This window comes from Pongo pygmaeus, chromosome 8, assembly GCF_028885625.2.
Source record: "Pongo pygmaeus isolate AG05252 chromosome 8, NHGRI_mPonPyg2-v2.0_pri, whole genome shotgun sequence".
Lineage (NCBI taxonomy): Eukaryota > Metazoa > Chordata > Mammalia > Primates > Hominidae > Pongo > Pongo pygmaeus.
The window spans coordinates 115,205,372-115,349,550 of record NC_072381.2 but is presented as its reverse complement, the minus strand read 5'-3'; the positions used below and the strand labels follow the sequence as shown (position 1 = coordinate 115,349,550).

The 144,179-nt window shown below is 43.5% G+C and overlaps 1 protein-coding gene and 1 pseudogene across 7 annotated transcripts; one reads left to right on the top strand and one right to left on the bottom strand.

The window, feature by feature from the left end:
• Positions 1 to 50,650: 50,650 nt before the first annotated feature.
• Positions 50,651 to 109,625, top strand: XPNPEP1 (X-prolyl aminopeptidase 1). 7 transcript variants are annotated; one of them, XM_063670239.1, is made up of 23 exons: positions 59,042 to 59,130; positions 60,061 to 60,180; positions 60,643 to 60,889; positions 65,051 to 65,234; positions 66,348 to 66,472; positions 81,307 to 81,370; positions 82,563 to 82,667; positions 85,771 to 85,863; positions 86,174 to 86,317; positions 88,039 to 88,134; positions 90,215 to 90,296; positions 91,720 to 91,930; positions 93,411 to 93,500; positions 94,101 to 94,151; positions 96,318 to 96,376; positions 96,509 to 96,586; positions 98,789 to 98,860; positions 100,968 to 101,028; positions 102,536 to 102,605; positions 103,490 to 103,663; positions 104,366 to 104,442; positions 105,686 to 105,784; positions 109,084 to 109,625. In XM_063670239.1, exons 5-23 carry the CDS (start codon positions 66,356 to 66,358, stop codon positions 109,210 to 109,212), a joined length of 1,872 nt encoding a protein of 623 aa, XP_063526309.1. In that variant the 5' UTR covers positions 59,042 to 59,130; positions 60,061 to 60,180; positions 60,643 to 60,889; positions 65,051 to 65,234; positions 66,348 to 66,355; the 3' UTR covers positions 109,213 to 109,625. The 7 variants fall into 7 exon arrangements, with proteins under 7 accessions (XP_054293013.1, XP_054293009.1, XP_054293012.1 ...); XM_054437038.2 differs by lacking the exons at positions 60,061 to 60,180; positions 60,643 to 60,889; positions 65,051 to 65,234 and adding exons at positions 50,651 to 50,812; positions 106,812 to 106,869; XM_063670238.1 differs by lacking the exon at positions 65,051 to 65,234.
• LOC129007056 (U4 spliceosomal RNA) lies at positions 104,469 to 104,537 on the bottom strand (annotated as a pseudogene).
• Positions 109,626 to 144,179: the final 34,554 nt, after the last annotated feature.

The window sequence follows — 144,179 nt, the reverse complement described above, 5'->3', positions numbered from 1 at the left end:
CTCTTAATCTTCTGAGGACATTCAAACAGGGATTGCATAGAGTCTAGGGGCTGGAAGTAACCAGGGGTCGGGGTTTCTCAAACTTATGTGTTTCAATGCCTCCTTATCCTTGTGCCAACTCTGTGATTATTTGCTCCTTGTTTTTCTCCTTTAATTGACATGTTTTAATAAATTTAGAGAGGGAACTTTATATCATTAGTCTGGTACTCTGCTTTTTAGACCCTCTGCCCCTAGGGGCATAGTTCTCTCTGAGTTTTCAATAATTAACACGTATAGGGTTGTCAGTGTGCTAGCTGATGACCACTAAAAATACTTTTTGTGTACTAACTCGTTTAGTCTTCACAATCATCAATCACAGCAACCCTTTGAAGCAGGTAATTATTTTTACCATCACAGCTTCACAGAGGAGGAAACAAAGATACTGAGAAGTTAGGGAGCACATCCACAGCTAGTATAAGTAAGGACTGAGTTTCAAACCCTGCAGCCTAGTTCCAGAGTCTCAACTCGGAATACTGCTTTACTGGATTCTGGCTGATATGTGAGCCTGTCTGCAAAGTTTTATACAGGAAGCACTGATTACCTGAAATCGCAAATTTCTTGAAGGCAGAGACCATCTTTAATACTTCCATCTCTCTCTTAGCGCCTACTTGAGGACCTTTGACATAATACTTGCTTAGAAATATGCTCAGCTTGTGAAAGAGTGATCTGGGAGAATCCTAGAATATCAAATTCAAGGCCACTTTGAAAAATCTAGTTTTTGTATAAGTTGGAACAAAAGGGGCTATCTTCACCTCTAAACTATACATATATAAGTTCTTCTGTAGAACAAATTCATTGACGTTAAAGGCCATGTTTGGTGGTGTGATGGATATTTTCTGTTGGCACCCCTACCCCGGCCCGACCCAGAGACACTTTCCACCCTTCCCCACTGTGCCCTCTGCCCTGGGCACCTGACCTTTACCAACTGCATCAACTGGACTTCCTTGCTTTCCAGTTTTGCATTGGGTTGGGTGGCACTGGCTGGAGAATGAGAGAAAGGTTGGACTATTTATTCCTGTAGCTCACTCTTTGCCAAGGCACAGTTTGGTAATGCTTTCTTTTACCCAAGACCATTGGTTCTACTGCATAGCCCTCTCCTACAGCTACAGCTCTTGCTGGTATGGAAACAACTTCCTGCTGGTACTAGTTCCAGGGCACTTCACCATTCCTTATTGGTGTCCTCCTGTAAGTCTAACTTAACTTTTATTAATAGTCTCTTCAATAAATGTATCATCCGTCTCCTGACAGGATCCTGGCTCTTAACACTTGTCATCTGGCCAAGGGCTTCTCAAATATTAATGGACATGAGAATCACTTACAGATCTTGTTAATATCCAGATTTTTATTCAGAGGACTGGGGTGGGACCTGAAATTCTGCATTTCTAACAAGCTCCCAGGTCAACGGATGCTCCATAGGTCACACTTTTGGTAACAGTAGTCTAGTAGATGGTCTATAGTTGTCACTTGACAGGTATTTTAAGTTGAATTAAAGAATGGCTAAATGAATGCCTTGGATGCAATGCTGCATTCAATACTGGTGAAGGAAGCTATACCTTCAAGCCACACCTATCTTGTAATAACTTACCCCTGAGGTCCCAGCAGGGCTGCAGCAGACCCACCTGGTCACACCATAAAGTTCACAGCTGCTTGGACACCCGTATCTCTGTTTTTCTCATTGGCACAGCCACCCTGGTAATTCTCATCATTTTCAGTTAATACCGTTTATTAAAAACAGCAACTACCACATCTAACTTCCTAGAAATTGAATTTGCACACACAGGTATTTTTTTCTTCAGAGATGAAAGCAAAACTGATTATTTTCAACGTCGGAATCGATTGCCCCTGAGGGACAATTCTTGCTGAGTGAAAGGTGGGAGAGAAATTCATGGTTTGCCAAATAGTAAGTTTTATTTGCTCAGATTCTGTATAATCTTGTACAAACAGGCTTTATGTGCAAAGGCAAAGTTAAGCTCCAAGGGATCATTCAAAACAAGACCCAGCTGATGGCAAACTACACCTAGCTGTGCTTGTAAACAGATCAAGCTGTCGGGAGATCTGAATTCCCTTTTACATTTAGCTGACCAACTACGATTTTTGAACACAAACTAAGTGCCAGGTACTACATCTCTTTGTAGGACATGATTATGTACAAAGTAAAATGTTATTAATTTCAAATCCAAATATACTGAATATTGTGATAATTCAGGCGGATGCTAACCTGTATTCGATTATTTCACTCACCATGCAAAAAAGACTTACCATGCCAATCAATACAACAAATTGCAAAAAACTACTTAAGAGAATAAAGGATTTTCAAGACCTCTCAAGTGGTCTTGAAAGGTACATTTAGGGTTTTTTGTTTTTATGTTTTTTAATCCCAGCCCTTTGGGAGGCTGAGGCAGGAGGTTTCCTTGAGGCTAGGAGTTCAAGACCAACCTGGGCAACAACGCAAGAACTCATGCTGGGATTACAGGAATGAGCCACCGTATTTGGCCCCACATTTAGGTTTTGAGAACAGAGACACTAGTTGATTGATTAATAATGTTGATTGTTGTGCTAATTAAAAAACATTCTTCTAAATGTAATCTGATATTCCAGATTGCATCCTGGAACAGGAAACTGAAATATGGATAAAAATAAAATGTCGAGTTTAGTCAGTAGTTATGTACCAAAGTTGTCTTCTGAGTTTTGGCAAATGTACCATGGTAATATTAAGATGCTAACATTAAAAAAAAAATCTGGGTGAAAGGTATATACTAACTCTCTGGGCTAGCTATGCAAATTTTCTGTAGCTGTAAATTATTCCAAAATTTAAAAGTTTATTAAAAATTCTTACACATTCATAAAGTGTGATTCTCCAAGAACCCCTACCAACAACAATATAAACTATTTAGTGAAAGATACCCTATTGGCACAATGCCAAGTGCCATATATATTTGTTCACAACAACGTTATGAAGTAAGTATGTATGGTTTTTTTTGAGATGGTGTCTCACTGTTTTCCCAGGCTGGAGTGCAGTGGCGCAATCTCGGCTCACCGCAACCTCCGCCTTCCAGTTTCAAGCGATTCTCCTGCCTCAGCCTCCTGAATAGCTGGGATTACAGGCATGCGCCACCACACCCGGCTAATTTTTGTATTTTTAGTAGAGATGGGGTTTCACCATGTTGGCCAGGCTGGTCTCAAACTCCTGACCTCAAGTGATTTTCCCGCCTCAGCCTCCCAAAGTGCTGGGATTACAGACGTGAGCCACTGCGCCTGGCCGGTACGGTTATTATCTTCAATTTGCAGATAAGGAAACTATAGCTCACAGTGATAAGGTGCCCAAAGACACACAGATACTAATTCATCGATGGAGTTAGGATGTGACAAGGTCTGTCTAACCCCAAAGCCTGGGCTCTCAGCAGTTCCACAGCTACACTGTCTTGCCTCTCCCGGCTTGAGTTTCGCTGTAAGAAAGAGTCATCACTTATGCAGATTGACTCTCACCTTTTATCTGAATTGGTGAAACATGTGAACCCAATTATTTGCACTGTACCTTTAAGTAAACCGGAGCATTATTTTGAAATAACAAAGTTTAATAGAAGGTAAAATCCCTCACATTTCTGCTTTGTTAAACTGGGCCTCAGTTCTCCAGAAGGAGGGGGCAGGGAGAGACCTCTCTTCCAAGGAACTTGGAACACTCTTCAGAGCTAAGCAACTGGCCCTTTCCCCTTGGCTTCAGTCTTATTTTGCCCATCATGTGGGATGCTGGGCCTGATGCCCAGGATTCTCCCAGAACTTTCCAGTTGGGCTTTGACCGTAGATGGCTTACTCAGAAATGGAAAAAGGTAGCATGCTACAGCACAGTGCGTGGTTCAGGGTCAAGACAGCCAGTTCTTTATGCAGAAAGAGAACTAGATCCCTTAACCGAAGAGGTCCTGGAATGCTCTCTATCCCGAAGTATCACTCCTGCTGGTCCAGCAAGGCAACTGTGATCACCTAATTTCTGTTAAATGCAGCACACTGTTTGTCACAGGCACACAGTCTGTTCACAGCTCCTCAAAGTTTTGCTCAGATACACCCTTGGCACATTCCATGTGTCTCTGCAGCCCAACTGGGGTTTGGCTCAGTTTAACCCATCATTCATTCACTTGTAAACGGACAAAAATTATTACCCAGCAGGGTTCCCACCCTTTCCACCCTGCTGTTGACAGCCAAAGAGGATTGTGTATTTGTGAATTGTTTCTGCCCTCTGAGAAGGATTCTGTCTTCTAGACCAATGGTTCTTTGGGCTTTCTTGGGATAGAATCAGAGAGGAAGTGGGGAGAGGAGGAAGACGTGAACGAACTAGCGAGAAAGAGTCTTTGGAGAAGATTGGTGGGCGGCTGTTTTCGTGAGAGAAGCACAAGAACAGCCGCAGGATATGAGTGGCGTCCTTGAGAAAGAAGTGGGGCTTAAAGAAATATCACCCTTCCCGGTATAATCCCTTCACGGTGTTCAGAAAATGCAGATAAAGGAACAGAAAGATCTTTTTGCTTGCCAGACAGTATTTCTTTGACTAAGAACGCCTGTCTGCTCTGAGACTGGAGCACACAGTGCAGAGCTTCAACAAGGATGCACGTGTTCAGCACCAACTGCCTCCTCTCCTCGCCAGCCGCTGCGCCACCCCTGCTGCCCGCTCTGATCTCTGCCCATAACACTCCCCTGAGCTCTGTGGCTGAATCTTCATTGATTTTCCAACTGCCAAAGTCAATGAGCACTTCCAGTCCTTATCTAATGTCACCTCTCTGCAGCTCTTTTCTGTTGCCAGCTATCTTAGCCGCGCCCCACGTACTGATAATCCTTCAAGTTCAAGGTTCCAGGTGCTTTCTATTCATTATTTATTCACTCCTCACAACTTCAGGAAGGAGATTTTATTTCTCACCCCACCTTCTGTTTTGCTAAATGAGGAAAATGGCTCAGAGAAATCAGCAACTTATCTAAATTCTTGGAACTAGAAAATAACAGAACTAGAACTTTAAGCTCAAACCCATTTGAGTCCGAAACCCTTTTACTATTATTATTAAATAAATAATTATTATGTATTATGTATGATGTTATATTACAATAATATAATTTTAAAATTATTATTCTTCATTAGTATTATGTCCCTGGCTTTAGCTTTCAGATTTCATGGACTAGAAAAAAAATGTAAAAACATTTTTGGGGCTCTGGTATGGGGCCGCCAAATATGTGTGTATGTGTGTGATTTTGTGGGGTGTTTATGTGTGTGTGTGCGCAGTCTTTAAGGCGTTTTAAGAATACCCAACTATAATATATCATCACTGTCATTTAATTTTATAAAATTCCCCAAATGTACTGATATAGAAGTATCTCCACAATATATTGTTAAGGAAGATGCTACCTGCTTAATTAGAAATGAGTTCTACAGATTTACCTCCTTGAATAAGCATTTTTTGAAGAAAAAGAAATCAGTAGCTGTTTTGGGATGGGAAGGAGGCTTCCCACATAGTCAAGGTAGGAGGTTTTTGAACATTCTAAATTTTGTGCAAGGGGTATCAGGTATTAACCATTCAAAAAATAAACACATAAATTGGAAATAAATCTCTAAAAGAAAAGCTATTTTAGGACCTCAAGAAAGATATGGCTAAAATAATCACAAAATAATTTGAGTGAATTAACTTTATCTTTGTTTTTCCCATTTTGACATGCCTTGGGGGGAAGCTGGTCAGGGTCTGACTGTAGCCTGCAGGCTGACGCCGCGTTAGGCCAGGTTCTCACTATCTGCCACCTAGGCATGTATGAAGGTGGTGTCTGTTTATGTGCCCATAAACAGCGGCATCTCTTTTTGTGGTCCCTTCTAGGTGCCCAGAACTCTAAACAAGTTTCCCAGTATTAGAGTATAAATAGAAGAGTTGGGCCTGGCTGGAGTCAGTGGCCTGGATTTGAGCAGTTCTCATTCCGATGCAAGTTCTTGAGTTTGGCTGTACTTCAGAACCACCTGGGTAGTTTGTTTAAATAGCATCTTCCTAGAGACTGTGTCAAACTCTGCATTTTGAACAAGTGTCCCACAGACTACTCTGAGAAACCTGAATAGCTCAGACTGTATATCCTGTTAGACTGAGGATGATGACTAAGTTTTAATACTAATCCTAGAATTTCCTGGAGAAAAAGAGGCCCTCGGATCAGTGACAGTCAAAAGTCAAACAGACCATTTCCCCTCCCCCGCCACACCAGAGGTCAAACAGGATGTGTCTCAGATGGAGTCCGCTGATGCAAACAGGATCTGGAGAGAAATAGCAATTTTTCCTTTTCACTCTGAACCTCACTCTGACCAGTTCCGGAAACAGTCCTGATTAGAGGATAATTGATTTGGACTCCGCTAGCAGAGCAGCCAGGCACCTTCCCGCACTGAGCAGGCTGTGCGGTATCATCTGACTCTTTACTGCATTAAAAACAATGTGATATGACATGTGCTGGTCTCCTAACAACATTTGCAAACGCAATAAGATTATAGAGTCAATGCCTGTGCCAACCATACTTTAGAGAAACAGTAGGACATTTCTACCCAGCCCCCAACAACAGCAAACAAACTGGAGGCATTTTAGTTGCATAAATACGAACTGGTCACACAGGATTTGGGGTCTTTTGCTGGCCAGGAAATGATCATGTGTTACTTTCAAAGCTGAATCAGTGATTCCAGTTTAAACAAGGATTCTAAACAGTTTGCTTTTTTGCTTTTCTCCATAGCACACATCATAGAGTGACTGTAATTCAAATTTATCAGGGATTGAAAAGACAAACCAAATAAACAAAAAACCCATCATACCAGAAGGCTGGGAGGAAATGAATTGAGTCAGAGAAGAATTCCAGCAGGGACTTTTTGGTCAGTGTGCTAGACTCCTTTCTTTCACGGAGTTGTTTCCTCTTTTTGCCCCAGTCTAAGTCAAGACCCCACTGAACTGCAAATGGGCCCCCAACCAGCAAAGTAATAACTGCTACTCTGAAGCATCTCTTAGACGTACATCATAAACTCTACTCTCTGAATTTACTGTTTCCCAAAATGAGGTGAACACAATCCAGTTATCTGGAGAAGTGAGAATACCAAATGTGCTATACACATATTATCCGTGACTTTATAGGAAAGCACAGATATTCTGTCATAAAATATTCAGATGTGTAAAACACTTATTTATGCTTTATCTCCAAATGGCTTAATTCTGCTTCTTTTCCATTTCATTGTGATTTATGCAGACCTAAAACAGGATCTTTTATACTTTAAAAAAAACCCTAAATATTCTGTTAGATCCTACTTTGGTTCTTTCTATGAGATAAAAATAAATGCACCTTTGACAACTTTTATTTAAACCTTTGTACTATGAAAAATTTTAAGCATCATATATGAAAGTACAGGAAATAGTGTAATGCTCTCCAAGCTCAAAATTGTTCATTTTTGGCCAATCCCCAGCCTCCATTCCCAGATTATTTTTAAGAAAATGCACAACATCATATCACTTCATCTGTAAATGTTCAATAGATAAAGATTCTTTTAAAGGTTGGGCGCGGTGGCTCAAACCTGTAATCCCAGCACTTTGGGAGGCTGAGGCGGGTGGAGCACTTGAGGCCAGGAGTTTCAGATCAGCCTGGCTAACATGGTGAAACCCCTTCTCTACTAGAAATACAAAAAATTAGCTGGGCATGGTGGTGCACGCCTGTAATCCTAACCACTTGGGAGGCTGATGTTAGGAGAATCACTTGAACCTGGGAGGGGGAGGTTGCAGTGGGCCGAGATCGTGCCACTGCACTCCAGCCTGGGCAACAGAGCAAGACTCCATCTCAAAAAAAAATTATTTAAAAAATATATACACAATACTATTCTTATACTAAAAAAACTAACATTACTTCTTTAATATCAACAAGTGTCCAGTCATCTACTGATTTTTAAGCAGAAACTTTATAGAAAAGCATGTTGATGAAAATCTAACGACTCCTGAATTGCTACAGGAACCGTGTGATCTCTTCCCTACAACCCCCTCCAAGGCAGGGATGCTTAAGAATCAGATGCACAAAAGTTCTTTCAAGGACTTGAGACTGAACTCACGTGTCGAAACCTCCCCGGCTGCGGAGACCGGGTTGGACTCTCCAGCACTGTTGACTTTGGTCTGGATGTTTATCCATTCATTTTTCAGACCTCCAGTCGCTTGTTTATTTTGGCCATCCCTTTCCAGCCTGAGACTTCCCACACCCTGCCATCTGGCACCCTCTCTGGTTTCATTCCCACAGCCTCAGCTCCGAGCAGAAGCCTCAGCGGAAACAGATCCAGCAAAAGGTCCCGAGCGCTGGGTCTATACTTCTGTGCTCAAGTCCTCCTTCAGAAGAGAAGGGGCAAAAGGAACTTTTGGAGGGGATCCTCAAGGTTCATTACCAAGAGAGTACAACTCTCTTTAGTGCCAATCGATAGATAATCAATAAATATCTTAGTGCCTTGGTGAATGTTATCTTGTTGTGATAAGCTTAGAAATGAGGTGCAATGACAGATATCAATTCTCAGAACTATCCCTGCTGTTTCCCTTAAAAAAGAATCATGTAGGGCAGGGCGCGGTGGCTCATGCCTGTAATCCCAGCACTTTGGGAGGCCGAGGCAGGTAGATCACAAGGTCAAGAGATCGAGACTATCCTGGACAACATGGTGAAACTCCGTCTCTACTGAAAATACAAAAATTAGCCGGGCATGGTGGCGGGTGCCTGTAGTCCCAGCTGTTTCGGAGGCTGAGGCAGAAGAATCACTTGAACCCGGGAGGTGAAGGTTGCAGTGAGCCGAGATCGCGCCACTGCACTCCAGCCTGGCGACAGAATGAGACCCTGTCTCAAAAAAAAAAAAAAAAAAAAATCATGTCACCAAATATTCAACGTGTGTCCCAAGACCTGTCAATTGCTCTAGCCACAAGAGCAAATATTTAAGCTATGAGGACTATTAGTTAATTTAGATTAACAGAGCATTTTGATTGTAAACAAGGTTTTGCATTAATCCCATGCAAACTGAAGCAGCTAGGTAAGTCTACCCACCACATCCTAAAAAGGCCTTCCACTTTCTTGCTGTCCTGGGAATCTTCCCTGATTCGTCACACTTATCAGTCCTGAAGGCCTACCGAACACTCAGGCCAAAGAGCTCCACCTCTAAGTTCCATCAGAACGATACCATCTCCACTACCACCACACCAATGTGTGTACTTACCATTTCCTGAGTACTTACCATGTGCTGGGCACCTTGCCACTCTCTTAACGTATTACCTACTTTATTTTGTTTAATTTTTGGAGACCGGGTCTCACTCTGTTGCCCAGGCTGGAGTGCAGTGGTGTGATTTCGGCTCACTGCAGCCTCAACCTCCTGGGCTCAAGCGATCCTCTCACATCCATCTCCCAAGTAGCTGGGACTACACGCACATCCCACCATGCCTGGCTAATTTTTGTATTTTTTTTTTGTTGTTGAGATGGGGTTTTGCCATGTTGCCCAGGCTGGTTCTGAACTCCTGAGCTCAAGGGATCCACCCGCCTCAGCTTCCCAAAGTGCTGGAATTATAGGCATGAACCACCACGCCCAGCCGTGTATTACCTACTTTAATCTTTACCACAGTTCCGGGAGGAAAGCCTTACTAGCATCATTATTTTATAAATGAGGAGAATAAGGAGAGATTAGGTAAACACCCACGGTGGTAAGGACAGTAAATGATAGTGCTGGGCTATGTGGCTTAGAGTGTCTCCCCTCAATCTTGAAGCTACATTGCCTTAAAAAAAACATATTCAACCGTGCTTTGTCATTGACATATTTATGTACATGTTTTTGGACCCTCTCCTTGACATGGTAGACATAAGGTATTTAGCCTAGTGTCTGGCAGTAAGTGCTTGGTGCTTGATAAATGTTAGCCATTATTGTTGTTGTTGTTGATATCAGTAACTATCTGTGATGTGGCCCAGGACAGTCTCACCTCCGCAATGCTGTTGCAGATGCAGAAGCATAAGAATGTGGCCTTACTGCTGCCAGATTTGGCAAATAAAAATATGGGATGCAATACTTGAGATGTACTTCTACTAACATGTTTTTTGTTGTTTATCTGAAATTCAAAGTTAACTGGGCATCCTGTATTTTATCTGGCAACCATCGTCGAGAATCTTAATAGCAATCAAGAGAGATGAGCACAGCACTATGGAGCAAGAACAACGTTCCCTGCTAAGCCATATGGTGCTGATTAGCAGTGTTGCAGGATTTCTGAGAAGGGAGGGCACAATGTGAACTGGGCAACCAGAGAAGGCTTCATAGAGGAGGTGGGACTTCCCAATCTAGCAGAGTGAGGGTTTTAAAGGTTTCTGAGCTATAGAAACTGTTAGTGGAAATAGCAATAGACTAAGTGATTTCTAAAATGTGCTTATTATGGAAATAAATTCACAGAAACAGAGCTGAAAGAAAGGGATGATACCCCTATAAATTTGTTTTTGTTTTTTTACATCTGGGTCTTGCTTTGATGTGAGTTGGTTTTGAAAGTACATAAGGCCAGGCGCGGTGGCTCACGCCTGTAATGCCAGCACTTTCGGAGTTCAAGGAGGGCGGATCACCTGAGGTCAGAAGTTCGAGAGCAGCCTGACCAACATGGTAAAACCTCATCTCTACGGAAAAAAAAAAAAAAAGAAAATTCGCTGGTCATGGTGGCGCATGCCTGTAATCTTAGCTACTTGGGAGGCTGCGGCAGAAGAATTGATTGAACCTGTGAGGCAGAGGTTGCAGTGATCCAAGATCATGCCATTGCACTCCAGCCTGGGCAACAAGAGTGAAAATCCATCTCAAAAAAAAAAAAAAGAAAGTGCATAAGACAATGAGTTGTCCATGACATTAACCTAAATTAGCCGAAGCAACACAGTTGCTGCAAGGCTAGAGGTTTCGTCATTCCTGGTCTCTTGTTAGGAGAAGTGAAATAAGCACAGATTTAACCCCTGAAGCCCACCAGGCCCCAGGGAGAAGCAGTTGAGGTGTGCTGAGGAATAGGATAAGTCTGAGCTTTGTTGGAGAAAAGAAAATGGGGCATACCTGCTGTCAAGTTGTTGCCCTAATCCTCTCATGTGGAGATGTGAAGTCAGAGAGATCTGCACGATGCATTGCATGGATAGAGCAGCCATTCCATGCCTTTATGTGTTAGGCAGTGTAAATACTTGATATAATTTAATCCTCATAGTACTCATACTATATATTGTTATCCTTATTTTGTACAAGTGGAAACAGAGGCTCAGAGAGCGGTTCATTCACTGCTGGTCATGCAGCTAGCAAGTGGCAGAGCCAGGATTCAAATTTAGGTCTGCCAGATTTCAGATCCTGTTCCTTCTCTCCTCCACCACCCTGACATGAGTCAGTTTTCTGCCAGTCATCTTTAAAGAAACATTCTTCTTGTCCTCCACTTAAGGGACAAGGACTATGTTCTCATCCCCAGTGATAGATTTCTTGTGGTTCAGATTGGTAACCAGATTACTCCTGGTACTCAGGGTTTCCTATCAATAGTGGGGCATGTCAGCAAGCCTTCTTTTTCACCCTTTGGCCTTAGGAGGACAAATTCTTCCCTAAGGCATGCCTCCCAGATCCCTAGGCATCTTTTACTGGAGTGCTAGGTGAGTCCTCAGTACCACCAAAGCCCCCTAAGACACTTCAGTCTCTTAGTGACTCGAGAGACCCCATTTCCCCCCAGGCTTTCTGTGTTTGGTGTCTCCACCAAAGAAAGGAAGGGAATAAAAAACGCTTCCAATTAAAAGAACTTTCCAGGTGCAGGGAACAAAATCTAGGCAGATTACCGCTCAGGGCAGGCTAGCCGCTAGCTTTTGTAAAAGTCTAAAAGGAGCCCACTTATGGCACAGAGTAGAGGGAAAGACACTTCAAACTGTAAAAAGCAAAATGTTGTTAAAGGGCTATGAAAACAATCTATCTAATTTATTGGAACATGTTTTTCTAGCAGCTTTGAGTTGGAGCTGTGATTGCCTCCTGCAGGGATTTGTGACCTCATCCTTCCTCCCCCACCCTCCCCAAATGTAACTATAGGGTTTTCCCGTCATAACCTGACATATGGTTTGCAGCAGGAAGTGCGAAATCCCAGGAATGAGTAGAGACTCAGGTTTCAGACTCTAGAGAGACTCAGGTGAGCTACAAGGAATGGCCTTTGTTTCATATAAAAACTGAGTTGAAAAGAGAGTGGTTGGTGACCTCCTGGTTTGGAATGAGGTAATTAATTCTCCAGAAACTCCCACCAGTTTCCTGGGCAACAAAATCAATGTGTTGTTGCTTGAAAAACTGGGAATAATAAATTGGTTAAAATTACAGATTTCCTTTAAAGAAAAAAATACAGACTTCTTCCTTACTAACCCAAATATAAAACAAAACAAAACAATTCCAAAACACACACAGACACACACACACACACACACACACACTCCCTCTTTACCCTTTCACTCACCCTCACTCTTTAAAAAAAATTAAGTTTATTGCTATCTAAATATTATCATGCTTGAGAAGATAAGAAAAGAGAAAGGTGGATCAAATCCCATGTAGAATTGTACACAGAACAAGACAGTTTTTGAATATTTTTTAGGCCAAATATTCTCACAGAGTGGGGTGATGGTAGGGTCAGCATATAGTATCAGAATTTCTGGGGGTGTCATAGGGAGGGGACCAGTATGAGGTCTTTGTTTATCAAAAAGCATTGAAGATTTCTGTTTTAACAGACTGGAAAACTGCTTAGGCTGCCTTAGCTTTTTATCCATTTCAAAACCAAGTAAAGTTTTTGTTTTGTTTTGTTTTTGATGACCAATTTAAGAACTAGGTGAATGGTGAGGTCTCAGAAATCCTACTTATAGCATTTTCTGAACTCCTAGTTGAAATCAAAATCTAATTTTTTTTCCCCTCCCCTTCTCCCTGGGCAGCTGGGAATCTCTCATTGCATGGCCTGAGAACACAGACTCCACAGTCAAACTGCCTGGGTTTTACCCTGACTCTCTCTCCCTGCCATTTCTCATCAAATTTAAGATACTGTTGCTGTAAGATGAAATATTATTTTAAGCATCACCAAAAAAGAAAAAAAGTAGTTAATTAAATTATGACACAGTGCTAACATGCCATCAATTGTAGGACACATTCTAATTTCAGTGATGTTAAAATGTGACAAAAATTATTTTAGAATTGATAAACTATGGTGTTTGTTTAGGAAATTTAATCTTTCCCTAACTTGACATCTCTCTACTTCATCTTTTCATTTAAAAAATGGCAATAATAAGGGCTGGGCTCAGTGGCTGACACCTATAATTCCAGCACTTTGGGAGGCCGAGGCGGGCAGATCACAAGGTCAGGAGATTGAGACCATCCTGGCTAACACGGTGAAACCCCATCTCTACTAAAAATACAAAAAATTAGCCGGGCGCGGTGGCGGGCGCCTGTAGTCCCAGCTACTTGGGAGGCTGAGGCAGGAGAGTGGTGTGAACCCGGGAGGTGGAGCTTGCAGTGAGCCCAGATTGCGCCACTGCATTCCAGCCTGTGCGAAAGAACAAGACTCGGTCTCAGAAAAAAAAAAAAAAAAAAAAAGGGAATAATAATGTACCTACCTCAGCGTTGTTGTGAGGATTTAAGAGTCGGTTCATGTAAAATGCTCAAAACATTCCTTGGAACATAGTAAATGCTCAATTAGCTATTGTTATTATTCACTATATCCCACTCAAGTTGACAAATACTTGCTCAGTTGAAGTGTGGAGGTTTTCCTGGTTGTCATTCTACTAGGGGAAAAAAACAGCACAGTAACACCCACATGTTGCAAACGATGATTTTAGAGAAATAAAAGCAGGCCAAATTGGGAGGATGGTAACAGATCGTTCCTCTCTGCCTTGGTCTCTGGGTGAGTTTTTCAAGTACACCCTGGTTCCCACAGAAAAGCGCCTGGCTCCTCTGGTGATTGTTCTGTTATGGGAAGAGTTTTTGCATTCATGATGCTCTTGTGGATTATTTTTGCCAAGTTTTTTGTTGCTCTAAGCACTTCCTGGAGCCACCCCAGCCATAGGAGGATTCTGACCTCAGAGGGATGCCAGGCGGGGTTTGATGCAAACAATCCATGCTGTGCATGGGCCAGATGGTTCCACACAGCAAACACTGTTATTTCATTCACAAAAAGTCAAAAACAAGCTGATTTCGCCATTTTAGGCCTAACGAACGGAAAAGTGAACAGCCCTTTCTTGATAGGCAGGCCCATCTTGATGTAACTCAGTTTTGCAAATAGATGAACATAGGTGCAAATGAGAATTCCCAAAGTAATTGCTGGCTAGATGTAGATGGCTCCGAAATAAAACCCAGAAGGGCAAGGCTCCAACTCCACATATGTTTTCCAGTCTCTTGGAAACTTTTGCATTTTGTTGTTGTCCTTAGCCTTCTGCTATCCCTAACTTCCTCCCAAGGTTATTGAAGAAATAGATATTTGGATGATTAGAATGTGATCTAGCTGGCACAAATTTAAAGACACATGGCTGTTTTTGCACCCAACCAAATTTGATCAAAAAAGAAACTGTGTGGGAGTTGGCACACTGGGGCTTAGGATATCTAGATCTAGAGTTTGAAAAAGCACAGGACTGGGTTTAGGAGGCCTACGTCCTTGCCATCTTTTGGGTGATCCAGGTATCACTTTTCACCATACTCTCTTCATCTATACTCTATAGATAAGGAATCTAAGGACCAGTTCTTAGATTCCTTACCTATAGACTATCTCCTAGCCCTACGTCTCTATGAGTAAGGAATTTTGTAAACACTTCGGTCTGTTGGTCATCTTTAAACACCCCATGATGGTTAATTTTATGTGTCAACTGTCTAGGCTATGGTCTCAGTTGTTTGGTCAGACACTAGTCTAGATGTTGCTGTCCTCTTGTAACATGTCCTCTTGTAACCACATGTCTCCTGTGACATGAATAAGAAATTCAACACCCAGGAGGTGGAAATGAGTCCTGCTGTTTTTTAACCCTTTGTAAAAGTATGGGAACACTGTATAAAGGAGGTGGTTTCTGAGCAGAGGTATGTAGGACAAGAATGCTTAAGCCATGGAAGCACCGAAAAGCAGAAGCCCTGGAGGCTGTGAGCATGTAAACAGTCACGCCTGTACCAAGCTGAGCTCAGTCATACCTGTCCAGGTCCCTCTGGGTCAATCTATGAAGTCTCGGAGTTGGAGGAAGATCAGAGGAAGTTTTATTCAGGGAAATAAATGATAGCCAAGGCCAAAAAGAAAGTTTAAATAATGGTCATCTAGGTGAAAAGCACAAGGTTGAAGCTAGAAATATAGAGCTGAGGGGTGAGGCAAACACAGAAAAATAAGCCAGAACTGAGGTCAGGTAGGGAGGTCAAGTGCAAGGTGAGTCAGGGCAAATGGCTGTAGTGAGAGAAAAAGAGAGACTTATTTTTTTTACTTGGCTCATGCAATTGTGGAGGCTGGCAAGTCTGAAATCCATAGAGCATGTTAGCAGACTGGAAATTCAAATGAGAGTCGTGTTGCAGGCTTCTGCCTAAGATTTTAGAGCAGGCCAACAGAATTTCAACACAGGCAAGATTTCTATGTTGCAGCCTAGAGGCAGAATTTCTTCTTCCCCAGGAACCCTCAGTGGTTACTCTGAAAGCCTTCAACTGGATTGGATGAGGCTCGCCTGCATTACGGAGGGTCATCCACTTTACTTTACTTACAGTCAACTGATTATGAATGTTAACCACATCTACAAAATACCTACAAAATGGTAGCCTTGGCTACCATTTATTTCCCTGAATAAAACTTCGTCTGATCTTCCTCCAACTCCGAGACTTCATAGATTGACCCAGAGGGACCTGGACAGGTATGACTGAGCTCAGCTTGGTACAGGCATGACTGTTTACATGCTCACAGCCTCCAGGGCTTCTGCTTTTTGGTGCTTCCATGGCTTAAGCATTCTTGTCCTACATACCTCTGCTCAGAAACCACCTCCTTTATACAGTGTTCCCATACTTTTACAAAGGGTTAAAAAACAGCAGGACTCATTTCCACCTCCTGGGTGTTGAATTTCTTATTCATGTCACAGGAGACATGTGGTTACAAGAGGACATGTTTGTTAATTAAGTGGGAGTGTGTATAATCACCCTTATTCACAAGGGTGATTTTTAAAAATATGGGTGTGTGTGTGTGTGTGTGTGTGTGTGTGTGTGAGGTTTCTTCACAGCAAATGTTTGCAAAGCTCTTGGAGATCCATGGAAAGAGGTTGCTTGGCCAACCCCAAGAATTATTAGAAATACAAGCTTTGCTGTTGTTGGCTCTACTCTAGAAGACTCTTATTATATAACAAGTGCTTGCATTTATAAGGGGCACTGTACAGGAAGTCTAGGGTGTATTATGACTTCAATGCATTGCCCGTCTGTCAATGTCTAAAGAGTCTTATATATGGTCTCAGTCTGCAGTGTGTTTAAGACATTTAGACATTTTCCTCTCCCTTTTACTCTAGTAGAATCAGGCTGAGCTTGTGTTATATAACACCACTGTCCCACTCTGTAATGAGCAACTTCTAAGGAGGAGGCAGCAGGGGGAAGAAAGCCACCTGGCCTTTGCCAACCTCTCCAGGCTCTGCCAGTGCACCTGCAGAGAGCTCTGAGAGCTCGGCCTGGAAGAGAGACTGGTTATTATGTTTCATTGCGTGAGATGACACAGTGCCTTTCCAGGACAGGTTGGACTGAAAAAATCTCTGCCTTTATTTCTTGGCCAAATTTTATCCAGGGTCTCCCAAGACTTAGGGGATCTTTAAGCAGCTGCCTCATTGAACCCCTGCCTTTCACTCTCACCTCAACTGCTTTGAGAAATTTGATCGACTCAGACAGAAACACGAAATATTCATAAGAAGCTTTCAGTGAGCAGTGTCTCAAGCGCTTGCAGGGCTAAACTGGGGAAGTGTCACATGTTGGTTTTACACCTCAGTAGCACTTGTGCATGGTCCGTGACCGACCCATTGGTGTACTAAATCAGACTGAAGTTTCATCAGTATGCTTTGAGTATAAGACAAATATCACTCCCTCTCACATTGCCTGCTATTGCTAGAGTAGGAGAGGTTATCAATTAGGGCCCTTTCTGTTGAGACAGGAAACCCAATTCAAATTGGTTTAAGTGAAGAATGAACTGTATTGAATCAACAAAAAAGCCCAAGGCTAGCTGGCTTCAGGAGTGGGGCTTCAAGGCTCAAATGAGGTCATCAGGGCTTGGTCTCTCTCCATCTCTAGGCTCTGCCTTCTGTTTGATTGGCTTCATTTTAAGCCTCCATGTTGTGGGCCCCAGTAGTTCCAAACTCCCCCTTGTGGTGGCAAGATGGCAACAACAGTTCCAGCCTCCATAGTATAAAGCAAGGGTCAACACATTTTTTCCATCAAGGTGCCAGAGAAAAAAGATTTTAGGCTTTGTGGACTGTGTGGTTTCTGTTGCAGCTACTCAGCTCTGCTATTATAGTGTGAAAACAGCCATACATAATACATAAATGAATGAGCATGGCTGTGTTTCAATAAAACTTTATTTACAAAAACAGACAGTGGGCTGGATTCAGCCAGCCAGCTATAGCTTGCCTACCCCTGTTAACTACATAGAGTTGTTGTTGGAAAATGGCTGCTCAGCGAGGGATGTACCTTCTGGCTTCTCTTGTAATTGAATATGGCCATATGACTGAGTTCTTGCTAAAAGAACCTAGGTGGAAGTTATGTGGACCCTTTCTAGGTCAAAACTTGTAATAAACAGGTATGCCCCTCCACATTCTTTACCTTCTGCAGCTGAATGCAGATGATGAAGAAGTTTTAGGAGTGGCAGAGCCACAGGGTAAGGCAGTCTGATTCCTGAATCACTGTGTGGAGTGGACCCACTTAATGACCAGGAACAACTGCCTCAGACTGTTACATGGGAAGGAAATAAATTTCTATTGTGTTTCAGTCATTATACATTTTGTATTTATTTTCAACAGCAGTTTACTTACCTTAAGTAGTAAAGAAGTCAGTGTCAGAAAGAGTGCTAATGTATGAAATAATCATAATATGTAGCACTCAGTAGTCGTGCCATGGGAAGCAAGAAAACAGAATAGGCTGCAGAAATGGTGACCTGTGTTATGCCGTGGCAAAATAGTTCTTAAAACTATTTGGAAGGCCAAGCAAATATCTGCTGTCCCTGTAACTCTAGAGAAAGCCATTATAAAGAGGTAGAACATTGTTGTGTGTTACAGTTGAGTTATTTGCTGCTTATCGCACTTTGTTACTAGAAAAATACATTCCCTGGCAATAACTGGCCAGTTTATAAGCAGAAACAAAAGAGAATAAACAGTCCCCAAATTTGGAAAAACCTATTGATTCTGGACACCCAACTGGAAATAAACTGAATCAGAAAACAAAAAAACAAAGACCAAGAAAAAAACACCAAAACCAAAAAACACAAACCCAATTGCCCTCCTATAAAAAAAAAAAAAAAAAAAAAAAAAAAAAACTTTGAAGGGAGAAAAGCCCATTAAGAAATCTCAGTTAAATATAGCAACTCAACTCTGCAGCAAAGGGCTCCTTTCCACCCAGACCTATTGTTCAGATGATCTCAAGGTGGCTGCCATTAAATTGAGAGAAATCTATGGAGACAAGGAAGAAAATAATCTGGGCTTCAGAACTAGGTCTAGGAAAGAACTTTGGGTGTGGTTATTGGCACTTGGAATTTACTGGAAACAAATAAACGAGAAACTTTCTATTTTTGAGGGAATTGTATTACAAAAAAAAAAAAATCACAAGCTTGGATGAAATAATCTTTGATTGGTTAAGCCTTACCCTTCCGTCCTAAATTTGTATGAGCAGAAAGTGAGCTGTGTTAAATAAAATTTACAGGAGGCTGTTGGCTTGGACTGAGCTCCTGCACTGAGCTCAGCAGACTAAATCAAAATGGAGTCACTCATACTAAAGTTCCACGTCACCAAACTGAAATTAAGTTGTTTATGTGACCTTCCAAAAAACCAGGAGAGAGAAAGGGATAACAGTTAAATCCCCAAGCAGGCCAGTTTTAGCCGACGTAAGAAAGTCCCCTCTGCACCAGCCTGGGCAACAAAGTGAGACCCTGTCTCTACAAAAAATAAAAAATTAGCCAGGCACGGTGGTGTACATTTGTAGTCCCAGCTACTTGGGAGGCTGAGGCGGGTGGATCGCTTGTGCCCAGGAGTTTGAGGTTGCAGTGAGCTGTGATTGCGCCAAAGCACTCCAGCTTGGGCAATGGAGCAAAACCCTGTCTCAAAAAAAAAAAAAGAAAGAAAAGAAAAAGAAAAACAAAGCCCCCTTTGCTTTAATCTTTACCCTTTACCAGAAATGTAACTTTGAGACAACCAATCCACATTTTGTTTCCTGTGTCTGCTTTCCTCAGCCCTTTTCTGTCTATAAAACCAACCTCCTCTGCTTGGCTCATCAGAACACTCACTCTATTTTATGGGATGAAGTGATGCCCGATTCTAGAATTGCAAATAAAGCCAATTAAGACTTTTACATTAAATTTATTGTAATTCTGTATTTTGACAGCTCTATAAAGGGGGTACAGTCTTCAAGGAGGACACTCCAGAAGTGGCTAAAAATAATAATGGACATAGAACGATACCCAACAGGGTAGACTAAGGGGCCCTAAACAAAAATAGACAGAAAATTCTTCCCAGATAGCAGATTAAGGACTAAGCAAGGAATTTATCTCCCCTGCCAGGCAGAGGGTCTTTACACTGTTGGCCCAGCAGAATTCCATCATGTTATTAAGTAAGTACTGTGTTCTTCTCATTTTTCTTTTTTTTCTGAATGGGAGTCTTTTTGCAGTTATCAGGTCTTGGGTCCACCACAATACAGTGGACATGTGTTAGAGGGACAGGTAACTGGTCTTTGAGTTCATTAATTGCTGGACCAGGAGGAACCGCATATAGACCTGATTAAGAAGACATTGTGTCCTCAAGCATCCTGGACTTTGAGGTGGATGTAGTGGCTGAATGGGACTTTGGGTTTTCTTTCTTGAAGAGGGCATGGGTGTAGTCTCCATGAGGGAAGAAGGATGCAAATGGACAGTTGGCATACAGGAGGGTGGACTGTGATAGACTGATAGCTGTTTACTAAAAATCCATTTCCTTTTCATCCTGAACACAGTTAGACCACACGTTCCTGGCTGTACAAGCATTTAGGTGTGGCTTCATGATTGAGTTCTAGCCAACAGAATGTGAGTGGAAGTGATGTGGGTCGTTTCCAGGCCAAGAAGCCGGTGTGTCCTCTCCTGGCTCTCATTCCCTTCCTGCTGGTTGAATACAGATAATCATGAGGCCCAAGACCCTAAGGAACAGTGCAGCCAGGAGTCGGAAGGAGCCTGGGTTTCTGAATCATCACTTGGAGGGGAGCTATCTTCAGCTGGGAGAGCTGTCTTCAGTTGGATTCTGGGTGAGTGAAAAATAAACTCCTATTGTTTTTGAGCAAGTATAAAGTTTTGTATGCTCATTACCATAGCTTAGTTTATTTAATTAATATAAGAAGCAACATGATCTCTTTTTTTTCTGTGTGTGCTAAACATGTTCTCTCTCTATAGGCTGGCTTTTGTTGCAATTCTGCATGTAACTCAGTTGTTAGCTGGAGCTTCCCTTTCCCATAAGGTCTAGGTGAAATTGGAATGATGGCCTTATCATATGGGTATCTAAAGCTTTCCCAAGATATTTCTGAATTCCCAATGGAGCTTCTGTTTTCTGTTTTTAAAGATTCCTTTCCCTTTTGAAGTCTTCAGCTCAAATGGTCTCTCTCTGTCTCTCTCTTTTTTTTTTTTCCTTCTTCTTTTTTTACAGACAGAGTCTTTCTTTATTGCCTGGGCTGGAGCGCAGTGGCACAATCACAGCTCACTGCAGCCTGGAACTCCTGGGCTCAAGCAATCCTCCTGTCTTGGCCTCTGAAAATGCTGGGATTACAGGTGTGAGCCACCGTACCCGGCTGGTCTCTGTTCTGTTCCACCCTTTTTCCTTTTCTTTTTTTCCTTTGAGTTACACACTCATACATATATACTTTTCACTCACCCAAATTATTTATGAGAGTAAGAGATTGTAGTGAGAAATTGGTGAGGAATAAGTAGAGGAAGGGCTTACACCCACAGGGGTGCAAACCTCAAATGAAACAGACGTGTCACAACCCTGAAGTCACCTACCACTAGTGAGTATCCCTGGCCCTTCACTTCACCTAGCCCCAACTTTTCTGCTTAGTTTTCATTCTTCTCTCTCCCTTTATTTGTCATTTTTCCCTTTACTTGTACCAAGAGCCAGACAAAAGCCCTTGGATATTCTGGAAAGACTAACAAGTTGGTACATTGGGAAATCTAACAATTGGATGCTTTTTCAAATTGCTACTTGGAGGGGAGGCAGAATCCTGCCTGGGGTACAAAGCAAAGTAGGAGGACCACACTCAGCCTCTACTCTGTCATCCTGAGCAATTCAGCTCTGGCCCCAATATGCACAACTTACTAAAATAGAAGAAATGTATAGAATAAAATAGAATAAATGGATTTTGCTCAACCCACCCTGTTTAGAGGTTTTTTTTGTTTGTTTGTTTTGTTTTTTTTAAAAAAAAACAACTATCTGTTTTTATGCAATCATGTCCCTGGGGACTCACCCCAACCCCATATGGCTTATCAAAGTGTTTATTAAAAATGTACCCTTCTCTTTCTGAGTTTTGTTAGCCTAAATTTTCCAATTTTCTTTGCATTTTTAGTGACATTTAAATTATCCTAATGAGGTTTCACTACTGCTTATAGATTGGCATTCCAGGTAGGTCTACCAGCTTCCTCCTAATATAGGATTGCTCAACTCTTTCTCTACATTTTAGGAGAAAAACCGAGAAGATTTCTTTTTTATCTCCAGTGGAGCGTCTTTTGTCCTTCTCTCATGTCTTGGCATCAACTTATGTTTGTTATTGACGGATTTCCTGAGCAGCTTATCATGGTACTTTCCCATACAAAGATAATTCTTTCCCTAAAATAAATTTAGGTTCTAACTGGTAATATCATAAAAGCTTTTTTTTTTTTTTTAAACTTGTTTCATAAGTACTTGATAGAATGCAGTCATTTTAGCCCTGGAACTAAATTAACTTTCAACTCCAACGAAGTTGTCATGTACAGTTGCATAGGTTGTACACTAAGCCACCCTAGGGAGCATCTTTTACCTATAGTCTATGTCACTGGTAATTTCTTTTTTTTTTTTTTTTGAGACGGAGTCTCACTCTGTCACCCAGGCTGGAGTGCAGTGGCGCAATTTCGGCTCACTGCAACCTCTGCCTCCCAGATTCAAGCAATTCTCTCTGCCTCAGCCTCCCAAGTAGCTGGGATTACAGTTATGTGCCACCACACCCGGCTAATTTTTTTTTGTATTTTTTTTTTTTTAGTAGAGATGGGGTTTCACCATATTGGCCAGGCTGGTCTCGAACTCCTGACCTTGTGATCCACCTGCCTCGACCTCCCAAAGTGCTGGGATTACAGGTGTGAGCCACTGTGCCCGGCTGTCACTGGTAATTTCTAGAGTTGTGTAGTCCACAACCATATGTTGTATAGTCCTGTCTCAAAGACCACCCACCATCCAACTAACTATTAATCTCAATGGCCAAATTCCAAATTTCTGGAAGAAAACATTTGGTGGTCCATTTTGGGCCAGTTGTCCACTCTTCTCCAATCAGATATGCTCAGATTGGGAACATCATGTTGTAGGCACATAGGTCCAGAGCCTCACTGCCTTTGGAGAGCCCATCTAGGGGAAGTGGGAAACTGTTCTCAGAGAAGGGGTTGTATGAGAAAGGCAGACATCTCAAAACAGGGCATTACCAAGGGCCAGTGATAAAAAAAAGAATAGTCCAAAGGTATATCGAATATAATCTAAGCTGATGTTTTTCAAACTATGAGGTATGACCCATTAATGGGCTGTGAAATCAATGTAGTGAGTCATATTTCTAAACAACATAGAAATGAAATAAAAGAGATCAGAGATTAGGAAATAGCAGCGTGCAACCCACCTAGTAAAGGTAAACTAGTATATAAAGTGTGGATTGTCGTGCAACATGATCAAAAACCAAACCAAAGCCCAAACCGTTTCACTCCTATCTGCCTGCCCACAGGTTTGATGCAGGTGCCCAAGGGACATTTATCTGAGAGGATCTTTCTAGGCCTTGTCTCCCTCACTACTCCTGTGATCTTGCCTTATTTTCTTTGCTGAAACTTTGTTTTGAATCTGATTCCTGCTCCCCATTCATTCAGGTCTCAGACTTTCTTTCTCTCAGCTCCATGTCCAGGCCCAACTCTGGGAAGTTCAGCCTGGTTTGACTCCCCAGTGCCCCAGGAAGTGAAAGTTGAAAAAATTATAACACTGTGAGTTGCCAAGCCCAGGCTTCCTTTGCCTCACTTACTAGGAAATCGACCCCTTCTTTGGTTCCTGAGCCCACCCTTATCTTGGCAAATGGTTGGTTGGAGTCTCCAGCCTGCAGAAGTAGGACCTCAATTTAGTTGTGCTCATCTGAGCCCAGTATCCCAATGGTATGGGGTATGTCCCAGAGGCTTGCTTGCTTCCTGAACTACAGCCTATGGCTACCTTTGCCTAATTGAAACAATTGAGCTTTTGCTTAAATTTTCTGCTCTGTAGTCTCTGTGCTACAGTTTTGTAAGCCAGTGGTCCTGGAGACTGGACAATGTCATTAACATCTCCCTCTTCCCATTGATAGACATAGGTTATGTCCCTTGTCTGGATGAACCCATGAGCAGAATCCTGCTGCCTGCCTGTCTTCCAGAACCCCCTCCCACATGTTGCCCATGGAGATCACCTTACAAGCTAGCTGGGGACAACAGTTTTCTGTATCAGGCATGTACATGCGACCACCCTCCTCCTACTTCTCCCACTCATGGATTCCTTCTCTGGATCTATGGGTTTATCATCTCTGGCTTCCTATACCTGCTTCCTGTCCCTTGATTTTGATGTAGTTTGGATGTCCTTCTCTGCATCCATGGCCTTAGTTCTCTTACCTCCTTTCTCTTTTGAACTGGCCAAGCCTTCGAGGGATATCTACAAGTTCTTCTAATAATTTCTCTTATATAGGGTTGCTGGATTTAACAAATAAGAATACAGGACACCTTGTTAAATTTACATTTCAGCTTAGCAACAAATTTACATTTCAGCTTAGCAATAAATAATATTTGCATGTCCCGTGCCATCTATGGGACATACTTCTATTAGGAAATTATTCACTGTTTATCTGAAATTCAGATTTAACTGTGTATCCTGTTTTTTTATCTGGCAACCCTACACCTACAGTTCCTTGCTGAGGAAATGGCCTTAAGCTCTTTATGCACAGGTAGGTGGTCATGCTGTGTCCCATACGACCCCACCCCTACCCCGTTCCCAGCATCATAGCTAACCGGATCAGGAGTGAGCACTTGACCCAAGGTCAGCTAGTGCATAGGTTGGCCCACAGTCTAAAAAGTAGCCTGGTGCAAGACATTTGCACCAGAGGGAAATAGTGTTTAAGTGAACCAATCAGAGGTTCTCCCTCAGGAGTCAGAGAGTAAGAGAGAGTGAGAGAATCAGTTGGTAGGAAGAACAAAAGCCAAAGATACATAGAGAGAAAAAAACAGTAAATAGAATTCATGAAGTCGTAGAAGTCCTGAACAAGCAGCTCTATGGGGAGGGAAGAAGGGTGGAAAGGACTTGGTCAGTTGCAACAGGAGCAGCTGAAGTAGAAGGAGAGAGAAAGGAAACAGCGGAGGCATGGTAATGGTAGGACGCCAGGGACCAGTGAGCACCAGATCTGAAAGTCCACAAGATAACCTGCTGATTCGACTACCAGCTTCCAGACCCCAAACCAAGAACAAAACTCCCTAAGACTCCCAAACTCCCTATGCTGGGCCACGGATTTTTTTCTTTCTGTGCAGTCTGGTGGTTTAGCTTGGTTCACACGAGGGCCTACCAACTTGGCTGAGCTTTCTTATTTCTATTTCTATCATTACAATGAATCTCCATAATTTCTGGTGTGAAGTTAACCTAACCTAGAAGGGAAGCACTCTTAGCTTTGTTTGTGTTGTTCAACACACCATCCAGGCGAAGGGGACCCACCCCACCCCGTCCATCTCTCACGGCCATGCATATCTCCAGATACTGATACCTGCTGGAACTGACCTGGAACTTCTGACCCTAGGCCTTATAGCACTGCCTGCCCGTATGACATCTTGGTTCTGGAATCTTCCTGCCCTCACTGACCTAGTGCCTAGCACAGTGTCTGACACATGCTTGGAGAACAATGACTATATGCACAAATGCAGTCAAATTCATCTCTTTTGGCTTGAGTGGTTGTGGTGGAGAGGAGATAGAAGCCCTGAATGTGAGTTCTGGCTCTGCAACTTCCTCACTACATAACCATGGGCAAGCTACTCAAATCCTTTAAGCCTCCATTTTCTCCTCTGTGAAATGAAGATGGCGTTATCTACCTGTTAAAGCTATTGTTAGGTTTAAAATAGCAGACATGTGAAAGCCTATATATAATAGGCCCTCTGAAAAACTTTACTGCATCTAAGTATAAGGAAGCTGCATTTTGTTAGGGTTGTACTTTATGAGACCTCAGATGAGTAGAAAACAAATAAATAAATCTCATGATATAAGGTTCCTCTTGGCAAAGGATGGCAGCCATTTATGTTGGCCAGCTGGCAAGAGAAGAAGCAGAGTTTATAGTTCGCTGGGATTGCAGGTCAAAAATCTTGCAATTTTGGACAAATTTTTATTTTTAGATTATTTGGATTCTTTTTTTTTTTTTTTTTTTTTTTTTTTTTTTTTTTTTTTGAGATGGAGTCTCGCTCTGTCATCCAGGCTGGAGTGTAGTGGCGCAATCTTGGCTCACTGCAAGCTCCGCCTCCCAGGTTCACACCATTATCCTGCTTCAGCCTCCTGAGTAGCTGGGACTACAGATGCCCACCACCACACCCAGCTAATATATATATTTTTTTTGTATTTTTAGTAGAGGTGGGGTTTCACGGTGTTAGCCAGGATGGTCTTGATCTCCTGACCTCGTGATCCACCCGCCTCGGCCTCCCAAAATACTGGGATTACAGGTGTGAGCCACCACACCCAGCTTGGATTATTTTCAAAATTTCAAAAAGATGAATCTTTATTACTACTTTTGTATTAGTCTCTTTTAAATGTACTTAAATCAAATTTGCTTAAAATACCCCTGCCCCCAATTCCATGATTTGAGGGAGAAGAAGATGAAAAATGTACTTTGTAATACAAAATGGATGATTCTTTATGGTCCTGCACAGCTGCATGTTCCAGCATCACATTAACCTCTGGATCTTCTCAGCATTCACTCTGGAATTTTTAAAATGTCATAACAGTGTACTTTCAAAATAATATCCTTGTGCACCCCCTCCTCCCCAATTGTGTAATATTGTCAGGATGTTTTATCTGGTGCCATATATCCTGCACATGACAAATCCATTTCCCCAAACAAACCATCGCATATGTCCACACTGTCTATAAATTTTGAATCCTGACATCAACACTATTACCCTCTGACGTTTGGATTGGCCTGAGTTGTGCAAAATTGAGGGGGTGATGTTTTTAAGGAATGGGGGGATGTCACTCTTTTCTTTCTGATGGGTCCCCTCTGGAGAAAGTGATGTCAGGAACATGCAAAACTTAACCCTGCTGGAGAAAGCCCCAGATACTCTCCCCAGGGTATCTGGAGATTAAGCCGGCCAGATCTGTAAGCATCTCCACCTCTGGGGGTGATAACAAGGTCACCCTATACTTAGGTTTGGCTTTATAATAATACATCTGGCATCAATAGAGATTCTTTCTTTTCAAAGTGCTTTCCTATTTATGATCTCATTTTGCCCTTGCAGGAGGAAGAAAGGGAGCTGGTTAGGAAGCAAACTTGAGTTTCCCATGCTCTGTGGCTGAGCAAGTCACTTCACCATTCTCAGGTTCAGTTTCTCCATCTGTGAAGTGGTATTATAAGGGCTGTTGACTGCTTAGGGTTGTCTAAGTGCAAATGTTGCTGTGGGTTGTGCAGGGAATGCTTAAGGAAGTACAAAAAGCCATAGACAGAACTGCACTGTGATGATAAAAGTCATTTAGATGCTCTGGAAGTTGTAGAGCTGGAAGGAACTTCAGAAATAATAGTAAAGAGGTTTCAGTCTTTTATCTTGTGAAGATGCACAGATGAATCGTGGGCAGGAGCAGGACACATTACTTTGGTGGCTCAGATTTTTGGTCTCTCACTTTAAGAGGCACCTAAACTGTAAGCAAAATGCCATCGCTGGCATTGGCTCCTTCTCCACCCCACTCTCACTCACTCAAGAAAGCATACCAGAATGTTAGTGAGAGAGGTTATTATAAGGGTGACCTTGATCACTCTAATTTATTTTTCAAAAATGCAAACTCAGGATTCTCACATGGAACAAAACCCTGACCCAAACCGACTTAAGCAAGAGTTGATATTTATTGACTTGTGAAATTAAAGACTATCCAGCAGTAGATGCTTTAGTCCTGGCTAGATCCAGTGGATCAAATGGTTTTGTCAGAACTTAGACTATTTATTCATCTCTAGGTTCTGCTTTTCTTTGTATCAACACTGTCAGACAGAGTCTTTTCATGAGTGATAAATGGCTGTTGGCAGGCTTCAGTTTGTATCCCCAAAGCTTAGCACCCTCTGTGAAAAGAGAGCTTTCTTCTCCCAATAGTTTCAGTGTTAAGTTCTAAGATTAAGACTCATTGGACTGACTTGGAATCACTGTCCCCTATCCTTGAATCAGCCACTGTTTTCAGGGCAGTGGGATATGCTGATTGCCTAGGAATACATCCTCTCTCTCTTTCTTTCTTTCCAGGATGGAAGTGGGGATGGAGGTGGCATCAGCCTCATTTGAACCACATGGACTAAGAGGGGCTATGGGGGTATTCCCCAAAGGAAGACTGAGGGGCGTTACTAGAAAATGGGAGAATGGAAGCAGAGTGGGCAAAACCAACAGGTGTTCCCTATAGTAAATAAAAAACGTGGACAATTATTAGAGAGCAAGTACTTATAACATATATGGCACATGGGGTTGTGACTCACCAGTCTGTTAGCACAATATGGTCAAAAACCTCTGATCCAATTCAACCTACTCATCTTAACGATTTTATCAGCATTTAATAAGTTTGTTTTGGCCATAATGTGTTATAGTTTTGTTTGTGGTTTTGACACCTCATTAGAGGTTTCATCAGTGTAAGGAGCCAACCTAAGAGCTCTTCTCACAAGTTTCCCAAGAGAGAAATTGCCCCTCCAAATGTGAGGAGTCCCACTTTATATAGATAGCATCCACACTTCTTGTAGTGGAAAACAAACCTTATAAAATGTAATACGTTTGGTTTCCTAACTTTTTCATGACCCTGGGGTGGTAGAAGGAAGTGCAAGTTTTATCACTTGGATTTAGAGACAAGGAAATTGAAATGGAGAGAGAATTGGGCTCACATGCAGGCAGCATGTCTAGCTGCCTCCATAGTGTGATCTGAGGCACCCCACGAGGCCTATGATTACTGTAAACCTCTAAAATAAATAAAAAATAAATAAAACAATCTCTGCCACTGAAGTGCTTCTTAATGAGATGTGTGTAGTTTAATGGGATCAAGGCATTGGATCACTTGAAGGACAATGTATAATTAATGCGTTTTTACAAGTTGGTTCAATTCAACAAATAGTTATTGAGGATCTACTACTAGTTCTATCACTGAGGATGTTTTGGTTACAAGTACAGGCATACCTTGAATATATTGCAGGTTCAGCTCCAGATCACCACAATAAAGTGAATATTGCAATAAAGCTAGTCACATGAATTTTTTGGTTTCCCGATGCATATAAAGGTATGTTTACACTTTACTATAGTCTGTTAAATCTACAATAGTATGATGTATAAAAATGTACATGCCTTAATTAAAAAATACTTTATTGCTAAAAAATACTGACACAGAGACACGAAGTGACTACATGCTGTTGGAAAAATGGTGCCGATAGACTTGCTTGACGCAGAGTTGTCACAAACCTTCAATTTGTGAAAAATTCAATGTCTGCAAAGTGCAATAAAATGAGGTATGCCTGCAATAGCAAACCCCATTTCAACAGTCTTAACATATAAAAGGAATTTATTGACAACCCCAGTGATAAGGTGACCTTCAGGTGAGGCTTGATCCAGAAGTTCAACAATGTCATAATACCAAAGATCTAGTTCTTTCTCCTTTTCTTCTCAGGCTCCCAGGTATTTGCCTCATCCTAAGACTGGCTGCCTGATGCTCACAGGGTGGCTGCCAGAATGTTCTGAGAATTACATGCTTCCTTATTTATACTCGGGATGAGAAAGCAGCTGTCCAAGGAGTTTTAAGTGTGAGACAGTTCCTTCCCAGGCATCATCTCCTCACATCTCCCTAGTTCAAGCTGGGCCACGTGCTGCCTATTCCTAAACCAAACTTGGTGGCTAGGAGGAGGGGATGTGCTGAAAAGCAAGGATCATGCCTGACACCACCTTCTCTAGTGGCATATGGGCTGTGGGGAGAGGGGTCTTGCCTGAATGAGAACCTAGGTACTGTTAACAGGAGGAAGGGAAATAAATGCAAAACTGCCCCTCATTAGGAGCTGAATCTTTGTCAAAGAGTAGAATAGTAATGAATACTTGTAAATAGAACAAAGGAAATCAAGTTTCAAGGGCAGAAAGAGAGAATAATTTTAATTTTGGACATGTCGAGTTTGAAGTATCTGCAGAATATGTGGACAATGCTGTTGAGGAGTAAGTTGGAAATAAGGACCCAGGACTCAGCTTTGGGATGGTGCTGTTGATACGGTGGTTAAAACCACGACAGGAGAGGCCGGCAGGTTCAGGGCAAGCCCCCCTGGCTGGTGCAGGGAGGGTGAGTGGAGCCCTGACACTGCATGATCTGGGTTTATGAGGGAAAAGGAAGGGGGTCCCACGGGATTGGAAAAGTGAGGAGAATACCGTATTAAGAAGGCATAGGGAGAGGCCGGGTGCAGTGGCTCACGCCTGTAATCCCAGCACTTTGGGAAGCTCAGGCGGGCAGATCACAAGGTCAGGAGATCGAGACCATCCTGGCTAACACGGCGAAACCCTGTCTCTACTAAAAATACAAAAAATTAGCTGGGCGTGGTGGCATGTGCCTGTAGTCCCAGCTGCTTGGGAGGCTGAGGCAGGAGAATTGCTTGAACCCGGGAGGTGGAGGTTGCAGCGAGCCGAGATTGCGCCACTGCACTCCAGCCTGGGCGATAGAGCGAGACTCTGTCACACACACACACACACACACACACACACACACACACAAAAGAAGGCGTATGGAGAAAAGCAGTTCATGAAGTGGCGAGGCATTGTCTCAGAGGTAAGATGAGGCCTTAGCTTTTTCTGTTCAGTTTGGCCACAGGTAGGTCCCTGGTGGTCTCTGTGGAGGGATGTGGAGTGGTGGAGGAGGAGTCAGTGAGGGGAGGGTGGGAAGTGATGAGGCTGAGGATCTCACCCAGCAGAGCCTATCTCTGAAGGCCCAGGGGAAAGAAAGAGAGGGCAAAACTCAGAGAAGAGGGAAGACACTATTTTTTTTTCCCGAAACGGCTTTGAAGATGTTAAGTACTTTTTGTGCCAGGCCACCTAAACTGATGATGCCCCTCTCCCTGGACAAGGGAGCAGATGTGGACAGAGAAGGTGGGGCCTGGGATCTGCTACAGATGATGTACTACCATATATAGACCCCAAATACTTCCTTCCTGTTATAGTTAGGATATTTTCCCCTTCCCAAATCTCATGTTGAAATGTAATCCCCAATGTTGGAGGTGGGGCCTGGTGGGAGGTGTTTGGATCATGGAGACGGATCCCTCATGAGTGACTTGGACCATCCCCTTGGTGGGATAAGTGAGCTCTGGGTCTGACTTCACATGAGATCTGGTCATTTAAAAGCGTGCGGCATCCCCGCACCCCACTCCCAGCGTGCTCTCTCTCTCTCTCTTTTGCTTTTGCCATGTGAAGTGCTTGTTCTTGCTTCACCTTCCTCCATGATTGGAAGTTTCCCCAGGCCTCCCCAGGAGCAGATGCCAGCACTATTTCGTGTACAGCATGCAGAACCATGAGCCAATTAAACCTCTTTTCTGAGGTTTACCCAGTCTGAAGTATTTCTTTATAGCAATTCAAGAATGGCCTAATACACCCCTCCTAGACTGGATAAGGACGATGTCACCTTGGGGTGCCCATCTGTAATGCACTCAGGTATCCAGGTACCTTCCCACTCTTCTCAATGACCCTGAGCCAGCCCAAGGACATCTTCCAGTGGCAGTTTGGGCATCCTGGGTGGTAGCAGGTATCTCCATTGCACTCTATTTGCCACCTCACCCTGAAGGAAGGTACAAGTGCCCCTTCAAACGCCATACAAAGACCTTCCAGAGTGCCCAGTGTGCAGATTGCCTGTTACAATGTCCAGCCTCCCCAGACCTTCTATCTTCACTTCTATCTTTCTCTTGCAACTTGACCTTCATCTGTTTTGAAATCCCTAATTGACCTGGGTGGGCATGGGCCTTGGGAGGATCTGATGAACATTCTTTTTATTTTCTCACTCACCCCTGCCACGAACATTCTTTAATAGGCCTTAGCCCCTTTATCTCTTCTTTTGTCTTCTTGTCTCAAGGGCCCCATTGCTTCTTTCTTTCTTCCTTCCTTTCCTTCCTTCCTTCTCTTTCTTTCCTTCCTTCCTTCTTTCTTTCTTTCTTTCTTTCTTTCTTTCTTTCTTTCTTTCTTTCTGTCTGTCTGTCTGTCTGTCTTTCTGTCTGTCTGTCTGTCTCTCTCTCTCTCTTTCTTTCGACAGAATCTTGCTCTGTTGCCCAGGCTGGAGTGCGGTGGTGCGATCTCAGCTCACTGCAGTCTCCGCCTCCCTGATTCAAGCAATTCTCCTGCCTCAGCCTCCCGAGTAGCTGGGACTACAGGCGCACGCCGCCATTCCTGGCTAATTTTTGTATCTTTAGTAGAGACAGGGTTTCACCATGTTGGCCAGGCTGGTCTTGATCTCCTGACCTCAGATGATCTGTCTGCCTCCACCTCCCAAAGTGCTGGGATTACAGGCATAATTAAAGGCCTGCCCCTTTCATTTCAATCTGTTCCTGAGTGTCCCTGCTGACCCTGTCCTTCACTGCCTGTCCCAATGGGAAACACCCAAGACTGGAGGGCAGGGCCTAAGGACAAGCTGCAGGGTCGGGGCATGTCAAAGGTTTTTCTGCTCAGCTGCTTCTCTTTCCCACTGTGCTGTTCCTTACTACTTCAGAGAGAAAATCCCAAAGAGGGTGTTTCTGCGGCGGCTTGGCGAAGGGAGGAGAGAGTTCATGGGTTCTCAGGAATGCTACAGTTAATGCCTCTAATTAACACCCCAGGCGCTTCTGCTAGGCTGCACTGCTGCTTTGTAATCATCTCTCTGCACTGTGCCTCAGACATGCGCTCTGGAACTGTGAGCGATTTGGGAGGTGCAAGAGGATTCCAGGAAATGGCAGCAAGGCCTCAGAGGAGTTTAAGTATGTACTTGGCCAGGACAAAAGTCTGTCTTCATCTAGGCTCTAGGTGCTGACTTCTGTAACAGGGGAGCTGTTAACTTCTTCCTGGGAATCCACCTTCTACCCCACATGCAAAAGCAGAGCACCATCCACTCAGGCCTCCAAGTGCTCCAGGCCTTGTATTCCACCTCTGCCTACTTTGAGCCAGCAACTGATTTCAGCAGGAATTCATTGAGACTGACATCCTCTATGCTCAGCACTGTGTGCCAATAGTATGGCCACACAAGTAGATTTTTTCCTGTTTCTCTTTTCTTATGCTAATGGTTCAGCTCTAAAGATAAGACTTATGTAAGTAAAATAAGCAGAAGATCTATTAACTTCGTATTCAGTTCCTGAAGGAATACAATCAAGGCAACACAGGGAGTCGGTATAAGGTAAAGTTGTGTTCAATATGGTAGCCACTAGCCACAAGCACCTATTTAAATGTAAATTAAAGAAAATTAAATGAAATAAAAAATGTAGTTTCTCAGTCATACTAGGCATAGTAGGTGCTCAACAGCCACATGTACCTAGTGGCCACTACATGGGTAAATGCAAAATTAACCTCACTAGAGAAAGTTCTATTGGACAGTGTTGGCTTGCAGTAATAGAGGCCAACTTCAGAGTATAGGTGTGGCTCCACCTGGGACTGGAAGTATAGCAGAATTAGATAGAAGAGGAGGGAAAGGGAAAGGGTCTTCCAGGTGCGACAAACGGTGTTCAGAGATTGGAATGAACCTGGCATACCGGGCCAACACTCAGCGGGAGAGGACTAGCTGGAGTAGAACATTCCTTTTGAGGAACTGAGAAAGGCATCATCACTGATGATAACAGGCACAGAGAATGCAACAGAAAAGCCCAACCTCCTCCTCTCAGTTCTCAATTGAAATTGAGATTGATGGGATTCCCATAATCCCACCCTTCACATTTACTCCACCCCATCAAGAGGACAGGGTTCTGATTCAACCTTGGGCTTCTGATCTTGGGGGGTGGGAGCTTGGAGTCATAACTAATTATCTGCTCTATTTGAAAACACTGCTGGGACTGGACTGTGTTGGGGACCTGAACCTGTAACCTGTGACCTTCCTCCCCACTCGAGCTGGCCTTTGAACCTGCTTTGTCACTGAGAAATGATGAAAAACTCAGAAGTCAGACCCACATGAATTCAATTACTGGCACTTCTACTCATCAACCAAGTGCTCATAGGCAAGTAATTTAACTCTTCCAAACCTCAGTTTACCCATCTACAAAATGGGGATGATAATAGCACTGGCCTCACAGAGTAGTTATGATGGTTCAATAGGATAACAGTTGCAAGGGGCTTGGCATAGTTCACAGCAAAATGAAATGAATAATCTATTCATTATGTTACTCCCCTATCACACTGAAGCTGTTTGCAGGTTCACTGCCATTATTGTATCTGCTTCCTTCTGAATTAAAAATTTTTTAAATATAATTGAATCCATCGGTTTTTTTCTCTAATGATTTGTGTTCTTTTTGTCTTATATAAAAAAATTTTCCCTACCTCAAGATCTTAAAGATTGTCACCTATATTTTCTTCTAGAAGTGTTTTTAAGTATATTTTTAATTGTAGAATAATAAACTTACAAGGTGCACAGATGATAAAAGTATAGCTCCAGGAATTTTCATAAAGTCTGCACATCTATGTAAGCAGACCCAGATTAAGAAAGAGAATAATCAGAAGCCAGGGAGCATCACTCAGGCCTCCTTTAGTCACAAGCCCCCCTAGCCAGGGTAAGTATTAATCTGACTTCTAATGTAACAATTTAGTGTTTCTTGTTTTTGAACTTTATAAAAGCCTACAGACGCAGCATATACTCTTAGGTGTCTGGGTCCTATTTGTGTGATTCATTCACACTGTGCATACAGCCATAGCTTTTTCATTCTTATGGTTTTATACTTTTCAACTGTATGGATAGACCACAATTTATTTATCCATTTCACTGTTTTTAGACATTTGAGTAGTTTCCAATTTTTGACTACAATGAACAGTGCTGCAATTGTATGTGCCTTTTGGTGGACATATGTACATATTTCTGTTGGGTGTGCAGGCTCAGGAGAGGATCATTCCTCAATTGTTACCATAGTCTCCAATGTCATAGCAGGAAGAAGGCTTGGGGTACATCCAGTCTGCCCTGTTTCAGAGAAGGGGGATACGGCCCAGTGTGGACAGTGATCTGCTGAGGTCCTGCAGCTCACATGTGGCAGAACTGGGTATCCTAAGAGCCAGAACCCTTAATTTGTCCTGCTTTTCTTCCAGTTCTGTACCAGTACACCCCTGCTCACCTCCTCCAACTCCTCAACCTAGGAGCTCCAATTAAGAAAACTGTAGCCCCTTAGGGCATTTACAATATTGCTTTCCTTTTTCTTTTCCTTTTTTACAGACATGGCCTCACTCTGCTGCCCGGGCTGGAGTGCAATGGCACAATCACAGCTCACTGCAGCCTCAAACTCCTGGGCTCAAGTGATCCTCCTACTTCAGCCTCCTGAGTAGTTCGGACTACAGGCATGTGCCACCATGCCTGGCGAATTAAAAAAAAAAAAATAGATATATGGTCTTGCTATTTTGCCCAGGCTGGTCTTGAACTCTTGGCCTCAAGCAGTTCTTTCACGTGGGCTTCCCAAAGCACTGGGATTACAGGTGTGAGCCATCACACCCAGCTTAATACTGCTTTCTCAACTCAGCTTCAATTTTCCCTCCTTTTTGGTCAAACGTTCCCTAAAAGCCCAGAATACCTCCATGCCTTTTTGTTTCAAGTCTGCTATAACTATTGTCCTCTATGGTCTTCCCTGAACACCTCCTACTGCCCTACAACATCTCCTTTTCATTTTCAGCATAGCTGGTAGCTTCCTTCTCTAGGGCTCTCTAGCCTGTCTGGTATGTGGTATGGACCTGTCTGATAATTCCATTACACTTATGATAAAAGCCCCTGCCCTCACCTGGCTCCTTGACAGCTGGTGATAATGCATGCATGACCCACCAACCATGGCTCCTTCCATTGGCTATCGTGGACTTCCTTGGATTTATAATGTCCAACTGTATTGCTATAATCCTAGGGTGTGGGAGGCAGCATGGAAAGGGGAGAGATGCTGCAAACCTAGCTGTAGAAGTGACCTGCCTAGGCTGGGCTGGGTCCCCTGGGCCAGGCACTGCTCCCGGGCACTGGCACATCCCACCCAGGGCAGCTCTTTCTTCCGTTCAGTGACTTTGTCAACTTTGGTGCTGTTGAACAATCAAGACATTACTGTGAGGGCCCACTCCTTTACCTCCTTTAAATGTTAGGCTTCCAAAGAAGCCTTTCCTGACACTCCTACATAGATGACACTCCACTCCACTTCCAGCAACCCAATTTCCCTTCCCTTCATTTTTATTTCTCTTTAACACTTATCACTGCCTTACATGCTATATTTTTATTTTATTGCTTGTTTTTTCCCACTAGAATGTAAGCTCCACATAGGCCAAGATTTTGGTTGATTTTGTTTTTTGCTCTATTGCTGCCACTTAGACAGGTGCCTGGCATATTGGAGGACTAAAAAAAAATTTGCTAAATATGTGAATACATTCAGAAGTTATCTAGAATTGGTGTCTCGGTCCTGCTCACCATCCTTTTTAGGTCTTCAAACTCTAAAGCGTTGATCTTACCCTCTTTCTAAGGCCACATGACATTACCTAGATATTTGCCACATAAAAGATCTGCTTGCAAGTGATTTTTATTTGATGAGGGGGGAAATTTCTCCTTTTTTACTGCAACACAAGGTCTGGCATGTGAGTTGCATGGAAGAGGACAATTCAGCTGAATGGTAGGTCAACTTTGGCTGAAGCCGGAACAAAACAGCCCCCAAGTTTGACATCCACTGAGTGTTCTGCTGCCAGGTAGGGGCAGGGCTCAGTCATTGTTGACTCCCTTGTGATGCCACTGAGCATAGTGCCTGGAACATAACAGGTGCTTAATAAATATTGCCCAATCCAGTCTTTCTCATGTACTTCATTCACTGCTCTTCTCAGTCAGTTGAGTTTTGCAAAGAAATGGTTCTTTCTCCAAGTCGGTATATCTAGACTTGAGGAATCTCAGCTCCTTGGAGAAGGAAAAAGTCAAGTATTGTGGGCTGCATGTGCTATCTACACATTCACTGTCGTATTAAATGAAAGTGAGAATCTCACATGTGCTGGGAATTGTGCTAAGCCCTAAGAATGTAGTGTGGGAACAGGACTGGGATAGGCCCTGCCATCACGGAGCTTGCTGTTGTGGGAGGCTGGCACGGATGACATTCATAAGGCCAGGAGGGCAGGGAGGGCTTCCTTATGGAAGACATTTCACCTGATCCCTGAAGAAGAGTAGAAGATATACAGGTGAATGGTAGGTCGACTTTGGCTGAAGCTGGAACAAAACAGCCCCCAGGTTTGACATCCATGGAGTGTTCTGCTGCCAGGTAGAGGCAAGGCTCAGTCATCTTTGTCTCTCTTGTGGTGCCACTGAGGATAGTGCCTGGAACATAATACATGCTTAATAAATATTGCCCAATCCAGTCTTTCTCATGTACTTCATTCACTGCTTTTCTCAGTCATTTGAGTTTTGGGAAATTGCATAAAGGAATATTTTTCAGCCTTTAAAAAAAGGAGGTCCTGCTATTTGTATCAACATGGATGAAACTGCAGGACATTATAATAAGTAAAATAAGCCAGATACAGAAAAAAAAAATACTGCATTATCTCTCATTTTATTTGTGGAACCTAGAAAAAAAGAAAAAGTCAAATACATAGAAACAGAATTAAATGGTGGTTATGGCAGGGGGCAGGAAGATTAAGATTTTTTAGAAAATAGTTGCCAACTTGCTGGCCGGGCACGGTGGCTCATGCCTGTAATCCCAGCACTTTGGGAGGCCGAGGTGGGTGGATCACGAGATCAGGAGATCGAGACCATCCTGGCTAACACGGTGAAACCCCGTCTCTACTAAAAATACAAAAAATTAACCGGGCATGGTGGCAGGCACCTGTAGTCCCAGCTACTCCGGAGGCTGAGGCAGGAGAATGGCATGAACCTGGGAGATGGAGCTTGCAAGTGAGCCGAGATCGTGCCATTGCCCTGCAGCCTGGGCGACAGAGCGAGACTCCGTCTCAAAAAAAAAGAAAGAAAAGAAAATAGTTGCCAACTCATAAAAATAAAGAGATTTCACACCACCCCCTCCCCCAAATCTGTTAGTGTCGGACCTGTGGTTCCTGCTTAAATTTTTTGCATTATTGGGGCGGAGGTATTGGGGCAGAGGTAGTGTGTAGAGGGGCTCATTCTGAGGATGTGCAATATCTTCAGACTGTGGAACAGGATGTGCAACAGTCCTGAGGCACAAAGGAAGGTGAGACAGGGTCCCAGAGAAGGTGCATGGATGAAGCGGAGGGTTGGGCAGAGCCTGGCCCAGCACAACAGCTTAAGGTTTTTAGCCTTGGAAGCCTGTTTGCAGTTTTCTTTTATTGTTTATTTAAGGTGTACAACATGATGTTTTGATATACATAGTGAAAATCTCACATAGTTACCCTTTTTGTGTGCGTGTGTGGCAAGAGCACCTAAAATATATTATTTTAGCAAATTTCCAGTGTACAATATTATAATTGTATTCCTCATGTTGTATATTTATCTCTAAATGTATTTATCTTGCATATCTGAAACTGTGTACCCTTTGCCCTAAATATCCTCATTTCCTGCCCCCTGCCGTAACCACCATTTAATGCTGTTTCTATGTATTTAACTTTTTCTTTTTTTCCAGGTTCCACCAATAAAATGAGAGATAATGCAGTATTTTTTCTTTCTGTATCTGGCTTATTTTACTTAGCATAATGTCCTGCAGGTTCATCCATGTTGAAACAAATAGCAGGATCTCCTTCTTTTTTTTAAGGCTGAGTAATATTCCCTTATGCAATTTCTTTATCCTGTCAACAGACAGGAGTTGTTTCCATATCTTGAGGCTATTTGCAGTTAAAGGGCACTGGAAACTGGTGATTGTGGTGTATAACATGAGATTTTTAATCTATTACTTTTTTCTTCTTTACTTTACACCCACATGATTCCAATCCCCTCTAACTTCAAAGGAAGGAAGGAAGACCTGGTTGGTGACAAGGTCATACAATAACAGCTTTTTGTTTTGCTCTCTTTCCATTTAAGAGTAGCTCCTCCTTTGTTTGAAGCTGCTGGAAGGTCTCTTTGTGCCAAAGAGCTGGGGGAAGCCATGGGAACAGGTTGTTTTCACAGCTGTGCTGAACTCCAACTCAGAGCTGTCCATCCCACTGCTCACACACTCGGGCAACTCTGGCGAAGAGGGAAAGGATGTAAGTCGTGCCCTCCCACATGTGTTCTGAGCTCATTTGTCTCTGAGCCTCACCCAGGGGCCTCTTAAGCTCTGACTATTAAGGAGTGAGCCAAGGCTGCAGGAAAGGTGACTCTTTAGCATAACAGTAAGGCCTACCCCATGGGCAAATCTACTCTGGTGTCTGCAGGTGCGCCTTGCTTTACACAATAAGGGCATTGACAAAACCCTAGACTGATGGGACCACATGCTGGCCAGGGCCACCACCTCCTCTTGTGGAGGAGGAAACTGCTTTCCTCATAAGTTTAGTGAACTAGATGGTCTCCAAAGACTCTTCCAGTTTTGACCGTCCACGGTTTTATGAGGATGTATAGATATCAGATTTGTAAAATGCACTGTGGGAGCTCTCCAGGAATAATAGAGTCAACGTTTATTGTGTTCTTTCTGTGCTCTAGACAGTGCAAAGTACTTTTCTTGTGTTCTTTCTTTTAGTCTTCAGAATAGCCTTCAGAGTCAGGTATCCTTTTTCCCACTTTACAGACGAGGCTTAGAGAGAAAAAAGTAAGTTGCTCAAGATCTTACAGCTACTAAGGTGCAGAACAGGCATTCAAGCCTTGATCTATTTGACACCAAGGCTTGTGGTGTTAAATACCTGTGGTAAGGTGAAACTCCTTTCGGTGTCTGTGACCCAACTGCAGATTAAGCTTTGGTCACCTCTAAGGACTAAGAGCTTGCAAAGGGCCAAAAAATGTGCAGTATGCTTTTCACAATCAACACATGAATGAGTCCAGGTATACCAGCTGACAGAGAACTTCAGTATGCAGAGTGCTTTGCTCCACAGGATCTGTTGGCCTGGGATCCACCGAGGCCTGTAGGTTACCACGGTGCACACTACCAGTTAGCAATTGACTAGGAGAGCTGATGTGCTGCACAGCAGCGTGAACTAAATGGCAATTTACGCAAACAAGTAAGGCCCAGCTCTTCACACTTGGCAAAGTGAAGGGCTTCAGCTCACAAGTCTGCATGCCATTCCCACACCTACCCTTTGGGGAGACATGTGCTCTGATGCAACATGCTTTTTTTGTTTTTTGTTTTTTTTTAAATCTGCAGAGGCCTTGCTGCATCTGCTGCTTATTTTGTGAACTTAGGCCAAAGGCAGGCCCCACAGAGTCCCCACAGCCTCCTGCTCACCCTGCTGCTTCACTCACAAGCCCTGCAAGCCTGCAAAGATCTCAGTTGCCAACCAGTATCTGTCTGTCTGGTGTCTATCTCTCTCCCTCTCTCTTTAACCTGGGCCAGGTGGGGTGGGGGTACTTCTACAGAGAGCAAATGCATAAACACCTCATATATGTCTCAATTACCTGGAATAAGGGTCCCGAATTAAAATACTTTCAGGAACTAGGCAGGTGACATGATAAGAGAGGCCCACTGGATGGGTACTGGGAGGTACTGTTCAACTCTAGCCTGTTGCTTGCAAAATTTAAGCAGGAACCACAGGTCCAATGCTAACAGATTTTTGGGGGGGCGGGATGAAATCTCTTCATTTTTTTTTTTATTTTTTGAAACGGAGTCTCGCTGTGTCGCCCAGGCTGGAGTGCAGTGGCATGATCTCCACTCACTGCAATCTCCGCTTCCCGGGTTCACGCCATTCTCCTGCCTCAGCTTCCCTAGTAGCTGGGACTACAGGTGCCTGCCACCACGCCTGGCTAATTTTTTGTATTTTTAGTAGAGATGGGGTTTCACCATGTTAGCCAGGATGGTCTCGATCTCCTGACCTCGTGACCCACCCCCCCTTGGCCTCCCAAAGTGCTGGGGTTACAGGCGTGAGCCACCGTGCCTGGCTGAAATCTCTTCATTTTTATGAGTTGGCAACTATTTTCTCAAAAATCTTAAAATACTTGCTAAATACATCTATGGGCTAGAATCAGCCCATGGTACCCGGAATCACCTAATTCTCTACTCTGTTGTATATATGAATGCAGCCCTTGCTCTTGGAATTATAATTGCCCCAGTGTTTGCTAAGCACAGCTGGCTGAGAGACTATAGGGTGAACCGATCAGAGGAATAGAGGGGAATCAGAAAACCTGGGTTTCAGTCTCTATCTGGGTTATCAGTTCTCTAATAAGCAGCTGTGTGGCCTTGCTCACATGAATCTCGGTTTGGTTAGAACATCTTTATCTACAAAATGAAGGCATTGATGAAGGAATCCTTAGGGCCCCTTCTAGTTCCAAAATTCCATGTCTATGCCTTTAAATGATTGAATTACTTTATTTTGTTTGTATCTAAAATACCTAGGCTAGATACTTAGAGACTTTGGCTTAAGTAGCACCGTGGTAACAAATCTGATTTACAAGAGTGAAGGGACCCTTGAAGTGTGATTTTTCCAATGGAGTCCTTAACAGGAGAAGCTAAAGAAGGGTTCACTCTAAAATTAAATGCCACTCCACTTCCCCAATGGCAAAAGCAATTAGGAATTTCATTTGAAATCTGGGGACAGTTGATGGAAAAAAGAAAACAAATATATCAATAAAGAGTAGTAAGAATGGGCATTGCTGGTGGGAATGGTGCAGCCACTTAAAAAAAAAACAGTTCCTCAGTTATGCAAAGTGTTAGGCATAGAGTTACCCTATGACTCAGAAATTCCATCCTAGGTATTTATCCAAGAAAAATGAAATCTACCTACAAAAAAACTTATGCACAAATGTTCTCGCAGCATTATTCATAACAGCCAAGAAGTAGAAACAACCTAAAAGTCCATTTGAATGGATAAGTAAAATGTGGTACATTCATACAGTGGAATATTATTCTGCAAAAAAAGGAATGAAGTATTGATGAATGCTACATTACAGATGAATCTTGAGAACACTATGATAAGTGAAAGAGGCCAGTCACAGAGGATGATATGTTGTAGGATTTCATTTATCTGATATGCTTGGAAGAGGCAACTCTATAGAGATAGAAAGCCCATTAGTGGTTGCCTGTGGCTGGGGAGGATGGGAAGAAAGAAGAGTAATGCTAAAGGATATGAGATTTCTTTTTGGGGTGATAAAAATGTCCTAAAATTGGCTGGGCACAGTGGCTCATGACTGTAATCCCAGCACTTTCGGAGGCCAAGGCAGGAGGATCACCTGAGGTCAGGAGTTTTGAGACCAGCCTGGCCAACACGGTGAAACCCCGTTTCTACTAAAAACACAAAAATTAGCTGGGCTTAGTGGCAGACGCTTGTAGTCCCAGCTACTTGGGAGGCTGAGGCAGGAGAATCGCTTGAACACGGGAAGCAGATGTTGCAGTGAGCCGAGATTGCACCACTGCACTCCAGTCTGGGCAATAGAGTGAGACTCTGTCGCAAAACAAACAAACAAACAAAAACAAAAAACAAAACCCTAAAAGTGCCTGTGGGGATAGTTGTAAAACTCTGAATATAATAAAAGACATGAATTGGACACTTTAAAGAGGCAAATTGAATGGTAATGTGAACTATATCTCAATAAAGCTGTTTAAAAAAGAAAAAGTAAGGGTAAAAAGTTATTAAATTGAAGGAGTAGCTGAAAAACGAAAGGTTAATGAGAAACTAAGGAAAAGAATATATGTGACTAAGTTATGTTACTAACACATCTTTTAGAACTACTCATTGTATTTTGAGAAGGGGCTGCTTTTAGCAGGCAAATTGTGATCAGAGAAAGGGATGATTAACAATAATAAATAGTGATTTTCATTCTTGGATATGGTCCTAGGCACTAATTGTTTTTCTGAGTATTTTTATGCACTGTTTTGAAGCTCAGGCAGCCTGTTACTCTGTTTTTCAGCTCCAATTGTTTGAGTTTGGCAGATTTGAGTTACTAATGAGGATGCATTATGGCAAGGGACACTCATGACATCAGTACACACAGGGCTGCCAGAATTCTGGGGGCTCTGCCAAGCCCCAGTGAGTTGCCCCATGCCTTGCAAAATCCAAATTGCAAAACAAGAAGAGTGAGGACTTGCTAGTTGGTGTTAAATTTGGGGAATTCTATGTTTAAGTGCCAAAGGTGAAACCATTCTGACAAGAAGTAGTTACCTTAGCTTAGTTGCAAGGGCAATTTCAGTGAAGTTGAAATCCAGGCCATGCTTTGTCAGATTCTCCAGGAGGAGGAGTCACAAATTTAGATATCAATAGTGGTCTGGCAGGTAAAGTAGAACAGTGTAAGTGGTTAAATGGAGGGCTCTCTGTCCCATTTCATGGGGCCAGTCCCTGCACTGTTCATGTTCCTTGTTAGGATAGAAGGAAAGACCAGTATTGCCAAACCAACCTTCCGATTTTTCAAGAGACCGAAGACACAGATTTTTATTTTTATTTTTATTTTTATTTTATTTTATTTTTTTTTGAGATGGAGTTTCACTCTTGTGGCCCAGGCTGGAGTGCAATGGCGTGATTTGCACTCACTGCAACTTCCACCTCCCGGGTTCAAGCGATTCTCCTGCCTTAGCCTTCCTGAGTAGCTGGGATTACAGGCATGCACCACCACGCCCGGCTAATTTTGTATTTTTAGTAGAGACGGGGTTTCTTCATGTTGGTCAGGCTGGTCTCGAACTCCTGACCTCAGATGATCCGTCCACCTCATCCTCCCAAAGTGCTGGGATTACAGGCGTGAGACACTGCGCCCGGCACGGATTTTTAAATAGTGAAATCTTCCTCTTTGAATGTTTCCATCTAATTAGAATTTTAAAAGAAATGTAATAGCCTATAGATTAGGAGAAAGTATTTGCATATTATATAATTGATAAGGGACTTGCATCTAGAATATATAATGAATGCTTACAACTCAATAATCAAAAAAACCTAATAACCCAATTTAAAATGGGAAAGGGATCTGACTAAACATTTCTCCAACAAAGACATATAGATGGTGAATAAACACATGAAAAGAGGCTCAACATCGTTAGCATAAGCGAAACGGAAATTTAAACCACAATACTACTTGAAATACTACTTCATATCCACTAGGATGTCTGGAATTGAAAAAAAGATAACAAGTATGGATGAGGATGTGAAGTTGGAACCCCCAAACATTGCTGCTGGGAATGGCGTAGCCACTTTGGAAAACAGTACAAAAGTTTTCCACAAGGGGTTAAACATAAAGTGACCATATGACTCTGTATTTTCTCTCCTAGGTATATACTCAAGATAAATGAAAACATATGTCCACACAAAAGCTTGCTCAAGAATTGTCATAGAAACATTCTTCACAATATCCAAAAGTGGAGGCAACCCAAATGTCCATCAACTGATGAATGGATAAACAAAGTAATATTCTGTATGATGGAATTTTAATTGGCATATTTGGTAATAAAAAGGAATCAAGTACTGATACATCCTACAACATGGATACATCTTGAAAATGCTACACTAAATGAAAGAGGTCAGTCACAAAAGACCAGATATTAAATGATATCATTTTTATGAAATGTCCAGAGAGGCAAATCTATAGAGACAGAAAGTACATTAGCAGTTGCCTAGGGTGGAGAGGACGGGAGGAAAATGGGGAGTGACTGCCCTAGGGTATGAGTTTCTTTTTGGAGTGAAGAAATGTTCTAAAATTGTGGTGATGCTTGATGAATATAGTAAAAACCATTGAATTGCACACTTTAAATTGGCTCCGTGTATGACATGTGAATTGTATTCCAATAAAGCTGTTATTAAAAAAAGAATGTAGTGCTGAGCACAGTGTAATCCCAGCACTTTGGAAGGCTGAGGTGGGTGGATTACCTGAAGTTAGGAGTTTAAAACCAGCCTGGCCAACATGGCAAAACCCCGTCTCTACTAAAAAATACAAAAATTAGCCTGGTGTGGTGGCACACTCCTGTAGTCCCAACTACTTGGGAGGCTGAGGCAGGAGGATCGCTTGAACCTGGGAGGTGGAGGTTGTGGTGAGCTGAGATCATGCCACTGCACTCCAGCCTAGGCGACACAGTGAGACTCTGTCTCTGACTCTGTCAAAAAAAAAAAAAAAAAAAAAGAAAAGAAAAGAAAAAAATATATACTCAGGGTCAAAGAAAACATATTGGATTTGATTACTGCATAGTCAGACTGGAAGGCATTTGTCAAGCCCAACACCTTAAGAAACCAGAGGAAAGGGTGCTCTGCCAGTTCTACAGTCACACATTTATTTAGCGGCAGAAACAGAGTCAGAATTTGTCTCTTGACCTTGACCTCTAGGCTGTGCTGCCTCTCTCCAAAGCCCAGTTTTGAAGATATAGCCTGGAAGGGATTGTGAGAAGTCAACATCATGAACAGCTGGATATACTCTCTTCCCTTTCCCATATTTTGCAAAGGTCCCCCAAAGGCTTCTTGAAGAGGGGATAAATTATGGTAAAAAGGAATACTCCTTAAAGGAAGAGACTGCCATAGAGCTTCCCTGAGTCTTTTCCCTCATAGGGTGGGAGGGTCTGTGTGTTTCAAAGAACACTTACTCTGTATGTTTCTAATTCATTTGCACTTAGCTCATCAATATGTTGTTTGTGCAAGAACCATTTGATGTTCAAGAAACCCTCTGGGCCTCTTAAAGGGCTTTTTAAAAAATTTGAGCCAGAGAATTGAACTTTGCCAAGAGTAAATGGAACTCAGATATCAAAAGGTCTGAGTTCAGTTTTCATTGAATACAAAGGGTGAGTAGATTCTGAACTGAGCCAAATGCATTCTCCCACCCTTAATTTACAGTACATTGTTTTGGCAGACTCTACAATCCTGAAAGTTGGCTTGTCTTCTCCCATTCCTTTCTAGGGTGCAACCTCAAGCCTATCTTTTAGTTAACTTTACAAAAAATAAGGCCATGTTATAATTATTTATGAGAGCCTCACTCATCACTGTTCTTGTAACTATCAATTTTATTAGAACAGATTGAAATGTTTGAAAAGGTTAAAACTCTCCTCTAAAGCTATAATTTTGTTTGATCTCCTACAGGGATTTCTATTTTTTTTAGTCCTCTCATCTGGGAGTTTATCAAGAGATGTTGCTCCTGTTTCAATAAGTGGTCAGGTCATCAACCAATTATCAAGTTGAATACTAGAGGGCTACTATTACTTGCAGTGCTTGGATTTGGAGTACAAAACAAGTTCCTTCGCTCTGCCTTCCAAGAAGTAAGGGCCAGAGAAATTATTAGTACTTTGAGTTTCTTTTTAATAAAAAACAATCTCAAAAAAATGGCAAAATTAAAATCAGCCCAAGTTCTGCCACCTCAAGATAGGCACTAAGATTTTGTGGATCACTTTCCTTTTATTCTAAAAATGTACTTAGGCTGAGTGTAATGGCTTGTGCCTATAATCCCAGCGTTTTGGGAGGCTGAGGCGGGAGGATTGCTTGAGCCTAGGAGTTTGAGACCAAGGCTGGGCAACATAGGGAGACCCTATTTCTACCAAAGGAAAAAAAAATTAGCTGGGTGTGGTGGTGTGTGCCTATGGTCCCAGCTATTCAGAAGGTTAAGGTGGGAGGATTGCTTGAGCCTGGGAGGTTGAGGCTGCAGTGAGCTGTGATCACACCACTGCACTCCAGCCTGGGTGACAGAACAAGACCCTGTCTCTTCCCTCCCAAAAAACTCTATATCTATATATCTATATCAGTATACATAGTTATGGATATGTGATTATAAAAATGGGATGTTGTCTGGGCGCGGTGGCTCATGTCTGTAATCCCAGCACTTTGGGAGGCCGAGGCGGGTGGATCACAAGGTCAGGAGATCGAGACCATCCTGGCTAACACAGTGAAACCCCGTCTCTACTACAGATGCAAAAAATTAGCCAGGTGTGGTGGTGGGCGCCTGTAGTCCCAGCTACTCGGGAGGCTGAGGCAGGAGATTGGCGTGAACCCAGGAAGCAGAGCTTGCAGTGAGCCGAGATTGTGCCACTGTACTCCAGCCTAGGTGACAAAGCAAAACTCCGTCTCGAAAAACAAAAAACAAAAAACACAAGACAAAACAAAAAAAGGGATATTATATTGTTTTACAATTTACTTTTTCCATTTGTTAGTTCGTGATTGTCTATATTAATAAAATGATATCTACTCATGCATAAAATTCAAGTGTATAGATGGTTACTTAAGTAAAGTCTGGTGGGACATCTGGTTTAAGGTGTCGCAGGATGCAGCAGTCAAATAATGTTCTGAGGTCTGCTTCTCTCCTTTCTATTTGCTCTGCCTTCTGCTGCGTTGGTGCCATTCACATGTTGCACATAGAGGCAGCAGTTCGAGTATATGCATCCAGGATCTTGGCTGGCAGAAGTGAGCAAGACTGTATTCCCATAGCAATATCTGATCCTATCATTGTAGCTTATGCCTGGGTTACATGATACACTCTTGGAATCCAAGTGTTGCACTAGGATAACATACACTGAGAATGGGGAAGGGAGGGAAGTAGGAAGAGGTAGGCCCCAGAGGGAAATGGGAGGATGGTTATCAGAAGGAGAATGAATGAATGTCGGGTGGCCCAAAACACAGGTCCACAATCTATACACAGACATTTGGAACTTGTTTTGTATTGGTTTCCTAGGGCTTTCGTAACAAAGTACCACAAACTGGGTGATTTGAAAACAAATTTGTTGTCTCACTGTTCTGGAGGCTGGAAGTCCAAGATCAAGATACCCACAGGGTTAGTTCATTCTGAGGGCTGTGAGGGAGAATTTGTTCCATGGCTATGTCCTAGCTTTTGGCAGTTTGTTAGCAGCCCTGGTGTTTGTTGGCTTGTAGATGTATCGTCCTGATCTCTGCTTTCGTGTTCACATGGTGTTCTTCCTGTGTGCACAGTGTGATTTCTTTTTCTGTTTTAAATAAAGACACATCATATTGGATTAAGGATCCTTCCTACTCTAATATGACTGCATTTTAATTAATTACATCTGCACTGATCCTATTGCCAAATAAGATCACATTAGAAAGTACTAGGGGTTAGGGCTTCAACATATGAATTTTTGAGGTCACAATTCAACCCAACATATTTCCACCATTTTTCCATGCATTTAATATTTCTGGCTACATCTAAGACCCATCCAGTCTGGGTGTGAATGCCGAAACCAGCTGCCTCCCTCTTTCTGCTTTGTGGGCTAGGAGATTGGATGAGGCCACCTCTAGGGTCCCTTCCAGATAACTGCGTGATTAAGTGTCAGGGCTAGGAATCCATCCTGCTGTCTGAATGTATGTTACAGTACCACCACTTATTAGCTCAGGGACTTTGGGCAAAGGGCTTAACCTCTGCAAATTTCAGTCTCCTCAACCAGTAAAATGAGGATAAGAGTCCTTCACCCATTGGTTTGTTGTAGGCTAGACACATAGCCTTCAATAAATGTCAGGCAGTGTGACTGTTCCACTTCTTTGAGGATGCAAGAACTGTAGAGCCAGGAGAAGAACCCATATAACTCCTAGTGTTCTCATTCTCTCATGGTAATTCAGTGCTATAACTTCTCTGGAGGTTCTCTTGTTAGAACTTCAAGAGGGAGGCCGGGCACAGTGGCTCATGCCTGTAATCCCAGCACTTTGGAAAGTCGAGGCCAAGGAGTTCAAGACCAGCCTGACCAACATGGTGAAACTCCGTCTCTACTAAATACAAAAAATTAGCCGAGTGTGGTGGTGCATGCCTGTAATCCCAGCTACTTGGGAGGCTGAGGCAGGAGAATTGCTTGAAGCCGGGAGGCAGAGGTTGCAGTGAGCTGAGACTGTGCCATTGTACTTCAACCTGGGCAAAAAGAGCAAAACTCCGTCTCAAAAAACAAACAAACAAACAAACAAAAAAACTTCAAGAGGGGAAAGGGTTCCTTTTTTTATCTTGCAAACAGGAACTCAAATCCAGCTCAGGGAATGCGAAGTATTTCTCTCTCTCCCCTGAAGCTGGATGCCGTAAGCTCTGAGCCAACTCCTTTTCTTTTAGGCAATGTGATTATTAAATACCTGTCCCCCTTAAGTTCCACTTATCTGTCTCTTATCTCGTTTTCTCTTATAACTTGATTTTTCCCACCAGCTTTCAGATGTGGGCTGGAACCAGTATTTTATTTACAATCTCTCCGTTTTTGGCTTCATAAATTTGGAGAAATGGAACAGATGTGTGCTGCTTTCCCAGGAAGCACATCTTTAGTTTTTTCATGCTTTAACTACACAGTCTAATTCGGCTTGCCTAAATGCTTATTCAACAACAACTTTGAGTTCTTGCAGGTAGCAGAATCTATCTGATACAGGTATATTAGGCCTTACACCAACGTCAAAGCAGGAGGAGGTGCCAATCACCTTTAAAAAAATGTGGTCACTTTCATTTAGTGCCAGGTGTTGTTCTAAGCACCAGGGATATAACAATGAACAAGAGAGCCACTATCCCTGCTTTTGAGGAGTGCACATTCTGAAACATTCATTTCTGCAGAAAATATATAATGAGAACTTATGACATGTTAGATATTGTTCATCATTAAACAAAACAGAAACAATCTGCACTGATGGTTATGTTGTGTGTGTGGGTGGTGGTAGGAGAGGGGGAAGAATACAGTACACATAAGTACATTAAAAGAATCCTGTTAAAAGGTGATAAGTGCTATGGAAAAAACGAAGTAGGGTAAGGCGGATTAGGAATATTGGAAGGATTTACAAGTTTAAATAGGATGGTCAGGGTAGGTGATACTTGAACAAAGACTTGAAGGAAAATGAGGAAGGGAGCCTCAATATTTGGGGGATGAGCAAGTCCAAAAGCCCTGGGGCATGAGTGTACCCTGCTTTTTCAAGGAGAGCTGGGAGGCCATTTCAGCTGAAGAAGAGTGAGCAAGGTGAGAACAGCAGGAAATGTGGTTGGGGGTAGATCAAATGGAGCTTTTATCCTGCGTGAAAGGAGGAATTAATGGAAAGTGCTGAGCAAAGAAGTGACCTGGTCTCACGCTTCAAAGTACTGGTCTGGCGGCTTTGTTCAGGCTGGACTGTGCAGGTGCGGGGTGGTGAGGGTATATTTGGGGGGCTGCTGTAACCACACGGGTGGGGCGGTACAACCCTCTGATGCACATCAGAGGGTAGCAGGTGGAGATGGTGTGACATGGCCAGATTAGGGGTCTATTTTGGAGGCAGGGCCAACAAGATTTTGCTGGCAGATTAGATGTGGGGTGTGAAAGAGAAGAGGCGGGGAGGATTCCTAAATTTTTGCCCCTTAAGAATAGAGTAGCCATTGATTGAGATGGCAAAGAAGACTGGTGGAGAACGTTTTTGTTTTGCTTTGGTGCATTGGGAGTTCCAGGAGTTCCGTTTGGACGTTAAGTTTGAAGGGGCTATTTACTATCCAAGAGGAGCGGAGAGCTGGATTTTGAAGCTCTCTGGGGACATACTTTTGGGGACATTTCTAAAGCTTGAGACCCTGTTCCAAAGCCTCGAAGACCCTGTCGAGGTTCTTCCAGAGCAGGCCACGTCCCTCTCTTTTCAGCCCTCCTTGCCGGAAAATCCCTGGGACGGTAGCCCCTTTATTCGGCAAAGCCCTTTTTCCTCTTTGAGGAATGACGAGAAAAACGAACAAAAATGAAGACGCTCAGCAGCACTGCGTCCTTTCCCCGCTCACTGCAGGGAGAGGCAACGCGTACTGGTGTGGAAGAGCAGGCCCCGCTCTGGGCCGCAGGCTCTGCGGCCGCGAACCCCAGCTCCAGGAGTGTGGGCGGGGCCTGCGTGTGGGCGGGGCCGCGGCGCCAGCGCACGCCACAGGCGAGGGCGTGGCCGACCCGGCGCTAGCCCGCCCGCCAGCTCTCGCGCCTCCTTCGCGCCGGCCCTTCGGCGGGTGATCAGCTGGTCTGCGCTCCCCTGACGTGGGCTGGGGCACGTCACCGCCGAATGGCAGCCTCCAGAAAGCCGCCGCGAGTAAGGTGAGGGCACTCCGCCGGGAGCCGGCGTCCGGGCAGCGTGCAGCCCTCACTGCGCGGCCGCGCGTCTTGCACCTCGGCGGGCAGGGACGCGCGGGTGAGGAGCCCGGCCCGCCGCAGTCTGGCGAGGGCCGCGCTCGCCGGAGCCCCGGAACAGGAGCAGGGGGAGGGGGTCCATGAAGCCGGGCGAGATCCGGTTCGTTTCCGGCGGGTCGGTGGGCCAGGGGGCGGCCCGAATCTGGTTCCTGGACGCATGTGCCCGCGGAACTGCAGCCCTTGGCCCGAGGGGGCGGCGGCCGTCACAGTTCCCGGCCCGCGTGAAGGCCCCGCTCTTGGAGGAAGTTGGCCCCTCCTGGCCCCTCTTCGTGTCCGGGGAGGTGGGCGAGCCTCTGCCCTCGCTCCTGTTACCCAGGAATCTAAACCTCAAGTTACAATCTCGACAATACTGACTCCTGCAATTCGCTCTACTGATCTGTCACCGCCACAAAGATAGAAGGTCGCGGGCCCCTCCCCACCCAAATGGTTTCAGAGGCTGTGTAAGGGAATATTTTGGCATAACCTCCAGGAAAATCCCCCCAGTAGCCTGCCCTGGGCTCTCCTTGGGCACAGGAAGGTGAGACAGATAATTTCCCGGCCTCAAGTTAAACATGTTTTAGTTTATTCCCCTCCCATAACCATGATATACTTATCAGAGCCTCTGACAAAGTGGGAGACGCAGAGAGGTGTTCAGAGTTCATGGAGGCCACAGGCCAGACTCCCTGGCCATCCCCAAGGGGTCACCCACCTGCTAACCACTTGAGACATGAATGCACTCACTTTGCAGCATGGCCAAGCTTTCTTGCTGAACACAGACCATGGCTCCTGCTTGTGTTTGTAAGAAGGGGGTCCCAAACCTACCTTGACCTGGATTTGCCCTTGCCACAGCTTGTTAAGGGTGAGCAGAAAACCAGACCCACCCTGTGGAAGTATGTGGGATGGGTGGAGAACTTCCATCTGGAAGGAGCTTTCTGTAAGTGAAGTGCTGGAAATGGAGTCAGGCAAGTGGATAATGATGAGTTAGGCTGTAGGCCTCAGATGGCCTTTGGGAGCCAAGGTGATCTGTGCTAGATTTATAGACTCACGGCCTTTTAGGAGCAGAAGAGTCTTTTCTACACCAGCTGGTAGAGTCTTTTTTTTACCTCAAAAGAAAGTGCAGTGAAAGGCTGAGGGACGGGAGGCCATTTTCCACAGGCGCCTCCCCTACTGGTAGAATTTGAGTGCCATTCATTGTAAAAGTGAGCACTTCTTTCAGTTTCGGTAATGGAAACTGAACTCAAATTGATTTAGCTAAAATGGGGTTGAGCTGGCTTCTAGTATGGCTGAATCCAGGAGCACCACCAACGTTGGCTTCAGAGTTGGGTTCTCTTTTTCATCTCTTGGCTCTGATTTATTCAGTATCGGCTTCATTCTCAGGCAGACTTTCTCCTTATGGCAGGTTATGACAGTTCTAGGCTGACAGCCCCAGCAGAGAAGTTGAGCCCTCCTTCCTAATGGAGCAGAAGTCCCTGATCTGATTCTCACTGGGCTGCCTTAATTCTCATGTTCATCTGTGAACCAATCATTATGGCTAGAGGGAGGGATTGACCTGCTTTGGGCCCCAGAACCTGATAGGTGTGTGGATAAGACTCCTTTGAACCCCTTGGGTTGAAATGGAGTGGGTGCATTCTCAAAAGGAAAACCAAGGTTCCCATCAAAAGGAGGGATGGATTCTGGGTAGACAAAGACAACATTGCTTACTTCCCAACCTTAGAACTTGTTCCAGTTTACCGTTGTCTCATCCACTAGGTGTGATTGAGCATCTTGTTCCTTGTTTTGCCCCATGCTGAACAGTACACTTGTGTGATTCCCATGAACTGGAGGTTGCAGGGGGGTGAGGTATTCAGAACCCTGCCAGAATTTCTTGGAAAAAGAGGGAGAAGGCCTTTTCTAGTGCTACCATAATCATCTTATACAAAGATTGAAAGTGCTCTGCATGCTTCTTGCCCCTTACCCACTTTGTGGCTCATCATGAAGTTGAGAAGGTGTAGGTCGAAGAAGTTCTGGGAAGGGTAGGAGCACTGAGCTGGATGTTGGGAGGCCGGAACGCTGGTTCTAGCTCTGTCAGCAGTTAGCTGTGAGGCCTTGAGCCAGTCATTTGATCTTTGTTTCTTGGTTTCCTGGTCTAGAGGAGGGAATTGAGTTGGATAGTCCCTGAGGTATATTCTTCTAGCTCTTAATATTTAATGATAATTGTGCTTTGACAGAGAACTTAAGAATTTTATCTGTCCAAACAACTGAAAGGTGGATAGATCATGGACTCTACGGAGACCAAGATATGACAGGAGCAGAGCAGCTGTAGTATTGAGCTGCTTCGTAGCTCCTGTGATCCTGACAGAAAGGTGGAGGTGTTGATGCTCACATAGAGAGTTTGAGCTCACCTGTCAGACCTAGTTTCTGGTCTTGGCTTTGCAGCTACTGAGTTATATGGCCTATGGTAAGTTATCTTTGTTTTTTTATTCTGTAAAATGAATGAATAGGATTACCTTGAGATAACCTTGGCTAGGCACGGTGGCTCACACCTATAGTCCCAGCACTTTGGGAGGCTGAGGTGGGAGGATCACTTGAGGCCAGGAGTTTGAGACCAGACTGGGCAATGTGGTGAGATCCTGTCTCTTCAGAAAATTATTAAAAAAAAAAAATTAGGTTGGTGTGATGGCACATACCTGTAGTCCTAGGTCCTTGGGAGATTGAGGAAGGAGAATTGCTTGAGCTCAGGAGTTTGAGGCTGCTGTAAGCTAAGATTGTGCCACTGCACTCCAGCCTGAGTGACACAGCAAGACCCTGTCTCTAAAAAAATGATAACCTTCCACCTCTGTAGTCATGTGTCTGAACCAGTCATTGGGATCAGTTACTTACCATCTTAGAAACTTATGTATGATGTAATGGGAAATTGGGTGAGAATCTGACTTGTATCCCCGTCCACAAGAAAGATGTTATAAAATTTATAACGGCTTTATTGAGATATCATTCACTTACATACAATTCATCTATCTGTTAAAATGTACAATTCAAGTTATTAGTATAGTCACAGAGTTGTACAACTATCATCACAATCATTTTAGAACATTTTCTTCATCCCCAAAAGAAATCCTGTTACCCGTAATCAGTCACTCCTCACCTCAGCCCTTGGCAACCACTAACACTGCATGTCTACTTCCTGTCTTTACAGATTTGCCTATTCTGGACATTTTATGTGAATAGTATTATACTATGTGGTGTTTTGTATTAGGCTTTTTCCCTTAGCATGTTTTCAAGGTTCACCTATGTCGTAGGTGTAATTTCTTTTTTTTTTTTTAATGAGACGGAGTCTTGCTCTGTTGCCAGGCTGGAGTGCAGTGGCACGATCTTGGCTCACTGCAGCCTCCACCTCCTGGGTTCAAGTGATTCTCCTGCCTCAGCCTCCTGAGTAGCTGGGACTACAGGTGTGCACCACCACACCCAGCTAATTTTTGTATTTTCAGTAGAGACGGGGTTTCACCATGTTGGCCAGGATGGTCTCTATCTCTTGACCTCATGGTCTGCCCGTCTCGGCCTCCCAAAGTGCTGGGATTACAGGCGTGAGCCACCACGCCTGGCATGATTTCTTTTTATTGCCAAATAACATTCCATTATATGGATAGACACTTTTATTTATCCATTTATCAGCTGGGCATTTGAGTTGTTCCTACAGTTTGGCTGTTACAAATAATGCAGCTGTGAATATTTGTGTACGACTTTTTATAAGGATATATATTTTCAGTTTTCTTGATTATGTACCTAGGAATGGTTTTCCAAAGCCATTACACCATTTTACATTCTCATCAGGAATGTTTGAGGGTTCTAATTTTTTCTATACCCTCACCCGCACTTGTTACTGTCAATCTTTTTTATTATAACCTTCCTAGTGGGTGTGAAGTGGTATCACATTGTGGTTTTGATTTGTGTTTCCCTAATGACTAATGATGAGCATCTTTTCATGTACTTCTTGGTCATTTGTGTACTTTTGCTGGAGAAATGTCTATTCAGATCCTTAGCCCATTTAAAATTGGGTTGTATGTCTTTTTATTGTTGAGTTGTAATAGTTCTTTATATATTCTGGATACTAGACTCAACAGATTTGCAGATATTTTCTCCCGTTCTGTGGGTTGTCATCCATTTTCTTGATGGTATCCTTTGAAACACAAACATTTTAAATTCTGATGAAGTCCAGTGTGTATCTCTTTTTTCTTTTGTTGCTGTGTTTTTTGATTTGTGTCTTAAGAAGTCATTGCCTTATCCAAGGTCAGGCAGACTTACAGTTGCGCTGTAAGAGTTTTACAGTTTAGCGCCTACGTTCATACCTGTGATCCATTTGTGTTAATTTTTTTTAATTTTCTTTCTTTCTTTCTTTTCTTTCCTTCCTTTTCTTCCTTTTCTTTCTTTTCTTTTCTTTCTCTCTCTCCTTCCTTCCTTCCTTCCTTCCTCCTTTCCTTTCTTTCCTTTCTTTCCTTTCCTTCCTCTCCTTCCTTCCTTTCTTCCTTTCTTTCTTTCCTTTTCTCTCGCTCTGTCGCCCAGGCTGGAGTGCAGTGGCCCGATCTCAGCTCACTGCAAGCTCTGCCTCCTGGGTTCACGCCATTCTCCTGCCTCAGCCTTCCGAATAGCTGGGACTACATGCGCCCGCCACCATGCCTGGCTAATTTTTTGTATCTTTAGTAGAGACAGGGTTTCACCGTGTTAGCCAGGATGGTCTGGATCTCCTGACCTCGTGATCTGCCCGCCTCAGCCTCCCAAAGTGCTGGGATTACAGGCATGAGCCACCGTGCCCGGCCCATTTGTGTTAATTTTTGAATATGATATAAGGTGGGTTAAACTTCATTTTTCTTTTTTTGAGACAGGGCCTCTCTGTGTCACCAAGGCTGGACTGCAGTGGGGCCATCACAGCTCACTGCTGCCTCAACCTCTCTGGCTTAAGCGATCCTCCTGCCTCAGCCTCCTAAGTAGCTGGGACCACAGGTGTGCACCACCAAACCTGGCTCATTTTTGTAAATTTTGTAGAGATGGGTTTTGCCATGTTGCCCAAGCTAGTCTCGAGCCCTTGGACTCAGACAGTCTGCCTGCCTTGGCCTCCCAAAGTGCTGGGATTACAGATGTGAGTCATTGTGCCTGGGCTTTTTTGTTTTTTTGTTTTTTTTTTTTGAGACAGGGTCTTGCTCTGTAACCCAAGCTGGAGTGCCGTGGTGCTATCATGGCTTACTGCAGCCTTGACCTCCAGGGCTCAAGTGATCCACCCCATCTCAGCCTCCAGAGTAGCTGGGACTACAGGTGCACGCTATCATGCCTGGCTAATTTTTGTATTTTTTGTAGAAACGGAGTTTTGCCATGTTGGAAACTTTATTCTTTTGCATGTGGATATTCACTTGTCCCAGCACCATTTGTGGAAGAGACTATTCCTTCCCCACTGAATGGTTTTGGCATCCTCAAAAATCAGTTGACAGTTGTGAGGGTTTATTTCTGGACTCTTAATTCTGTTTTACTCATTTGTAAGTCCATTCTTATGCTAGCACCACACTGTCTTGTATTTAGGTTTGAAATTGGGATGGAAGAGTTCTTTTCAAGATTTGGTTCTTTTTCAAGATTGTTTTGGCTATTCTGGGTCCCTTGCATTTCCATATGAATTTTAGAATCTGCTTGTCAGTTTCAGCATCCAAACTAGCTAGAATTTTGGCAGGGAATGCATTGAGTCCATAGATCAATTTGGGAATTACTGCCATCTTACCGATAGTAAACCTTCCAATCCATGACCATGGAATAGCTTTTGTTTATTTAGGTCTTCTTCAGTTACTTTCAGCAGTCTTTTTTAGTTTTTATGGTGTACATTTTGCACTTCTTTTGTTAAATTTATTTCTAACTATTTTTTGTTTTTGATATTGTAAATGGACTTTTCTTAATTTTATTTTTGAATTGTTCATTACAAGGATATAGAAGTCAAATTGATTTTTTAAATATTGATTTTTGTATCCTGCATTCTTGATGAACTCAGTTATTAGTTCTGATTTTGTTTGTGGATTCTTTAGGATTTTCTGTATTCAAGATTATGTCATTTGCAAATAGAGATAGTTTTACTTCTTCTTTTCTAAACTGGATGCCTTTTGTTTCATTTTCTTGCCTACTTACCCTAGATAGAACTTCTGGTACAATGTTGAATAGAAGTGCCAAGAGTAGGCATCCCTGTCATGTTCCTGAGATCATAGGGGAAAGCATTCAGTCTTTCAGCATTAAGAATGATGTTAGCTGTAGGTTTTGTAATAACTTTTGTCAGGTTGAGGAATTTTTCTTCTAGTTTGCTGAGTACTTTTATCTTGAAGGGGCATTGGATTTTGTCGTGCTTTTTCTGCATTTGTTGAGAAGCCCATGTAGATTTTGTTCTTTATTCTATTGATATGGCCTGTTATAGTAATTGATTTTTCATATATTGAGCCAACCTTGTATTCCTGGGATAAGACCCACTTGGCGATGATGATCCTTTTTATATTGTTCTAGATTCAGTTTGCTGGTATTTTGTTGAGGATATTTGTATTTATATTTTAGAAGACATATTGGGGTGTCTTACTTTTTTATGAAATAATAATATATTTACCCTCATTAAGAACATCTCATTCTGTCCAGTAAAACTAAAGTCACAGCCATATGAAAGCAGGCCTAGAGTCATTGGTAAAGCTGCCTGATTATCTGGTTCTGGCCGTGTGGTAGACTGAGCTAATGTGTCCCTCTCTGTCTTTACCAGCATGTAAAAATGCGGTTAAATTATAACTTAATTAACTTTGAGTTTATAGCTGAGTAAAATTCAAAACCTTTTCTATGGCCCCACAGTAGGCCCCCTGGTGCCTCTATGACGTTGTCTGTGAACCACTTACCTCCCCATCCCCTGATACAATCACACTGTGCTGACCTTCTTGCTTTTCCTCAGGTAAACTAGACATACTCCTGCCTCATGGCCTTTGCACTTGCTGTTCTCCTGGAACATTGTTCCCCTAGCCGTTCACATGGCTTGCTTCCTGACTCTTTTTAGGTCTGTGTTAAAATGTTGTCTCTTACCATAGAGGCTGTCCCTGGCTACCCGGTATGAAATAATCCTTCCCCTTACCTCCTTGATGCCTTCTTCCCCTTGCTTTGCTTTACTTTTTTTCACAAAACACGTTCTTATTACCTGACATATTGTGTACTTGTTTTGTGTCTGTTGCCTTCTCTTCCCTGTCTTCTGCCTATCCCCCTGCCTTGCCCCGTGTTAATTTGTTAAAGTCAGAGATCTTGTCTGTTTTGTTCACCGTTGTGTCCAGAATAGGGCCTGGATTATGGAAGATTTTTCAATAAATATTTGTTGACTGAATGATCTTGAAAGAAAGAGAAATCCTCAAGTGCCAAAAATGTAGAGGGAACCTAACGCCTGAGTGGTATGCTGGTAACCTGAGCCTGGGAAAGTTACCAGGTGCAGATACAGACCTTCATGCTTGGTGTCCAGGGCATTAGACTATCCCCATATGGGAACAAGAAGTTTGTGTGTAAATCTTCTAGCTAAGAAATTAATGTGAAAGTCTTAGAAGCAAACAATAACAGAACTGCTTGTACAAACCAGGACCCATCACATTCTCATAGATAAATAGCCTCTATTGAAGATAAGCTCTTAATAAAAGATCACAAAACGCAGAAGGAATGAACCACCAAGAGGGAGAGGCAGCAGACCTAGCAAACATGAGGGTTAGTCTCCCAAGATCTATTTGAAAGTATGGGAGAAATTATAAAATAAGGGCCTACAGTAATGAAGGCACAAAGAGAAGGCATAGAAACCAGAGTGAAAGAATAGGTCACCATAAAGAAAGAATGGGCAGATGTGAAAAAGAACCAAATAGAACTTGTGTAAGGAAAAAACATTGAAAATAAGTCTTCTTAGTCTAGTTAAATAGGTGTGAGAATTTATGAACTGGAAGCTGCAACTGAGAAGGTTAACCTGCCATGGGGATGTTTTACACCTGCAAGTTTTACATCAAACTTTTATTTATTCTGCCACTGTTAATGGGGGTGAGAGTTCTTCTGACTCATGTTAGAGAACTGCTAAGTTAAGCGATGCCCCCTCTAACTGAGCCTTGCCGCGTTTATTGTGGTCAAAGTCTGCAACTTCCTGTTCTTTCTCTCCTTAAGGGCAAATCACCAGGATTTTCAGCTGAGAAATTTAAGAATAATTGAACCTAACGAGGTGACACACTCAGGAGACACAGGTGTGGAAACAGGTAATAATTTTGTCTGGAAATTAGATGGAACATCTGTAAAGGATTTTAGATCTCTACCCCAACTCCAGGTTGGGTGAGAAGAAGAGGGTAAGGAATTAGTAACAGATCATGACTGGGGGTGAGTATCTGGAAGTTAAAAACCGTTTTATTTTTTGGTTTCCTAAGTGGTTGGTTACTGTTTCTATATATTTACCATTTTTTTTTTTTGAGACGGCGTCTTGCCCTTGGTCACCCAGCCTGGAGTGCAATGGCGTGATCTCGGCTCACTGCAACCTACGTCTCCCGGGTTCAAGCGATTCTCCTGCCTCAGCCTCCCGAGTAGCTGGGATTACAGGCGCCCGACACCACGCCCAGCTAATTTTGTATTTTTAGTAGAGATGGGGTTTCTCCATATTGGCCAGACTGGTCTTGAACTCCCGACCTCAGGTGATCTGCCCTCCTTGGCCTCCCAAAGTGCTGGGTTTATAGGCATGAGCCACTGCGCCCGGCCATTACCATTTTTTTTTTTTAAGGTAGTAAGTTAGAGAATTCCAACTTTTTTTTTTTGTTTTTTTTTTGTTTTTTTCATTTTCCATTTTTGTCGGAGTGGTGGTGGTGGAGAAGGAGATAGGTTATTATGGAAAATGTTCTCTATTTCTCTAATATAGGTCCTTTATTATCTTAGAAATTAGCTTTCAATTTTGATCATAAGATTGCAAAACGAGAAAAGCTTGTAATATATTATTGTGCTTTATAAATTGAGTGTGCATTTAAGAAAGTCTTTTTGGGAAATATTTCTTGGCTGTCCCTTCTGCCCAGAACTGGTTAATTGCCTGATGGGTTGCCAGAAACCTGAATTCTGAAAAGTGGTGTATTACTGTATTTCTATCCCATGTAAGCCAGTACTGCTCTACTGACTACTAAGGAGAACCATGTTTTTTTTTTTTTTAGCTGACTGAAAAATTGATCTCTTGAAGTACATAAGAAACCATGCCCGTCTAATCTCTGTTTGGAAGAAAAGTGCTATAATTGCATGCAATTTTAGATCCTTTTTCTTTAAAAAATATAGATGTATCCAACACATTTTGGACCATATTAGGAGGTAGCAGAGGAAGGAGGAAGAAGAGAAAGTAAAGAAAGGAAAAAAGTGATGAAATCATCAAACTTAGAGTTGGAAGATAACTTCTTTTTCTTTTTGTAATGTATGAGGAAATAGAGGTTAGGGAGCTTCAGTTGCCTGAGGTTGTAGATCCCAGCTGGAAACTGGAGCTCACTTGTTTTGCTTCTGTTGGTCTTAGAACACTTCAAGGCTCTATTATGTCCCCGAGCTAATATGGTGTAATAGAGCATGGACTTGGGAATTGCATAGACCTTGAGTCCCGGTTCCTGATGATCCAGCTGACTTTGGGCAAGTACTTAACTCCTTTTAACTCCTGTTCCTTTATGTGTAAAATGAGAATAGCCAAACCTCTCTTGGAGGATTGTTGTGAGAATTAGCCACTAATGTATGTAAAGCCCTTAGCCTTCCCTCAGCTGTGCAACAGAGAAATAAACCACTACCTCTAAAGCTATTGATGCTGGAAGAGCATCTGTGCCCGTGTTAAGATGCTGAAATTGGAGTAAACTGGCCCCTTCCATTCTTGTAACGAGACATGTGGGAATTCCAGCTGGTGCTTCGGATCCAGATTCAAATATTTCTTGAGCTCCTGCAGTGTAATAGATGCTGTGCGTGGTGCTTTCACACACGTTATCATGTTTAATTTGTCTGGCCACCAGTGAGGTAAGTATGGTGTCCTTTTCATGTACAATCAGTGAAAAATCTTGTTTGTGATAAAGGCTGAAGGTGTGGGAACTTATTTCTAAAAGCAGACCTGTATATGCAAGATTTTCAAGTGAGTCATTCTCTGTAAGGCATAGTTTGAAAATATCTGGCAGTGTATGGACTGATGTTTCATCGTGGACTAGGCCTGTTGCTCTTGGCTTCCCACTTTCCTGCACACTTTGCTTAGCTCTTGGCTGTTTCTAACATTTCTGAAAAGTCATAGGATGTGGAATGAGCAGATGTCATAATACAGCACCTTGCAAGAGCCTGTCACTGAAGATACATTACTGTTCATTGAGACTGAAAAGATCATAGACCAATGTTGTGAATTTGATTTAGCCATCTTTGAGTGAGCATATGTATATGTTAGTTGTAGATACATGGATACAGAGATGACATCGTCCCTGCCTTCAGAAGAAGTGGTATACACACCTATTTATACAATTTATCACATTGCATTTATGGTTAGTTGTGTGTCTAACTCTAATAACATTAAACATTTACATGACATTTGTTATGTGCCAGGTACTGTTTCTAAGTGCCATATGTATAGTAACTCATTTACTCCTTATACAAATTATGAGGGTCATCAGCTACAACTTTCACTTCTTCCGTCTTGGCTGCCTTTTCAACCAGTGCCACCTCAATGGCTAGGACTGATATAATTGCACCAATTTTGTTCTCTCCTTAGCTCCAGCTGCTCACTCATTCAGTCACTTTCCATCACCTGTTTTCCTTGTGGATACAGCTGCCTCAGCCACCGGGGCCCACTGTATTCACTTCAGTGTTAGCTGCCTAACTGCCTCAGCCATTGCCTGTTGCTATCTTCTTCACCTTCACTGTTGCTGCCACTGCCCCTTACCACATCCTAACTATGGGTTATGGTATTGGGACTTCTTTCATCATGTCTAATATTGATGATAAAGAAGTAGCTGCATTTCACGCAGAACACGAATGTGATGGGCCTGAAAGATGAGGAAGTAGGAAGAGGGAAAGTGTTGAGTGTTGATGGGGGTAGGTAGCATTGTGGAGGGGAGTGTCAGTGAAACTGATAAAGCTGATGATTCTGTGGGGGTCTGATACGCCAGTCACCAGGGGAAACGTGATGATGTGATGGTGGTGGTGATGAAGATCAGAATGTGGGAATGAGGAGGCAGGTTGTGATGACCAGGAAGCAGAGGATGTTTTTGAACAGATCCAGTTTGTTTTTGTTGGTTTTTAGTTTGCAGTTGAAGATTTTGTGCTCATCATTGGTTGTGTTAACGTTATTGATGAAGTTAGTGACTGATAATATTGATACTACAATCAGCACTAAATACCCAGTCAGTGCCACCAAAATCCTTAAGTCAGAATGTACCTAAATGGAAGGCAGAGTCTATAAAGAAATAAATGATCTTGAAAGAATGTATATTAGACTGTTATATTTTTGCATTTTAAAACTCCTGAAGCCAAGGCTGTACTCCAGACCAGTTAAGTCAGATGTTTCCCGGATAGTCCTAATGTGCAGCCAGTGTTGAAGTCCTGCTCCTAAAGAAAGCTTCATTTTTGCTTGACTGTTTTTAAGAATGATAACTTGCTCAGAAATATGCTTTGAAAACACAGTAAATCTATTCTGAAGCTCCTGAAAGCTATCAGAGTAAAATTTTTAGATGCTGGCAAGCTTGGGAGATCACAATGGGCTTTATTTTGAACCCCCAGTGGAGGTGTTGACATATAAACTTGGATCAGACCAGATACTTCTGATCCCTTTTTCTCTGATAGGTGAGAAATTATAGGCCTAGTAGATGAGACGAAAGGATAGCTGGATGTGGTGGTGTGTACCTGTAGTCCCACTTACTTGGGAGGCTGAGGTGGGAGGATCACTTGAACCCAGGAGTCCAGCCTGCAATGTAGTAAGACCCCGTCTCCCCTCAGAAAAAAAAAAGAATGCCCCTCTGAACAATATTCAGAAGCAGCTGTAATGCAAGGAACACGGATATGTTTGAATTATGAGTAGGACAGTTTCCATTGACTCTTCCTTTGAGTACTTCTCTCTTCTGAGACTCCAGAGGTTGAGCCCTAAGGCCTGCTTTTGAAGTTGCCCTTGCTGCAGATGATAAGTGGGGCACTTTTTCTAGCTCAAGATCAGTATGGTACCCCGTAGGGGATTCTATTGGAGATACCATAACAACTGAGGCATAGAAGCCTAAGGTGCTGGTGATGATGAAAAGGAAGAAGCAAATGAGTATGTTAAAGAAAAAGACCCAAAAAGGACCTATGCCCAGCAGGGTTTAAGCTATAGCAAGTCAGGATGTCAGTCCTTGAAGATCACCTCATGTAATTGCCTTGATTTAACTCTGCATTACTTACAGAGTTGTATGTTACAATGTTTTTGATTAAGTAAAATATTTTTGTTAAAAAATGAGTTGGCAAACTCCAAAACACCAAAAACACCAAATGAGTTGAAATCTTATGTCCACCTAAAACCTGCACACAGATGTTTATAGCAGCTTTATTCATGATTACCAGAACCTGGGAACAACCAATATGTCCCTCAGCAGGTGAATGGATAAATGGTGGTACATCCAGACAATGGAGTATTATTCAGGGCTAAAGAAATGAGCTATCAAGCAATCAAAAGACGTGGAGGAACCTTAAATGCATATTCTCTCTTTTTTTTTTTTTTTTTTAGACAGAGTTTTGCTTTTGTTTCCCAGGCTGGAGTGCAATGGTGTGGTCTCGGCTCACCACAACCTCTGCTTCCTGGGTTCAAGCAATTCTCCTGCCTCAGCCTCCTGAGTAGCTAGGATTACAGATATGTGCCACCATGCCCAGCTAATTTTGTATTTTTAGTACAGATGGGGTTTCTCTATGTTGGTCAGGCTGGTCTTGAGTTCCCGACCTCAGGTGATCCGCCCGCCTTGGCCTCCTGAAGTGCTGGGATTACAGGTGTGAGCCACTGTGCCTGGCTTAAATGCATATTCTTAAGTGAAAGAAATCAATCTGGAAAAGCTATGTATTGTATGTTTCTAACTATATGACATTTTAGAACAGGCAAAACTATGGAGACAGTAGAAAAGCTCAGTTATTGTCGGGGTGAGAGGAAAGGAGGAAGGAGGAATGAATAGGCCGCATGTGCATATAGAGTTTTCAGGGCAGTGAAAGTACTCTGTGTGATACTATAATGGTGGATACATGCCATTACACATTTTTCAAAACCCATAGAATGTACAACACCACGAATGAATGCAGGAATAAGCTGTGGACCTAGGGTGATGATGATGTGTTAATGTAATTTTATCCATGTTAACAAATGTACTACTCTGGTCGGGGATGCAGATAGCGGCAGGGGGCTGTGTGTGTGTTGGGGCTGGAGCTACATGGGAACTCTGTATTTTCTGCTCAGTTTTGCTGTGAACCTGTAACTGCTGTAAAAAATGAAGTCTATTAAAAATGAGTTGGAAAAACTCATTATTCTACTTTGAATTCTAATAGTATAGTTTTGTGCCAGTATATGGGATATAGTGAAATATGCATGATCACTATTCTGTAATTGGCTCTTCTGAAGTTGTTTTGTTATGTAGACATAGGACTACAGCTATGATGTTTATCAGAACATTAACTAGTATCAGTGATTGTTGAGAAAAGGTCTTTCTGAAGAACCAACTAAAGTGGTTAAGTCAGCTTGCATCATCTGTGCTTCCACTTAGTGAGTACAAGAGACTATCCCTGACTATAGATATAGATGAAACAAATTTAAGAATTTCTAGTAGGACCAGAGTTAACATCTTTAACATTTCATTTTAATTAGTTTTATATTTCTATTCCTATTTTGTATTTTCTAAAGCTGGTGATTCCAGCTCTGGTTTTATTTGAATGGTAGACTCCCCTGGAGCCTTGGGACTTCGTTTGAAAACCTTGGGTCTCATCCACTCCTGCCATACTTTATTTATTTATTTATTTATTTTTTTGAGACAGAGTCTCACTCTGTTGCCCAGGCTGGAGTGTAGTGGTGCAATCCTGGCTCACTGCAAGCTCTGCCTCCCGGGTTCACGCCATTCTCCTGCCTCAGCTTCCCGAGTAGCTGGGACTACAGGCGCCCGCCACCACGCCTGGCTAATTTTTTTGTATTTTTAATAGAGACGGGGTTTCACCGTGTTAGCCAGGATGGTCTCGATCTCCTGACCTCGTGATCCGCCTGCTTTGGCCTCCCAAAGTGCTGGGATTACAGGTGTGAGCCACCGCGCCCGGCCACTCCCGCCATACTTTAAAGAGAAGAACACAGAGCATTGAGGCCCTGGTCCGCTTCTCCCTTGCACAGCTGGTTGGTAGCAGGTATTCACTAGAAGATAAGACTTTTGACTCCTAGTGGACGGAATTTTCTTCTCTAAATCTGTAGCTGGGTATTTAATAAAAGGTTTATAAAACATACTTCTTTTAAAGCAGTCAAATTTAAAAAGCAGAAAAATACAAGAAGACAATAATCACTCCAATTTTACTTACCCAGAGGTAACCACTCTTAACAGTAGGGTGACTGTCCTTCTAGAGATTTCTCTTTGCATATATACATACACAATTTTAAATAAATAAGAACAATCTATATGTGTTTTTTTCTTTGTCATCTGTTTTTTTGTTTTGTTTTGTTTTGTTTTGAGACGGAGTCTTGGTCTTTTGCCAGGCTGGAGTGCAGTGGTGTGGTCTCAGGTCACTGCAACCTCCGCCTCCCGAGTGCAAGTGATTCCCCTGCCTCAGCCTCCAGAGTAGCTGGGACTACAGGCACGTGCCACCATGCCTGGCTAATTTTTTATATTTTGTAGAGATGGGGTTTCACCATATTGGCCAGGATGGTCTCGATCTCCTGACCTTGTGATCCGCCTGCTTTGGCCTCCCAAAGTGCTGGGATTACAGGCGTAAGCCACCGCGCCCAGCCTGTCATCTGTTTTTAATCACCCACAAGTGTTGTCTAGGTATCTTTCCAAATCAAATATATAAGTCTATGTAATTCTTTTCTAGGTCTGTGTAATTTTTAATGAGTACACAGTATACTGTTGTATGTATTATAGTTTATTTAACTGATCATACACTTCTCCTGTTTTTTTCTACTATAAACAAAGATAAACACCTAAATTTCGGTGTACTTATCTCCTATTCTTGAATAAAGTCCTAGGAGTGAAAGAGGTAGCCAGTCAATTTGGAAATGGTTAGTAGCTGAACTTTTCTGGCCACAACTGGCTATTTGGAGGTAGTATTTAAGAACTGTGAACATTAGTGTTTCTGGCAGCTTTGGTCTTGGTCTGGTGGTGGGGTGGTCAATTTGAAGACCTAACTGGGAGTGGGGCAGAATGTGGAAGGCACTTCTCTCTGTGGCCCACTTCGAACTGGACATTGAATTGCTGGGGGCAGGCTGGTTTTGAAATAAGCTCTCCTGTTGTTGCAGACAGCAGAATGCCTCCGAAGGTGACTTCAGAGCTGCTTCGGCAGCTGAGACAAGCCATGAGGAACTCTGAGTATGTGACTGAACCGATCCAGGCCTACATCATCCCATCGGGAGATGCTCATCAGGTACTGCATGGCAATGGGCCTCTCCTTTCTTTTCAGTCTTTTTTCCCCAGCCCTAATGTGTTTGTAGGATTCCAATTGTCAACCCACAACCAGGGCCACAACCAAACCCTTCCAGGGCTTGCTATGGGGATCTGTGTCCAATAGGTCTCACTGAATGCTTGTGGATTGACCCTGGCTTCCTTGATTCTAGTGACTTAGCCATCTTTCAATGAAGAATTAGTGGGCAAATTAAGGGATAGAAGTTCTGGAACTTTCTGTTGCTGGCATACTCCACATCTCCTCTGCCACACTCTGTTCCTAGCAGAATTGTTTGCCCTGTCTCTCTTTTGCCCAATCCAGGAGAGTTGGAGAGGCAGAGACCTCATGTGATAGGGTTGACGGGCAGTAGGGTAAAAGGATTCTAGGATCCACTGTGAAGTCATTGAGTCAGCAAGTGTTTGAGTGCTTACACTGTGGTTATGGTGCTGTAGGGTTCAAAGATGAACTTAAGGTTGAATGTCTGCTCTCACTAGGGTTATGGTTTAGTGAGAGATGAAATAATATAAGAGTGCTATTCTTCCACAGAAACATCTGTAAGTATAGTTTTCTCAGCCTTTGCTTATGTATAAGGCCCTACCCATCTCAGGTATTAGACATGATATAGAGATGAGGATTGTTCCTGGTTTTAAGAAGCATACAGCTTAGTAATGGAGTTTAGATGTACATGCACATACCTGTATTGTAAGGTAAAATGTGGTAAGTGTGGTCAAGAAAATCTGGACAGAAGGCTGTGGAAGTTTGAGGGCGAGAGGGGAAGATGATGAAGAGCTTCATGGCACAGGGGAGGCACTTGAATTGGACCTTGAAGGATGGGTGGAGTTTGGGTAGAGGGATGGGGTGGAGGAGGAGGAAAGAGGTTCTAGGTAAAAGTATTAGTGGCAGCAAAGGCAAAGAAACAGGGAAGCTTCGGGTGCTCTTCAGAAACAGTGGGACAGGTTTCCCTGGCAAGAGACCAGGGAAGTAAAAAGCAGTGGTGGGAAATAAAGCAGTTATTACAGGATTCTTCAGTTGCAGATAATAGAAACTGCCTTGAGATACCTTGAGCAATAAAAATGCTTTATAAGGATTCAAGGGCAGAGCCACCATATTGGCGCAACTCGAGATTGTGAGTGGTGCTCTCAGAGTTACGCATGTCAGGGCCTCAGATAGGGTGTCTTGTGGAACATGAGGGCAGGAATGCAGCAGGCCCTCAAGAAGAACTGGGACGGGAGGGTTTTCAGGTCTTCCTGCATATCAGTTTCTCTTTTTCAGCCAACTGGGTGGGTCGTATAAACCTGACAACGCCTATATTTATATCTTTTCCTCTCTTACTTTCAAGATACCAGATTGAGCTAGAACATTCATCCCCCAAATTCAAAGTCCAGGGTGAGAACTTGATTGGTATATGTAGCAACTTGGTTCTGCATGGTCCTGGTTGCTCTGTGTGTGTGCACGTGCGCGTGTCTGTGTCTGTGTGTGTGTGATGTCAGACATGAGTAATGGGGGTCCACCAGTCCACCATGATGGAGGGGGTGGTAGATAAGGGTGTTTCTGTAAGTTGAGCAAAGATCACAAAACATGTCCATTCTGGCTGGCTGACTTCCTGCCTCTCCCCAGAGGTCCTGGTCTACATGGTTGCGACAAGGTCAGGCCTATATTAACCTGGGAACAACACAACCTCAAGATTGGATCTCTGCCTGGAGACATGGATTTCCTGGCCTTAGGAGCAAATGAAGGGCTTGAAATGAATAAGCAAAGGGATCGGATATTTGAGGCAACAGTATGAAGTTTAGGATACTTTGATGTTTAGAACAGTGTTCCCCAAACTGTGTGTGTTCTTCAGTATTCCTGTTGTGTCTTGTAAGATGCTCTACAAAAAATATATTTGTTAGTTGAGAAAACAGTGAAATGAGCTGAACAGTGTTTTTTTATTGTGGTAAAAAATGTATAATATGACGTTTATTTTAATCATTTAAAAATGTACAATACTGTAGTGTTAACTATATGCACATATTGTTGTGCAACAGATCTCTAGAACTTTTTCATCTTGCAAAACTGAAACTGTATATCCATTAAACAGCTCCTCCCAGTCTCTCTCCTCCCCTCCTATCCCTGGAAACCACCATTCTACTTTCTCTTTCTAAGGTTTTGCTGGGCCAGTCACGGTGGCTCATGCCTGTAATCCCAGTACTTTGGGAGGCCGAGGCAGGCGGATCACGAGGTCAGGAGTTGGAGACCAGCCTGACCAACATGGTGAAACCCCATCTCTACTAAAAATACAAAAATTAGCCAGGCTTGGTGGCACGTGCCTGTAATCCCTCTGCTCAGGAGGCTGAGGCAGGAGAATTTGCTTGATCCTGGGAGGCGGAGGTTACAGTGAGCCAGCCGAGATTGCAGCACTGTACTCCAGCCTGGGTGACAGAGCGAGATTCCGTCTCAGAAAAAAAAAAAGTTTGCCAGCTTTAGATAACGCATGTAATTGGAATCATGCATTATTTGTTTTTTTGTGACTGGCTTATTTCACTTAGCATAGTGTCCAAGGTTCATCCATGTTGTAACATATGACAGGATTTCTTTCTTTTATAAGGCTGAATAATATTCCATTTTATTTAGAGACCTTTTTTTTTTTTTTTAACCTGTTCATCTGTGGATGGTCATTTCAGTTTTTTCCACCTCTTGGCTATTGTGAGTAATGTTGCAGTGAACATGGGTTTGCAAATATCTTTTTGAGATCCTGTTTTCCATTCTTTTGGATATATGCCCACAAGTGAGATTGCCAGATCATATGATCTTTCTATTTTTAATTTTTGGGGGAACTTCCATACTGTTTTCCACAGCACTTGTACTATTTTGCATTCCCACCAATGGTACACAGCATTCCAGTTCTTCCACTTCCTCACCAACACTTGTTATTTTTTGTTTCGTTGTGGGGTGATGGCTCATTGTAGATTTGATTTGCATTACCTGATGGATAGTGATGTTGAGTATCTTTTCATATGCTTTTTGGTCCCATTTGTATATTTTCTTTGGAGAAAATGTCTATTCAAGTCCTTTGCCCCTATGAGTTTCATAGCTGCAGGACTTCTCAGGGCCTTTAATATGCTGATGTGCACTCTGTACCTCTAAGGAGGGGATAAAGTATTCAACATTTTTCAGACTTAAATGTCCATGGAATTTTCCCAGTTATTTCAGGGGTTGGGTGGGAGAATCTAGTGTTCCGTGGAATTACCTTTATATGTTGTTCTGTGATAGTACTTTTCATCCGATGATGGGTCTTGCATGTAGAGGTGGATGAAGGGAGAGGTCAGAGTGAGAGGTGTATTCAGGCACCAGCTCACTGGCTGTTCAGCCTGGCAGAATATAGGAAAAGTAGAATACCAAGCTGGAATCGGGGTGGTGGCATGTGAGGAAGCCATGAGGCTGGGTACATAACTGTTAGATCTAGTAGGCAGTGGGAAGGTAAGGATAGACTTGGTGAGGTTCATCTGTGTTCATTAGAATACACAAATAAGATTGATCAACTTCAATCTGGGTGTGGTGGCTCACGCCTGTAATCCGAGCATTTTGGAAGGCTGAGGCGGGCGGATCACCTGAGGTCAGGAGTTCGAAACCAGGCTGGTCAACATGTGAAACCCCGTCTCTGCCAAAAAATACAAAAATTAGCCGGGCGTGGTGGCTCATGGCTGTAGTCCTGACTACTTGGGAGGCTGTGGTGGGAGAATCGCTTGAACCCAGGAGGCGGAGGTTGCAGTGAGCTGAGATTGCGCCACTGCACTCCAGCCTAGGCGACAGAGCAAGACCCTGTCTCAAAAAAAAAAAGATTGACCAACTTCATATGAAGCAAAGTATCATCTTGACCAAGGACTGGATGAGGAAGTAGGCTGGCCACTGTGATTTGGGCCTGAATTATGGTAGGAGTCGTAGGTAGCAGAGGAGCTGGGCACTCCCCCGTTTAAGAAGGGCAGACCATTGCCTTGTCTTCAAGGAATTTTGTTTTTTCTTTTCTTTGGGCCCCTCTGATGAGCTCTTCCTTGTTTCCTGTCAATCCTAGGCCTCAGCCTTTGGATGTGGGCTTTATGTCACCTGGATTCTCTGCTGGATGCACCAGTGGCATTTTTAATTTTCTGCCCTTCAAGCATTGGACAGTTGCCCTAGGCTGATTTGATTGCAGTCACCCTGTTAGTGTTGAGCAGATGGTGGTTCCCGCAACTGGAGCACATTATGATTATATAGCAGTTGGTTTGGGCAGTTCTGTAAGTCCCCTGGCACAGTTGTCTGAAATTGGGGCCCTTCTCTGAAAGGGTTCTCACAGGCCGTCATGGAGCCCCAGCTGAAGACTCCTAATAGCTCTACTATTTGTGAATCTTTACCTCCAGGGGAGGCCTCAGTGTACAGAAAGATTTGACCTGCTAATGTTACTTGAATTAAGAGTTGAAGGTTTCTGGTTAAGGGTGTGTTGGAAGCTTTGTAGTCTTTGTATTTCAGTTTCAGTTTTCTTTTGCCTGGAGTTGGGATATTATCTGTGTGTTTACTAGTAGGAGACACCAACATCTTATAGCTAAGTCAAGTTTATCTTGATGTTCTTGGTCCTGGGTGCTGTTCCTTTGCCAGCTTTTTTTGTTTGTTTGTTTGGTCATCATAAAGCAGATTTTTGGACACCCTGACTGATACTTAAAAATGTTCTATCTTTGACAGTAGGTGTGGCCTATTACACCCGAAGCAATTCCTTCCGGGAGTGGCAGTGAGGCCATCTAAGCCACAGGGGATGTTCCAGGCTTTCCCTCAGCTCTTTATCTCCTGCTAATGATCCTGCAATATCAGAATTGGATGGCTTTTCCCTCCATGAGGAAACCGAGGCTCTAATCCCAGACAGATGTGTTTTGTAGCAACATCCTGAAAATACAAAATGTATCAAGCTTGCTCGGTGTTAGCTGTTGCTCTTATTGCATAAGTCACTGTTTAGACTTCACAGACTTACATTTTTGCACTCTTGCTGTCCTTCCATCTTCATCACCCCTCTCCACTCTTTCTTTTATAATCTTAACTTCATTTCTATTGCTGTAGCTTAGCTGTCTGTCTTACATATGTGGGGAAATTGTGTTTTGTTTGTTTGCATGTTTTCTGACTACTGCTCAGGGCTAGGTCCTGGGGCAAATGCAGAGGGCAGGTGGTTAGCATATAGGTAAGTGTATGAGCTCTAGAGCCTCTCTGGGTTCAGATGCCAGATTTGCTACTTACTAGTTGCTTGACATCAGCCAAGTTACATGAAATTCTGAAGTGTCAGTTAAACTTTCTGGGTCTCAGTTTCTGCATTCGCAAAAAGGAGATTGTGACAGTATGGTATGTACCGCATGGGCTATTGTTAGGATGAAATGGGTTCATACTGTAGATGTGAATGCTTGAAGCACTTGAATGCTTGCTGCTTGAATGCTTGATGTCACTTGAAAAGTCTCGTCATATTAGCTGCTGCTATTGTTGTTGTTATTACTGTTGTAGAGATGAATGAGATTCCCTTTGAAGAGATTAAAGAATAGGTAAACCACAGTCATAAATGAGAACACAGAAAGAAACTGGTGAATGTCATGGGAAAGGACCTCATTAGCACTGTCTGGTAGAATCTGTGAGATACATATGTAATATTAAATGTTCTCATAGACACATTAAAGTAAAAGAGCAGTGAAATTAATTTTAACAATATATTAATCCAACATATCCAAAATATTATTTTAGCACATCATCATTATAAAAATTATTAAGAAGATACTTTACATTCCTTTTTATGCTGAGGTTTCAAATATGGGAAGTTTTTACATTTACAAAACTTCGCAATTTGAATGTGAAATTTTCATTGGAAATATTTGATCTGTGTTTAGATTTCATAAGACTGACAGTTGAAAAGGTGGACTCACATACCCCAAGTTGTTCTAAACATACTTAAAAGTTTTCCAGTAACTGAATCTTGAATATCAGTTTTTAAATTTGTATTTCAGTTTATTAAAGTGAAATAAAATTAAGTATTCTGTTTCTCAGTCACAATAGCCACATTTCAAGTGCTTAGATACATGTGGCTGGTGGCAACTGTAATGCAAGTTTACTTAAAGTGTGAACTGAATTCAAAGGTGACAGAGTATTTTAAGCTGGCAGGATCAGGGAAGTCTTCATGGAGAAAGTAGGATTTAAATTGGAATGTGAACAGGTAGAATTTGGATGCATGGAAAGAGGGAGAGAAGTACAAGAAATACCATGGATATCTTTTTTTTTTTATTATACTTTAAGTTCTAGGGTACATGAGCACAACGTGCAGGTTTGTTACATATGTATACATGTGCCATGTTGGTGTGCTGCACCCATTAACTCATCATTTACATTAGGTATATCTCCTAATGCTATCCCTCCCCCTCCCCCCACCCCATGACAGGCCCCGGTGTGTGATGTTCCCCACCCTGTGTCCAAGTGTTCTCATTGTTCAATTCCCACCTGTGAGTGAGAACATGCGGTGTTTGGTTTTCTGTCCTTGCGATAGTTTGCTCAGAATGATGGTTTCCAGCTTCATCCATGTCCCTACAAAGGACATAAACTTATCCTTTTTTATGGCTGCATAGAATTCCATGGTGTGTATGTGCCACATTTTCTGATTCCAGTCTATCACTGATGGACATTTGGGTTGGTTCCAAGTCTTTGCTATTGTGAATAGTGCCGCAGTAAACATACATGTGCATGTGTCTTTATAGCAGCATGATTTATAATCCTTTGGGTATATACCCAGTAATAGGATGGCTGGATCAAATGGTTAAGAAATACCATGGATGTCTATGGAATTAGGAGAACATGCATGACAATAAGCTTGAAGAAGAATGGAGAACAGTGGCCTGGTTAAGACCATCCATGAATTACCCCTGACTGGTCATGGTTGTCCTTGACCACCAGAATCAGGATTTCAGAGTGACATGATCAGAGGGAGCAGTGTTCAGTACGGGTTGGAGAAAGGAGACTCTGGGAATTGAGAAATCTGTTAGGCCTTGCAGGATCTCAGAGTTGGGGTAAAGAGGGCCTGGACTTGGGTACTGGGGTTAGGAGCGGAGAGGAGGGGTAGGATTTGGAGAAGTAGTACAACCTGGATTAAATGTGGACCTTGCAGGCAGGTGGTAGAGGGGACTGGAAGGTTTGAAGCCTGAAACCTTCCCAGAAGGTTGCTGCTTGAATGCTTGATGTCACTTGAAAAGTCTCGTCATATTAGCTGCCGCTATTGTTGTTGTTATTACTGTTGTAGAGATGAATGAGATTCCCTTTGAAGAGATTAAAGAATAGGTAAGCCACAGTCATAAATGAGAACACAAAAAGAAACTGGTGAATGTCAACAACAGAAAGAAATGGGTTCTTTGTTTTAGTTCCTGTGGAGAAGAGAGACATAGTTGGGGTAACTCTGTTAAGTGGGACTCTGGATCCTTGCTGTGATTGTGAGAACAAGAAGGAAGGGCTGGCTTCATGTGTGACCTGCCATAGTAGCCTCCTTAGTAATAGAGAGGCTGCTGTTCCCTGCGGCTCTTGGTCCTAATTGTTTCATTTCAGGGTAGATTCTGGGTTGATGGAGTTTCTCCTACGGTTGGGTAGGGGAGGGTGTTGGAGAAGTGAAGGGGAATCTTGAATTCTGTCCTTTGTGTACTTTCCAAAACACAAATATACACACCCACACACTGTTCCCTGCAAGAGAGAAAACGTACCTCAAATGCATAATTACGCAAGGACTTGGCACTGCAGTGGTCTGCTTCTCTCTGTCCTCTGCAACTCTAAGGGTTTCTTCTTTTTAAACTCAGAGCAAGGGTTGTGGTATTAGGGTTGTTGTATTAATGAGCTTGGGCCTCAGGGGACTTTTATAGCAAGGAATCGTCTGTTCTCTCTGGTAATCTGGATACTTTCATGTACCATCCTAGTCATATATTGGGATTCGTGGGCACCACTTGCCTCAAAGCAGGAGAATCCTTGGTTGGAGTCAGAGCTGTGCCAGCACTGCCTTTTAGAAATCCTGATTCCTCATCCTCCTCATCTGTGAGACCCCATATTATGTTGTTGGGCTTGGCTTAGTCAAAGGGTGATGTTTTGTCAGGGACTGACTCTGCCAATGTGAATTTTTGGCTTTGTTTGTTGTTCCTCCTCCTGGAAGACATGAATCAGATTTTCCTAAACTCTTTGGACCCTACTCCATTCTCCTGGAGTCAGCTTCCTGTTTTGTTTTGTATTTCATAAACAGGCTTTCTCTTGGGGTGGGGTTAATGATTTTTATCCCACAGTGATTTTATCTGTTGTGTTAGAATAATGCTAGCTGTGGTAACACATCTCGAAGTTTCAGTGGCCTGGTATTGTAAAGCCTTATTTCTTATTTCATGTAGCAGTATAGACTGGGTGTTCCTGGTTGGTGGGGAACTTCCCTCTACCTTAAGGGAAAGTGATTCAGGGATCTAGGCTCTTCCATCCCATAGTACCACCATTTTAGCTGGTGGAAGGGGAAAGAGTATGGACAGGGCACACTCATTTGTAAGAGCCCCGACCCAGGCATCACCTCTTACCCACATTTCATTGGTAAGAATCAGTCATGTGACCTCACCTCAATGTAATGAGGCATGGGAATGAAGGCCTGGCTGGGCAGCTACTTTCCAGTGACTCTTCTACACTAAGGAAGGAGCACAAATCTTTGGACAGCTGTCAGTTTTTCCCACATACCCTGACTTGGTTTCATTTAGGAGAGAAAAAAATGCCAATAACTTATATTTGGAAACAAGGAGTCCACATCTCCATTCACAGTCTAACCTTTGGTACTTCCTGTGGACCGATGGCCATTTATTCATTCAGTTTCATTTTTCTTGAGAGCCTTGTATGTTTGAGGCACAGTGCCAAGCTCATGACTGATGGGAGAAGAGGGTCAGGGAGGGGGAAAGATGTCACCCTAATGTGGACTCTAGTAACTTCAGTCGTGCTTATCTTGGCAGTCAGCGGTCAGCTTTACTTGGCAAGTTCCATCTGCATATGACCAGCCATGTTGATCTCTCTTCTTAAAACCCAGCTCTGGTCATGTCACCACCCTTTCTTCAACTTTTAGTGTCTCTCTAGAACTTGCAGGATAAAGTTCAAGCCTCTTAGTGTGATGTTTGAGGTCTGACTATTTGTCTTCAGACGGCCTTTACAGAAATCTCTGCAGCTGCTCCCTTGAACTTCTTGCCCCTGCCATTAGGCTAATTGGGTGTCGCCTCATGACAGGCCTCTTGCCTCTTGCTTCTGGGCCTTGTCACACCTTTCCCTCTGGACTGTTTTCCTGCTCTCTTCACCTATCCTTGGTGGCCCAGTTAAACCTCTGAGCTTGGTCTGATGGATCTAAGGCACATCTGAGCATCCTTTAAACTATAGCAAATACCACACTGCATATTCAGCATCATTTATATGGCTGTTTATTAGTGTTAATATTTCATGGAATATCTGTCTACTATTGCTGATTGTCTAGTTCGAGAAGATAGTTTCTTATGTTTGCTATAGAGTCGAGCTCGGTGCAGTACATAGCAATAAGTGCTGCAGTTCATCAGATGTTTGGCATGCACTAATTGCTTTATGTCACACCTCAGCCCTTCAGGTGGGCATTATATTCACCCCCATTTTACAGATGAGGAAGTTGAGCCCCAGGTTCACCCAGCTAGTAAGTGGGGAACCAGGCTTGAACAGAGTTCTAACTGCTAGTTGTAGGAGGTGTCTATTATGTGGCTGATGAAAGTAGAGGTAAGTGCAGCATACACCTCGTATTCCTTGTTCCCTCAGAATTTATAATCCAGTTGTGAGACTAGATGTGGACAACTTCTGTACAAAATTAGAAGAGGTTGCTAGGCAGCTTGCAAGGGTATGGGCTTTTGAAAGTCAGACCTGAGGCTGGGTGCAGTGGCTCATGCCCATAATCCCAGCACTTTGGGAGGTCGAGGCAGGTGGATCACTTGAGGTCAGGAGTTCGAGACCAGCCTGACCAACATGGCAAAACCCTGTCTCTACTAAAAATACCAAAATTAGCTGGGTGTGGTGGCGGGCGCCTGTAATCCCAGCTGCTTGGGAGGCTGAGGCATGAGAATCGCTTGAACCTGGGAGGTGGAGGTTGTAGTGAGCCTAGATTGCACCACTGCACTCTAGCCCAGGCGACAAAGCAAGACCCCATCTTAAAAAAAAAAAAAAAGTCAGACCTGAGTTCAGATCTTGGTTCTGCCATTTACTGTGGTGTTACCTTGGGGAAGTTAGTTATTTCTCTAAACTTCATTTTTTTTCATCTGTAGATTGGCGAGGGAGGATACCTTCCAGAGCTGCTGTGAAGATTAGAATGAGAGGAAATGAATACACTTATTGACTAATAGGTGTTGAGACAATAATAAACAATACAGACTAAATAATCTTAGCTAACATTATTTGTCAGCATTACCCAAGGTAGGGTATGGATAAGTGCCAACATGGGTGGTCCTGTAAAATTCAGAGATGTGGGAGCCTCTGAAAGCTGAAGTGGGTCAGGAAGCTTCATGGAAGAGGGCGCATGTGAACCAGATTTTTGAGAGATGACTAGCTTTTTTTTTTTTTGTAGTTTACAGATGCTTTATTTGGCTATGTATTGTTTATATTGTTGGAATTAGATGCCAACATTTAAAAATTGGGTAATTTCTCATGAACCCATATTTCTAGCTTCTTCTGAAATATTGAAGGTTAGCAACATGTGGCCTGCATTTCAGAAATCAGAGCTGAGTAGGAGCTGCTGTCTTTAGAAAAGATATCCTTTGTCCTGTACCCTGAGGTATTTGAATTTGAAACCCCATTTATAATCCCTTATGATCTTTTCCCCATTAGATAATGTATTAGTTTCCTATCACGGCTATAACAAATTACCACAGTGACTTAAAACAAATTTATTCTCTTATGGTTCTGGAGGTCTGAAGTCTCAAATGGATCAGCAGGGCTATGTTACTTCTGCAGGCTCCAGGGAGAGTCCATTTCCTTGCCTTTCCCAGTTTCTAGAGGCCACCTGCATTCCTTGGCTCATGGTCCCTTCCTCCATCTTCGTAGATATGGTTGAGGTTTTAACTGGATGTAGGGAAAAGCTTCATGTCTCTTTCTGCTTGTTCATTGATAATACAAATGTGAGTTGAGGATCTACTGTGTGTCACCTGTGCTGAGTGCAGGGACAGGACAGATACCCTGATCTCATGGAACTTATATGCTTGGGGGTAAGATGGGGGTTGAGGAACAAGACAATAAAAATATTAAAAGTTCATTAAGAAGAGAAACACTGCCCAGCATGGTGGCTCTTGCCTGTAATCCTAGCACTTTGGTAGGCTGAGGCAGGCTGATCACTTGAGCCCAGAAGTTCAAGACCAGCCTGGCAACGTGGTAAAACCCCGTTTCTAAAAAAAAAAAAAAAAAAAAAGTGTGTGCCTGCTGTAGTCCCAGCTATTCAGAAGATTGAGGTGGGAGGATTGCTTGAACCTGACAGGTCAAGGATACAATGAGCCGTAATTGTGTCACCACACTCCAGCTAGGGTAACAGAAGGAGATCCTGTCTCCAAAAAAAAAAAAAAAAGACAAATATCTAGAGTATGTGTGTGCTATACAGAGACTTAAAACTGGCCGGGTGGCTATTATAGCTGGGTAGTACAGGTAGGCCTCTCTGTAGAGGTGATATTTGATCTCACATATAATGATGAGAAGGACCTAGCCATGCCATGATCAGAAAGACTGTTATAGGCACAAGGAAGCGCATGTGCCAAGGCCTTGAGGCAGGAATGAGCTCAGGATATGCAAAGAGCAGAAAGGAGGTGGGTATGGCTGGAGCATGGTGAATGGGAGCAGAGCTGCAAGAGGACTGGCAAAGTCAGATCAGCTGGTACCTTGACTGGGCCAGAGTTTGGATTTTATCTTAAATATAATAGGAAGCCATTGGAGGGTTTTAAGGAGGTTGCTAATATGATCTTAGATATTTGGAAAAGCTCACTCTGAGTGTATGTGCAGAGTGGATTGTAGGGGCGGTAGTCCAGGTAGAGATGATGGAGGCTTGGACTGAGTGCTGCTATTAGAAATGGAGAGAAGTGGGTGGTTTTGAGAAAAAGCCAGCAGCTGTGCTTCTTTGTGCATTTTTCCTAGCATGCTACAGCTTTGGTTTATTTTAGGCCCTATGCTGTGCTCTGAGGAGACCGCCCCTGGGCGTTGCCAGCTTCATGCCTGGGAGAAGGAGAGTGACAGCCCTGGGCCCAGTGCTTGTCTGGCTTCTGCATAGCCTGTCAGTGTGGAGGTGAGGCTGTGGCCAGCCTTGCTCAGTGATGTCTTTCTGGAATGTTGACCACTTAGGTCATGTCTGGCCATTCTTACCCCAGACCTTGTCTCCATCCCAAACTAAACATGTCCATTTGCTGTTAATTCCACCTCCCTTTGGAGGAACTCTTTCCTTGCCTTTGCTGATGGAGAAGTCTAGGTAAACCCTGCGGATCTTCCATCTCTCCCAAGCTTGCCCAGAAAGGGGTGGGGCAGCCCTAGAGTACTATGTCCCTGAGTGGAAGAGTCCAGCTGGGCTCAGACCTGCACTACATTCTCTGCCAGTCTTTGCCAGTATCTTCACCCTGTGTCACGGGTGGAAGAGCCCCAAGCCTGTGGAGTCATGTTGGTGGTGGAGAGTGCCCTCACTGTGTATTCCCCATTGTGTGCAGTGATTTTTAGCACAAGAGTGATTTTTAACTTAGTTTTTCCAGCCCCTTAGATGCCTTCTCACTGTTTAGGAAGAAGAGATTAATGATATCTCTTCCATTGCATATGTGCAGCACTTTCAGGTTTCTGGTGAGTTTTCAAAGACATTAACTTACTGTTTCTCACAAAAGTCCTAGGAGATGTGTGGGCCACCCTTCCCCCCGTTGTTACTTTTTAATAAAAAGTCTTGCACACAGTAATTACTCGGTTAATAAACAAGTGAAGATTCTGCAGTTCCTAGACGATGCTGGTGGCCATTTCTTTCTGTTTCCTTAGTGCTGTTGACTGAATGTTCCTTTAGGAATAAAATGTGCTTTAGGAATAAAATGTGCTTGCTGTTGCATTTAGCAATCTGAAATGACCTGTCTTAGAGATGAGGAAATGAGGCTGAGAGAGCTACCAAGACTTGTTGCAGACTATGCAGCTGGGCCTGGGCTAGTGGGAAGGTGGCCCAGAGCTGCTTTATCCTGCCATTGTGGTTCTCTATGCTGACCCTTCTAGTATCTCCCTGGAGGCTGGTTTGAAGCTGTGATTGCTGGTGCCTTGGTGAAAGAGGCAGTCCTTTTTTTATTTTATTTTTTATTTTTTTTTTAATTTTTGTTTTAATTTTTTGAGACAAGGTCTCACTCTGTTGCCTAGGCTGGAATACAGTGGCGCAATCATGCCTCATTGTGCAGCCTCAACCTCGCAGGCTCAGATTATCCTCCCACCTCAGCCTCCTAAATAGCTGGGACTACAGGCACGCGCCACCGTGCCTGGCTAATTTTTGTATTTTTTGTAGAGATGAGGTTTCACCATGCTCCCAGGCTGGTCTCGAGTTCCTGGGCTCAAGCAGTCCTCCCACTTCAGCCGCCCAAAGTGCTAGGATTACAGACATGAGCCACTGTGCCCGGCTGAAAGGGGTAATTCTTAACCATATAGCAGGAAAGGAACATGAGGGCCTTTTCCCCCTACATCATGTTGACTGTCCTAAAAATGCCTTGGGTCTGGCCAGCAGCCCCATTCCCCACCCTAAACTTTCTTAACCTTGCCAGGTCCTTTGGCTTGGGAGAATCCTGGTAACTGCAGAAGGAGCAGCAGCTCCGTACTCAGGCAGGCCTGGCTTTGGATCCTGACCTACTGTTAACTTGTAAGTGGGCAGGTTACTTAAAGATTCTGTCTTTGAACCTCAGTTTTCTCATTTGCTATTGGTCTTATCCTAGAGAGTGATGAGGGCGAGAGATAAAGTGTCATGCATTGGCAGCCTGGCATAGGGCTTCAGAGTCCAGACTCTGGAGTTGACTGCTTAGGTTCAAATCCTGCCTCTGCTACTTAATTAGCTGTGTGATTTCGGGTAAGTTACTTAAACTCTCTGTGCCTCACTGGCTATTACCAGAAGTTGTACACTTTGACTTGTACCCTTTGCCCATGCATAAGAATTTCTTACTTTCTTCACTCCCTAACCCCTTCCATACAGAGGCAAGGGGATTATCAGCTGAGAAGACCTTGGTTTTGGACATGACATTTTATTTTGCTGAAGCCTCCTGGATTGGATGAAGCGTTTCTGCTCACTCTGTAACAGGAAGGGACAGGGTCTGCATGGGAGAGATTGGTGATGCTACCTCAGAGGAGGACCCAAAAAGGAAGTTTGGAAAGAAGTCAGGATCTACAGAAACTTAAGTTGGGGAATTATTGGTGCTTAACGCAGAAATTCAGCCTTACATTTCAGAAAAATAACAGATGCCTAAATGTCAGTGGCAAGGAGGGGAGAAGGCTATTATTGGTTTGATTTTTGAGTAAGATCTCGGTGAAGAAAGAGCAGTTTTTATCTGTTTCTCCTGATGTGCTTTGGTTCTCCTAATGAGGAAGTAGAGGCTAAAGGGAACAGCTCTCTCTGCCCTTAATTAATTCAATCTTCTGCAGTGTGTGCTAATCTGTTGTTTTCAGCTAGACTGTTGGCTTCTTGAGGGCGGGGGCCAAGGATTCCCCAGTCTTCGTAGTCCCCGCTGAGCCTAGCACAAGGCTAAGCAGGCAGAACAGTCTGCTCATGACTGATCGAGGCCCACTTTGTTGTCATCTTTGTTTTCCAGAGTGAGTATATTGCTCCATGTGACTGTCGGCGGGCTTTTGTCTCTGGATTCGATGGCTCTGCGGGTGAGTCACTACCTTTTCTCTGTTCTTGCTGCACCTTTGTTTGCCTCCTAAAAATAACTGAACCGAGTTTCAGCCTGTGATATAGAAGCAAAAAGAAAATGCAAACCAGATGCTCCACGTTGACTCTCTGCAGAAAGGTGTGGGCTCCCAGTCTTTCCCCGCTCCCCAAGGTCACCTTTCAGTAACCCTTTTTATTCCTCTCTGTATCTTTGCCTTCAAAGTTTTAACAATTTTTATTTTTAAAAAGTTTTTGAACTTTTTATTGAATATAACATACATATAAAAGTTCTATCAATTAAACTGAATATACCTGTGTTACTAGCACCCCAAATAAGAAATGAGACTTTAATATCATTTCAGAACCTCCTCTCTTAGCTTATTGGTCCCAAATAATTTTCCCAAGTGCTTGGCTTTTGGTTTCTGTTTTCACTGTTCGCTTAAATAACAAAGGTTAACGCTAAGCTGCGTTGGTGTTCCTCAAAACCATTATGACTGAGTTTTAGGGTGGACTCCCCACTTCAGGTTTGTTCTCTAAAGCAAGCTGGACAAGGTGGGAGCTCCCCTCCCCTCATGGTTAGCACGCTGCTTCCTTTGGCGTAAGTGCTTGTGTTGGTTGGCACATTAGGATTGGCTTTGGCTGACACCTCTGCCAAAACCCCAGGTTCTGCCAGGCCTGTGAGAACGGAGGGCAGATAGAGGTAGGAGGCATAAGCTTCCTGCTAGTGACCACAGCAGGAACATTCATAGGGCCCACTTGGTCTTTCTCCAGGAAAGGTGAAACAGCTCCCCTGGGGTGTCTGGTGGAGCAGAGGAGTGGCTGTGATTGCTGAGCAGGAACCATCCCTCCCTGTGTGTTGTTGATTATATGAGACCACTTTGGCCATAGGTCTACAGTTCTCCATTCTCTGTTCTTGACTCATACTGTACAAGTAGAGTCCTTTTTGTGCAGGGACCAGTGCCAGGCAGCTTGGGTCTTAGGACTGTTCTTTCAGAGCTTGATACACAGCTACAGCTTGTTCTCAGTGGTGTGGTCTTCTCTTGCCCAGAGGTTTCTTTGGAGTCAAGGACCCATCTGCCCCACTAGGAGCTGATGCCTCTTACTGCTCTTGCCTGTCTGCTGTCATTTTGTGCAGCTTCTGAGCAGTTGTTAGACACCTTTCTTCTTCTTTTTTTTTTTTCTCCCCTGCTTCAGGCACAGCCATCATCACAGAAGAGCATGCAGCCATGTGGACTGACGGGCGCTACTTTCTCCAGGCTGCCAAGCAAATGGACAGCAATTGGACACTTATGAAGATGGGTGGGTACAGGCATGGCTAGCCCAAACTTAGTTGGCCTGATCTGGGCAGGGATCTTAGAGGTCCTCAGGACTCCTGGATCTTAATCCTTTTATGCAGTCATGGACCCTTTTGAGAATCCGAGGAAAACAGGAAAAAAAAAAAAAAAAGGCATGCCTATACATATATACCAATGTGCATTCAATTTTGGAGGACGCTGGTTCAGGATACTCATTTTATTGAGGGGAAACTGAGGGCTAGAGAGGACAGTTGATTTGCTGCAGATCACATTGCTGTGCATGTACGGTGGGGCCATCTACTATTTGCTGCCTCATGATTCAGAGTGAGATAAAGGCAGGGAGACATTGGCAACAGAAGCCAGAAAGCTTTCCCCTGAGGCTCTCTCTGAGGATCTTGGATTTGCTTCTGGCACCTTAGCTCTGGAGAAGAGCAGCATTCAGGACAAGCGAACGGGTCTGGAACTTGCTTGGGCTAGTCGCTTCACTTGCAGTGCTTTAGTTTCCTCATCTGTAAAATGGGTTAATCACAGTAAGTAACATATCAAGTGGTGAGAATTAAAGCATTACTATGTGGAAAGCATATAGATCAATGTTTACTGAATAATGTGTGTATGTACTCTGTGTTTTCATTTAATTTTCTGCCGTGTGTACTTTCCTGTCATTAAAATAGTCTTTAGAAACACGGTTTTAGGGACTGTACAAAGTCTTTGCTTCCTGAATTTTGAACTTGGAGAACAGAAGATAAGGAAGGGCCGAGTGAGAAAGAGAAGATGAAACAAAATACCTGATGCTTCTTGTTTGTTGTAGGAAATAATGAGGAAAGAAAACAGTCCTCAGACTCACAGCAGGGAACAGAGGACTAGACGATGACCTTGAGATCCAGGCAGCCAGCTGACTGAGGGGTGTGTGCACTCAGGTGTATGCCACACACCCTCCACATACACACACACGTGTTCTTTGTCTTAGGGAGGAACAAGGAACATTTTTGTCTTGGCATTGTATTAAGTTTCTATTTCTCAAAAATCATTTCATAAATATAAAAACACCAAAGCTACAGATTGTTGCCTGTTGCTGAGTTGATTTCTCTTTCCCTTTCTCTCCGCTCTCTCTCTCTCTCACACACACATACACACACACACACACAAAGGCAGGCATTTGAGGCTGGCTGTTATCAATGGACAGGCTAGTGGCCTTTAAATTTTTTTTGTTTGTGTGCTTCTGTTAATGGGAGTCAAGCACCCGCAACATGTATGTATGTTTGTTTATTTGTTATTTATATGTGCTAGTGTTCCTCTATATTCCAAATATCAAAAACTAACTTTGTAATTTCTTTATAAAAAATAAATACAAATAGAAGCTCTGTTACTTTCTTCTTGTACCCAGTAGATCATTGTGTCCCCCTGGGGAGCAGGCATCTCTCTTTGGGGCCCACAGATTCCAGCTCTTAAGTCTTAGAATTTTGGGGGTCAGAATGTTAAAGGCACGAACACTGCCTGCCTGTTCCTTCATGTAGGTATGTGGTAGCAAGGGGGTGGCAGAGGGAGTGAGTCCTCTTCTCCTCCAGGCTCCTCCCTAGTTTCCTCAGTCGAGTCTTCTGTGTAGGGAGATTCTGGTGGGTTTGGTTGGCCAGTGAGTGATTCATCCCTGGGGTTTTGCCGAAGATCTCTCTGCTAGGAAATGACATGACTTCATCCTGTGAAAGTTATACTATATAGTGTACTAGGGCATTAGGAGAAACTGTATTAAGTGGCTTGTTTAGTGGTTTGAAAAAAAATAGGAAAGAATCAAATAGCAGAATGAAACTCAATGTCAGCTTCTAGGCAGTTTTTTAGAATTGGAATTCATAAGCTTCTTTCTTTATAAACCTTTGCACTTCCCTTCTGTGGTTATATGGTTATATCAGTAGTCAGTAGAGAAAATAGTAAAGATAAGTTTCTACTGTTTTAGAATATGTGAACTTTTACTCTAAATATATGTATATTTTATCAAGATGTTAATTGTTTGGCCAAAATCTCATTGGTTAAAAAAAGTATACATCTCAAAGACAACTGGCTAGGTATGGAAGGTGTTGGCTTAGATTAAAGGAAAACTGGACTATAGAAGTAATTTTAGTTCCATTCTGGAGGCTGATATAGTGTCCTATGACCAGCGTCTTAGAAACAGAAAGGGCTGTCTTATCCTGGGAGTTGGGGAACCCAGAGGCTCATGTTAAAGGCAACAGGACGGCCAGCACTTTGGGAGGCTGAGGTGGGAGGATCACTTGAGGCCAGGAGTTTGAGACCAGCCTGGCTAACATGGTGAAACCCCGTCTTTACTAAAAATACAAAATTAGCTGGGCGTGGTAGCATGAGCCTGTAATCCCAGCTACTTGGGAGGCTGAGGCAGGAGAATTGCTTGAACCCAGGTGGTGGAGGTTGCAGTGAGCTGAGATGGTGCCACCGCACTCCAGCCTGCGTAACAGAGCGAGACTCTGTCTTTAGAAGTAAATAAATAAATAAAGACAACAGGACAGGTGCCTGTGTGCCTCTCTTAAAATCTTTGGAAAGATCTCTTTGCTGCCAAGACTTGTGCTTAGCCCTCTATTCAGAGGCTGGTTATGGGGCAGCGGCCTTCTCTTGTCCACCCTGCTCTTGCAGATGAGGGGTGGGCACTGGGAGCATGTTATCACCTTACCTGGTGTGTGATATGTGGGAGTCTCCCAGTTCCCAGACTTCACCAAATCACTGCCCAAATTCTCATCAAGTGACCAGTAGTGGGGAAGTGACTGAACGCTGAGGAGACGATCTTTGTGGTGACACCATGTGCCTACGTGGCAGTGATCCCCAGGATATTTTTACAAGGGGTCAAGTGAAAAATCATACTTTTTTCCCTTCTGTCTCACCCTTGTCTTACGCTTTTCATACACACAAACTTATACTTCTCCCTCTCTTTCTGTAGCCTTCCAGGATTAAGGGAGGTTCAGATTTTCTAAGTCCTGTCAATCCACTTTAAAGAAGCTGCTTAATAAAGACCCTGCTATCATGATGTTAGAGAATTGTATCCTTCTGGTGGGATAATGAGCGTGGGCCCACTGGGAATTGTTTCTTATCAGTTCTTCGCCCTGTAGGTCTGAAGGACACACCAACTCAGGAAGACTGGCTGGTGAGTGTGCTTCCTGAAGGATCCAGGGTTGGTGTGGACCCCTTGATCATTCCTACAGGTAAGTGAGCTTGGTCCTTTTCTGCTTGGGTAAGGAAGTGTCTTCTAGACTCCCCTCCATCCTCCTCATTTGCTTGTGGGGTGTGGAGCACTGGGGGGCTCAGCATGACTGATTTTATAGTAGAGGTCAAGGTGAAGAGAAGAGTTCCACTGGTGGTGAAGATGTGCTTTTACAGTTCCTCATCCTGCACACCCAGCTCTGGGCTACGGCAGGACCACCTTTCTGAAGGTTCTGGACTTTCAAGGCCCTGCTGCCTGCCCCGCTGCAATGGGCGTTCGGCTCATGGCTGGGCCACAATGTGTCTCCTCAGATTATTGGAAGAAAATGGCCAAAGTTCTGAGAAGTGCCGGCCACCACCTCATTCCTGTCAAGGAGAACCTCGTTGACAAAATCTGGACAGACCGTCCTGAGCGCCCTTGCAAGCCTCTCCTTACACTGGGCCTGGATTACACAGGTCAGAATCAACGGTTCCGCCCAGCAGGGCCCCCGCCATTGTCCCCCCCACCTCTTGCTGTTGTCTCCAACCTCGTCCTCCGAATCCAAGTTGAGTTTGAGCTGACAGGAGGATTTTGCCCTTCTCTGCCCCAGTGGGATATTTGAAGAAGCAGGAGCTTTATTTGTTTCCACTGTTGCCACCTACTTGCCACTTAGTTTGGCTTTGGTTATTTTTGCAAAGCTCGTTTGGGTGGCTTTTTGGGTGCTGCTGAAAAGAGAGTTTTTTTTTTTAACCACTCAGCTGCTAGCTGCCACTCGAACGTATTTGATATTAGAAATAGAGCATAGAGGTTTCTGGGTTCCATTTCCTTTCTTATGCCAGCATTTGTAGATTTACCTTCCTAGGCCTTTGTCCTCCATCTTGCACCTTCTGCTTTAGAGGCTTTGGGGTGTGGGTGTGTTTCCTTGGCCTGTGTGATAGTGGTGGGTAAGCAGCATGTTCTCTGAACCATTGTGTGGATTTATGAAGCAGTGAAGGGGCAGAGAGAGAGGCCTGGAGGTGGGGCTGCAGGGGAGGGCGTCTTGCTATAGAAACAGAGGTAGATGGGGGATGGCTGTGGAATGTAGGCAGATTGCCCAGGGGGGTCCTGGGAAGAAAGCGTGACAGCCTAGATTCTAGGCCAAGTTTTAAACAGCATTCCTGAACTGATCTTCAGTGCAGCCCTGGGTGTGGGGGCAGCCCCTAGCCTACTTTCTTGTGTGACATCCTCACCAGAGGGGTATTGCGGAATGGGGAGGATGGGTCCAGTGAGTGGCCCAGGGTCAGCTAAATATTTTCCATCAGCGTGGTTTGAAGTTTTTTTCACTAGAGCAGAAGCTCTGACTTGTTGCTTATGGGAGAGGGGAGAGCAAATGTTGCTGATAAAGCTTTTGTTCAGTACACATTTGGGTGCCTACTATCTGCAGGATGCTGTGCGAGGTGTTGAGTGAATAAGACAGATGCCCACCCTGCTCACAGGTGGCTGTTCCCTGAGTTATGAATGCTGCCCTGGTAGGGTGGTTATGGTGGCAATGGGGTGAGCTCCTCTAGCACCACGATTTCATCTTGCAGAGCAGCAGAGAGGCCTTGGCAGTGTCTGAAAAGGCAAGTGTGATTTGGAAGTGGTAATCACAGTGAGTCAGACTACAGGGAATTCCTAGGTCTTAGCACTGAAAGGCAAGTCTTGCAGCCCCAGGAACATCAAGTGGTGGGTGCTGTTCCCCTGACCCCTGAGACTGGGTGAGTTCCCTCTGCTGGGTAGTGTGTTGATGTAGGTCCCTGTGTGTCCCCTATTGCATCAGTATTTACAGTAGTGTGTTAATTGCTGGTTTAATTATCTGTCTTCCTTTCTATATTGTAAGCCCCATGAAGACAGGGACTGGGTCTGGCTCAGAGCTGTAACCACAGTGACCAGCAGAGTGCCTGGCACGTATCTATGCCTGGCAGATCTAGATGCTACACAGGCATTTGTGGGATGTGTAAATGAATGAATTTTACTGGTGAGGCAATCAAGGCTCACGACAGTCTAGTGGCTTGGACACCTCTTGTATAGGGCTTGAATCCAGGCCTCCTGCCTGTTTAAGTAGCCTGCTCCTGTAAGAAATGGTGCTGATTAAAGATGTTTGGGGTAGGTTCTTTCACTGGGTTCCTACTGCTTTCTGGGACCAGGGCTGGAGTTAAAGCACATTTGTTTCTTGCAGGCATCTCCTGGAAGGACAAGGTTGCAGATCTTCGGTTGAAAATGGCTGAGAGGAACGTCATGTGGTTTGTGGTCACTGCCTTGGATGAGATTGCGTGTGAGTGCTCTGGTTTCACTGTTTGGGCATGTTACCCGATCTCTCCTTTGGGTCTCTGGGTATCTGTGTGTTCATGCCATTCAACTTTCTGAGTGGCCAGGGAATAAGCAGAAGACTATGTCACCAAATGGGTATAGGAGATGCCAATTAGGATGAAGGAGAAAGAATTACAGGGAGCTGGGGAGGGGAGTGAGGCTTGTCCAGAGCAGTATTACAGCTGGGTGATGCCCACCTCTGGCCAGTCCCTCAGGACCATGGCACCTCTGAGGAAGGGCATTTCCTACAAATATTTTATGTCTGTCAGCCTCTCTGTAGGTATAGAAGTGGGATCATAGGAGAGGCCTTCTTTCTTTACACTTGGCCTGTGGTTTCCTGAGGTCTTTATAGTGAGAATGTTCTGGGAACATTTCTACCTCAGAAAACTAGGAACTAAAAGTTCCTCCCCAACCCGTTTGATATAATAGTAGTTTCTCAGTCTTTAGACCTTAACCCACCTTCATGCAATTGTTTAGCACCATCTTTCATCTAAAACCTGACGGAATCTGGTTGAACCTTCCTGTCCTGTCTTCTGGTTTCTGAGTTGATTTGACCCAGGGCAACTGAGAAGAGGCACTGCTTTATCTTTTGCCTTCTCACTAGAGAATGAGACCCTACTGCAGTGTCCTCTCTTTTCAGACCCTGCATCTTCCATCCCCAAAACATTGTCAAGTGTGTCAGTGACTTACATCCCTAATTAACTTAATGACCTCAACGTCAGAGAAAAACACCTGTAAAACTTTTCTCTCTCCCTGATTGTAACAAAAACACAATCCCATGATAGAAAACTTGGAAAATGCAGAGGAAGTAAAAAGAAGAAAAAAAATCACCTGTAAATTCTGTTACTTAGAGATAATCAGTGTCAATATTCTATGCATATATCATTTTATAGCCTGATTTTTCACTGTATCAGTATACTATAAGCATATACAAGCATAATTTTAAGTGAGTATTAAATATTCCATCATGTGGTTATACCATAATTTATTTAACTGTTTCCCTAAGGATGACCTTTGGGTTATTTGCAGTAATCCCGTAATTTATTATGATGGTACCATCAAAATCTTGGTTCATGAATCCACGTCTTAGTGTTTGATAATTTTCTTCCTATTTCTGGTTGGCTTTTAGGGCTTTTGACCCATCTTGCCCTTTGCCTGCCAGAAAGTTTGCACCTTTGTATTTGAATTTGTCTGTCTTGCCCCAGGTACTGTCATTTTTTAAGAAGTGCTAGTATGATAGGTAAAAAATGTTGCCTCATCACTTTATTTTGAGAAGCCATTATTTTAAAATAGAGGTTATACTTTTAATGCCCAGGCGTTTTTTTGCTCTGATCCTCCTGAGAACAAGTGATGGAAGCTGGAAGTCCTGGGACCAGAACTGTGCTCTCTCCTGGTCTGTCTAGTTCTCAGACGTTCAGCAACATCACTGTTACTGGCTGTCCGCAGGTTCCCCACCCAGTCGTGGTGCCAGAGCAGACCCATGGGTGGGCTGCAGGCTCTGATTTCATTCGTGAGCTGCAGCCTCGCTGACTCACTGCTTTTCTTTCCACCTCTGACAGGAAGCTCCGTCTCCATGGGGCTCACTGACCCTTACAGAAGAGGTTTGCCTGGCTTCCCTTGTGGGAGGGTCTCAGTTTTTCTACCCTAGGTCATCTGCCTCAGAAGGGAGAGAGTGCTTGTCTCCTTCCTTTCTATTTGGGAGTGCCAGAGGTTTGTGGGCTTCAAGGCCAGGCCTGGCAGGTCACCACTAGGTGGATCATTTCAACTCCTTGTGGGGGCAGTTCACAGGATTTCGACTAATAGCTTTTATTCCCTTCTCCGGGCAGTGATGTGGAAGCATGAGAAACAGCTCTGGTGCCATCACGTGGTGGACATGAGCAATTGCAGCTCAGAGGTGGAACCAGACGGTTCCAGCCTTTCTGTGCGATTCCACTGAATCCTTCCACAGCAGCTGGACTCCAAGCTGAAGCCCTTCCCTCCCCCTACAAGCGACCCCTTAACGTCTTAAGTCAGACAGGTGACAGGGATTTTGATTTCTTTTCTAGGGCTATTTAATCTCCGAGGATCAGATGTGGAGCACAATCCAGTATTTTTTTCCTACGCAATCATAGGACTAGAGACGATCATGTGAGTGTTTGCCCTGCATCTGGAACTCCCTTCCAGAGCTCCTCAGAGCCCTAGTGTGCCCTTTCTGGTCCTGGCCCACCCATCACTGCCTGATATTTCACTGATGTGCTTCTTTTTTCTTGCCCTTTTAGGATTTTCCCTTCTTGTCTTCCTTAGCAGTAGGTGTTTATTTATATCCTGCCTCTCTTTGAGCCCCCAAAGTGGTTTGAAATGCATGAAAGTGTCTATAGTTTGGGCCATCCATTTGATGCCAAGTTTTCTAGCAGCCAGTGTAAAGGGGTATATATGCTCAATTATGCAATTCTGGGTCCACAATGCAAATAAACCCAGTCATTTTGAAGGTCAAAAATAATATGGGAAAACCTCTCCAACTACGCTTTGTTGAATTTTCAGTTTATTTTTTTCAGAGCATTTCGTGTGGCCTTCTTTCATTACCGTTCTATTTCAATAGCTTTTTGCATTAAGACAACACATTTATTAAGTGCCGGTGATGTGCTAAGGGTCTCTGTTAGGTGCTAGGGTGACTGAAACAGGACGGGGTCCTTGGTTGGAGTTGGGGAGATGAGCATGTCCTCTTCCTAAAGTATTTGGGCACATAAGTGGGCACCAGTCTGCTTGTGGGACAGATACAAGTGTTATGAGAGGGGCCTGACCTAGACTTGGAGATCAGAGGAGACTCTTGGGGAAAGTAATATTTTGAAGCAGAGAGTAAGGATAAATGTGGGTGGGTTAGGTGAATGGCAAGGTGAGGAGGAGTGGGGAACCATGATCCAAGCAGAGGGAACAGCATTTTTAGAGACTCTGGGCAGTAGAGAGCACAGTGCATGTGGAGGACCTGAAGTGGTTCAGTGAGGTCAGAACATAGTGAGGCCAGAATGTGAGCAGGGGCACAGAAAAGAAAGGCCTTGTGGGCCACATTCAGGAGCTTGGGTTCTTGTTCTGAACAAGAATAGTGGGAAGCTATTGAACGAATTTTTCAGAGGGAACCACATGTTAGACGTACAAGTTGTAAAGAATATTATGACTGAAACATGGGTAGATGGGGAAAGACTTAGAGGCTGTGGCACTAACCCAAGTGAAAGATGGTGGGACCTGAACCTGAGGGGTGACTGGGCGAGGCTGTAGATGAGCTGGACAGATTAGATGGAGATTTAGGCTGCGGGTCCCAAGGTCTTAATGAAGGACGGGAAGAGGGTCATCAGTGAAGGAGGACACTGCCCAGATTTCTGCCTTGGTGAATTGGGTGGATGGGGACAGGGAATGCACCTTGGAGGGCAGGATTTGGGAAAGGAGTGGGGAGGAGAGAAAAGGGGCTTGGTTTTGGTTGCCAGGAAACAGAACCTGATGTGTATGTGTGTCTGTGTTGCCACCTCTCACTCATGTTCCCTCCTTTTTCGGCCACCCACCTCTCCTCCATCTGCAGGCTCTTCATTGATGGTGACCGCATAGACGCCCCCAGTGTGAAGGAGCACCTGCTTCTTGACTTGGGTCTGGAGGCCGAATATAGGATCCAGGTGCATCCCTACAAGTCCATCCTGAGCGAGCTCAAGGCCCTGTGTGCTGACCTTTCCCCAAGGGAGAAGGTGTGGGTCAGTGACAAGGCCAGCTATGCTGTGAGCGAGACCATCCCCAAGGTTGGTGGCCCCACTTTGGCCCATCTAAACTGTGCCACCCCCTTCCCAGTTCTGGTATTGTCTTTGGAGCACAGGCAGATTTCTGAGGCTGCCTGTTGGATCAGAACTGTGGTCTCCCTGGATGAGGCCTTAGAGCTGGAGCCATATCAAGAGCCTGAGGGCCCTTATTGCTTGTTGAGTCTTGTGTTTCCCAGAGTGTGGCATGAGAGATTATTTTAGGTGGTACACATTATTATTTAGGTTTACTTAAATATATCTGTTTTAACAGCATTTAGCATATAGTAGAAAAAACATAACTAGCATGAGTTCATGATATAATTATTTAAAATAAAGTTGAATTTAATAAAGCTGATTTAAAGATGGTCTAAAGCAAAGTACTAAGTGAATAAGGGTACAGCAGATAAGAAGCTAGGGTAAAAGCTGTGCAGGTGGTATAAGAATGCTTGAAGCTTGGGAAATGCTTCTCTATCCCCTCCTTCTGCCCCACCACATTTTATAGCTAGGGACACTTGAGGCCCAGAGAGGATTGGGGAGTTGGGGATTTGTCAAATTCAAGTGATAGTGATAGCCTTGCCCTTTACTGAGCCCTTGCTGGGCAGTGCTAAGCAGCTGACACTTGTTGCCTCATTTTCATTAGGGTCTGGGATAGGACTGGAATCCAGGCCTCTTTAGAGGTAGGCTTTTCTACTGTCCTGCCCTGGGCCTCTGGCTGCCAAGTGGCCTTTGGCAAGCCCAGTGATGTCCTTTCTTCTTCACTGAGCAGTGGGGCATCCTGGGACGAGTCCAGGCCTGGCTCTCTAGATCTGGCTTGCCATTGTACCCCTGCCATCATCACACACAGTGTGACTCCTCCTCTCTCTCTGGAGAGAAAGAGAAAAGGAGATAAGATCACGAAAGCAATTTTAGAAGCTTTGTGCAAGTGCCAAGTGTGCCGAGGCCCCTCTGCTGGATTCTAACTTGTTCTCAAATTGGAAAGGGTCTTCTCCAGCCCTTTAAGATCAGATCATTATCAGTAGCTGAGATAGGACCACTGGGCGGGAAGGGAGGGAGCAGGAGACCTCACTCATCAGGTCATGTGCATCGCCAGACAGGGAGAAAAAGCCCCCTTTGTACAGCAAGAGAAGGATGATTTTGGTCAAGCTTTCAGTGGTTAGTGAACTCTATCCACAACCACAGTGGCTTGGAAAGCAATGTCTTGCTGATGGCAGGCAGCCAGCAGTCTCAAAAGAGCTAAGGGAGTGAGGGATGGAAGAGAGACACCTTGTTTGATGTACTTATTCTTTTGGTTGAGCTTAAGCTCAGGGTCATCAATCAAAAGGGACAGGTTGTTGGGGCCCCAGGGGACAGCTATGTGGGTTGCCAGTGGGAGCTCTTCAAGTGATTTGTCTAAAGTAAGTTTTGCTGAGCCAAAAGGTTGTTGCCTTGGTCTTGGGTGGGTGGAGCAGGTTTGATTTCCCACCCTACTGCCCTTTGCCTCTAGGACCACCGCTGCTGTATGCCTTACACCCCCATCTGCATCGCCAAAGCTGTGAAGAATTCAGCTGAGTCAGAAGGCATGAGGCGGGCTCACGTGAGTAGAGGAGCTGGTGCAGAAGATGGGATGTGAGGTGGTCAGAAGGCCCGGCTCCTTCACCTCCTCTGTGGCATTGAGCCTGGCACAAGGTTAGAATCTCTCTGAGCCTCAGCCTCCTGGCCTTCCAGAGTTATTGAGGGAATGAAATAAAATACTTGATGGATTAGATCTTTACAAAGTATAATACACAACACAAAAGGACATATTGATGTTCACAGTGTAGATGATGGTGATGATGTGATGCTGATGAAGAAAGATTTTGGGCCCAGAGGTGGCTTTTGATAGTGGCCTATTTTTTCCTGGCCCCTGTAGGGTTCTTAACCTTTAAGTTAACCTTTTGGAGGAGCTCCCTGTGCTCTGAGGTGGGGCCCTTCCTGATTGTACCTGAACTACTGAATAGCAGAGGAGCCTTTCCCTGATAATGGGAATTGCTGCACACACCAGCTTCCCAGAAATGTCCACATGTAAAGCTCTGGTTGCTGATGATGTGTGGCCCTGCAGGTACAGCCTTCTCAGTATTGCGTTAGGGCTAGGCTCTGAATCTGGTCATGTGATTTTCAGTAATAACTTAAAAAAATGTCTCCATTGTTTACACAGATTAAAGATGCTGTTGCCCTCTGTGAACTCTTTAACTGGCTGGAGAAAGAGGTTGGTTCTTAGTCTTTGTTTAATATGTGGATATACATTATTCAGACCTACCTATTTGTGATTCTAACTCTAGCATCTCCCATGCTCTGCTGACCATGAGGTCTGAGATCTTCATCAAATTTTTGGGCTCTATTTTAATAATTCTCTCTGGAAATTTGGTGTGTGCAGATTTCAAAATTCCTTAATTATGAAAATAGTAACAAGAATGAAGAAAGAAGTTCCATAATAGAGTGGATGCTTTTTGGGTTAGGGAATCATAACTAAGTGGAATTTCATTATAAGGAAAAATGAGTCTTATAATATTATAGGCAAGCTGATTGTATTAGGAGAAAAAGATCTTTGTGTACATTTTGAACTTCAGTTTAAGCCTTGAGCCTTTTTATATTAAATTGACTCTTGGCCATTAATTTCTTGCTCTAGTTGACAAGAGGGTGGTTTCTCTGTTCTGTTATTAAACAATATCGTGTTCCCTTTAAGTATTGTATAAACAACTCTTTAATTGGGAAAAGAAAATATTGTCTTTATTCCCACTAGTGTAACTTTTTTCCTCATGTTTCCTTCTGGTGATTGTTCATCTATGTAAATTATTATTATTATTATTATTATTATTATTATTATTTATTATTATTATTTTTTTGAGATGGAGTCTCACTCTGTCACCCAGGCTGGAGTGCAGTGGCGTGATCTCGGCTCACTGCAACCTCTGCTGCCCAGGTTCAAGAGATTCTCCTGCCTCAGCCTCCCAAGTAGCTGGGATTATAGGCGCCTGCCACTGCGCCCAGCTAATTTTTGTAGTTTTAGTAGAGATGGGGTTTCACCATCTTGGCCAGGCTGGTCTTGAACTTCTGACCTCGTGATCCACCACCTCGGCCTCCCAAAGTGCTGGGATTACAGGTGTGAGCCACCATGCTCGGCCTTTATGTAAATTATTATTATTATATTTTATTATTATTTTTTTATTTTTGAGACGGAGTCTTGCTCCGTCGCCCAGGCTGGAGTGCAGTGGAGCAATCTCAGCTCGCTGCAAGCTTCGCCTCCTGGGTTCACGCCATTCTCCTGCCTCAGTCTCCCGACTAGCTGGGACTACAGGCGCCCGCCACCATGCCTGGCTAATTTTTTGTATTTTTAGTAGAGACAGGGTTTCACCATGGTCTCGATCTCCTGACCTCGTGATCCGCCTGCCTCGGCCTCCCAAAGTGCTGGGATTACAGGCGTGAGCCACTGCGCCAGGCTGTAAATTATTTTTAAAAATATAAATTATTTTTACATGTCTCTTAGTGTGCAGTTACATCTTTTTTCTTTTTTTTTCTTATTTTGAGATGGGGTCTCATCTGTTGCACAGGCTGGAGAGTAGTGGTGTGATCACAGCTCACTGCAGCCTCAGCCTCCCCAAGCTCAGGTGATCCCCCAAGCTCAGGTGATCCTCCCACCTCAGCCTCCCGATTAGTTGGGACTACAGGAGTGCACCATCATGCCCAGCTGATTTTTTCTGTATTTTTTTGTAGAGATAGGGTTTTGCCAAGTTGCCTAGGCTGATCTCAAACTCCTGGGCTCAAACGATCCACCTATTTTGGCCTCCCAAAGTGCTAGGATTATAGGTGTGAGCCATCACACCTGGCTTAGATATGATTTTGTGTTTTGTTTATTCTCTTAGAATCATAGTGTGAACATTTTCCATGTACATTGAGGCCTTAAAAAAGGATCCAAATGAAAACTGCATCTAGTGGCTCTTCTGATTTACTAACCCAGTCCTCCTATTTTTAAATGTTTGGGTTGTTTTTAATTTTTTGCTGTTATCAGTAATCCTGCAATAATCTCTCTGCATTTATCTTTTTTATTTATCTAGAACGATTTTCTTAAGATGATTTCTTAGGAGGGGATGCTTTTGAATTTTTAAACTTAGATATATTGTTTTGGGAGGTTTTAGGATAAAATACTGAAGCATAGTAGTTGAGTGAAAAATTAAATGAATAGAAACTATTGTATTTTAGATAGCTTTGGTGAGAGCCTTTGGGAGTTCTCCCTTTCTAAAGATGTGTCCTGTGGATTGGTCAGTTGGGATGAAGAAATTGAAGAAAAAGTAAGCTTTTAATGTACCTCCTCTAATTTGTAAGAGGAACACATGAATTTATCTCACCAGATGATTTATAAGCAATTTTTTCATAGGTTCCCAAAGGTGGTGTGACAGAGATCTCAGCTGCTGACAAAGCTGAGGAGTTTCGCAGGTAAGGATCCATTTGGGGGGACCCAGGAACCTCGTGCTGATTTTCTTGCTAGTTGAATGAGGCTGGAAGGGCCCTGAATCTTAGCACAGTAAAAACCTTTAAGCCACTCTGCTTTCTGTCTTTCTGTTACAGGCAACAGGCAGACTTTGTGGACCTGAGCTTCCCAACAATTTCCAGTACGGGACCCAACGGCGCCATCATTCACTACGCGTAAGGCATGCGGAGGAGCATGCTGCCTGGCATTGCTGCTTCTGCACAGGAGCCTGAGCAGGGGAGAGACATTATTTTACCAGAGGCCTCTGTGCCCACCTTCATCTGTCTGTTGAGATTGTAAAATGAAGGGAAATAAGACTTCTAAGGTTTTATTTTCTCCCAATCCCCAAGCCTCTGCCTTTTGGGAGCCTTTTCTTAGGCTCAGTATGGCACTGGCATTCTCTGCAGGGTAGTCAGATGGGTGTCTCTCTTTCCTTTTTGAAGCTGCAGGAACTGTATGCATAGCCCTTGCATCTTGATGACTGAGTTTTTTTTTTGGAGACAAGGTCTTGCTCTGCTGCCCAGGCTGGAGCGCAGTGGTGCTGTCACAGCTCACTGCAACTTTGAACTCCTAGACTCAAGCAATCCTCCTGCCTCAGCCTCCTGAGTAGCTGGGACTACAGGCGTGTGCTACCACTCCTGGCTAATTTTTAGATTTTTTTTGTAGAGATGAGGATCTTGATGTGTTGCCCAGGCTTGTCTCGAATTTCTGGACTCAAGCAATCCTCCTGCCTCAGCCTCCTAAAGTGCTGGAATTACAGGTGTGAGCCACCGTGCTTGGCCCATGACTGGAATTTTTGAGTAGTTTTCCTTCCTGGTAACAGCAGCTATTTTGTACTAGTCCATACATCTTGTGAGTTCCATCAGTTCCATACCAAAAAAAAACTTAGTAGTAGGTTGTGAGGCAACCTATTTTGGGTGGAGAGATAATCAGTACCCTCTCTTTCTGTACCCCTGAGGCTGAAGCCTGGCATCCCAGTATGTGGTATTTTTACCACATGGTCTACAAGAACCCATGGACCCACAGGGCCGAGCCTCCCTTCCCTGTGAGACAGAGGGGCACTGATATGTCTAGGACTAACGGATCTTCCTGTGGAGTTGGGGGGAAATGTCATTAGGTGTGGCCATTGGGCTTCAGCCTCAGCTCTAACTGGTTCAAACCGCTTTGCTTTGCACTGGGTATTTTGAGTTCTGTGCATCCCCATCTGTTACGTGCACAGCCAACAAAAGAACACTGTGTTTGGGCACACATTTTTTTTTCCCCTTTTAATAATTGTTTTTAGAGTTTTTAGTCTTGGGGCAGATTTTGAAGCTGTGTGTGGGAGACAGTCACAGATGTGACAGTACAGTTTCCTCACTTAATGCTTCTGTTCCAGCATAAAAATATCAGAGGGACTTCAGTTTTTGTTTAACTCAGGATGAATTTCCTGGCTGGATACTATCCTAGAATTTTCCGTATAATTAAAACATTAAACAATTTCATGCCAATGGAAGAAATTTGCCTCTGCGTTGGCATTTCTTCATTGTGGGTGGTTGGAAGCCTGTTTAGAGGCAGGGTTCTGGAGGCACTGGTTGTCTTTTTTAGTTGTTCAGCTTGTGTGTGGACTGGTGCCCTTATTGCTGAAGAGGGGGTGGTACCTGGAAATGGAGGACAACCTCACTTCAGCTGCAGGACAGAGACTTGGAGTGCTCTCATCCCTTTGGGTGTTTCTCAGTGCAGTAATATTGTTTCGAAAACGGTGTGGGGAAAGTGACCACTTTTTGAAAATACCTCATGTTTGTTTGAAAAAAGTGCTCTAGCAGAAGAATATGGTGATCCATTCCTTTTCCCAGCAAAATTCCTTTAGTTTTTCTCCCAAATTGAGACATCCACTCCTGCCTGTCTAGTGGTCTGGGGAGCGAGTGGGGAGGTACCTGCTGGGGTCAGGGCTGAAGGAGGGGCCTGGAGGCTGAGGCAGGGGCTTGGGGCTCCCAGAGACGAGCAAGGCTGCAGTGACTCCAGGCTGCTCCTGTCCCAGTTCCCAGGACTCTAGCTAGGTCCTGTTGCATCTAATGATTCTCATTTTTTTAGCTTTGACAATTATCTTTTGAACACCTGTTTTGTTCCAGACACAAACAGAGGTAGACATAAAGAAATGTGTTACTTTTCCTTTCTTGAGCTCTTTATCTCAGTTGGGGAGATAGGTTGATTGGATCTTTGAAAAGTAGAAGTTTAATATTAGTTGAAATAATTCATTTATTGCATAACTTTTTATTTTGATATAATTTCAGGCTTATGTAAGTTGCAAGAATAGTACAAAGAACTCTTGTGTGTCCTCCTCCCAGATTCACTAAGTGTTTACATTTGTGGAATAATTAATTTTTAATTAACTTTGTTAGGCCAGTCCCTGAGACGAATAGGACCTTGTCCCTGGATGAGGTGTACCTCATTGACTCGGGTGCTCAATACAAGTAAGTAAACCAGGACTGCTGTGGAACTTGACTATGTGATTCGAGGCAGTTGAGAAGGTGGACAGCTGAGCTCCAGCTGAGAGCACTCAGCTGATCATCTCCCTCTGTGCTGGCCACTAATGGAATTGTTCCTGTGTCTTGTCCTTTTTTTCACCCCTATTTGAAATAGCCCAATTGTGACTCTGTTCTCACAAAAGACTGTTTGATAGAAATGTTATAGTCCTTGGCCGGAAGTTTTAAAAATATAAGTAAACAACTGTGAAGTAAAGCAAGCTTTTGGAACCGTTGAAAGTTTTCCACCCCAGCCCATGAACTGCCTGCCGGTTCCCTGTACCCTCAGCTGCCCCAGGGCCTTATGAAGTAAGGAATTAATTTTGAATGAATAAATGAGAAATGAGGGCTGCCCCCACATTTCTGAATTTCTTTCTCCATGTTCTGCTGCTTTCACAGCTATCTTCTCTGGAACAAAGTTTCTCAGAGAAGAACCCAAGATTTGGTTGGGTCTTGATACGGAACCCAAAAGAAGGAGTAAGAATAGACCCTGTCTGTATTAAGAGGGCACGAGCAAGGCCTTTTTTTTCAGACAGAGTCTCGCTCTGTAGCCCAGGCTGGAGTGCAGTGGCACGATCTTGGCTCACTGCAAGCTCCGCCTCCCTGGTTCATGCCATTCTCCTACCTCAGCCTCCCAAGTAGCTGGGACTACAGGTGCCCGCCACCACGCCCGGCAAATTTTTTGTATTTTTAGTGGAGATGGGGTTTCACCATGTTAGCCAGGATGGTCTCGATCTCCTGACCTTGTGATCCGCCCGTCTCGGCCTCCCAAAGTGCTGGGATTACAGGCGTGAGCCACCGCACCCAGCTGAGCAAGGCCTTTTAATGGTGCTCCATTCCCCACTGAAGTTGGGACTATGGCTAAGGGAGGGCCTAATTATTGAATGAGCTCAGCCAATTACGTGGCAACCATGCCTGGCCTTGGGACACAGGGGTGTTAATAATATCAGCCTAGAGCTAAGGATTGCTTGGTAATGGTGCAAACTTTTGTTCACTTCTAAATTTTTAGCAGGATTCTAGAAGTTATCCTTTCTATGTCAGGGATATAGTCTAGTGTGTGTTAAGATATGTACTTGGATATTTTTAGGGTCTCTGTCCAGGAAACCCCCTGCTGTTCTAACAGGAGAAGTTGGGTTTTGGCCCTCTTTTGCTAGAGATGGGCTCCTGTTTTCTTTGCCTTCTTCTGTCTTGTTCATAACCGCAGTGATAGTGTCTCTCGTGAAACAGCCCTTATGCTGTAGACCAAGAATGTGTGTGTCAGGGGCTGACGTCACTCCCACTTTATTTAGCCATCCCTGCATTCACACTTTGTTTCATTTTTTAAAATAACTTCATTGGGGTAAAATGTATGTACCATGTAATTCACCCACTTAAAATATACAATTAATTTTTTTTTTATATATTCACAGAGTTTTGCAGCCATCAGCACAATCAATTTTAGAACATTTTCATTACCCCGAAAAGAAACCTCATACCCAATAGCAGTCACTCCCCCCTTTTCCACTACCCTGGAGAACTACTACCCTGCTTTCTGTTTCTGTGGATTTGCCTATTCTGGACCCTTCATAGAAATGGAATTGTATTACGTATGGCTTTCTGTGTCTGGCTGGCTTCTGCCATTTAGCACAATGTCTTCCACGTTCATCCATGTTGCAGCATGTGTCAGTATTCCATTCCTTTTTAATTACTGAATGGTATTGCACTGTGTGGATAATCCCCCATTTTGTTTATCCATTCATCAGTTGATGGACATTTCAGCTGTTTCCATCTTCTGGCTATTATGAATAATGTGGCTGTGAACCTTCATGTACAAGTTTTTGTGTGGATGTATGTTTTCAATTCTCTTGGATATATAAATAGGAGTGGAATTACTGGATCATATGGCGACTATATTTAACCTTTTAAGGAACTGCAAACTATTTGCAAACATGGCTGTGCTATTTTACATGCCCACCAGCATTGTATGGGGGTTCTCACTTGTCCACGTGCTTGCCTGTGTCATATTTGACTTAAAGCTTATTTTGACGGGAAACCAATTTGTCCTTTTTTTGGAAAGGGATGGCACCACAGATGTGACGCGGACAATGCATTTTGGGACCCCTACAGCCTATGAGAAGGTAAGGTGGAGGCAAAAAACTCAAGAGGTCTTCTCTGCTTTCTTAAGAAGAGCATTGCTTTTATGAAAAGGGATTGTATAAAGAAGTAAAAATTACATGTGGGATAGTAAAATTGCTCATTGCTGTGGAGTCAGGTTTATCTGCTTTACGAGGTTCATTTAATTAATTATTGGAGTAAGACATTTGGAGAAATTTTTAAAGCGTTCTGCTAAGGTTAGGGCAGCTGAGGTGTAAGTTTGAATATAATAGCTTTGGCCTTCTCTTGAGTCAGGAAATGCCTTTGAGGCTGGGGATGAGATAGTGAAATACATGCTTTATAAGCAGTATCTAGATTTGATTTTGAAGACCACTCCCTTCTTTTTTCGAGATTCTTATTTACAGGCTTAACTCTCTGGAAACTTTCTGAAATGACAGACTCTATTAAGTTTCTGGTATGATTGGCATGGAAGGGGGAAAGAGAGCTGTGAGGCAGAGAGATGTGTACCAGGGGTCTGGAGACCTGGCTTCAGAGCTTCTGTGCCATTTACTAGCTCTGTGATGTTGAACAAAGCAGTCACCATCCATAAAAATGAGGATAAAAGGACCCACCTTCCCGGCTGGCTGTGAATTCCCATGGGCCTAGCAAGTTCCTGGATCATAGTCACTGCTCAGCAAATGCTGATTGCGCACCTAAGTGAATCTGTTTGTCCAAGAGAGCTCCTTCAGGAAGATTATCCAAGGAAAAGGTTTTTATGCGATGTAGTGGGGCAGGTTTCATTGTCTTGGTCCCTTGCCTTGTCCGTTTGTATGCACCAGTGCCTTAGAAGAATTTGGACTTTGTGTCTAGGATTCTTTTGGTGTGACTCTTTTTGTGCTTTTCAAAGAGCTCAACCAGGCTGAGGAGCATGGAGTTTTAGTCATGACTCTGCGCCTTACTGGCAAGCCGCTACACTTCTGAGTAGCACTTCTCTTGTCTGGACAGTGGGGAAAACCCCTGAAGATAGGATGGTAGTAGGGAGCACAGCTGTTGAAGCAAGACTGCCTGGCTCCAAGGCCAGATGCTGCCACTTAGGCACTGTGTGATCTGGGCATGCTACTGAATCTCTCTGTGAAGCGAGGATAACAGTAGTGCCCCCATCGTGAAGTGTGGGATCAAACATACAGTGCTTAGAGTAGTGCATGGCACAGAGGACTAGCTCAGTAAATGTTAGCTAGGGTCATCAGTACTTTTTATTACTTTTCCATTCTTTCTAAGGCTCACATGATGGAGTATGTCAGAGTGTTCATTATAAAGTCATGTGGGGTCATCTCTCTGACAGTGCTCTTCTACTAAATTGAATTTCAAGATTTTCTGGGAAATTGGTCCCATGGCCAGGCTTTTTTTCCACCAGATTTTTTTCTTTTTACTTACATTTTCTGTGTGATATTGCTAAAAACTTTAGCAGGCAGGATATTCTGAACTACCAGAAAACTACAGGATTAGACATCTGTCCCCATTCTGCAACATGCCCCTGGGTTTTCTTTGCAGGAATGCTTCACATATGTCCTCAAGGGCCACATAGCTGTGAGTGCAGCCGTTTTCCCCACTGGAACCAAAGGTAGGTGGTGCATTCTGTCACGTGGCAGGCTCTTTTTCTTGTTTGAGAATCAAATATGTCTATGTTTGAGTGAAAGAACATGTTGTTCCCTACTGTGAGGTCCCCAGCCCACATCAGACCCAGCCAGGTGCTCATGGGGTGAGTCTCCGTAACCCACTGACTGAGCCCAGAGGCCTCAGGGAGCTGGGTTAGGATTGAGCCAGTACCCCCTGTGCACCTTTATCCTGACCACTTATGGTATTGGATGACACATGTGGATAGCTCCTAGGAGAGGACAAACCAGATGTGAAGGTCACAGGGCCTGAGTGGAAGTTGGTGCAGCCTCCTGTCTCCCCTTTAGTACTGGGCCAGTGCTTCCTTTCGGGATTCTTAGGATTTATTTTACTGGGACCCTGGCTTCAGCTATGTACTACTTTGCTTGAGGCCTGGTGGGTGGAGCATTGGACTGGGCATTGACAAGACCTGGGCTGCCTTGCTTCTGGGTAGATTAGACATGTACTCATCTCCCTAGGCCTCAGTTTCCTCATTTGTCATGCTGCCTGTCTGCTTGCAGTCTGGTTAGAGTCTCATCTTTGTAATTCTGAAACCTTAGGGTCGCAGAGCTGGCAAGGGAACGTCCATGTCTGATACGGCCTCTGTGTGCTGTAGGTGTCTATCCCCCCTCACCAGCATCCTGAATGGATGACCGCCTAGCTTCAGACTGAGCTCTGATGGTTCCTCAGGAGCTCTGATTGTTAGAAAGTTCTTCCTTGTGCTGTGCTGAAATCTGAACCCTCCAGTAACTTACCTATTGGTTTCTGTTTCATGTTCTGGAGCCACACATAATAAATCTAATCTCTAAAGCGCTGTACAAATATAATTAAGTGGCTCTTTATATCTTTCAGGTCACCTTCTTGACTCCTTCGCCCGTTCAGCTTTATGGGATTCAGGCCTAGATTACTTGCACGGGACCGGACATGGTGTTGGGTCTTTTTTGAATGTCCACGAGGGTCCGTGCGGCATCAGTTACAAAACATTCTCTGATGAGCCCTTGGAGGCAGGCATGATTGTCACTGATGGTAAGTATCCCTCACATAGAGGGCATGCGTGGATCCTTGAGCCTTTTTGAAAGCTATTTGTTGTTTTTTATTTTTTAATTAGTTTAAAGTAAATTGGCAATACTTTTCCCTTCCAACAAACTTTTCTGATTATAGAACTGATACATGTTCATTTTAGGAAAAATGAGATGGGAACTGTGTAAAAAGAAAATGAAAATCATTTGCAATCTAACCACTCAGGGGAAACATGACTTAGTGTTTTGCTGTATTAGCTTTTGGTCTTTTAGGTATGTAGATAGCATTTTTTTTTTTAAATCATTCAGATCTTACTGGGCGTCTTGTCTTATGTTCTGCTTTCTTACTTGATATATTGCCTTTTCTCAGATCATTGCCAAGTCTTTGTAAATATATTTTAATGCCTTCATTATTGTGTCTTATGGATGTGAACCATGATTTATTTAGTAGATCCACTGTTATTTTACTCCTTACCCTGTAGCCAGTGTGCAGGGACTTCATAGTCTAGCTTTCTGTACCTCAAGTGCCTATAAAAAAGTGGCCATGTGAGAGAAGGTGGCATCTCTGGGCTCTTACCCCGGATAGAGTGGGCCCTTCACCCCTTTCTTCTCCTTTGGAGTAGGGCAGTCATCCAAAGAGTGAAAGTTTCTCTCTGTAGACATCTTCATCGTGGGCTGCTTCTCATTTTTGGGATTTGGTTTGTTTTAGAGCCCGGGTATTATGAAGATGGGGCTTTTGGAATTCGCATTGAGAACGTTGTCCTTGTGGTTCCTGTGAAGACCAAGGTGAGTATTTATTAAAAAAATCTTCCTGTTTCTATTAGCAATAGTCGCGCCTCGGATAGACTTCATTGGCTACGATACTGCCACTGCGCAAAGCTTAAAAATTTTCCTGTTTCTTAATTTGGGAAGATGAAGACTTAATGTCTTTGGAGCCAAGAGTATGCCATTTTGGGGCCAACATGGAGCCTTCTTCTCCAGATATCAGGGACTTCCCTGGAAACCACACTCCTTCCCTGCAAAGCCAGAAAGAAAATCCTTAATGAACTGGGATCTAGAACTGGGATTCACAGACCCTCAGGCTGATGCTTGCTTCACATGATTTGGGGCTCTGAGTTTATTATAGGCAGCCGCCTGTTGTCTCTCCTGCTGGGGGTGCCTATTCAAGGCGCTAATTTCTAGGGCTCCTCCCAGACCCTAGAATCTCCAGGGTGGGGGGCCTGGAAGCTCTAATTTTGTCACACTCCCCAGGTGACTTTTATTAGGTAAAGTTGAGGAACCCTGAGTTATCCATGGGTCAGCCTCAAAGGCAATACAAGAAAGGTGTTTCACCCTCTTCCCCTATCAGTGTTACCAAGGTTGCAGGGTTTTAGGCTCTAGGCTTTACCTAAAAGACCTGTTTGCGCCTCCTCCATTGGTGGAATTGAACAATTGGAGGGAAGTAGCTTCCTGTGTCTGCAAGGAGGTTGACTGCGGGGATCTGCTCTCTGCTTTGGCGTGGAAGTCACTATTCTTGGAAATGACCTCCCATCTCATTCCCAAAAGCTGCCATGAACAGAAACCCGACATGTTCTTGTGTGCTCCAGTGGATAGATGTGTTGTTGCCTGATGGGCCTGGCTGGGTCAAGGCAGGCCACACAGTTGACTGTTATAAAAATGATTTTGAGGACTTACACCCCTGCATCCTGGAGAACCAAAACCAGAGATGCCCCTGAGCCCAGATACCCCCATACCCTGCCCCTGTTTCCTATCACAGTAGACATTAGCCTTGGGACCTGCTGCTGGGAGCCCCTTAGCACCCTTTGTTTGGCCTTTCCCGATGGCACAGGCCATTGTTTGCCCAGTGGAGGAGCTCTTGGAAAGTGGCATCAGGTTCCTTGTGTGTCTATGAAAAGTGGTGACCAGCTCACCACTTCTTGGCTCCCAGTTACCCCTGGCTCTGAGGGATGGCATGCTGGTGGAATGACTTCATGGTGCTTCAGCGTAGTAAAGAGGAGTAAAAGCATCTGTTTTCTTCTTTCTCCCACAGTATAATTTTAATAACCGGGGAAGCCTGACCTTTGAACCTCTAACTTTGGTTCCAATTCAGACCAAAATGATAGATGTGGATTCTCTTACAGACAAAGAGGTAATGGGGAAGTCTTGGTGGGCAGGCATGTTACTAGGGGAGGTGGAGACTACCTTAAATAGTTCTGATCCATCCTTTAAATCCTAAATTCTCTAATCCAGTCTCACTTTGTAATTTTTAAATTTAGAGATCTTGGCCAGTTGAGTCTGAAAGCTCTAGGTTTTCTGAGGACTCCTGAGCTTTTCCTGTATTTGTTGGGCCTCCAGGTGGAGATAGTCCTGTTCCCCGCAGCCATTCTGGGGCTGTAGGGTTTGTGGGTGGAACTCGTATGCCGTTGTTTGGCTGTACTATTCCTCCATAGCTGCAGTGAGGCATGTTTAGCAAATATGAGCCTATGTGTGTCCCTACAGAAAGCCAGATGGATGGTGGGGCCTCTTGGCCACTGTATATACCAGATTGTTCTCTTGTGTTACATGAAACATTAAAGAAATGGAAAGCAAAATCTATTATTGTATGTCCCGTTTTCACACAGACAAGGAGAAAGATAGTACCAGCCCTTCTCGGTTACTACTGTGGTCACTCTGGGGCAGTGAAACCCTTCACAAAGCCTGGGGCACAACAGTGCTTACTTGCCCAGCTCAGAGGGTTATGGGTCTTAACTCCTTCAGACCCTGGACTGGTAAGGCCAGGTCAGATGGCAGTCCTGGGGACATGAGAAAGGCCTGAAGTATCACACAGATGTTCAAGGTCAGAGCAGAAACAAGGGTCAGAAATGGGGTAGGAACTGTTAGCACTAGACAGACAAAACAGTTCCCAAACCAGGAAGCTGGAAGCCAGGAGGACACAAATTCCAGAGCAAGGCAGGGGTCAGAAGTTCCAATGAAAAGCAAATGACTGGTGGGAGCCGAAGGCAGGGTAAGCACGGTGGATTACTCTAGGAATAAGAATATTTTGTTATCTGAGGCAGCCAATGGCCTTTGAGTGCCTCTCAAGGCAGGAACATTTCCTCACTGGCGCCCACTTGGGCCTTGTTCTTGACACTGTAAAGGAAAGGGTCTTTGGGGGTTAAGGACCTTCCCTTCCACAGGAGCTGTGGAATGGGATTCTCCCAGCTAGAAGCCTCTCCTGCCTGTTGCAGCTCACAGGTGGGTGATGAGAAAGGCCATCCACTTCCTGCTTAGCTTTCCTCTGTGCTTGAGTGCCTCTGCTTAACCATCCGTGCCCTTGGTTCAGCTAAACGTTCCCACTCACAGGACCCACATGGGCCCTGCTGATAACCGGGTGGGTTATGCAGCTTGTAGATGGATATGGAAAAGGAAACTCAGCCTATCAGCACAGTGTCCGGTGTGTCTCTTCAGCAGGAAGAGTCCTTCCAGTGTCCAGGGGCTCTTGTCCAGCCCCTGTAAGTGTTGCTTTAGCTGAGAGGAAATGACAACACATGGGTGGGCATGGGAGCCACCCTGCTTAGAATCCGTCTGACCCATAGGAACCAGTGTCTCTTGTAATGGCCCTTGAGCACAGCTTCCAGGGACTTAGCAAGGGTCTTTCCAGTAATAAGTCATTTCGCACTCTTGGAAGTCCAAGGCTATGGATTCCTGCCAAGTAATTCTAGGTCACACAGTCCTTCCTGTCCACATAAAGTGTACCCATCAGGAGGCATTTCTCCATATGACATTCCCCTTTATCCAGAGAAGTAGAGTATGAGGAAGTTTAAGCCAGGCCATTTTTCCTTGAAGGAGAATCAGTCTACTCCTGTGACATTGGACATAGACCCCTGGGATCTGTGTTACCCAGAGTTTCATTGCTGCATCTTGCATGCCCACATCACTGAACTATTCTTTCGGCCAGTTACTCTTTGTAGGGCAGATAATGTCTTCTTAAAATATCTGGCTTTTAAAATATCTGGTCATTTGCCCTTTACTATTTAGCCTTTTTTTTTTGGAGTCACTTTAGGGAGTTTTTGGTTTGGGTCTGCATCCTCATCACTTATCACCAGATGGCAGCAAAGGACCTTGGTCGGATATGAATATGGCCAGCTGCAGACTGTAAGGGCCTTGTGCTGCTCCTCAGGCCCCACCGAGGCTGTCCACAGTCCCACTTTTCCCTCCCTGCTTCCAACCAAAAGGGCCTTGGGAGTTTGGCTGTGGCCTTAGGCTTACACCAGGATGCTGCCGTTGCCTTACTGTTGAGCTGCTTTGGACAGTAGGCTGCTTTGTAGCCCTGCTGGCCTTGCTGTGGACACATAGCAGTTTGCCTGCTTTTGACATCCTCCCCTGCCCCTATCACTTCCCTGACTCCCAGAAGGGGCTAGTAGGCTCTTCTCAGTAGGGATTGGAACCCTGGCTGGGTCACAGCCAGTTGGTAACACCACCCTATCTGTCTGCCCTCAGTCCCTTGTAATTAATGGGCTTGTGTGCCCATCCTGACCCCAGCTGGGCTTTGGTACCTGGCTGGATTGTAGTCCCTGAAACCAGTACTTTTGTAACATCACTGCCCTCCAGAATGGCCTTTGACTCATTTATGACAACCACAGCCATGGCACTATCAGTCTCATCAGCTTCCAGACAGCTACCCCAAAGACAGTGATGAGAGTGGCTTGTTGTCTTCTTGGTAAAACCTGCTTCACTCCAGACTTCACCTTTTCCCCTGTACAACCAAGGGGGAGAGTTCACCCTTTTTCCTGCCTCAGAGCTTTTGCCATCATGTCTAGTGGATCAGCCCTTGCCCAGGCACCAAGTCCTGCCAGCAGGTCCTTCCTTTCACTCTCTTTTTTTTGTCTCTTGCTCTTGTGGCATATTGAGTTGAGAGTCTGAAAACTAAGTTTACTCCCAGCGCCATTCTGCTGCACCACAGTCTTTAACCACCGCAGGTTTTGGGTTCATCTAGGCAGCTCACTCAAAAGACACTCATGGACTTGGCTGATCCTCGTTTTTTATTCAGCTTTTTCAGTGGATATAGGATATGTAGCCCAGTGTGTTGGCAGGACAGCTTCAGGTGTCTCTCAGTAGGAGTTCTCACAGAGTCCAGGGGCTATTCCCCCACTTACCACCTCCCAGGATGGCTCAGGTGGAAGGGAATGAAGCCACACAGGTGGGAGCAGGAGCTACTGGCTTAGAGACTGCTGTCTCTAATAGTAAACTGTTCTGGGAGCCTTTTCACCAGAAGCCATGAAGTCTGGTCCTATGTATTTCCAGGGAAACAACACAAGGAAAATACTTATCTGTGAGTAAGGAGAAAGGGTGTTGCACACCTTTTCTCTCAGCTTGTGATCTTAGCACATGGGGGCCTTTGCTGTTGACCTGTGTAGCCAGTTGTTAAAGATATGGTGGTGAATACTGTGTCTGTCCTCTTCCCTGCAGTGCGACTGGCTCAACAATTACCACCTGACCTGCAGGGATGTGATTGGGAAGGAATTGCAGAAACAGGGCCGCCAGGAAGCTCTCGAGTGGCTCATCAGAGAGACGCAACCCATCTCCAAACAGCATTAATACCTCCCTGGTTTTGTTTCTGCAAAATGCTCTGGGGAAAGGAAGAAACGTGGCAGATCCCTGACATCTTTCCCCTTTCCTTTCCTTCTTCCCTACCTCCCCTTTTTACTTTAGACTTTAAGAAGAACAGAAAATCTTCTTATCCTCTTTGATATTTTATTGCAAACACTCAGTCTTTTATGATTTTTTAATTGTTGAGAACAAGCCAAGAATAAAATTGCTGCACCAGAAGGAGGTCCCTCCAAAGTTGAACACTTGGTGAAAGGGAGATGTCTTGACTTCTTTGGCCAGTGATGGGGAATCAGTGAGTGCTCCATGACGGTCATGTTCCAGGTGCTAGTACATCATTCATGATCACCTTAATGCTCATAAGACTATATTTATGATCAGTGAATAAAAATGTCAAAACTGTGCTTTGTCTTAACCGTCTCTTTCTTCGTGGTGCTGTCGTCTGGCATGTCAGGTGAGCTAATCTCCAGGGCTGCTGGCTCTGTGGCAGACATTTCCTAGGTGGAAGCGCCCCTTTGAGAAGAGACCCCTGGCCTCCCTGCACATTTGGGGGCTTAGTTGTAAGCTTTTTCTTTTCTCTAGAAAACCTAATATTAAGGTATTTTTATCTCATTTTTTTTTCTGATTTTAAAATGTGTCATTCCTATGCAAAAAACAATAAAAATTATGTCAAAAGTCAGTTTTCCATAACTCACCCTATAGCAGATGCCACAAGTGTCTTACCTACATGGCCACAGCTCTCATTATTCTGTTACTTGTAGGCAGGATTCTGTGACAAGTGCTTGCGACTCCTGTTCTGCAGGATTTCTTTTGACTTGTATATGTGGGGCAAGCTCCAAGGGTTGGAGAGTTAATGTCCCTGAGATCTCAGACCATCATGTTTGGGGATGGGCAAATAGACTTCCTCATCCCTTGGCTAAGATATCAGAGGTGTGTCTTACATTGTCACTCAGGGTTTCCTAATGGGATTGAGCCCCACTTGCCCACCATGGTAACTTGCTCAATAACCAACGCTTTGTTTTCTTTCTTCTCTTCCATGTCCTACTTTCTTCCTGTCCCATTAGTGTTTCCTCGTACTATCCTGAATGAACCATTTACATGCAAATCCTTGTTTCAGGGTCTGCTTTTTTATTAATCCAACCTGACATACTCCTTAGGTATAACCACTATTATCTGCTTTATATTTTTGCTGACTCCTTTTTTTATATTCAAATTTACTAAAATACTGGTTATTTGTGTATGTATGAAAGAATATGCCACATATGAACATATCACATTTACAAACAGTGAATCATTCTGTACGTATACAATTTTATCTTTTAACTTGGCAATATTTTAGGTTGAATTGTTTTTAATGACTTAATTCCATCGTATGGTTATATTGTTTTAAAACTAGTCTCATTAACTTTTTAAAAACAATAATACTAGCATGTAGACATAATTTTTTTAAAAATGTGTTAGTCTTAAATCATATAGAAAACAAAAACTGGAATCACAAGCTATCAGTACACTAATACTAGTTTTTATAATTGCCCAATGTATTTATTTTTCTTAAGATCTTTATTTCTTCATATTGGTTTGGATTACTGTCTAGTGTCCTTTCATTGTACTTTGCAGAACTCCTATAAGCATTTCTTGCAGGGTGGGTCTAGTGGTACTGAACCTCCCTCAGCTTATGTTTACCTGGGAACCTCTTAATTTCTCCCTCACTTTTGAAGGACAGTTTTGCTGGATATAGGATTCTTTGGTTGTCATTTTTTTTTTTTTTCTTTTAACAGGAGGCCCACTGCCTTCTGGCCTCCAGCATTTCTGATGAGAAATCTGCAGGTAATCTCACTGAAGATCGCTTTTACGTGGTAAATAGCTTTTCTCTCGCTGCTTTCAAGATTCTCTCTGTTTTTGACTTTTGGAAGCTCGACTATAATGTATTTTTGTGTGTATCGGTTTATTGGGTTTCTTGGATGTTTACATTCATGTCTTTTACCAGATTTGGGAATTATACAGCCATTATTTCTTCAGATATTCTCTCTGCTGCTTTCTGGTCTTCTCCTGGGACTCTTACAATGTATATTTTGGTCAGCTTGATGGTGTCCCACAGGTCTTCTAGGCTCTGTTCCCTTTAATATTTTTTCTGTTTTTCAGACTCAAAATTTCTGTTATCCTATCTTCAAGTTCACTGATTTTCTCTTTTGCCTGCTCATATCTGCTTTGAATCCCTCTGGTGAATTTTTAATTTCAGTTACTGTACTTTTCAGCTCCAGAATTTCATTTTGGTTTCTTTTTATGTTTTCTGTCTCTATTGATATTTCCTTTTTTTCTGTGGATTTTTCTTTTCCTCTGAATGGGCCGTACTTTCCTGTTTCTTTGTATGCCTTGTGAGTTTTGGTTGAAAATTGGACATTTGAATCTAATAATGTGGCAACTCTGGAAATCAGATTCTCCTCCTTCCCTAGGGTTTGCCCTTTTTTGTTAATGTGTGTTATTATTATTATTATTTATTGTTATAGGTAGTCTCTGGGCCAAGTAATCAGCCTGAGGTATCAACTTAAGGTCTTCTCAGGTTTTTTTCTGAGCTTGAGCCTTTCCCTGGATATGTGCAGTCAGTCTCTAATTTCCCCTGTATGTGCAGTTGTTTTTGAATGTTCTACTACTTAATGTCTGGCTCCCAACGAGGGAAAAAGAAAAATGAAGGGCAGAAAAAGGGTACTGGTCCTTTAAATCCTCTGGAAGTCACTTCAGCTGGTTCTAACAGTTGGGGGATGGGATGTACAGCAACAGTGGCTGCCCACTTCTTTGTCTGCGTCTCTGTGTTCAGAAGCAGTTACCAGAACACAGGTCTGCAGTATTTGGAGGGCAAGTTTCCTTTTGTTCATTTTGGTTCCCACAAGCTGTATGCCGGTTGCTCTGGGAACGTGTGCATAAGTTCCTGCCAAGGGGTTACGAGTAGACATTGGTAGCTGCTACTGTGCTAAGAGCTGAAATGGATTGAAATTAACGTTCATTTACCATCCAAGTTGTCCTCTGGAAGTTGCAAGCCTTCAGTAGACTCCGGAGTTCTAAAGTAGTTACATCAGGCAGATTCTGCCAGTGCAATTGTTGTCTAGGTGGAGAGACACTTTCCGAGTGCTTCCTACCATCTTCCCAGAATCCTCTCCTTAAATCCTAAACCATATATTTAATTCGAGTGGCTTTGACAAATGAATAAACATAAGCATACTTTGGCCATTTACCAAAGCATGGCTGTAAGTGCCCATTACTTTTTCCACCTGGGGGAGCAGAAAATGAAATGAAACAATCTATATTTACCATTCAGAACCAGGGTGGTCCTAAGTAGAGTGCCTAAAAACAAATGAACCAGCATTTATTTGCTTTTCGTCTCCCACCCTCGTTTTTTTTTTTTTTTTTTGCTCTCAAGGATCATTTATTTCAATGTGCTATGTGGGAGGAAGCAAGATTCATTGCTGCCTCTCAGGGTATATTTCTAACGAGGTCAGGAAAGCATAGAAGCAGTGCCTCCCAATCATAGGACATATTTTGATCCATCAAAGATCAATTCTCGAATGCCTTTTGTCCATCCTTGGTCATTTCTAATATGTACCATAACACTGGACTTAAAAGAGAAATTTCTCCCCAAGTGATAGAACGTATTAAGCAGGTTTCTCATCTGTCATTCCTCTGAAGTTAGAAGATTTCCCTTAGGACTCTGGCTGTTGTCTTCTCTGATATCCCAAAGTCTTCTCTTGCTGAGGAAATGGGAGGCATGAATTGCAGTTGATTTGGAGTTGAAATAGCCATAACTCAAGTGTGACGGCAACTCTACTGTTCATCAGGCTGTTAAGCCTGTTACTTCCCGAGGCAGCCTCAGAGCAAAGTTTGATTTAATTGGCTGTAACCCGAGAAGCAAAGGTAACAGGTGCTGGGTGCTTGGAGCTTCCTGCCTGGACTTGGCTTTGTCTTGGCATTAAGTCCAAGAGACATAAACTAGGCAAGGTGGCCCCATAAGGATTGAGGACCAGAATAAAACTCTAATGTGCCAGAGCTCAGAGGGAAGATGAGATAAAAATGTAGATTAAAAAAATCACTGTTCCTCACTTTTAAATAAATGATAAATGTTGGGCAGGAAAATGGGCATTGTGTTGAATTTAAAGAAGGAAGCTGATCTCATTTCTTTGTCTTGCTCACTGTATTCCCTGGTGAAGTTTTATGTATAAGGTAGGAGGATTCAAGGAAGGGGACAGATTTGGGGCCCCTGCTGTGAACACTCCAGGGACTGACTTGTGGGAAGCTTGTTCGCCTTCTGGAAAGTGTACATCTGTGCCTCCTGCCAGTGAGGGGGCTGCCCTCACCACCCCAGCTCTCACCGCTTCTTTAGCTTAAGGGCTGTGCCTGGCATCTGGCTGCCTGACAGTAACCATCAGTTGTTTCTCATCAGGCTCATTCCCGATTAGGGGTGGGCAATTGTGAAAGGAACCAAGGTTGAACTAACAAGCCATGAGGGAGGCGTTGCCCTGGTGTTTCCCAGCAACTGGGGGTTTATACCAGTAATGATATGAAGACAACGTGGAGTGCTTTGGGGCATCTTTCAAGCACCGTTGGCCTCTAGCAAGAGACAAGATGGGGGACTGGGAGGGCTGCGAGAGGGGAGGAGGGATACTGTGCTTGCTAGTTCCTGCAGGTAGCTGGTGCAGCGATTAAGAAATTCATAGAATCATGGATTAAGAACAACGATGCAGATCCTGGCAAGGTGGCAGCAGTTGTGCCATAGTGTTTGAATCTCTCCAAATAACTTCATAAAAACACGATAAACTGGGGTAGCAAAACTAAAATTCAGGGATGAGCTTTGCACCAAATATACAGGTGTCAAGCATTTCCACAAACCCTTAATAAGAGCACGTGAAGACTAACCAGCGTATTATCAGCATCTGTGCAGGAGGAAGCCAAAGGAAGTGATGGGGTGTCTGACGGACCTGAGAACAGAACCCCACAATAGCCAACAGGAGCTCAGAATCTCAGTGAGCCAATCAGAACAGCCACTAACAGTGGGAGCAGTTTGCACCTCCAGTGTGTGAGTATGAGAGGTTTTTGGTAAGGCCTGCAGGGGCTGGAGCAGTCAGCGTCCCAGGAACTCCCAGGACCAAGAGGAGCCAAACAGGAGCAGGACAGGTACAGCGGAGGCAAAGGAGAAAGAAGGTTCTTTTTTTTTTTGAGACGCAGTCTCACTCTGTCACCCAGGCTGGAGTGCAGTGGTGCGATCTCGGCTCACTGCAAGCTCCGTCTCCTGGGTTCATGCCATTCTCCTGCCTCAGCCTCCCGAGTAGCTGGGACTACAGGCGCCTGCCACCACACCTGGCTAATTTTTTGTATTTTTAGTAGAGACGGCGTTTCACCGTGTTAGCCAGGATGGTCTTGATCTCCTGACCTCGTGATCCACCTGCCTCAGCCTCCCAAAGTGCTGGGATTCCAGGCGTGAGCCACCGCGCCCAGCCCTGAAGAAGGTTCTTTTGGAGGGGAACAGAGCCAGGAGATCTCTGAAAGTAAGTGCTATATTTTTGAATACTTCAGGAAATCAACAGAAAAGGGAGCTCTAGAGCCCTAAATAAGAAAAAAACTATTCTAAAGTCTCCCAGAAGTTCAGAAACATTTCACATAAAAATAAGAAACAGAAAAAAAGGTTGAGGTAAAATGCTATGCAAATTTAGAAAGGAAAATAAGGTGTGGAATGACGTGCCTACAATGAAACACATCACAGAGACATGCCCATAAACAGATGAAAATCTGTAATGTTCAAAGCACATTTACAGGTTTAAAAACAGTGTATGCAAAAACACTATACAACAGAGAATTAGAGAAGCTGAGGAATTAAGTGAGAACTCAGGAAAGAATGAGAAAAAAATCAATTTAAATAATGAAGACTAAAGTAGGAGGAACACAGGAATGAATAAACACCACAGATAATGTCTTAAGATAAACAGATGACTAAAAGGAGAATTGAAACCAAAATGAATAAAAATTATTTAAGTGAAAGAAATATAGAAGATAGGCAACAACATTCAACATTTACATAATAGGTTTCAACAAAGAAGAAAGCTAAAGGGAACAGAACAAATATAAAAAACTATAAGAAAACACTCCTGAGATAAAAAAAAGTTCGAAACTACACTTTGAAGAGGCACACCCTATAACTGAATAAATAAACCTAGAATGGCCAACAGGGCATACTTATGGTAGAATCACTCTACTTAAAAAAAATTTCCTGGTTAATCAGACAAAAGACCAAGTAACTTATGGTGAAAAAAAACTATATTGCCATCAGAAATTTTCAAAGCAACAGTTTAGGTCAGAAGAAAATAAAATGACGTGAGTTGTAGTGACAAGGGTGCTCATTATGTAATTCAATAAGCCCCATGTTTGCTTTACATGGTGTTCTGCATCTGTATTAAGTTTAATAACAAAGTTTAACCCAGCAATCCCATTACTGGGTATATACCCAAAGGATTATAAATCATTCTATAAAGACACATGCACACGTATGTTTATTGCGGCACTATTTACAATAGCAAAGACTTGGAACCAACCCAAATGCCCATCCATGATAGAGTGGATAAAGAAAATGTGCCACATAACACCATGGAATACTATGCAGCCATTAAAAAGAATGAGTTCATGTCCTTTGCAGGGACATGGATGAAGCTGGAAACCATCATTCTCAGCAAAATAACACAGGAACAGAAAACCAAACATCTCGTGTTCTCACTCATAAGTAGGAGTTGAACAGTGAGAGCACATGGACACAGGGAGGGGAACATTGCACACTGGGGCCTGTCGGGGGGTGGGGGACAAGGGGAGGGAAACCATTAGGACAAATACCTAATGCATGCGGGGCTTAAGACCTGGATGATGGGTTGATGAGTGCAGCAAACCACCATAGCACATGTGTACTTATGTAACAAACCTGCATGTTCCGCACATGCATACCAGAACTTAAAGTACAATAATAAAAAAACCCCCAAAGTTTAAAAAGAAACAGTACCAACAGTGGCCACGTGGGCAAGGGAATGAGTTAGAGCCGGTGGGATTAGCCTATGATGGATGGGAGAGCAGTACCCTATGTAAAGGTGGCAGGAGGTCCCATCTCCAGCCTGTCTGCCTTGGGATAAAGAGAGCTCACAGGGGAAGAGTGAAAATGTGATTTTACTATTTTTATGTCTTTTTTAGTTTTTGTGGAGAACATGGTCTTGCTATGCTGCCCAGGCAGGTGTCTAACTCCTGGGCTCAAGGTAGTATCCTACAGCCTCTGTCTCCCTAAGTGCTGGCATTATAGGCGTGAGCCATCACATCTGGCCTGAAACAGGATTTTAAAGAGGAGCTGAAACCGTGTGTGTGGGCATATCCTGGTTGTTAAACATTTACAACCAATGTAACATTTTACAAACCAAAACAAAATCTCATGTAGGTCTAACAGAACACATGTGTGATCTAAAATTGGTTCTCGGGCAGAAGTTGTGGATTCTTACTGCACTGCAAGCTCTGTAAGGACAGGTACCCAGCCAGGATCCTCCTCCTGGCAGCCTGGAGGCCGGGGAAACATTGGCGGCTGAGCAGCATCACAGACACATGAGGCTTAAGCGTTCCCGCTGCACACTCTGAAAGCAGAAGCTGCAAAAGACAAGCTAGGTCATTTGGTTGGGGATCTCTTTCTTACTTATTTAGAGACAGGGTCTCACTCTGTTGTCCAGGTTGGAGTGCAGTGGCACAATCATAGCTCACTGTAACCTCAAACTCCTGGGCTCACGCAATCCTCCCTCTTCAGCCTCCCAAGTAGCTGGGATTACAGGTGTGCACCTAGCTAATGTTCTTATCTCTTTCTCAGTCCAGAATGCTCTGTATTCTAATTGTTAGGGTGGATTCTAAACATCCTTTTTTTCTTCTTCTTTTTTTTTTTTTCCTAAAGAGTGTTGGAAGGGCCGGGTATGGTGGCTCATGCTTGTAATCCCAGCACTTTGGGAGGCTGAGGCAGGCAGATCACAAGATCAGGAGTTTGAGACTAGACTGGCCAACATGGTGAAACCCCATCTCTACTAAAAAAAATTACAAAAATCAGCTGGGCATGGTGGCACGCACCTGTAATCCCAGCTACTCAGGAGGCTGAGGCAGGAGAATTGCTTAAACCTGGGTGGTGGAGGTTGCAGTGAGCCCAGATCTCACCACTGCACTCCAGCCTGGGTGACAGAGCAAGACTCCGTCTCAAAAAAAAAAGAGTGTTGGAAGGAACCACATGAGGTCCAGATTGAAGGCTAAGACCAACTTCACATCAATTCCTGGTCTCCTGGCTCTCAGGCCAGGGCTGTTTGCACCAGGTGGATTGTGCTACTTCCTTAACACCTATTCTGCAGGCAGATAGGTACAGTCATTGGCTCCAGCCTCTCTTCCTGGAGGGCTTCCTCCTGTCCTTAAACTTTGAATTCCTTCCCATCTTTAGAATCTAGTACAATTCCTACATAGCTTCTTCATGAAGTATTTCCCAATTATTCCAGCTACAAGTCCTTGCTCTAAGTTTTGTTGGCATTCATTTTCTTCACAAACTGTAATTGACATTCTCTTTATGAAATTTAACCTTTCCCATGTCTCTCCAACTAGACTTGTAGTTCCTTGGGGCCCAGCCCCAGCTATTGCTCAGGATCAGGCACATAATAGCTACTCAATAAATATTTATTGATTGATACCTTTAAAAATTGATGAAGACATTCCAAACAAGTTTACAACAGAATGGATGATGGGAGCAGAATTGAATTCAGTCCCATGACTTCCTAGCTGGTGACCTTGGTTGGGTAAATTATGTATCTTCTCTGACCTCCAGTTTCATCCTTTACAAAATGAGGGTGATGGTATTTTCTGACAGCATATTTGTGAGGATTAAAAGAAATAATGTGCACAAATCACTTAGCATGCTGTCAGACATGTAATCAGCTCCCAGTAAATGTTAGTTGTTTATCATGACAGGGCACCTATATTTTTAAACAAGAAGGAGATGTGCAATTCTGTTTTGAATTCTCTGTTTATTGTCCCTTATTTCTTCCTTCCCAAATACCTCCCAAATTTCCTATATCATTATTTTTAAAAACAAACTTTATTGTTTAGAACAGTTTTAGATTTACTGCGAAGAAAGTACAGGAGTTTCTTTATGCTCCACACCTAGTTTTCACTATTATTCACATCTTAGTATAGTACATCTGTCACAATTAACGAACCAATGTTATCGCAGTATTAGTAACTAAAGCCTGCACTTTATTCAGATTTCCCTAGTTTTCACCTAAGGTCCTTTTTCTCTTCCAGAATCCCATCCAGAGTCCCACATTATATTTAGTTATTGTGTCTTCTTAGGCTGTGACAGTTTCTTAGATTTTCTTCATTTTTGATGACCTGGACAGTTTTGAGGAATACTGGTCAAATATTTTGTGGAATATCCTTATATTGGGATTTTAAATGTTTTTCTCATGATTAGACTGTGGTTTTAGTTTTGCAGGCAGAAGTCGATGGAGGTGAAGTGCCATTTTTGTCACATCATGTCAAGGGTACATACGATCAACATGGCTTTTGACCGCTGAGGTTAACCTTGATCATCTGGCTGAGGTAGTGTTTGTCGTATTTCTCCATAGGAAAGTGACTCAACCCCCTTCTTATCCTGTATTCTTGGAAAGGCACTACGTGTAGCCCATACTTAAGGAGTGGAAGTTATGCTCAACTTTCTTGAGGGCACAGTATATATGTAAATTATTTAGAATGCTTCTGCACAGATTTGTCTCTTTTTCCACATTCATTTATTTTTTCATATTTGTATAGGTTTGCAGATATTTATTTTATACTTTGGATTATAATCAATACTGCTTTCTTTAAATTGTTCCAGCTTTGGCCACCGGGGGCTCTTTCAGCCGTCTCCTGTGTTCCTTTATATATCCCATCGTGTGTGTGTGTGTGTGTGTGTGTGTGTGTGTGTGTTGTAAGCACTTCTTTACTTTCTGGCATAACAAGTTGCTCCAGGCTCATCTTGTGTATTTCCTGCTCCAATTCTAGAATCAACCATTTCTTCAAGAAGCTCTAGTGCCTTTTACTGGAGAAAGGTATTTAAAACCAAGATCCCGGCTGGGGACGGTGGCTCACAACTGTAATCCCAGCACTTTGGGAGGCCGAGGTGGGCAGATCACCTGGGGTCAGGAGTTCGAGACCAGCCTGGCCAACATGGCAAAACCCTGTCTCTACTAAAAATACAAAAATTAAACCCTGTCTCTACTAAAAATACAAAAATTAGCTGGGCCTGGTGGTGGGCACCTGTAATCCCAGCTACTCGGGAGGCTGAGGCTGGAGAATCACTTGAACCCAGAAAGTGGAGGTTGCAGTAAACTGAGATCATGCCACTGCACTTCAGCCTGGATGACAAGAGTGAAACTCCATCTCATAAATAAATAAATAAATAAAACCAAGATCTGAGCACTAGATAGGTTCTCTTACTGACTTGTCCTTGCCTCTAGGTCGTCTCGGCTGAGAGCAAGGACAAAGAGCTATGCATATGTGTATGTATATATATATAAAGATACACAACTATCTTTCAGTGTTTCTATATGTAACCATGTTTCTATATTAAGCTAGACATGAGTTCATACTGATGTCTCCAACTCTAATTCATGATCATCTCCCCTTGCTTCTCTGTGACCTCCTACTTCATCAGTGAGAACCTGGCTGCCACCATCCGCCATCCATTTCACTTAATTGTTCAATTCTAGTGTACATGTATAGCAGTGTTAAGATTGCTAACCTGTATTACTGTGGGGAACAGCTTTATCAACTTGAGTACAGTGGTTTTTTTTTTTTTTTTTGAGACGAAATCTCGCTCTGTCGCCCAGGCTGGAGTGCAGTGGTGCGATCTCCGCTCACTGCAAGCTCCGCCTCCCGGGTTCACGCCATTCTCCTGCCTCAGCCTCTCAAGTAGCTGGGACTACAGGTGCCGGCCACCACGCCTGGCTAATTTTTTGTATTTTTTAGTAGAGACGGGGTTTCACCGTGTTAGCCAGGATGGTCTCGATCTGCTGACCTCGTGATCCGCCCTCCTCGGCCTCCCAAAATGCTGGGATTACAGGCGTGAGCAACTGCGCCTGGCCGAGTATAATATTTATATGCAATTATTTTTGCTTCGGTTTTACAGACTCCACTCATTTATTTCCAAAGTTGCTTAGGTCAGCACCTTCCTTCTCACCCCCTCCCCTTCTTTCAGTGGGGTATTACAGTTGCATACATTTTAATATAGTTAGATCATTTTATCACATACTGCATTCCATCCTAGGATTCCTTTGACCTCCTAAATTGTTTTTTTTCAATTTGCATACATTATGGTTCACTCTTTGTGCTGTAAGATTCAGTAGGTTTTGATAAATGCATAGTGTCATGTATCCACAATTACAGAATCATACACAATAGTTTCACCACCTGAAAAAAATATCCCCTGGGCTTCCCTGATTTCAACCTCCCATTTCCCCATAAGGTCCTGGCAACCAGTGATTTTTTTTTTTTTTTTTACTGTCTCTATAGTTTTGCTTTTTCCAGATATCGTATAATCAGAATCAAACAGCATGTAGATTTTTTCAGGCTGGCTTCTCTCACTTAGCAATATGTATTTCAGGTTCATCCATGAACCTTTCATGGCCATCCTTTCATGGCTTAATAGCTTATTTCTTTTTATCATGGACTAATTTCTTTTTATCATGGAATAATGTTCTTGTTATAGGTACACAAGATTTGTTTATACATTCACCTATTGGAGGACATCTTGGATACTTCCTACCATAACTTTTTTTTTTAATTAAAAAAGAAAGTTTGTTTTTTTCTTACAACAGAAATTTTTCTTTTATTTTTCCTTTATAGAAGTAACATGTGAAAGAAGAGTATATAGTGGTTTGGAACATGGGTTCTAAAGCAGATGGCACTGTGTACCAGCTGTGAGTCCTTGGGCAAGAGCACAGCCTGAGCCCCCATTTCCTGCTCTATAATGTGAGGTTAGTGGCGATGTCTCCTTGTTTGGCTATGAGGATGGAATGAGAAAGCTCCTGTAGAGTGTATCCTTGAACGTTAGCTTTGTGTATACATCCATGTTCCCCAACCCAACCTGAGACAGCTTTAAACAAAACTAAGTGTAGCCTTATTGAGATATAATTCACACATCATGCACTTCACCTATTTAAAGTGAGACACGTTAATGCTGGTGCTTCTTGATCTCTCCAGAAGGTGTCAAAGTTTTCTCACGAGACGTCATGACTCTAAGATGCATCCTCATTTCTGAGTTGTTGAAATGTGAAACAAACAAATCACAGATCTCACTATAGAAAATCTAACCAAGCCTGCTCAGGCATCATGATCTGTAGTGAAGTGCCTTAGAGAAGGGCTGAGCTGTGGAGTGGAAGGTGTCTGGCTCTTTTCTGTGCTCTCTTTTCTCCACCCCAGGGTTAAAGGAGTCTGCAGTATGCCCAGGTGGGATGGTGGAGGAGGACATGTTTCTGAACTAGAGAACAATTTGTGAAGAAAGGGAGGATGAGTCCAGGGAGATGCTTGGGAAATCACAAGGAACAGAGCCTGAAGTTTCCACGGCTGACACTGTCACATGCCAAGGGTTAGGAGGGCATTACTCTGGGCATCAGGCATTGGGAATTGCCGCACACCCTGCAGGGTGGGCACAGCGGCGTTGAGACGCTCCTGTGCCTTCTGCCAGCAGATGGCAGTGTGGATCTGTGGAGAGAGTGGAGACGGCCAGCCAGCTGAGGAAGCGGGAGGATTATAGAGAAGGATGACATGGGGAGAACCCTCTCGAGATTTCCTACTGACCTGCAGGCGCTCATGTGGCTGCCACTCAGTGTCCTCTCAGAGGCCATTGTACCCAGCTCATGACCGTAGGCAGGAATGTAGGGAGAGTTCATTTAATAAAGATGGGCTGAATGCCAGCTCTGATGGGACCCTCAGCTGGGTGTGATGGGAACAGAAAGATACATCCTACGGGGCCCCTCACAGAGCCTGTGCTTTGACGGAGACTTGACATGCCCAAATGTGAGTACAGTACAGAGGAGGTTATGGTTATGATGCAATGGAACAGGTGTAAGGCATCTACAGAACCTCTCTAGGGTGTCCCCTGGCTGGGTCCCAGTGCTCTGTCCCATTGGCACAGCCTGTATCTGGCTCAGACTTCCCCAGTTATGTGTGAATCCATTTCATTAGAACAGCCTACCTCTGGCCTCTGTGTAAGGTGGCTCACCGTGCCAGCAAGTCGCCCCAGCCTTTTTATCTTCAGTGTCAACAATCTCACCTCCTTTCCCTTTCCCTCTGGGACTCTTCTGATGCATCCCTCTGTGACTTTCCTCTGACTTTGTCCTAAACAGGAAACCTAATGAGGATTCTATTCTCTGCAATAGGAAGAGGAGGGCTAAGGGCTGCCTTCTATCGTGCCATTTCCTATTTAAACAAAGGCTTTGTGCTGTGATACCACTAGGCGTTTATGTTCACTCTGGCCCCAGAATCCTTTCTTCTCTCTCCATGTGTTGTGCTTTGTAGTCTGTAGCCTCAGGTAGTCTGGTTAGTTCAGTGGTTTGGAGCTCAGCACCGATAAGATCAAAATCCTTTGCTGAAACTGTTAAAGAAAAAATTTTTCAATGATACTTGTCAAAGCACTGTAAGGCAGAGTTTATTCAGGACCATTGTGATAGCTAGAGGGACCCCTGCAATGGTGTCTTGCAGTTGGGGAGAGAGATTTGGCTCAACTTTGAATACATCATAGCATGGGCAAGCAACAATTTATAGCCAAGGAGCAGGGTGGGGTCAGTGGATGGAAAATTACTTAGAAGAAACATCAGGGGCTAGGAGGTTCTGGCTAAACTGACCTAAAAGGATTCTTCCTGAAGAAAGGCCAGGGGGATCAGTTATCATTTGGGGGATGGTGGAGGATGAGAAACCTGATCAGATTTTGAAGGTGGTCTGATATCAAGGGTGGGAGTGGGGGTTCTTGCTAAACTGACTTAGCAGGATTCTTTTCTAAAAGTGGACTTTACAAGAGAGTACATAGCTGGGCCTAGGAGAAGTTTCCAAAAGTGGACTAAAGTTTGACCAAGCAAAGAATCTTTGTCGAGACCTCAGGTGATCTAGTAGATTTCATTTGTTCCATGATCACAGCCCATACCTTTCACCTTGGCCCTGTTGTCATGATGTCCTGGCTTTACTTCCTGCATCCCCATCTCTCCGGCCCCAAAATGATCTCCTTTCATCCCCACCTTCAGAACCAACCCTGCCCAGACTCTAGGACCAGGGCTGCCTCTGTGAAGCTGAATGCTGAGCAGATTCGGAGTCTTCTTTTTGCAGGCCTGTTTCCCCCTTGTGCCCATTTTTTTTTGAGATAGAGTCTTGCTCTGTTGCCCATGCTGGAGTACAGTGGCGTGATCTTGGCTCACCACAACCTCCACCTCCCAGGTTCAAGTGATTCTCCTGTCTCACCCTCCCGAGTAGCTGGGATTACAGACATGAGCCATTACACCTAACTAATTTTTGTATTTTTAGAAGAGACAAACGGGGTTTCACCATGTTGACCCGGCTGGTCTCAAACGCCTAATCTTAAGTGATCCGCCTGCTTCGGCCTCCCAAAGTGCTGGGATTACAAGCTTGAGCCACCGTACCCAGCCCCCTTGTGCCCACTTCTAAGAAAGGGCCTGGGCTTCCGAATTACCTTCCTTGCCTGAAATTCAGCTTTGGTTCCTTGCTCAGCCCTCTGGTGGCTTCTGGACCCTGAGAGGGCAGAGGTACTAGCTTGGTGGGGTGGAGCTTACCTACCACTTTCCCACCATGTGCCTTGACTTTGTTCATTGGCTTCTCAGAAACACACTTTCTTCCTTTCTTAAAAATACAAAAAATTAGCCAGGTGTGGTGGCTCATGCCTGTAATCCCAGCCACTTGGGAGGCCGAGGCAGGAGAATCGCTTGAACTCGGGAGGCGGAGGTTGCAGTGAGCCGAGATCGCGCCATTGCACTTCAGCCTGGGCAACAAGAGCGAAACTCCATCTCAAAAACAAGCAAACAAACAACAACAACACAAAAGGGATGAGAGTAGCTCATACTATGGGCTTCTTCAAATCTGAACAAAATGGACATCAGTTAATGCTAATTCCAACTCTCCCACTTCCCCCATCTTTACATTCCTAGGACCTAGAAGCTTAAGCTTGATTGATGCTAAATATTTCTTGAAAGTCTACGCTCTGCTCACCCCCCGACTACAGAGTCGCATGTTCCTTCATATCTGGTGGAACATGCCCCTTTTTGCTGGACTCTTCAGAGGAGGTGCCACTAGCCTAGACCACCCACTGCCTCTCACCCCCTCTCTAACACCGCTTCCCTGTCACTGTGTGTTGTGTTGCTGCCTGCCCCAGGGATCAGATCCCTGATCTCGCCTGTCTACTGCCTACCCTTCTTTTCCCAGGGGAGTTGTAGGACATGTTGCCTACATCTCTGTAGCACTGGATTAGGTGGCAGCCAGGTGAGGGAGAATGTGAATGAATTAGAGCAGCCCATTACCATCCTGGGCACCTGGTTCATGGAGCATTTGGCAAGGAAAGTGGGCGGCCTGCAAAAAACCAAACCAAACAAAGCAAAGCCAAAAAGTCCCCCAAACATTAGGAACCTTTGGGTCTATGGGATTGTTGTAAAGATGGACAGAAAGATCTCCACAAAGTGTACGCAGTTGAAGGCACAAAGTTGAACTCCACAAAGTTGAAGGCAGAGCAATAGCAAACGCTTATTAAGCATTTCCTAAGTGCTGGGTTATTTTCTAAGTGCAACGATACTGTTTCATTTAGTCCTCCCAACACCCCTGTAAGGTGGGTACTATTAATAGTGCAATTTTCCATGTAAAGAAGCTAAACCTGAGAGGAGTGAAAGGACTTAAGGTTGTACAGCTAGTAAATGCTGGAATTTACAGCTAGTAAAACTAGGAATTTCACCTGGCAGGCTGATGCTGGAGCCTGAGCTGGAGTCTGAGAGGCAGTGTTGCCCCCTGCCCTGTGCTGATCTCATGGAGGCAGCTACCATTTGCAGACTTGGACACATCCTCGCATAACATGGTTGTCGGGGAAAGGCTTGGGGACCTGGGGTTGTGGGGGCACTCTTGGTGGTTTTGTTATGAGGGAAATTAGATTTGCCATGATTATACGTCAAGGAATGGCATCTACAGATGCAGCTGTAGATATTCCAGATGTCCTTTGGCAGGGAGGTGACAAAAAGTGAGCCACCAGTGGGTGGAAAAACCCATATACATAAAGTGAAAGAGAGGTCATTAATTTCCCTGGGCCATCCCAGCGTGCAAGTGAGGAATTAGAGGACATATGTATGAAAGATAGATCTGACGCTAATTGGCAGAAATGCTCCTCATTGCCTTGTGAAGCAAGGTTCGTTAATTAAAACATAATGTTCGGTGTGACTTTAAAATTAAATACCTAAGACATAATGTCTGCTCATGAGGCAGACATGAAGTGTAGTTATTTATGTTCTTGTACTTTAGTATATGAACTTATTGTATTATTTACAACCCAATCTACTCTAGAAGACTTTAAGGTGCTTCTATTTGGCCTCTTCTCGGTTAACTTCATGCTAAGTTTCAATATCTTGACTTTGGAGTCCATATTGGTTAGTGTCCCCCAGCTCTTTTGTTGGTCTGTTTCATTGGTGGAATGAGAAGAGATAACAAAAAATGTGGTCTCTACTATTGAAGAACCTACAATGTATTAGGTGTAGAGTCTGTTGGGAAGGCCTGTGGCTCTTTTATATGTGGGCTAGAAACAGTGTTTTTTGGTTTCCCAGCTGTATTCTCATTTGCAAGAATCAGAAACCAACTCTGTCCATATTTAGGGGGAAAATGTGGAAGGGGGAGGGATTTAGGAAAAGTTATTGGTGGGATTGGTGTTGGGATATCAGGAACAGTTGGTGTCAAAAGGCTTCAGTCACTGTGGTGAATCTGTCCCTTCAAATATTCCCTCTGACTTGACATCACTTGGCCAAAGCTCAAAGTCCCAGGAATGAACATCTGACTGGTCAAGCCTGGCATGGTGTGGTGGAGAAACAGTGTGGCTTCCTTGACTTCCACTAGTAGAGCAGGTGGTGCCAGGTGGTGCCAGGTGGCAGGGGCTGGGACTTACCTTCTGCTGAGATCTTAAAACTGGGGAATTCTCCCCAACAGGAGATGGAGGTGCTAGCAGAAATGGGTGGTGGGGTGGGTGTGGGGGGTGTTGTTGAATGCTGGACAGCCAAAAAAAAAAAAAAACCACAAAAAACCCCCAAAACAACAACAACAACAACAAAACAAAACCCAGAACTGCCCCCTATGGAAACAATGGCAAAACAACCAACTATGGAGAGATGCTGGCATGTATCTTGCTTTATGCAATATATAAGCCTTCTAAAAAGTTGTATCCACAAGGAATCCTATGTTGAATGGAGCAGGACACCATCTATTAAAAGAAACTCTTGGTACATCCTTTTGCAAACTAATGATGCAAACATAGCCTGAGATTAATTTTGTTTTATGTGGAATTGTCCTATAATGGATTGCTCCAAAGAAGATTCAGCTGCATATATAATTGTGCACTCCTGAGGAACAGAGATCTTTTTCCTTGAAGGCACATCTCCTTGAATAGATTTTGATGGAAGTTTCCATCACAGACTCTATATAATCACACCAGACCATTATTCCTTAAGAACTGGGCATGTCAGGGTTCCCTTTTTAAAAATTTCATGTTTGTTCTGTCTCCTGTACAGCTTCTTGAGAACAGGGAATAAGCCGGAGTCACTTTTTTTAAGGTTTTCTGTGGGGTGCTCACGTTAAATGGATGCTGTTGCAGATAGACCGAAACATCATAACTGGTATTGTTTGCAACAGCACAGGTGATTTTTGCTTCTTTCTCAGACTTTCTTTACCTCTTGCCCCTCTGCCGGAGAAGTCAGTGCAGCAAGCTTTTCTTTTCTTTTTTCTTTCTTTCTTCTTTTTTAAACGGAGGCCCTGCATTCTCCTCAAGGTCCTGCTTCTGGTTCTCAGGCCTCCTGAGGACACAGCCCACACCCCATCCTCCTCTCCCCAGCATTCCATGGGGACCGTGAGTTGAGGAGACTCTGACTTGAGTTTGTGCTGCCTTGCTCCATCCTCTGGTCCTGTCCCACAAGTGAGTTACATGTTTCCCTCTGCCCGCCTCCTCCCTCCCCCGACTCCCAGCCCAGGCTTCTTTGCTGCCTGATAAAACCTCATCTGGTCTGTTTTAATGGGGAGATAAAACTGCTGTTTATGTCACTGTGTGGACAGTGTGTGGAAGTTTCAAGCCTCCCCTCCCCTCTCCTCTCTTCTCCTCTCCTCTCTCCTCTTCAGAAAAGTCAAGAGTCTTATGTCTGTGGGTTCTGTAGACACTGCTGAGAGCCTGTGGCTGTCTCTTCTTTCATATTCCGCCATCAGAGGGGGCTCTAACCAGGAAGTTCAGAGTCTTAAAGCTGGGCCCAGTAAATTACAGTGTCCAGAACCCTACAGTCCAGTTACACCAGTAGGGCTCACATCTAGGGGTGGCCTAGCCCAGCCAAATTTCTGGACAATATAATTTAGAGGTTGAATTTTCTAAATAGGAAAAAAAACATGTATCTCAACAACAAAAGAAAACAAAATACCAACCAAAGTTCAAATACTATGGGGGCAATTTTTAAAAAGGACCGTTTATACAAAGTAGATGAAAGAACATTATCTCAGAATAAAGGACAGTCATTTAACTTAAACGTATTTAGCTTGAAAACAAAATGTACAGTATTGTCTTTATTTTTCTCATATGTAGGAATGTATTGTAGCACACTTCATGAATGATCCTGAGTGGAGGAAATTAGACATAAAATAGCATGTATTCTAGGAGTATACTTGGAGATGGGACAAACACAGGTGAAACTAATCCATGCTATTAGTGATAAGGATATAGTTACCCTGAGTGAGGGGTTAGTGAGCACGATGGGGCTTCTGAGCTACTATACTAGGTATGTTCTGTTTCTCATCTGAGTGTTGATTTCATAGCATGTTCAGTTTGTGAAAATGCAGAGAACTGAAAACATGTGAAACATGCATTTTTCTGTCCTTATTACATTTGAATTGTTAAAAACCCACAGTTCATCATTGTCTAACCTGGGTCTCTAGTTCTCTGGGACTCAATGATAAAGTTCAACCTGCACATTTGATAGTGGAGAAAACTGAGCCCCTGAGAGGGAAGTGCCTTGTTCCAGGTCACAAAGCAAATCAGTGGCCAAGTTAGAAATTGGTCCCTGGCCCCTGGACTCTCTGCTTCCAGCTTCATAGAAGGGGGCACTGCGCAGCTGCAGGCCACTCTAACAAAAAGGGTCCTGGGCATCTCAGGAAACCTGTTCATGGAAGACACTCAGTACATATTTGTTGGGTGAAATGTGGAGTGGACGCTGCCGATATCCTGCCCTCGCCCCGAGGCTCTTCAGTTCCATCTCCTGAGTAGCTGTCTACTTCCTCCCTGCACGTCCTTTGCTTATGATCCCTGCCTTTTACATATTTTCCAGAAGAAAACTCCTCTGCTCCATTTTAAGGCAAACTCTTCTCCCACTTACTTCCTTGAGGCTCTTTTTATTTTATTAATTTCTCTTGCATTTGCATCTTTTATACTTCTCCACCAAAGGATCATCTCTTTCTGATTACAAATATACTCAGTATTTTTCTTTCCTAAAAAAGAATTCCTTCCCTTGCCCCAATTAATGAGTCAATAGGCATTTCTGAAGTGCTTGTGCTGGGCATTTTGCAAGGTACTGTTCTTGCTCATGGTTGAGCAGGTCTTCCCTGCCCCCCACCTCAAGTTATTTTTAATGTTTTCAGACTTTTTTGAGGTTGACAAGTTCGTCTTCATTTTCTCCAGCTCCTCATGTCCTATTTCCCTTCGCTTGCTGTTATCTGGCTTCCATGCTCCCTGCCATTGTATTTATTTTATTTGATTTTGTTTTAATGGCCAATGCCCTTTTAGTAGGATGAACACACGTCCTAGGTTGCTTGGGAAAGTCCCATCTGACACCAGTTCTCCTGGCATAATTATTGATAGCATCCATTTCACTCTCTAAAATGCTCTGGTTTGATTTTAAGTTATACAGTAACCTCCCCAGCAGCCCCCGCTTACTAGCCATATATAGTGGCCTTTTCTTTTTTTCATTTGTGCTGATTCTTGGGTCTGTTTTGACAAAGTATTGGTTAAAAGCTCAGACTTTGAGGACAAACAGAGACCTGAGTTCATTCCCCACACCTCCTCTGTGCACAAGCTCTGAGCTTTAGTTTCTTTACCTGTAAATGCGGGAATGAAAGGAAAGTGTTTGCTTCATAGGGTGGCTGCTGGTTCTGGGAGGGAAGCAAGTGCAGTACTTGCAGGCTCCGGTGGAGAGGGTGCCCAGGAAGCAGGACCCTCCCACCCTTGCTGCCTTCTGGAAGCTCACTTCTGCCTTGGGCCCTGGACTTTCCACAGTCTCTTCCTTGCTCTCTAGACTCCTTTTCTGTCTCTTCAGCTTTGGCCCACCCTAACCTGCTGGAATTCTTGGATTCCTGGTTTCTGCAACTCAGCCTAGCTTTGTGATGAAGAGGGTGGGCTGTGGAGACAGGATCCCCTAGTTCAAACCCCAGTGCTGTCACTTACCAGTTGAGAGCACCTGGGCAAGTTATTTAAACTCTTGGTGCCTCAGTGATCACACTTGTTAAATGGGTTTGCTTACTTCATAGGTGCTTCTGAGGATTCCATGGGCTGGGACCTGTATCAAGTCCTCCGCATAATGCCTGGCACTCAGTAAGCATCCAGTATCTGCTCTTCCTGTCTCGGCTTCCCAGGTGTCCTGCGTTGACTCCTTCCTCTCCCACACTCCCTTGGTGGAATCTTGTCCATTCTTTCCCTTCCTCTTCCCCTTTGTGGAATCTTGCCCATTTTGTTTTTGTGGGCACTCAGAACCCTTTCCTCTCCTTTGTGTCTGCTGCTGCCCTAGTTGTTTTAGATCGTCTTCTTTCTTTGTAATCTTCTGAAATAATCTCACACAAGTATCCTTGCTACAAACCTCTTCCCTTTCCAATCCAATTTCCATGTTAACAGCAGGTACATTTTTCTGAAGCACATTTTAGATTATGCTACTCCCCTACTCTAAAATCTCGAGTGGCTCCTTATTGTCCGCAGACTAGAGATCAAATCCTCAGTCCTGCCACTCAAGCTCCCCGCATCTGCATCCCCACCTGCATAACCAACTTAATTCCCCCGCTGCACCCTTTTGCATCCAGTGATCCAGCTAGATGGACATGTTCTTTGCCCCTCATGTTCTTCCTGTGATTACCTGCCTCGGGCTTTTGTCCTTGCTGTTTATTTGGAACACCCATTCCCTCTCATGTACTCAACTTCTTCCATCCTTCAGCACCCAGAGGAAATGTCATCTTCTCTTTGGAGCCTGCTCTGATTTTTCATATACTCCACATTGGAAAGATTCTCTGGAACTCTGTGTGAACCTTTTCAATGGCTGTTCTGCTTTCTACCCTGCATGTTATCTGAAGATCACTTATTCACAAACAGGTCACCTGTCGCTGGTCTCATGTTGGCCTGTCTCCTGCCCACTGTTATTAGTCATGGCAGTCTTTCTCGGCATTTCCAGGACAGGAGCTATTTCTTGCCACTGTATGCAAGAACCACACAACCATAGGACAACCTTCTTTTTCTCTGCCACAAGGGAGCATAAAGCTGAGTTGAGGAAAGTGTGTGTGTGTGTATGTGTGTGTGTGCATGTGCACTTAGGAACATTCTCAGAGCAGCACACCTCATAAATGAGTGCAGATTAAAGACAGGGCCCCAGAGAATTGGCAAGTGCTAAGAGGCTGCAGAGCAGGGAGGACTCAACCTTGCATATAATGGGACATGGCTCAGTGGAACAGGGAGTTGTGTACAGTGACCTGAAGGCAGGAGACACAAGGATTGACTGGCAGTGGATGGGAATCCTGGGAGGTGGCAGTCATGTCTGTTTCCTGACATATTCATTGGCCTGAGGGACAATTTCTCTCCCAGTCATGGGACGGCTCTAAGTCTCTGTTTCCTCATCTTCCTTCAGCATGGTCTAGTGACTAACATCACAGGCTTTGGTATCAGAGTGACTTGGTTGTAAATCCTGGATCTCCTAATTGCTGGCTGAGTGACTTTGGGAAAGTCATCTGAGCTTCAGTGTTCTCATCCTCACAAGACTGTAGGAGGTAGAGTGACATAGCAAGCTGAAGTGCCAGGCAGATCATAAGCTCACCAAGTTTAGGATGCGATTAGAGTCTCAAGCTCTTCACCTTTAAGATGGAGACAACTAACAACCTTCTCCGAGGGTTGTTGTAAGCTAGGCTCTCTAAGGGCTGGACACACAGCACTCAGTGAAATCGCAAGTTATATCCCAAAGCAAGATGTATCTGGGGTTATTTAAAAACACTCAATACCACTGTATGTATTATAATTAACTGTCTTTCTATCCTTCTAAAAAGTGTTAAAAGATATTTTTTAAAGTTAAAATAATGACTTTCATACATATATAAAATGAGTGTGTGTCAAAGATTTCACTTAAGTCATTATGAATGAGATGGCCCCTGCTCCTGTCCCCACAGTCTCCACTTCGGTCTTATTGCTCATTCTGATTTCTCCCCATGTTTCTTAATTCCTACTGGACAGGTAGAAAAAATATGAGCGTGTGTGTATGTGTGTGTGTGGGCATGTGCGTGTGCGTGTGTTTGTAGGCGGGGCGTGTGTGTGTGAACAACCTTGGTTTTAGGAATGTACTTTCCATTTTGTAGTTATAGTGTGTTTTGTTGTTGCTTTGCCTAATTACTTATAGATTGGATTAATTATAACTCCTCTAATTAGATTGAAGGAGGAAGGAGTTCCCTGACAGTGAATGCTCTGGAGAAAAGAGATAAAACAGAAAGAAACAAAGGAGAAGAGATCTTGCTATGGAAATCTAGCTCAGCTGGAGCTTAAACAGGGGCTAAGGGCTTTATTCATCAACACTTACTAAGCACTTACTGCATGCCATGATGCCATGCGCAGTCCTAGGCAGTGTGAGGATTATAGAAATGGTCATGACCATGACCCCTGGTCTCATAGACTACAACCATTGCTTGTCACCTGGTTGGGGGGATAAAATCACTTGAAGCCAACCTGTTGAGAACCTTGACTTAGTAGTCAGAGAAGAAAGACCAGCATGGAGAAGCAGCTTGGAAACTTGTCCTAGGAGAGAATTTTTAGCAGGAAGCTCAGGTAAACATGTACGGGTACATCGTGTAATGATTATGCATCAGAATCTGAAAGGGTGGTATGTGGAAGGAGGTCAGACTTATTCTGTGTAGCTCTGAGAGTCCGAGCTAAGACTCATTTATTCATTCATTCAGATGATACATATTGTGTGCTACTCTGTGTCAGGTTGTATTCTAGACATTGGGGTTACAAGCAGTGAAACATTTAAAAGAGGACAAAAATCCCTGCCATCAGGGTGCTGACTTTTATTCCCCCCTCAACAGGAGAAAATTGCAGGGAACAAAGCCTCAATGTCAGGGTGAACTTTCTATAGCCAGACCTGTGCAAAGATGGACTTTGAATTCCTTGAGGGGATAAGAGGGCATTCAGGTTTGCTGGTTTGACAATCTTGGTGATGATGTGGTTATTTGCAAATGACAGAACCAAATGTTTTTTTTTTTTTTTTTTTTTTATTCATCCTCTTTTTTTCTGCCCTGTTTTAGCTCTTTTGGAAGACCTGGACAGACATTCTTTCTGCCTGGGTGAGAGTATTTTGGCATAGGGTAGCCTGGCATTTGATGGAGTCCATTTCTGGTGCTGGGCTTGGCAGCGGTAACAGAGTGCTGCTCTCTGCCATCAGCTGTTGAGATTGTGCCTATAATAATATACAAAATCTTTTTTTGAGTCTCACTATGTCACCCAGGCTGGAGTGCAGTGATGCGATCTCAGCTTACTGCAACCTCCGCCTCACGGGTTCAAGTGATTCTTCTGCTTCAACCTCCTGAGTAGCTGGGATTACAGGTGTGCACCACCATGCCTGGCTAATTTTTGTATTTTTAGTAAAGATGGGGTTTCACCATGTTGGCCAGGCTGGTCTTGAACTCCTGACTTCGTGATCCACCCACCTCGGCCTCCCAAAGTGCTGGTATTACAGCCGTGAGCCACTGTGCCTGGCCTACAAAATCTTTTATTTTTTTTTCTCTGTGTGCTCACTTCTGTGCCAGGCGGCTGAGGAATACTGGCAAGACCCAGCCCCTGCCCTTGGAGAGCTCAAAATAGAGCTGGGAGAACAGAATAGCTTCTGAGAGGGGGATGGGCCATCTTATATCTGTGGTTTGAAGAAGCCCAAGCAGTCAACTTTATCAAAGATCTAGGTTAGGCTTTATCATCTGCAGTTATTCTTTTAAAAACAAGGATATCTGGGAAGTGGTAGCACGTCGTTAGTAACATAGTTTACTCTGATCGTGATGGCAAGGCACACCAGAAATCAGTTTCCACATTTATTTATGGGGCTTCTGCTACCAACCAGGCATAGTTCTACTACCAACGAGAATACTGTGGATATAAAGATAAAAGCAGCCTCAATTCCTTAACAGTATACGTTTCTGTAAGGAAAGCAAGCAACTGCTTACACAAATAATCTATGAATACGCTTGCAAACCCTGTATACATAGTAACTGACTTGCATTCATTGCTCTCTTTAGCAATTGTCACCCATTTATACACTTAGGATTGCAATTCTTTGAGTTGCAAAGATTCTCTCATTTGTAAGTTTGGATTCATGTTTATTATTACCTTGGCAGCAAGAAGGCCCAGCCCAGCTGATGGAAATGAACACGAGAAACATATTTTCCTGTAGTGTTGAGACAGCCATGGGAGGGCTAATAATTAAGTTGGGGTTCTCAGAGATCTTCCAGAGGATACAATCAACTTGTTGAGCATCCTTGGAAGACTGTGGCACGTACTACTAGGTACTCATTGTGAAGCCCCTGCCTTCAAACAACTTACAGCCTAGGGAGGGTGTGTGTGGCATTGGCATAAAAGGAAAAATTGTGATATAAAAGCTTTGGAAGATTTAGAGAAGAAAGATATCATGGCCCTTTAAGAGGCAGTAATCAGGAAAAGCTCAACAAGGGAGATATTATCATAATATGGACCATGAAGATTGGTATAATTCATTCTTTCTTTCTTTCTTTCCTTCTTTCTTTCTTTCCTTCTTCCTTCCTTCCTTCCTTCCTTCCTTCCCTTCCCCTTCCTTCCTTCCTTGCTTCCTTCCTTCCTTCCCTTCCCCTTCCTTCCTTCCTTGCTTCCTTCCTTCCTTCCCTTCCCCTTCCTTCCTTCCTTCCTTCCTTCCTTCCTTCCTTCCTTTCTCTCTCTCTCTCTCTTTCTTTCTTTCTTTCTTCTTTCTTTCTTGAGATGGAGTTTCGCTCTTGTTGCCCAGGTCAGAGTGTAATGGTGCGATCTCGGCTCACCACAACCTCTGCCTTCTGGGTTCAAGTGATTCTCCTGCCTCAGCCTCCCAAGTAGCTGGGATTACAGGCATGCGCCACTACACCTGGCTAATTTTGTATTTTTAGTAGGGGTGGAGTTTCTCCATGTTGGTCATGCTGATCTCAAACTCCCAACCTCAGGTGATCCACCCGCCTTGGCCTCCCAAAGTGCTGGGATTACAGGCGTGACCCACCATGCCTGGCCAGATTGGTGTAATTTCAACTGAGGAAGAGTAAAAGGTGGCCCTATGGAATTGTGTTTGGATTCACAAACATGGTAACTTTGAAATCAGTGAGGCAGACTATTCAGTCTCATTAGGAAGACGGACTATTCAGTTTAATTAGAAAGAGAGAATTAAGAATAAAGTCTCATATGTTTAGTTAGAATATCTTTGTACTTAGGGAGCTTATGAGGACTCCCTCATAAATAAACAATATCCTAAAATGTGTCCTGTAATCCATAAAAAGATGATTAAGTGCCCAAGTGGCTAACATCCCCACTTAAAAAGCTTCCTCAGTTATGGAACTGTCCTGTAGCATGTACTAGAAGCTCAAGGTTACAGTGAGGAATCAGATGTCATTTAAACACCATAGAGGAAAAGTAAATAGGACATTGATTCATATGCAAAATTGATGTGATGAACCTATGACCCTAAGTCGTTGCTAGGATATCTTGTAGGAGTGAGGTGGCACGTGACAGGGGCCGTTATTCTGTAATGGGCATCCTGGGTCAGGAGAGCAGTCTGGAATTGGGCTACACAGCAACACTGTGCTTTCTGGTGGCCACGGTGGCCTGCAAGTTCGTGTCCAGTAGAAGTTGAGTGAGCTAATGACCACCAGGAGGTGCAGCATACTTCCGAAGGTCAGGCCACAGACTAATGATCTTTCCCTCACTGTTTTCATCACAAAGGTAGTATCTCTGCAGGCCAAAAGTCTACTACTACAAGAGACTGGGTTTCCAAGGATCTACTTGGAGATGATTTCACACAGATGATTCCTCTAGAAACACATGTGTTGATGTAGCAACAGGAGTGGGGAACAATAAGAGCTGAATAATGAAAACGTATTGTTATTATTAACCTTGCAGTTAATATTTGTCTGCTACCATAAGGCAGTTCTACTTCTGCTCTCTCTTTTTGTATTAATGATTTCACTCTGGTTTTGAAACCCAAATCCAGATCTGCCAGCCCTCTGCTTAACATCCTCCAACACTTCTGTGGCTCTTAGAAGAGAGACCCCGGAACACGGACCTAGGAGTCTGCGTGACCTGATGTTGCCCATTCTCTCTGGATTTTTCTCTCACCACACTCCCTAACGCTCTCTTTTTTTTTTGAGATGGAGTTTCACTCTTTCGCCCAGGCTGGAGTGCAATGGCTCAACCTCGGCTCACTGCAACCTCTGCCTCCCAGGTTCAAGTGATTCTCCTGCCTCAGCCTCCTGAGTAGCTGGGATTACAGGCGCTGGCCACCACACCTGGCTAATTTTTGTATTTTTAGTAGAGATGGGGTTTCACCAGGTTGTCCGGGCTGGTCTGAAACTCCTGACCTCAGGTGATCTGCCCGCTTTGGCCTCCCAAAGTGCTGGGATTACAGGCATGAGCCACCGCGCCTGGCCCACACTTCCTAACTCTCTGCTTCAGCCCTTCAGGCTTCTTTCAGCCCATGGTAACTTCCAGATTCCTTTCCACAGAACTTTGCACTTGCCGCTGCCTCTACCGGGGACATCGCCTCTCTCTCCACTTGTCACCTCCCACTCACAATTGAGATCTCAGTTAAAGCTTCGGTTTCTCAGGGAAGACCTTGCTGACCAGCTCAGAGCTCCATACCCTAACCCCTCTTAGAACCACACATGCTGCTCTGTCTTAGCATTTAAAGCATGTATAAGTCAGCATTTATTTTGTGATGATTTGACTGGTGGTCTGTCTTCCTCACTAGACTTTTAACTTTGCAGTGTGAGAGGCCATATTTACTTTTTCACAGTTTCATCTCTAGCACCTAGCACAATACTTGGCATGTGGTAACCAAGTATCATAAATAATTTTGTATTCACTCAACCAATATTTGTTAAGTATTCGCTAACTGACTCTCGTGACTATTGCACAAAGTGAGCAAGGAAAACAAAACAAAAGTTTAACGGTGGAATCACTGTAGAAAAGGAAGTTGCAGCGTAACTCAATTTAAAGAGGCAAATGAATAAAATATAGAAGTTAGTAAAACAGTTCCAGTCTGTGACCAAGAAAAGCTCTTGGCATGTCCCACTTTAATGCACCTACTACTACTAAGTACTTGTGGTTTCCCAGGATTACAAACTCAGTGATGTGCCAGCACTTTCTATGAGACATCAAAACAGCAGTGGGGAGTTGCTCAGAGCTCTGGGAAATTCAACTGAGAATTTTTATTTCATTTAGCAAATATGTACTTAGACGTAGCCTTTTATGGGGTGGCTCTAAAATGTTAGGAGCAGCAGGAACAGCCTCACCTGTTCAGAAGTGATTCAGCCACAGGCAGAATGTACTTTGATGGCTGTACGAAAGAGTTATAGCCTAGATTTATTTATGTCATCTAAGTCATATCTACAGACAGCATCTTTCAGAATGGAAATCAAATTCTGGAGATGAAGAACTGTTTTTTAAAGAAATTGTGTTTGTACTAACATGATAACTTGAGAGCATCAATTTGAGCCTTTGTATCCAGAATTTCCTGAACTGTAGAATAAATATACGATGCATCATGTCTCTTATGCATTGCATTGTGAATATTTCATGGTTTTAAATATGTGCCATGATTAGGTATGTGCTTTAGTAATCAACTGAATAAGGGTTTAAAGCCATGAAATCAAAGCATCTCCTTTCAATTCGGCATGTTTTCTTCTGGGAGGTTTAAAAATATATCACAAAGAAAATTCTATCGCCAAGGCTAAAGCTCTTCTGGTGATATCAGAATTGAGCAATGGGATCCCAAGTCTTGGTCTTTAGTGCTCCATTTTTTAAAGAAGAAAATCCCTTAAAGTGCTCATAGAAGTCTTCAGCTTTTCCACAGATTTGTGTTGCAGTTAGGTAATATTACTCCAAAAGTGAATAAAGAGTGAGAGTTTTAGCATAAAATGGCCTTGAAATGAAATGAACCAATAAACAAATAACATTCAACAAATATTATTGTATACTTATATACTTATATTGAGCTGTTTAATATCCAATTTGAGATGCCAACTAGGGGATCCTGGCACCATAGGGTTCAAATCCCTAAAGCCATGTCCTGTGAAAGTCCATATTTTTTAGCCTTAACGGAATGTGCCATTTAAGAGGGGAGATAAGGCAAGTTCAGCAATGATGATAATATAGGAGTGAAGTAAAGTACACAGAGGAGAAAGAAGAAAATGTTTACAAGAGAAAGGGAGAGGAGCACTTCCAGCCGGAATGTTTCTTGGAATTTTGGAGATGTGTGGAGATAAGCAAGAGAATACAATCATGGACTGAGGAAATAGTATGTTGGCAGGAAAGTGTGAGGCAGGCACAGGCAAGGGCTATTCTTTGTTCTGACTGAAGTGGAGTGATGAGGATTACATGGGAAGCGGAGGAGAAGAAGGCCAGTTTACTGGGGGCTTTGGAAGTGAAGTTAGGGATTTTGCTGTTTATTCTGTAGTCTGTGGAGAAATGATCTGGATGTCAAGCAATATAAAGGCTGTTCTTATCCCCTGCCACTGATGACATCCAGGCACCATGGTTTGTTTGAGTACGTGTTTTCAATTCTCTTGGGTATATACTTTGGAGTGGGCAAATGTCATTCTAAATGTTCACTTTATGGAAAAAACCCATGAAGCTTTTACAGTTTGGTTCCAGATCCAAATCCTCCCTGTGGAACTCCAAAGCAATGTTTCCCTGTTTTGCTTCAATATTCTCTTTAAATAAGACACATATTCTCTTTGTTGAAAGGCAGTGTGGGATAAGATAAAACACAGGATTAGAAGCCAGAAGACCCACAGAGTAGGACTAGCTCTATTATTTGGTTAGCTCATCATATGTACTTCAGCTTAGTGAAACTTCAGTTTACTCAACTGTTCCCTTTTTTCCTCTTAAGGTCATGAGCATCAAGACAATTGGTCTTTTGGAAGGCATTTTCCAAATCTTTCTGATTATTTCATAATAGGCTTGTACTTGGTCTTTAAAATTTCAAGCCAGAAAGGACTTTTACAGATTAACTGCTGCAAAATGCTGTCATTTCACAGAACTAGTGGATGCCCAGAGGGGTTGGCTGGTTGTGGGCTGAATTAGGGGTAAACACCAAGTCTTCTGGCTCTGAAGTCTGGGCCCTTTCAACCTCACCCTGGCCAGCCCTTGTCCTGAGGCTCAGTCAAATTTTTTGTCTTTTCTTCCTCTAGTTTGAAACAAACAACAGCAAAAATGTACTTCTGAGTCATTCACTGAGTTAGTGGAACTCAGATTTATCTCCAGGTCTGGCTGCTTTGTGACCTTTCCTGTGTTTTGTTCTCTAGGCGTGGGAGGGAAGCCAGCCTTTCCTCAGCCCCACTCAATATCATTGGGAATTCTCTTATTTGTATTCCTGTTAGTGTCACATTTAATGCAGCAAAGCTTGCATTTAAAGCAGTAATCAGCCTGAAGTATGTGAAATAAAAGATTGATATCAGCTTCATTAACTTAGGCAAAAGCAATATCTTTTCTTTATCTTGTTATGTCCTTAACTCCAGGAACCTTCAGACTTGGCAGCCATTGAAAAGTTAACTAACAACAATAATAATGATAATAACAAACAAGCAGATACCTTCCAAGAACTGCAGATTTTCAGTAATGTTGAGTAATTTCTTTATTGATTTAATGACAAGGGAAGATTATACTTACTACTTCCCTCAGTTTCCAAGTGTATTTTCACTTTTGAAAGAAAGATTCATAGTATGTAGTATGTAGCTTGAAGGTTAATGTTTTTTCACCTGGCTTATTTATGCATTAGGGACCTGGGCAGCTGAAATGTATGGCCATGGCCACTCTGTTTATGAAGAAGGTAACAATCAGGAGATGGGAGAAAGATTTGCTTTCCGTATGAAATAAAACATCCTGAAAAGGAAGCTTTATACCTGTTCTTTCAGCAGGTCATGCCATTTCATAGGCTTGACTACTAATTTGCACACAGAAGGCACAAGTGCCTGTCGTAAGCATAAGACTTGACATCCATGACCCAACATAGCTTGGCTTCAGTCAAACTTTCTGGCCTATCTCCCATTACTTAACTTTCCAAACCTGACTAGTTGGTCAAACTGGACACCTGCTATTTTCCATGTGATTATTTTCAATTTTATTTCTAGCCAGACGACCTCCCCACTTTAATTGGCACATTTATTCCATTTACATTTAGTTGGGATTGAGTCTACCATTTTGCTATTTCTTTTCTACTTGGGTCATATGTTCTTTGTTCCTTTTCCCCTTCTTTCCTGCATTTTTTTTAGGAGTAACTGGGTTTATTTTTTTTAGCATCCTATTTTATCTCCACTAATGACTGTATTAAAGTTCTTTCTGCTAATTCCATCATTCCTTTTCTTTTCTGTATCTGTTTCTATGGCTAATTTCTCTGTTGGTTAGGAATCACATTCTCATGCTTTTATACATAACTAGTAAATTTTAATTGTATGTTGGATGCTGTAGTGTTGACTATCTGGATTTCATTATCTTTCTTAATAAAAGTGTTAAGTTTCATTCTGGTAGGGTTTACTTGTGGATCAGGCTGATTCTTTTAAGACTAGTTTTATGTACATGGTGAAAAAGGAAAGTGATTCAAGGCTAGAAAAATATTTAGGAGCCAAATCATCTAGAATGTTATATATCCCCATGAGGAGTTCAGATTTTATTGTAAGTAATCAAGAAACCATGAGATGAGTTTCAGCTAAAGAATGATATACAATCTGATGTATCTTTTTAAAAAGACCATTTTCTTTTAAATAATGTTTAAAATTATCTTGAATTATTATAATAAATTAAATTAAAATATAATTATATTATTATATAGAATTATAATTATATATAATAAATTAAGTAAAATAATCTAATTATTAAATTTTCATTTAAATAATATTTTAAAAGTTCAGTTAAATAAATATTATTGAAGACCCATTAGAGCAAGGGACATGTGATAGGCACTGGAGACAAGAGCATGAATGAATATAGAGGATGTTCCTGCCCTTGAACAGCTCACAGCATAATTGGGGTTATTGTGTGTAAGTGTGTTGATGAAAGCAAGCACAGGAAAGTACTGGGAGACTGACCAGAGGCCTCAGGGATGGTTTCCTAGAGGAGGCTAATCTCAGCTGACTCTTAAAAAAAAATGACAGGACTTGTCCAGATGAAAAGAAGGAAGGTATCACAGGCAGGCAAAATGTCTTGATTAAAGGTATAGAGATGTGGAAGAGCATGGAGTGTGTGGAGCAACACATTTTAATTTTGTTAAGTGTGAAGTGCAAAGCTTTGTTTACCAACTTTCTCCTGCCTTGACTTTGCCTTCTGCCCTGACCTGAGTTTCACCTGGACAGGTGCATCCATGCAGTCTTCAAGGTTCAATTCAAACACCACCTCCTTCGTGAAACATTTCTTGGTGCTCACAGAGAAGTGATTAGTGCCTATACTGATGGTGTTTCTGTTTTGCTTATCTCTAATTGGCCATGTCCAATATACTGTGTTTCAACCTCAGAGTCCAATAAGGATTGGCCCACAGTCAGTGCTCAATAAATATTTATTGATAAATAAATTCAACAAATCTCCCATGTTGGTGATCTCTAAGTTTATTGCCAATTCTGCCTTATTTCTCCTGACTTATACATCTTTTCACCACCTTGGGCTCAGCCTTTCAAAATTTCCCCAAATCATGAGGCAGCCATACCTTCTATTTACAACACACCCCATCCACACACTCCGTTTGGCCCAAACAATGGGGTATTTATATTTTCTTGATTTGTTGTATCAAGTATGTGGTACTTTGAATCTTAATCCTGGAAGAGCTCTTGAGAATCATCAAGTTCATGGGGTTTCAAATTTGGCTGCTCATTAAAATTAGCTGGGAGAACTTTAAAAAAAAATCTATTCCTGGTTATATGGTTTGGCTGTGTCTCCACTCAAATCCCATCTTGAATTGCAGTTCCCATAATCTGCATGTGTTGTGGGAGGGACTTAGTGGGAGGCAATTGAATCATGGGGGTGGTTACTCTCATGCTGTTCTCATGGTAGTGAGTTCTCACAAGATCTGATGGTTTTATAAGGGGCTTTACCCCTTTTGCTCATTCTTCTCCTTGCTGCCACCATGTGAAGAAGGACATGTTTACTTCCCCTTTCACCATGATTGTAAGTTTCTTGAGGCCTCTCTAGCCATGCTGACCTGTGAGTCAATTAAACCCCTTTCCTTTGTAAATTACCCAGTCTTGGGTATGTCTTTGTTAGCAGGGTGAGAACAGACTAATACACGTGGGATCCGTACTCTAGGAATTCTGATTTAATTGGGTTGGGCTGGGGCTTCGACATCCTATTTAAAAATGTGTCTTCCCAGGTGATTCTGGTGTGTAACCAGGACTTAGAACCACCGATCTACGTTCCTCATATGACACAGGACGAAACTGCTGCCCCTGGCAGTTCTTGCACATGTAAACTTGTTCCTAGAGTAGGAAACTCTGTTTCATCTTCCCAGGAGGTAGCTTCCCATACCTCCTGGCTCCTGGCACAGACCTCGGCATAGTGTGTCCACTTCCAAGGTTCACTCGTATGCCCTGATTGCAGGTCAATCTTATGACTCTGCTTTGTTCAGCTCCAGTGGACTGTGACTAAGGGCTAGGATCACAGAAGAGGAGGAGGGCCCTGGCTGGAGAGGCCAAAGTGAGTCATGGTGTGAAATCTTCCTTCTGTATGAAGGACATGTCCAGCTTCATCAGGCAAGCATAAGGTAACATTGCTTCCTTTTGACCAGGAATTAGCACTGTCTGGGCATCCACCTTGCTACCTTTGGGCAAGTTTGGCCTGTATCCTCTGTATCTGTGTATAAAGTCTTTCACCTGCTACACTGATGACAAAATGGCTTCTGAAAAAATATCAAAACCAGATTAATCAGGATGGCCAGTTCAAGCCTGGCCTGTTTTTGTTTTGACAAGCCACATAAGAATGTTGGGAGATACAGCTGTGTCCCCTAATGAGAGGAGAAAGATAAATACCATTAAAAGGCAATTAATACGTTCAGTCAGTCAACTAATCACAATTTATTGAGCACCTACTATATGCCAAAGATTCTACTAGGTAATGGGGTATTTGAATAAAACATGTCACCTCATCAAATGTAATAAGCAAAGGATTTTTTTACATGCAGGCTTATCTTTTTTTATGTTTTTAATAATGATTCCCAGAACTGCTCATCTACTATTTGTTAGGGATAAACAAACCAATTAAAAATAAAAGGAGAGAGCCAACTAGAATTTCTGCCCAAATTTTGAGCCAAAACTTGTTTTTCAAAGTGCTTCCCCACCTTACAAGTCTGGCCCAAATCTCTTAATTCTCCTTTTTTCACTCCAGGCTATAAACATACACAAAAACTCTATGTTCTGAAAAAGAAATGTGTAGGGAGAAAGAAAAGTCAACTCTTGAGCAGACTAGACTTGCAAAAGTATCCCTGACTCAGTGAGCCACAGTATAGGTTGGTGGTTGCTGAAACAACCTGGATATGGGATTCAGCTCCACAAAACTCTAGATGTGATGAATAAGGGGTTACTGCAGAGTAAACCAGGATTGAACCAAATCTTTATAATTTCTGTGACTCTAGCTCTTCAGAGAACAGCCCCTTTGACCAGTCTCTTCACCCAGTACACTCATAGAAACACTTTATTTTCATTCCTTTTTCACATCTTCAATTCTAGTGGAAAAGTTACCAATGTGATATTTATACTGAAAGTTATTGAAGTCCAATAATCTTAAATGCAATTCTTTCTTTTGGAACTTTCTGCCTTCTCTTTCTAGTTCTCTATTTGAATGGGTCACAAATAGAGAGGAGAGAGAGAGAGAGAGAAAGATAGAATGAATGAAGAGTCTTTCTTTGAGCAGACTATTGGCCAATATAGATTAATATATATAGAAAGAAGGTCAAGAGAGGGTGAAGAATACAGCACAGTTGCTTTCATTCAGTGTGATGACCTTGACATCTACCTGAGCCCTGTGCTCCTGGAGAGCAAGAGTGATGGTTGAGAAATCTCCCCAGCCTTTTGTGCTCCAGTAAAGAACACCCTTCCTTATATGATTTGGATAAAACTCAGAGTCCATTCTTTCCCATGACTCTCATAAGACTTGTGGGTGGCTCCCTTGTTTACCCTTTGACAAGGCCAAACACAGA

Bases quoted from the DNA above. Each gene is read 5' to 3' on its own strand.
- XPNPEP1 (XM_054437038.2), top strand. From the start codon at position 50,781: ATGGCAGCCTCCAGAAAGCCGCCGCGAGTAAG. The intron at 59,131-66,347 runs GTAATAATTTTG...CTGTTGTTGCAG, and splicing joins AGACACAGGTGTGGAAACAG to ACAGCAGAATGCCTCCGAAG. The intron at 66,473-81,306 runs GTACTGCATGGC...TTTGTTTTCCAG, and splicing joins CATCGGGAGATGCTCATCAG to AGTGAGTATATTGCTCCATG.